This window comes from Lathamus discolor, chromosome 20, assembly GCF_037157495.1.
Source record: "Lathamus discolor isolate bLatDis1 chromosome 20, bLatDis1.hap1, whole genome shotgun sequence".
Taxonomy (NCBI): Eukaryota; Metazoa; Chordata; class Aves; order Psittaciformes; family Psittacidae; genus Lathamus; species Lathamus discolor.
The window spans coordinates 1456864-1573809 of record NC_088903.1 but is presented as its reverse complement, the minus strand read 5'-3'; the positions used below and the strand labels follow the sequence as shown (position 1 = coordinate 1573809).

At 50.8% G+C, this 116946-nt stretch overlaps 4 protein-coding genes across 12 annotated transcripts; all 4 read left to right on the top strand.

The window, feature by feature from the left end:
• The first annotated feature begins 9090 nt into the window (after nucleotides 1-9090).
• LOC136024032 (tRNA N(3)-methylcytidine methyltransferase METTL2) lies at nucleotides 9091-28965 on the top strand. 4 transcript variants are annotated; one of them, XR_010616733.1, is made up of 13 exons: nucleotides 9091-9626; nucleotides 11104-11195; nucleotides 14803-15164; nucleotides 16476-16525; nucleotides 16982-17042; nucleotides 18006-18145; nucleotides 18851-18957; nucleotides 19137-19202; nucleotides 20523-20736; nucleotides 22549-22651; nucleotides 23711-23894; nucleotides 24016-24374; nucleotides 24994-28965. XR_010616733.1 is itself a non-coding variant. In XM_065699088.1 (9 exons), the coding sequence occupies exons 1-9, from the start codon at nucleotides 9547-9549 to the stop codon at nucleotides 20672-20674; spliced, it is 1110 nt and encodes a 369-aa protein (XP_065555160.1). In that variant the 5' UTR covers nucleotides 9092-9546; the 3' UTR covers nucleotides 20675-21753. The 4 variants fall into 4 exon arrangements, 1 of the variants encoding a protein (XP_065555160.1); XR_010616734.1 differs by lacking the exons at nucleotides 23711-23894; nucleotides 24016-24374; XR_010616735.1 differs by lacking the exons at nucleotides 22549-22651; nucleotides 23711-23894; nucleotides 24016-24374.
• Nucleotides 28966-30785: 1820 nt separating this feature from the next.
• Nucleotides 30786-73928, top strand: TLK2 (tousled like kinase 2). Of its 6 annotated transcripts, none has more exons than XM_065698835.1 (23): nucleotides 30786-31416; nucleotides 33452-33537; nucleotides 35352-35417; nucleotides 42536-42607; nucleotides 44988-45057; nucleotides 46083-46126; nucleotides 47153-47248; nucleotides 49895-50062; nucleotides 50625-50720; nucleotides 53552-53644; nucleotides 54969-55079; nucleotides 56416-56552; nucleotides 57946-58098; nucleotides 60879-60945; nucleotides 62565-62662; nucleotides 63029-63110; nucleotides 64710-64801; nucleotides 65923-66012; nucleotides 66432-66601; nucleotides 68025-68163; nucleotides 69235-69346; nucleotides 70296-70403; nucleotides 71265-73928. In XM_065698835.1, exons 2-23 carry the CDS (start codon nucleotides 33457-33459, stop codon nucleotides 71436-71438), a joined length of 2319 nt encoding a protein of 772 aa, XP_065554907.1. In that variant the 5' UTR covers nucleotides 30786-31416; nucleotides 33452-33456; the 3' UTR covers nucleotides 71439-73928. The 6 variants fall into 6 exon arrangements, with proteins under 6 accessions (XP_065554907.1, XP_065554906.1, XP_065554908.1 ...); XM_065698834.1 differs by having other exon boundaries at nucleotides 33449-33537; XM_065698837.1 differs by lacking the exon at nucleotides 30786-31416 and adding an exon at nucleotides 31642-31776 and having other exon boundaries at nucleotides 33449-33537.
• Nucleotides 73929-80479: 6551 nt separating this feature from the next.
• On the top strand, nucleotides 80480-108502 carry MRC2 (mannose receptor C-type 2). Its single transcript, XM_065699061.1, has 30 exons — nucleotides 80480-80617; nucleotides 90647-91045; nucleotides 91434-91607; nucleotides 91832-91996; nucleotides 92143-92256; nucleotides 92901-93044; nucleotides 93505-93693; nucleotides 94529-94683; nucleotides 94895-95002; nucleotides 96861-96976; nucleotides 97103-97251; nucleotides 97373-97590; nucleotides 97786-97928; nucleotides 98439-98541; nucleotides 98650-98788; nucleotides 99428-99463; nucleotides 99776-99936; nucleotides 100116-100183; nucleotides 100378-100478; nucleotides 100580-100725; nucleotides 101054-101168; nucleotides 101257-101420; nucleotides 101992-102100; nucleotides 102526-102764; nucleotides 102853-103021; nucleotides 103333-103482; nucleotides 103596-103715; nucleotides 104326-104505; nucleotides 104857-104883; nucleotides 106024-108502. The coding sequence occupies exons 1-30, from the start codon at nucleotides 80527-80529 to the stop codon at nucleotides 106242-106244; spliced, it is 4413 nt and encodes a 1470-aa protein (XP_065555133.1). The 5' UTR covers nucleotides 80480-80526; the 3' UTR covers nucleotides 106245-108502.
• A 2819-nt stretch (nucleotides 108503-111321) lies between these two features.
• LOC136024281 (kinesin-like protein KIF18B) lies at nucleotides 111322-114024 on the top strand. The gene is made up of 5 exons (XM_065699498.1): nucleotides 111322-111424; nucleotides 111583-111879; nucleotides 112330-112858; nucleotides 112959-113036; nucleotides 113651-114024. The coding sequence occupies exons 1-5, from the start codon at nucleotides 111322-111324 to the stop codon at nucleotides 113985-113987; spliced, it is 1344 nt and encodes a 447-aa protein (XP_065555570.1). The 3' UTR covers nucleotides 113988-114024.
• Nucleotides 114025-116946: the final 2922 nt, after the last annotated feature.

The window sequence follows — 116946 nt, the reverse complement described above, 5'->3', positions numbered from 1 at the left end:
GACATGCAGGAAGAATGTGTCAGGGGAACATAAGGCAACGCAGGTGAGGGTGGTCAGCACTGGGCCCCACACACATCCACATGAGCCCTTTTGGAAGCATGCCCACACCCTGAAACTATGTGCCCATCACCCACACAAACAGCCCTCATCCCCAGGGGTGCAGCTGTGTCATGCCAGGGGCTGTATGGCTGTATATTATCCCAGGAAACACAGACAAGGATTTGGTCTGGAGATGGATCTGACCTTTGCTGAGCATCCTGATGTGGCCCAGCTTAGGGTGGACTCCTGCACAGGAGCTGGGGACCCTCCACAGGCCCACCAGACAGAAGCTGATGGGTCCCTCTCATCCCCCTCCCTGGGCTCAGCCTATGCTCAGGAAGTGTTTGATGGTGCGGGTGTACCTGCCCCCAGACCCCCTCTTCCTTCGACCTGTTACCAACTGAATGGCCGCTATGGAACAAGAAGAAGAACAAGAAGAAACAGAAGACCACAAGTGAAAGCCAGGACCAGCCGCAGCAGCAAGTCGCAGTGGTCAGCAATAGCAAGGGGAGCACTTCCCATGCATCACAGCCCAGAGCCCCCAGCATCCCTAGGACGGCTGTCACAACCCAAGACAGGTAACGAAGGGACCATTGCAGGTTGAGCCAGTCCGACCCTTTAGGCTCTCTCAGGGTGACCTGGGTCCCCAAGGCAGAGGGACATCCCACACTTGCCCCTTGTCTGCTCCCCTAGTAGGAAGAAAATGTCCAGCGTGAGCGTGAGGCAGTACAGTGAGGTGGGAGGAAAGCAGGATGAGCCCATGCTGGAGCCAGAAGGTAACCCTGCTCCTCCCCATCCGTTTCAACTGTGTTTGCTCCTCTGAAATCCTTTGTCCCACCTCGATGATGGTGGAGAAACCAGAGTGATGCCACATGTGCGTTTCAGGCAGAAGATCCCCATTTCCCATTGAGCTGTGGGATGAGGCAAGACCCCTGTTTAGCTCAAGTTCACTGCCCCTTGATGCCAGTGAGCAGGGCTGCTTGCAGGACCATGAAGACCAGCTCCTGGAGTGGCTTTATCCCAGAAACCAGGGCTGTGTCACTGTTGGGCAGCATAAAGAAGTGTGAGCAACCAGAGGTATCTCTTGGGGTGGGTGCTGAAGGCAGTGGCTGCTCTCAGCTACATTTGCAAGCAGCAATAGCTCCAACCCTGCTGAACCTGCACGTTTTGGGCTGCGTTGAGGCTGTTGGTGTTAGGGACCACTAGATGGTGATGTCTGTACGGGCTTGGGCACCTTTCTGTGCTGTTTTCTGATCAGCTCCCACGGGGGATGGAGATCCCCAGGGGAAATTTCCTCCATGGAGGTTTCCAACTGGTAGGGAGAGCCCCCAACTCACCTGACAGACACAGCTCCTACAGCAGCGCTTCAGGCCAGGGTTCCTTTTGATGCTACTTTTACTTCCGAAAGCACTGAATTGCTTCCTCTTCTTGGAGCCCATTAATACATCCTATAAACTGATCTCTGGTAATAAATCCAGGAGTGAGCAAAGCGCTTCCTGCTGCAGCAAGGAGATGATTTAAGGTGTCTTCTATCCCCTTCACAAGCCAGAACTGTGTTTTCTAGGTCTCTAGGAAACTTTCTGAAATGAAACGTATCTCCCCACTGGGTCTAGGGAAGTGGGACAGCGTTGGAGAGGTGAAGCCTCAGCTACTGCCAGAGGAAATCCACTTACCAGACCAGGATCAGCTACCCCCAAAGGAAATCCACTTACCAGGCCAGGATCAAGAGGAGGCACTGGGGGATGTGGCTGTGGATGGTGAGTGTATTAGCACCTCGGGACTGTTCAGGATCTGGAGCATCTGCTGGGCAGGAGGAGTAAGACTTGAGGACCAAGAAAAGAAAGAGCTGGAATTAAAAACCAAAATGCTGACATTTCCCAGGACATAAAACCACAGGATAATTGAGGTTGGAAGGGACTTCAAGAGGTCTCAAGTCCAAAGCTGGGTCAGCTGTGAGATGAAACTGGGTTGCTCTGGGATTCATCCTTTATTGGACTTCCAGGGCTGTAAAGGAGTCAGGGTTAGCCTGGGATAATAATGTCATGCTCTGGGGAAAGCCTGGCACTCCAGCCTGCATCTGGCCAAAAAGGCCCTGATTTGGGAAGCAGTTTTGGGGTGAGATTCTCTAAAATCACCAAATCCTGTGTGGATATGAGATGTCTCAGTCTTACAAACTGCCATCTCGGTGAGACATTTAAAGCTGCAGCCCTGCAGACTCTTGTATTTTGGGCTCCCCTTCCTCAAACCCACTTTCCCTACTGACTAAGCCTCATCTTCCCAGATATCCCAGGGGACACAGCTGACATCTATGCTGCAGATTCCAAGGCGGGTATCACAGATGTCCCCTCAGCCAGCAAGGAGCTGCTGGAAGTCCTAGAACACATCACAGGTGGGGATCACTATTTCCCTGCCTTGGTCCCTGCTCCTACATGGTCCCTACAGCCAGCATCCCAGTGCCAGGAGCACAGGGAGGCTGCTGGGCTACACCATGCACTCAGAGCTTAAATCCTCTCCCTTTCTCCCCTCTCTGGAGTCTTGTGTTGAGTTTTGGCTTTGCTTTATTTGGCACATAGCGGGACTTGTGTCTTGGCAAGATAGAAATGCCACCCCTCAGCATATCAAAGAGGGGGCTGTGCTTAGAGCCTGCACATGTGGTGCAGCACGGAGGGAGGTGATGGGTGATGAATGGCCATGGAAAGGGAATTTAATCCTTCTTGGCCTCAGCATCCCACCCTGCCTGAGGGGAGGGAGTTTCACTGCATTATTGTGGCTACAGTCCTTTAGATCCTGCTAGGGAAAGGGTAGGTGAAAGGCAAAGGAGTCTCTATAATTATTAATAACCATTTTTGCCAAGTGTCTCTGTGCCAGCATGCAGAGCAGCTTTCCAACCCTTTCTTGTTACAGAGGGGACAGACATCGAGAAGAATCTGAGCTCTGACCTGGCCACAGGGGTGAACTACTTCATCTCAGAGCCAGAGGACTTGCTGTGTCTTGCTGCTGTGGATGATGCCTCTCTGGCTGCCCTTTCGCTGTCATTGTCAGAGCCTGACATCTTCATGGAGAACCAGGCCTTGCTGCTGGAAAGATGCCCTACTCCACCCAAATATTCCCCAGACCCTACCTTAGAGTACAAAGATGACATGGAGGACATAGAGTCCATCATGGAATCTATCACCAGCAAGGTCCTGGCCAGCACTGAAAAGCTAGAAAACTCAGAACACATGGGAGGTAAGGGCAGGTCTTTTTCCTTGGAAGAAACTTAGAAATCTCTGGAAGTAGATGAGCTAAAAGCCTTGTGCATGCCTGTGCTGGTGCTTCTCAGATGACAAGGACATGATGTTAACACAGAAGCTACACAAGGCAACTGATTCCCTTAAAAGGAATCTTGAGTGCTGTTTTTCTTCCTTTCCTTAGAAGGAAAACAACTCTCAGAGGGGCTTTTTGATTTTCCTAGAGGACAAAGTTGCTGCCATCAGTGAGGGCTCCATCCTGTCCATCCCAGAGATCCATCCAGACCCAAAGGAGCTGAAAAAGGCAAAAGTGAATGGTGAGTGCATCGTAAAAATACTGGTGGCAAGGAGCCCCTGGAGGCCTCCAAACCAGCCTCCCATGTGGAGCAAGTTCTTGCCTCATGTCCACCAGCCAGAGCAGGTGCTGGATTAGCAGATGGACAGTACCTGTGACAGAGAGCTTGGTGTGATGTTAATCCCCTCCTGTGACTAGTCAGCCTTTGGCTACCATGAGCAGAGGATAGGGAATGCTGGGAGGGCACAGGGTTTCCATTGCTGGACAGCCTGCTCCCCATGAGCATGAAGAGACAGTGAGTTAATGCTGCAGTAGCACGAAACAGGGAGAGGTGTCATCACAGAGGGTCCTTCCAGCTCTCCTGGTGATGGCTACAGCTGAGTCCTGCCAGATGGGAAGCCTGTGAGACTCTCCACTTATTTGTCTTTCCACATCTAGAAAGAGTTGCTTCTTCTCCTGTCTGGACTTCCAAAACCAGTGCGATGACAGAGCCTGTGCCAAAGAAGAGGGTGGTAAAACCTCTCCAAAAGAAGCCAGTGCGGTGAGCGTGAAGGTGGAAACTGGGTGTTTGGAAATGCTTGTCTGTTGAAATGCTGGGTGTTTGGAAATGCTCCTCTGTTCTGTGGTCATGTTGCAGGGGCCCTGCTTTCACCCACATCTCTACAGTGCTGTGTGTGTTGGCATTATCAGTCTAGAGAAGAAATGCTGAGGCATGGTGCTGGATTGGGCCAGGCTTCTAAGCACCAGCCCTAACAAGGGCTGTGGGTCACAAAGCTTGGCTCATGCACTGTTGCAGTGTGGTCAAGGGAGGTTTCCAGGGCCATTGCCTCCTGGCTGATGTTCCTGCTTCCCCACACACACCATGGTGGCCACAGCTGCCCTCTGTCAAAGCTGGCCTGAACTGGGGAAGACAGTAGAGATCCCGTTATCATTTCCATGCAGCCTTGAGGTGCCACAGTGCTTCACTCCCATCACTGTGAGCATGGAGCTGGGTGGTGAGCTCTTCTCTGGAAGTGCTTCCAGCATTGTCTGGCCCTTTGGGCTGGGAGAAGGACTGGCACCTGCATTGCTTGCTCCAGCTCCATCAGCAGGAGCTGTTGTCTCTTGCATGCTTCTCAGTTGTCAATCTGTCCATCTCTCTTTATGCCTCTGTGTGTGTGGCAGGGACCTCTCATGTACCCCTCAGGAGAGAACTGAGTGTAAAGCAGCAAAGAACATGACAAAGAAACAACAGAAAGGTAATGTCCCTTTGTTACGGGCTTCCCCCCTGGAAGGCCTGTTGCCAACACGGCCAGGAGTGGTTTGACCTTCAGCTTGGCCCTGCAGCATTGCATGATCCTCCTGAGACAATAACCAGAGTACAAAAAGGAAGGGACAATCCCCTGTGCTAAGGATTTGGGGTCCCAGTGACTGAAGGAACCATCAATACCACTTTTGACAGAGCTAGAAACAAACCGACCACCTCAGCCAGTGCCTCAGGTTAAATACAGGCTCATCTTTCCTCTGACCAAGTTTTCCAACTCCCCCCCAGTAGCTGTTTAGAGGCTGATGCTTTGCCACTGGCCATAAGAAACAACCCACCTCAATCCCAGTACCAAATCCCCAGTGGTTACAGTTCATGGTTTCCAAACAAATATAATACAGGCAGTGCCTCCCTCTGGCTCATTTAATTCACTGTCCTCCGTCCTCTCAGCATCCTCTGATGCTTTCAACTTATTCCCCAGAGACTCAGGTGACAATATTAAACCTCACACTCTGGAGGTAACCACTAAGCAGCTGGTGATTACTTTAGAATCATAGACTGGTTTGTGTTGGAAGGGATTTTGAAGCTCATCCAGTTCCAACCCCTGCCATGGGCAGGGACACCTTCCACTGGAGCAGCTTGCTCCAAGCCCCGTCCAACCTGGCCTTGATTTCCATGAAGAGACAAACAAAACTCCCTTAAAAAAGCCCTTTAGCTTAACCAGTCAAGAGGTGTACAATGAACTGGTGTGTGCAGATGCTGAGGAGGAGTGCACCAGACCACACATTACTCTCTTGTGGGTTGTTCCAAGTCAACTTCTGAGTGTGCAAACCAATTCTCCTCCATGTGCCCTCCCATTACCCAGGGCAATACTGTACCCAGATGTTTGCTGTACTTGGGCTGCTGCATTTCAGTACTTACCAGGGATTAGCATTCATGGCTACACGTTGCACTTTTGGACCTCTTTATGCATGCTGCAGCAGAAGAATCCAGAACCCAGTTACAAGTGGAAAGCTTAAACAGCTTTTTCCCTACTCTTAGATTCTAGTAGCAAATCTTTCTGTGGCACCAGCTCTGAGCTGCTCCCCCCAGCATTGTGTTACAGCAAAGCCCTGCCCTGCTAACAGAGATGCCACTTGCCTGCAGGAGACAGACCACTGGATTTCTCTGACTTCCTGGACAGTGCTACTGACAAGATGTGTTTCACCCAGACAGCATGTAAGAGACACCCTGCTCCACCAAAAGTCTCCCTTATCCAGAGATATCTGAATTTACCTGATTCTCAAGACAACTGGTATTTACTAAGCAGCTGGGACCCAAAGAAACAAAGACTGCTCTATTCAGACAAGACAGCAATAGTTCAACGGACCATGACAGGCCAGCTCAGGGTTAGCTCTGCCCCCATGGCTTGCCAGTCTCAGGGACAGGGGCAGGAATCCAGCATTTGGTCCAGATGTTCCTGCTGCAAGCGCAGAGGCCAAACTCTTAAAAGATGGGACACAGAAGGAGCAGACCTCACCTTCTTTAGCTAATCATAAGCTTGAGGGAATTGTCCTACCTGCTAGATACCTAACCAGTACTCAGCAGATAAAGGGGATGGATCCCCATGGCATAACTTGTCCAGACTTCCCTGGGAGCCGCTGTGGTCTTGGCTCCTTTTGAGCTCTGTGAAGGTTAAGACAAGGCTCAGTCACGTCTCTGACCACTCTCTTCCTCTCCAGCATCTTGGAAAAATCACTCAAGCAGCTTCAGTTCTGCCAGTGACAGAGGAATGCTCTTCTTAGAAGTCTTCTTGAAGCTGGTGGAGTTGGCAGCTCTGCCCCAGAAAACTCTGTTTGACATTATCAGGTGAGCTTCCTTAGCTCTATGAGATAGATGAGGGAGATCCCTCTTTGCCGGGAGATTTGCGCCTTATAAAACAAAAGAGAGAGACTGGATCTCCAGAAACATTTTGTATCTACTTGGACATGCACCTGCATAGCTCAGACACCTGCTCTACAAAGACACTGTTGTAAATGCCACCATAAACTGTGTCTATCACACAGTTTAATATCCTTTGCAGTTTAAAATATCCTCACATGAACCAGGTCTTCCCAGATATGCAGGTGCACAGCAGCCAGTGCTGAGTGAGGCCTTGGGCTGTGTTTCATGGGACAACGACGCCCTCTTTTGTCTTCTAGTCACTACCAGAGGAAGCTCAGGGACCAGAAAAACTGGATGGCTGATGACGCCTTCAAGTGTGGCAGAAAGATTTGGAAAGAGGTGGTTTACCCTACTACATCTTCCTTTGCAAGCACTGCCTGTGACTCAGCTGGGAACAAAAAGAAGGCAGCAGCTCACCCAAAGAGCCACAAAGGTATGGCTTGACACTATCACTCCCACTGTCCAAAAGGGAAGTCACTGGACCTGTGAGGGTGACAACTCAAGTGAGGCATTTGCCACAGCTTCTCTGTTGCCTCCTGGCACGTGGCCTTCTCCCAAAGTGCTTCTGGTATTGGGTTCAGCAAGGCTCAGGGTCAGCCCTGCATTAGCAAACCCTTCCCAAGGTAATTTCCAAGAGGATCACAGAAAATGAAGCTGGAGCAGAGCTTGGGAGTTCATTCAGCTCAAAACCCTCCCAGGGCGAGAAGCCAACTCGAACAGTTGTAGTGAGTCCTGCCAGAGACTCATCAGGGGGAAGGCATCACCTTCTAGAGCGTCTGTAAACAGCCTATGACAAAGCATGTAGCAGTGGGTGAGTTCTGGGTCACCCCAACACCTAGAGGCACCTCTGTGCCATGGACTGCTGCAGACTAAGCACTCAACACTGTAGCGAAGGGACTGGTGCCTGTGTCAATCTATGCCTGCTAACACTGGGCATGCTGATGGTAGCTGCTTTGACTTGTGGTTCAGAGGAGTGAGGAACTCAGGACTCACTGAGTCCTTTCCAGGTGAGAAGAGGAAAGCAAGAGGCAGCCAGCTGCGGGCTGCACAGTCGCTGACTGATTCTTATTTCCCTTTGCCCCCACTCAGGCAGCCCTTACGCTCAGGTCCCCATCTTCCCACGTCCTAAACAAGATGCAGCAATACTGAGGAAGCCAAGAAAGAGCTTGCAGAAGGCAGCGAAGAAGAACGCACAATCGGCATTGCTTGACACCCGCTGCTTCTGTGAGAGAAAACGGATGCAGAAGGTGAGACACAAATGCTTCAGGTGTGTTACAGCACAGCAGGAGGTGCAGGACAGGGCTGAAAAGCCAGGCTTGCTTTCATTCAGGCAGCTGCTCTCAGGCCTCCTGCTCCCTGCAGGAAGTGGAGATGCTCCCTCAATGTCAACACTGAGTGCCTAAATACATCACATTACCTGAGAGCAGACAGCCCAGCCAGGACACAAGTCCTGGTGTTAAACACTGAGGGCAGATGTTACACACTGTAGTATGCAGAGTGCAATCAGAGCAGCACTAAGAGTGACTTGTCACTCAAGTAACCTATACATTAACTGGCTGGTGAATGCTTTAACTAGATATGGGTATTATTGAGCAATTGTGTCCTAAGTGGAAAGAAAAATTAAACCAGAAATATAATGAAAGCTTACTTGTTTATTACTGTTAATAGTCAGCATGAATTGGTTATAAGCCAGCTTGTGCCCAGGCAGCCAAGAGGCCACCAGCATCCTGGCCTGTATCAGCACCAGGGCAGCAGCAGGGCCAGGGCAGTGATTGTGCCCCTGCACTGGGCACTGGTGAGGCCGCACCTCGAATCCTGTGTTCAGTTCTAGGCCCCTCACTACAGGAGAGGCATTGAGGGGCTGGAGTGGAGCCAGAGAAGGGAATGGAGCTGATGCAGGGCCTGGAGCCCAAGTGTGATGGGGAATGGCTGAGGGACCTGGGGGGTTCAGATGGAGAAGAGAAGGCTCAGGGGGACCTGATGGCTCCCTACAAGTGCCTGACAGGAGGATGGAGCCAGGAGGGGCTGGGCTCTGCTCCCAAGGAACAAGGGATGGGACAAGAGGAACCGGCCTCAAGCTGCACTGGCCCTGCAAGTGTTCACACACCGTGGAGACGAGGCCTCAGTGCCATGGGTCAGTGGTGGCCTTGGCAGTGCTGGGGTAAGGGCTGGACTGGGTGAGCTTAAAGGGCTTTTCCAACGTGGTTGATCCCGTGATTCTATTACCTGCCAGCAGCACCCCGTAACACATCACTGAGGTGCTCTTCCGCACATATACACGTGGTGCGTGGCCCCACATGGGCAGAGCTGATTTCCCCTCCACGATCTCTGCCTGATTCCCACTTCCCTCCCTCCCCTCAGAAGGCGCAGGCAGCCAAGCGGCCCCGGCAGAGCCCAGCGCTCTCCCAGCACAGCAGCCTGCTGAGGCACAAGATCAGGGAGGACCACACCGACCGCCGGCTCTTCCACCACACCGCATGCACCCGCTCGTCCCTGTGGAGCGGCGGACACGACCCGGAGGCAGGCACTGGCTTCTGTGGGCTCTGTTACCTCCGCGCCCGGCGGCGGGCGAAGCAGAGAGCAGCCATGGAAGCCAAGCTACGATCGTGGCTGGATGACAGCACCACAGGCCTGTGAATACCGGACAACAGCGGCTTGAGGTCCGGTGTGTGAAACGCGAAATAAAAGCGAGTTAAAGCGGCCCCACCGCCTCACCCGGCGCCGCCGCCATCGCTGAGGTACCGGCCTCCCCGCCCCCGCCCGCCCCAGTCCTCTCTCGGGTCGGCGCTTCCCGTTCCGGTGACGCTCGTCCCGTCATGGCGGCGCCCAGGGAGCGGCAGCGCTTCGGGAGGCGCTTCCTCACCGACCCCGCCCGCCTCTTCCAGCACAACGCCTGGTGAGGGCGGCCGGGGGACCCGGGGCGGCGGGGGAGGGCTCCTTCTCGCTTGTGGCCTGCGGTGAGGCGCCGTGGAGCGGGGGTCCTGGCAGCCGCGGGCACCGGAGCAAGCGCGGGGGGGCTGTGGGTGCGGGCAGGCGGGGAGCGGAGGCTGGGCCGGGCAGCAGGTGCGGGAGGGCCCGGTTCTGAGCGGGGGTGCTCATCCCCCTGGGGTCCCGAGCCCTCCTCTCTCGCTTCCAAAGCGGTTGGGATGGTTCCGGCGGCCTTGAGGCTTCAGGAGAATGGGTTGGTTTGCGGCAGTTGCTTCATTGCTGAAGTTAATAACAGTTAAACTATCTGCTTTCGGGAATCTCTAAACCCTTCTCCATCTGTTAGTGACTAAGGTGTAAATCGTACAGTGATCATGGCGCCCATCTGCTCCTGGAACAGTGTGAGATGGTGCTAGGTGTTAGCTTGGAATGGGAGGCTTCCTTTGGAGAAAGCTGGTTTCAGATACGTTAAACACCCGAATTTCCTGGGAACTGAAGGTGGTTTGCATTTTGGACGGACATACCTCCACTTTTGGTCTCTGGCTGCCGTTCCTTGTTAACAGTTGGGTATGTCTAACGTGTAATAAAGGGATATGTGCGTGTGTCAGCTTGTCATTCATTTTGGACTCCATTCGACCAAACACAGGTTGCAAAAGCGTATCCTCAATGCTTACTTCCTGCAGAAACTCCTAGTAATCTAGTTTTTCCACACACTTGACACTTAAGTCTTTGTTTTGTGAGTTAATATCAAAACACTAATTCCTCCTGAGGCCAGAATAGTGCCTCTTGGTCTTTGTATTCTGCTTTTCATTCACCTGTTTTAATGAAGAAAGGTCAAGTGAATCACTTTAATGACTCCACAACTGTGCATGCACATTCAAGTTATTAATGCTTTTTAATTCTTTAAAGCTTCCTGCATATTTTTTCATAATTGGATTTAAGAGAACACTTTGCCTTCCAAATCACCATGCTGCCTTTTTTGGTCTAACTTCAGAAAAGGTACTTTTCTAAGGCAGATGGTCTGCATTGGTGACCCACATGAGTGAAAACACACAAGCACCTGCCTGTCCATCACCTGCATAGGAACAAGTGCATTTCACCCTGTGACGACAGCAGTTCCTCGCTAAGGAGGCCTATTTGTGCTGAGTGCCCTCCTGGGTTTACAATAAGGGTTTATTTCCCCTCAACTTGGCGGAGCATCAAATAGGGAAAAGGATTAGGGGACAGACTGGGTGTCTCTTGGGATCCCTACCAGTTACATTGTTTGTAATGTTATGAGTGCAGTGCATTCAGAACTGTGCTGATGGCTGTAGTACTGCTGCTGAGCTGGAGTTAGAGCCTGTGGAAGAGCTCTGAGCTGTTTGGAAGGTTGTCTGGACCTTTCTCTTTTCTCTCTGTCTTTGCCCTGTGATTCTCAGCTGAGTAGTTCATCTTATGTTTCACAACAGGGATAATGTGGAATGGTCAGAAGAGCAGGAAGCCAGTGCCAGGAGTAAAGTTCAAGAGAACAGCTCACAGCTATTGCCACAAGATAAACAAGGTACTTTTGTGCAGTCTTCTAATGCTGAGTCTTGACTTGTGCATACAAGGGTGGAACTGTGGCCAGATCTGCATACGCATCATCATTTATTCCTCCCTTCCCCCCTCTCCCAAATCATTCAAAATACATTACCTAGTTGTTGATAATGAAAAATGGAGGAGGAGGAATCTTTCTGTTCTTAATTACCTTTCTGTGATTCCTCTACCTTCTCCAGCAACTCATCCTACTGGAAGAGAAATGGTCTTAGTTTGGAGGAGTCATCTTAGATTGAGTGTCTTTGTTCATGCTGTGTGTGTTTAAATACTTGTTAGTGTTCCTTGTCAACAAGCTTCTTTTGCTGTAGTGCTGTTGCCTCTGCTTACTTTTGCTCTCTAAAGCTTAACTTCTAACAGTCAGTCTTCTGTTACTTGCATGCTGTGGAGCTGATAAAAGCCCAGTTTTTCTCTTAAGAAGGTCTAATAAAGTAGTGTCCATCTCTGTCTACCAAGTGAGTAACAGCATGATAATGGTTAAACGAGAAGAGAAGAATAATTATCACGATGGAAGTGTTTATCATCAGAGAGGCAAAAGAAGAGATTGCAGAGGTTTAATTCCCTCAACCTTGGCTTAAAGGGTATTTATATATCCAAAATGCAATGCTTACCTGAATCTGAGTCAAGCTAAAGGTGCACAGTTCTATAGTCAAGTGATAACAGCTGAAGCTGTTCCGATTAATGGTGAAGCTGTTCTGGTTAATAATGCATCTTTCCTCCACACCTCTTAGATATCATCCAGTCCCTTAAATGAGGGTGAAGTGGCTTCCTGTTCGTTGGTATGATAAGAGACTTGTTTGATGATGATCATGTTATATCCTGCTGAGCTCTAGGATGGATCTGTTGCTTTTGTTCAAATTAAATTGAGTGTGTCATCCGTAAGGTGATGCTGAACACTACTGGAGCTATTGAGACACTTCCCATATAGCTTCCAGTTGTGTTCACAATAGCAAATTTAATTATACCAAAGAGCAACCCTTCTAATTTCTTGGATTCCCAGAAGTATCCAGCAGTTTCTATTGTGATGCCCATTGTGTTGAGTTAATTTTAAAATCTGGTTAACATTAAAGGATGTTGTCTGTCATGCTTTGAGAACCTATATGCAGCTATGAAATGGTGGAGCAATTTGCTGTTAGAGCAGTTTGTCAGGTCTTCATGATGTATTTCCCAGACTGAACAATGGAGGCCAGTCAAATTTTGATGGTTGCTATTCAGTGGGAAGCGTGTGGAGACAATGGGATGGCTGAAATGTAGGGAAGCCAGCTCAGGCAACTGTGCCTGAAGGGTCTAGTACTTTGAGAATCACTAGTGTCCAAGCAGGAGAACAAAGGCAAGCTATTGGTCATTATGGCTGTATTATTCTGTGGACTTCTTGGGGCTGTCAGAATTTGTTCTGAAGAAGGAGAGAAGTTCTGTGGGGTATGTTGAAGATGTGTCTTCTGGCTGGGAACAAAGAAAGAAGTGGAAGAGTTTCCTGGTTTCTTTTTGAGGCTCCATAATTACCCCCCCCCCCCCATACTATTCAGGGGGTCCCTGGTTCTCTTCATGTCTTTTGTGAACAGTTACTTTTGTTTGCCCTTCTTCTGCAATGTGAAAGGGTGAGTATGGGCTTGGCTTTGGGGGTGTCCTTACAAAGATGAGTAGCAAAGTCAGGAGTCCTTATCAGAAAGGTTTCTGGAGGAATCTGGCTCACACGCCGATGTCCCCACGAGCTAATACCATGAAAAGGATTTTAAAGCAAGTGTTATGTGAACTTTTCTGGCGTAAGTTGTGCAGGAAAGTCAGACTGAAAAGGGAATATGGTCATTTATTTTGCTTTAAATCTGTTTCTTGCATGATCTTGCATTCATATCATTACTGATCCTTTATTCCAGTGCTTTGAAAACACTAGGCTATGAGGTAAAGGAGCTTTAAATAAAGCTTCCACACATGCGGGTTGCAGTATAACAGCTCTTCAATAGTATAACATCCACCAGAATTCCACAGTAATTTGACCCAGGAAGAGCACAATGCCTTGTTCTGTGTTAGACTGTGGCAAAAATGTGGCTAATCCAAAATGGCTGGGCTAGAATTTTGCCCCAGCACCTAGGTAAGCATCCCATTACAGTCAGGCTGTCATGGGATTGTTGGGGACCATCCTTGCATATCCCTACTAATACATGGAAGAAATGACAGTTCAGGAAGGAGTGTGCCAGGGGATGAATCAGTAATGCTCCTTCCTCTGCCATTAGCAGTCACTGAGTTCTCCTATGCGGATAGTAAACTGACTTGACCCTGCTTACTTGGAGCTATGGTGAGATCATAACACAAGCTTACTGCTTTAGTCCAGTATCAGACATTAAAATGTCTTTCAGCTTGGGGTTTAAGTGCAAGGCTTCTTAAAAGGAGAAAATTGTGGTAGTTGAGATAGAGATTGTTTTTATGTGTAGCTCTTTGTGCTTCAGGGATAGATCCTACTAAAAATATACATATGACTGACTTCTGAGTTTTCTTAAAGCCATTTTTATCTGTATTTGGCTGAGGCTATGTATTTTTCCAGGCATTCTTGGTTCATCTTAGTGTCTCCTTTCATGTATCTTCTAAACATTTTCTGCTTTTCAAAAAGACAAAACTGCAGTTCAGATACTAATGCTGCTTTTTCTCTTAACCCTACTCTTCGTGGATGTTGGAGAGATGTTATCCGTTCTCACATACAGTTGTTATCTCTAATTGGGGGAGAATCATTTATATTCAGTAATGCACTTGTTGCTGTGCAAATATGTCTGAGGAGTTGCATGCAATTGAAACGCACTTGGGATGTAAAGCACAGGGTGTTGGACTTAGCTCTTCTGAGGGATAGATAACTCATCACATAGGTGAGAATTCAGGAATCCGGTTGGATTTGTAACTTCCCATGGCAAAAATAGTTTCCCTAGAACTGTGCTTCATCTGAAATCTGTCAAGGTGTGTGGAAATAATTCACTGGATGACTTGAATTTCATTAGATCATGGCTTTGTAATTGTTCTTCCAGCTTTCTGTAATACTCATCTTGCTCCAGGAGTGTGTCCACTTGCTGTGAAATGATAATGCTTGCTGCTAAAGTTAATTCTTACCATCTGCAGTCTGTCCTCCTTAGCTATTCACTATTACTTTAATGGCAGTGGTCACTTTTGTTGACCCTCCTCTTTTGTTTTCATTTCATAAATGTGTGATGCTCTAACGTGCACAGAACTGTGGAAAGCAAAGTACTGCAGACTGGGCTCTAGGAGTATCCTGGTTACGGTTAGAGATGGAAGTAAAACCTGGATTTCTTCATTCCAGTGTCCTTCAAAGATGCCTTTTCTGTAGCCAGCTTCCAGCTTTCCTCTTCTGCCTCTTTTCCCTATTTTAGTCCTAACAAAGTGACAGTGAGGATGCAGGCTGAGTGTTGATGTGAGCTGGCAGGATTTAAATAAAGGTGATTTTCAATCCATGACCTTACCCATTAAAGCAGATTGCTGAATAGATGGCTGCAGTGATCATTCACTGTCTGAACTGATTAAACTCTGAGACCTTCTGATTTGACTGCTGGTGATGTTTTTGTTTGTGTTCACAGAGGAATATGAGGTGAATGCTAAGAGGTACTGGGATGACTTTTATAAAATCCATGAAAATGGCTTCTTCAAGGACAGGCACTGGCTGTTCACTGAATTCCCTGAGCTGGCACCTCACAGGAACCCATGTCAAAATGGGGATTCTCTGCATGAATTTAGTAACAAAGAAGAATCCAGCAGCGAAGAGCTGGGAAGCTGTGCAAATGGACATTGTTCCTTGGAAACCAGGGCAGAGAATGAGTTAAACCTGATAAAAAGCACACCTAAGATCTGCACAGAGGAGTTGGCTATGCAGAAGTATAGTGAGCTGAATGAAGGTGATGGGGATTACCCAGGATCGTCTGCATCTTACCGTATATTAGAGGTAATAGCTATAAAACAGAGTTACACATGGAATAGTCCCTTGTGTCAGTTTCAGTGTGAAAGGGACTGTCACATGTATCATTGGCAAACAGCAAGTGAATGGGATGATTGCCCTAAGTCAGTAAACTGCAAGAAATAGAAGGCAGCTTAGAACTGAATTAAACCATTAAATCTGTTGGGATTCTTTTGGTTCAGGCTGTGAAGTGGCAGAGCACAAGGGCCATAAGAAGTTTGAGATTTTAAAAGACAAACTGACTATCAGATGTTGAAACAATCATTTAAAAGCCACCATTTGAAGAAGCTGATTCTTGTCTGTATAAAGCTTTTCCCTTGTCATTTACGTTTTACATGTTTGTGCTGGCTCTTGTCACATCTTGGGGGGTGTGAAACAATACAGTGAATCCAAGAATGTAAAGATGCTGTTTGCTTTGTTCGTTATGGCCCTTGTAGTAATGGGGAATCTCACATACAGGCTTTGTCCCAGAAAAGTCTGTACTAGCAACCTTTTGCTCTGTCACCTCTAGTTTGCTCACTGGGGATACCACTGGTTTTGTCGAATGCTTCACCTTCTGTATAAGTTACACCCATCCATGGAGAGTCAATATGAATTGTCCTTCAGGTTTGTTTAATCTGTGGCTTTAAGACTCCCTCAGACTTTGGCATTCATGGTCATTGTGGCTTTCCTGTCTCATCTGAATACTTAAGTAACATTTGTCACTGCAAGCCATCCGTGGTGTTTTCAGCTCAGTCTATATCCATTTTACTGATTCCTTAAGCATACAGAAGGGAATTCCTCAAACCCTTCAAATGGGAACAAGCAGAAGGAATAAGGTGGCAGAATCAGTGTAGGCCTAGTCATAACTTGAGGCAGAGCCATCTAGTGAAGGAAACTCTGAAACAGCCAGTTGTAATTATAGGAAAGCAAAGTTCTCTCTGCACTGCTCTGATTTTCTGTGGAAGTGAATGCAAGAAGTCCATGGCTTTTGCCAGTGCTTCAGTGACTCATACTGGCTGTTATGGTTGGGATTCCAGCAATAACAGTTTTCAAAGGAGTAACAATATATAGCTTGTTAGTGAGATTCCCTATGAGAACCGGCTTAGTGGTTTCCCACAAATGCTTATACATAAACTTGCTCCTCAGAGCTGAACGTACTCAGATCTTGCAGGGAGATTTGCAAACGGTCACTGCTGTGCTCAGCTGTTACTCATGAGTTGCTCCTTGGTCCATGGCTGTAAGGGGATGATTTGGAAATAGCTGCATGGGAGATGCTGAAGAAGTGATTTTCATTCTGTGTACATCTGCTTTGTGCAGGTTGGCTGTGGTGCTGGAAACACAGTCTTCCCGATTCTACAAACGAACAAGTAAGTAGTTCTCAATAGGTTTTTACCTGCATGATGCACCAGCCTCCTAAAAAACAACTGGCAAAGTGCTGCATGTGTTGTTAGTTTAGACAGTCTCAGATGCAAGTAGTACTTTTGCCGTCTGCAACTTCAGATGACTTTGGTTTGACCTTGGAAATACTTGGTCTTAGAATGCAACCCACAAAACATAATGCAAGTTTATATGTCTCATTCTGTAAGTGTTTTCACACAGGCCTTAGTGCCTGTTCTGGAAGGAAAAGTAAGCTGTGAGCTCCATATGAGAATAGCTGGGGTGTAAAGGAGTGACTTGATTTTGCACAAGACATTATTAACAGAGATAGGCTAAAGCCTGGGATTTCTGGCTCCCAATTCTGTACTCTTGTGTATTTGAGACATTTCTTAATCCTGGTGCAGCACCTTTATATAAATGATGATCATTTATTTTCTTTCTTTCAGTGATCCGGGCCTATTTGTGTATTGCTGTGATTTTTCTACTACAGCTGTGGATCTTGTCCAGGTAAAGTCAGTGGTGTCTTATGCAGGTAGGAAGTACATGGTGCCAATTGCACATGAACACAGATAGATCACAGCTATGTTGGCAGCTTGCTTTTCTTTAGCCAGCCCTGATGCTGACCCTTGCACTGGTAATAAGGCAAATGAGCCATCAAAGATTGCAGAAATGAGGGAAGTTGAAGCTCTCAAAATGTCACGTTGGCAGCAGACAGCTCAGCCAGATTTTCTTTCCCCAATGGTTGGCAGCTTTTTTAGCTGAGTAACTGCTCAACCTTGAAAACAGTCAGGCTATTTTTTAACAGGAACTGAAGCTGGTTTTGGTTTGTGTGTGTGCTGCTGGCGCTGCAGTCCTGGGAACGTGGTTTGGGTGCTTCTGCACAGACAGCTGAGGAGGGACACTGTTATCTGGGGAGCAGGAGGATGGAATTTAGTCAAAGGACAAAGATTTCAGGTCAGAACAGAACTGAGAATATATGAAGTATCGAGTGTAATCAGTCATTTTGTGAGAGGAGATGAGATGAGAAGCACAGCAGCAGAGGCAGCGTGCCATTTCATCCTCTTAAGGTGACACAAGCACTGTTTATAGAAGCTACTGCAATCTGTAGCAGCAGCTTTAGAAAAATACACAACTTCAGGCAGCCAGGTTTGATGCTGGTGTACAGGGAGTAGTTTGCTTGTATTTGAAGTGAATATTGATTTCAGACACGTAGAGAGGGGCCCTTACACTCTTGCTTTTGTCTAGATTACTAGTTTAATAGTGGAAATCTCTCACTTTTTACCACTATTAATGGAAAATCTGACCTTATAATAATCCCTCAGTCCAGTACTGGGGTTTTGGCAGTGCTGATTGCCTGACTTGTTACAAGTCCAAAGCTCTTTGTAAATCTCCCTTGATACTCCCACATCCAGATAACATTGAGATCAAGGTCTGCTGTTAATGTTCTTATTTCTCTCTTCTTAAATACAGAACAATGCAGAATATGATTCTTCTCGCTGCTTTGCGTTCGTCCATGACCTGTGCAATGACCAAAGTCCTTTCCCAATGCCAGACAAGAGTCTTGACGTTGTTATTCTTATCTTTGTCCTCTCAGCCATTCTCCCAGAGAAGTAAGTTGGAATAATTCATTCTGGCTGCGAAAGATAATGCATATAGAAGTTGAGCTTTTTCACAGTAGCTCCCCTCATAGGAAGGAAAAGTTCTGTTCCAGTTTTCCATTAAGCCCCTGAAAATGGCATTTGCAGGTACTTTCAGATGTAACAACTCTTGGTGCAGGATAGGTGTGATTTGAAAGTGGGAAATGGCTATAAGTACACTTGCTCCCCACTTCTGAACCCCAACCACACTGAGCACTCAGCACCGATTTGTGGAATATATGCTGCTAGATTTTAAGGCTCAAAGGCTGCATTGATTTCTCAGATGGGAGGTGGTGAGAAGGGAGGGGACAGGTTCAGGAGTGCTGTGATTTTGATGTGACTGTTACAGCCTTCATTTTATTTCGCAGCATTTTTCATGTTCACTCCTTGTTTTCCAGAAACCAGTGGAATCCTTTTGTAATCAGTAAGAGAGAGCACTTAATCCTTGCTGTGGCAGGCTAAGTTATCATTGGAGAGAAAAACCAAGCAGAATCAGGGAGTGTCAGAAATAAGGCAGCCAAATAAAATCAACTCACCTAAGTCTGAGAGAGCTCAGAGAAGTGCTGGCTTTTGGCTGCTCTTTGTATGAAGTCGAAACATGTAAAACTTGATACTTTGTGGAAAGTACAAGCATCATTTTGCAGACTGTTCGCTAATTCTGCTTTGTTCTTTCCTCAGGATGCAAGGCATTGTTAACAGACTGAGTCGCCTTCTGAAACCAGGAGGGATGATTTTGTTGCGAGATTATGGCCGTTATGACCTGGCCCAGCTTCGGTTTAAGAAAGGTATTTTCTTCTCCCCTGAGTAGTCTTGCTGCATCACTGCTAGGTGCTGCTGCTCTGGAGTAGTGTCTACCCCATGTCGAAGACACACAGCGTGTGCTGAGAGAAGTGCCTCTTGTTGAATGGCAGTTGTTGGTATTTAAATGATAGCTGGTAACTGTTTAAATCCCTCTTCCCCTTAGGTCAGTGTCTGTCTGATAACTTCTATGTGAGAGGTGATGGCACCAGAGTCTACTTCTTCACACAAGGTAGGAGGCTATAAAACATCCCTCTGACTCTCCTCACCTCTTTCTGTCCCTGTGCCCTAAGGTTTTGCCACTAGGTCTTTACACCCTGTCTTTCGTGGAGCAGTGGAGAATGTTCAAGTGTCTCTCAGTTGCGTGGGGACCTGAGCTTGTCACTTGCTAATGTGAATATGGTGTGGTGAATTCCACAGTGGAAAATTCTTCTAGAGAAAGACTAATGTGTTTGCTGCACTGGGAGGGGTGGGATTGGAGGAGCTCTCCTTGAACCTTGTGAGATGGACATCGCTTGGAGGAACTTCTCTTAGCTTCAGTATCCTCCTATGAGGAAATAGGTAGGACGTAGTTGAGCACTGAGGCAGCCTCTCCAGTTCTGCTGCTACTTGGTGTTCAGCAGAGTTGTGTTCTCCCTGCTTATCACCAAGAGTGCCTCCAGTCACTTCCACTCTGCCCCTCTGCATGGTCATTGTTAGAGCAGTGACACAACTGCAACAAACTCTTCCCTTCCCCAGTGCACAAGTCTGGTGTTTAATGCGTGTTTGGCAGACGCTTCACAATGGCAAGCATCTGATAAAAGAGCACAAGCTGGGACCTGTTACCCTTTTCTACAGAAACTCCATACAAATCACGTGCTCCCAGCCTGCAGTTGAACAAGCTCTCTGCTGCTCAGCAGGACTTGCTCTGGCTTTGCCCACAGCCAGTGTGCTGGGGCACCATGATCCTTATTTGCTTGGTCAGGAATACCTGCCAGTGTAAGTGCTACCAGCCTCGAGGGCTCTTAGTGCTTTGATTGGGCCCCAGCAGGGTGTGGTTTCTGTAAGGATTTTATTCCTAAATTTAGCCTTAATGAATCCCATTCCCCTCCAGCCTATACAGCACACATCTCATTGCCACCGTTTAAAAGCGTAGGGCCGATCCCATTCTTTGCTCTTGCAGACTCGGAAATTCCTCTGGGGAGAGTAGGGAGGGGGGAAGGAATGGATCTGTCCCTACTCGCCAGAAGATGCTCCCTTAATCAGTTACTAGAGGCAATACCCATGTCTGAAAGTGCTGCTGTTTTCTCTTTGTCAAGTCTGTGTAATACTAGTTGTCCTCCAAATACTTCTTCCCTTCTTTGCTAGAGGGTAACTGAAAGGAAACTAGAGAAACCGTGATCTTAATCCCCCCCATAGTAGATGAGTTAAGTCCTGTCTGATCTTTACATTTCCCTGCCATAGTGAGACGGTGAGTTTCCTCTGGTTCATCTTTCAACGTAGTTTAGCTCTCACCATGAGCAGGCATCAGTTAGATGAAAGCTCAATCTCCTCCATCTCCTCTCTGTTCCAGATGAATTAGATGAGCTCTTCACAAGAGCTGGGCTGGAGAAAGTCCAGAACCTGGTTGACCGGCGGCTGCAAGTGAACCGAGGGAAACAGATGACCATGTATCGAGTATGGATCCAGTGCAAATACCTCAAGCCTGCTGCCCCTCAGCTGTGAGGACACGTGGCATGCTGCTTAGGTTGGAGCCTCTTCGTGGCCGCATGCAGTGTCTCCTCCTGGTGAGATGTGATTTTACAGAGTTCAGCACACACGAGACCTCAGTGCCTTTTCCAGTGCCTAGCATCACTTCCAGGGAGTGGAAGGACGGATGGTTTAAGAGGAGATCAAGCAGTGCTTTAGATGTCTTGCTGCTGGTCTGAGTTTTTAACTTCTTTATGGTTTTAACAACTTAAGGAATGGTTGTGCTGTCTTCCAGCAGCTGAGCAAGTTGAGTAATGAGTCACTTTTACTCTGGATTTCCACATGAAACAGAAGGAGAGCTTTGACCTTACCTCTGTGTTATGTACTCCTGTCTTGGGAACAAAAACCATACAAATGGTAAATCTCCTCTCTGCAACTGGTCATGAGGCCTAATAGGAATCCCTTAGCCAGCTTATCTCATGCAGCTCTCTTCTGCTTGTTCAGGTTCGTGCAAATCCACAAGTTAAAAATGCCTTGATTGAGGGCAGGAGCTGAGACCATGCTGGTTTCTCTGTGCCGTCCTCCTCCTGAATGCCTCATGGTGTGCACACAACCTGCGAAGAAAGCAGATTATGCTGCCTTGCCATCACTGCCCTCAAAGGTGTTCATAGAGGGAGCTAGCACGCTATAGCGCAGGTGCCACAAACATACATAAGGCAGGGTCAGGTTTCTGAAGGGGGCTAATGCCAATTTTGGGGCACCTCCAGAGTATCACAAGCAGCTCATGGGAACAAGGTTTCCCCAGAATTCCCTGCTTTTTCTGCTTGAACAGTGAGAAACAGTTCTTGCTGGTTGCAACCCCAGGTCACAGACTGTATTGCCCTGTCATGGTGGTGTGCTAAACCCAAGCAGACAGGACACCTGGCTTGGATAAGAAGTCTGAAGTGTGTCTCCCACTCTTGATTCATTTCTTAGAGGAAGCCAACGCTGTGGCTTTCTGAAGGTATTTCCCCACCTTTGACAGCAAATATCTTTTATCTCAGCTTGTTTTCTTTTGTTATTTTTAGGGTGTGGTACAACAAGCATTAGAATAAAGTTTGTGGTAATGCTTTTCAGTGCTGGTTTGATTAATATAAATTAGGCTTCCCCAGAAACTCACATGCTTCTGCATGCCTGATCTGAAGGATTTGGGCCACCGTTAGGTAACTACAGCTTTGCTCTCTTGTGTTATTCTCATCTCTCAGGAAAGGAAAGCCTTGGCTGATATCTGCTCCCTTGTTTTAGATCACGAAGCACCAAAGCCTGTTGTTTGTGCACCTCTGACTGAAGAGCAGTTTGTGCTATACAGAGTGTGTGTGGCTTGTTAGCTAGATGCTTGTATTTGTAGTTTACAGTTGCCTAAGAATAACTGTCAACTCTATAGAGACAGGTTATGAAATAACTGCTGTCTTGAAACAGAGGAGAAAGGGTAAAAAGATGAGGAAATGCCATTGCTATCTTTGGAGAGTCAGCAGGAGTCTGGAGAGTCAAACCAGAAGCACCCTGATGTGTTAAAGGGGTTGTAGCAATACTCTCTGCTGGGCATGTGGCAGCATGATAGGTTCACAACTTCCATGTTGCTGGGTCACCCTGCACATGTTAGTGTGTGTGCTGCTTCTGGGTCTGGACACTTCAGCCCTTGCTGTGGAAAGGTGACCCAGCATATCCATCCACACCACAGAGGCAGGCTGCAGAGCTGGGGTGGGAATAGGAATGTACCACTGCTGTTTTTAATATATCTAGTTCTTCAATAGTGTTGGAAGGGAATCAATCAAAAAGCTGGGAAGAGCATTCCTGTTCAGCTTTTTCACTGTACTTTCTAAAGAGACTTTCCAGTGTCTGAAATAGAGATAAGGATTCTTTCTTTATAGGCACATTCGGTTTCTGCCGGGCACAAGCCTGACCCAACCCAGAAGCTGTGCAGTCGCTGCTGTGTTTTCATGCTAAACCTACAAAGTCTGGTTCCTTGGCAAGGTTGGTACCTCAGGCAAGGTCTAGTCAAAACAGAGCTTAAGGCTTCTGGGAGCTGAGCAAGCTCATGTCTCTTCATCTTATCCAGGCAAAGACTCAGGCTTAGCAAAAGGAGTCCTGTGAGTGATGTGATGTGACTCATGTAACCAGCTCCGTTGCTTCCAGTGAGAGACCTCCCATGTGTTACTGGTGCCTTCTGCAGTTCCCTGGGGTCTTTTTCCTCTTGGTCCCTGGAGGGAGACCTCCTCCTGGGATAGCTTTATCTCCCTGGAAGGAAAATTATTGACTGGGGTAAACAAGCAGCATAATTAGTGGGAATTAAAGTAATTTGAAAAATGCCTTATTAATCATCCAAAGGCTTGTAAGCAGCGCAGGAAAATATGTTCTTAATTATAAACATGATTTATTTGAAGTTGATGGACTCCCCTTTAAATTTCAACTCCCAAATGGGAGTAAATGAAGGCTAGTAATTTATTTGTTTCTACTTTTAAGGCTCCATCCCAGTTGCCTGCCTGGTTTTGACTTGGGCTTCATGCAAAAACTTGCAACCCTGTGAGCCTGCAGCCATTGAAGTGGCTCTTTGCCTTTCTTAATGCTCTCCGTCCTGCTGGAGTATTTAAGCACTCACTTGACATGAACCATGCTGGGCAGACATGCTTTTGTTTCCAGTCCTGTTCATGGTGTTCAGAAAGCAATAAGTTAATGGCCTTGAATTGAGCCAGGCCTCCTACAGACAGATACTGCCTGAGCTGCCTTCATTAATCTCCGCCAGCTCCTGTTCTCTCTGAAGCTGCTGCTCTCCTGCCACTTCAGCCTTGCCTCCCACACAGCTCTACTCAGGTACCTTGGTCCTGACTTGTAGCAGCTTCTGCCATTCCCACCTTGGGCCTGCTGAGCAGGCTGGGTTGCACAACAGCTTCCTAGCATGTTCAAAGGGAATCTCCAAATTGGCTTTTACTATATTAAAAAGCCAGTTAAGTGCCTTTTTTTCTCTTCCTTTTTAGCAGTGTAACATTAGCTTTAATGCCATTCTGAACATATCTGCTCTGGTTTTCTTTCCAGCATTCCAGTCTTGTGGTCTGTGGCTTACAGGCAGTGCCAGTGTAGTTTGTTGAACCTCCCAAGCAGAAGAGATGATTTCATTGCTCTTCAGAGGCGCTGCCCCTCCAATTCTGGAGCCAGACATTGTTCCACTTTGGAAAGTCTGGTCCTGGCTCTTGCCAGAGGATGGTGGATTTCCTTGGAGGTTCGTAGATTGTTTTGGCTGGAAGGGAACTTTATCATCACCTATTCTGACCCTTTGCATAACCCTTTCATGTAGGGATTATGGCATTAAGCCTGTCCTTCAGAAAGGCTTTTCATTCCAGCCATGATGCTGAGGGCTCCAAGGAATGGCGAAGAACCCTTTGTCATCGATCTCCTCACAGCATCCTGGTTGGAAACTGGGAGGCAGGAAGGGAACAAGGAAGGTGAAGGGAACAAGGAAGGTAAAGAGGACAAGAAGCTGTGGAGTATTTCTGATACCATTACTTCAAACATAAAGAAGTTGTAAATTCCACTGAAAATTGGAGCTTTCTCGGGATCTTCCCACAGAGAAGTGAGAAACAGCAGCAATTCTTAGTGATTTGTATTATTACAACAGTAATCATCAAAATGCTTCTGACAGAAGAATGTGAGACCAGACATGTGTCTTCTCTCTCAGATACTTCAGCTCCACCTTCTCAGGGTATGGCACCACCATTTCTAATTCTGGACTTAGCTGTAGAGCTCCAGGATAAATGAGACCTGGTTATTTTCAACAAAGACAGAACCTCCATGCATGCATGCCAGTGGCTTTTGGCATCGCATCCTAACTAAAGCCAAAAGAGCTTCCTTTTGTTGCTGGCATTGGGATGAGCCCTGACTGGTCCCCAGCTGGATTCCCTGCAGGAACCACAGACCCAAACTGAATGTAACTTTGTCCTGAGCACAAATGAAAGATGCACAGGATCCAGTGCCTGGAAGTGAGGGCACGGATGGGGATGTGGCTGCAGGGATGAAGTTACTAAGGGGATTGTGGAGCATCCTTCTATCCCTGTAAAGGCAGATGGAGGGAAACTGAGTCATGCAGTCTTTTTTGTCCTGATCAGTCAGCTAGGCCTGATTTGTCAGTCCCAGCAGTGCCACCACTTTTGGTTTGGTGCCATAATGGGGAAGATTAATCCAGAAGAGAAGACACATGATCAGGATCAGTTTTACTATTGTAGCTATTCATCTACCTTGACAGGGGGTGTTCTTGGCACACGTCTTTTGGTACCGTGTACGTAGGATTCTGACTCCAACAGTGTTGTCATGTCTGTTTTCAGGGCAAGATGGAAATTACTACAAAAGCGAGGAGAAGGAAGGAATTTTTTGGAGGACTCTCCTGTGCTCTAGAGGCAGAGGAATTGTGAGCTCTGTGTTTCACCAGCAAAGCTCTGGAGTTCGTGCTTTGCTCTTGCTGAAGGCAGTAGGTTCCTGTGCTAAGTGCCTTGCTGAATGGGAACTTGTATTGCTGTGAAAGTGGGACACAGCACCGGAAATTACCTGTGTAGGCAACAGTAAGTGCTAATCTGAACTAAATAGGATAAGCCATCTTTGTTATGGAGAGCACAAGCCAGCCCTGGCAACTTGGCTGGAACACAGGCAGGGAGAAGAAGGAAGGGAATCTTAGCCATGTGTGCCTGTGCTTTCACCTCGTGCCCAAAGGCTGTCTGCTATGGCATGAGGTGTCATGCCAGTGAAAGCTTTTACTCTTGAAAACACAGTCTTTGATGCTCAGTTGAATGAGAGGGAACTGGCTGTGGTTGATGGCAAAGATCACTGGCAAGTCTGACGTGTCAGCACCTGTCTGGAGCTCCCAGCCTGTTGGTCCATAGCTGTTTCCAGGAAGGAGGAACATCCTGGTGAGGTTGGACCCTACTGCTCTAAACTGTGCTCCCTGCTATTGAATAACCCCAAGGAGTCTTCACTGCAAGCACCAACACAGCGTGTGAACAGCAACTTGATTTTGGGGTGGGGTGTGAGCAGGACTGCTGTCTCCAGGTTGGTTTAAGGGTTTGTAGTCCAAAGGATCCTTGTAGCTCTTGCATCTTCGTGTTATTTTTCAGCTCATGTGGCGTGGAAAGTTGCTGTTTGCATCACAGGCCCTCTCTAGAGGGGAACACTGGGTGATCTGCTCTTCAGCCATGAGTGCAGAGGTTCCCTGCCACCCTTCTCCATGGGCACTGCATGTGGCTCTCCTCATTTAGAGAGGAAAACTGGTTGATCTCCCTTCAGACTACACCATCATCCATGGGACCAAGCACAAGGCATGATACCCAGCCTGCAGTCTTTATACAGCCACATGTTTCTTTCCACACTCAATGTTAAGGGTGCATGTGAAGAGGTCGATGTTGATCAAGGTTGCATGGAAAACTAAACCTGGCTTTTCCTTAACTTCAAATGACTTCTTCCCTACTGAGAGAGGCCTTATGACGGTTGGGATGTATTTAACAGAAAGTCACACAGAGGCTGAATATACTTGCGGAAGAAATGTGCATGCTCCAGCTTTACAACAGGAAGTTGATTTAATTTTCCTCTTACACAAATCTCAGAGCAGTGTGTTTAATTGAGCCTTTCAAAAGCCCGGTAAGGTAACGTGCTATTATGCTTACTTCAGGCAGGAGGAAGAGAAGCAGGGGGCAAATCCTGATGAGAATAATGCCCTCTTGTATTCTAGGAAGCTAATAGTGAGGAGAGGGAAAGACTTGCTGGCACACAAAGGAGAATCACATCATTTCAGGTGCGTGCAGGAGAAAACCAGTGGATTTTGCCAGTACCACGTGCTTTGGGGAAGGTGGACACAATCACGGGGCTGTGAGTTTTGGTTCACCTGAGCCAGGCCATGGTGCTTGTGCAGATCCAGGTACCCCTACACGAGGGCTGCCTCCTCCAGCAGGCAGGACATGTGCTCCCTTGGATCAGGGAACTGCTCTGAGGTTGCACTTGGCTCGCTGCATGTGTGGAGGTTGAGGGACCTGGATGCGTTCCTACTGGGTTTGGGTATCAAAGCCTCCCTAATGGGATACCTGAAGGTGTAGACAGAGGGAGGGGCAGGAACAACCTCCCAGATAAACTCCATTGTGTGGGAGGGTGGAGGCTCGCTTGGATGGCCTCAGGAAGGAGTCAGGTGATGGCATGTTATCTTTGAGTAGCTGAGATACCAGCCTTCTCCCAGTCTAATGGAAATGAGGAAAAGACCCTTTTAATGCTCTTAGGGGAGGGAAAGGCTGTGCTGGGAGCCCTACCCTTACTAGACACTGGAGAATCCACACAAGGGTGAGCTGTTTTGAATGCCCCAAGTGTTGCCCACTTTGCTTGCAACTTCGGTGCCAGAGAACCCACTCTGCAGACAAAGGTTGGCATCTTCTGGCTGTGATGCTTAGAGGTGAGGTCACCCCACAGTGCTAAAGCCTTAAGAAACATGTTAAGAGCTGAAATATTGTGGGCTTTACTCTCTTAATGGCTGTAAAATGTTTGGATTTGAGAGGACTGATGCCAGGTTTTAGATTTTAAAGGCTATTTGATGCTTTTCTCAAGTCCCCAGCTCCTGGTGTCCTGCTATCACTGAGGAATCTCAGCTCTCTTTTTGTGTATGTGTTACGTTAGGTCAGTACATTTCTAGACCTCATGGCAGCACAGAAGTGCTGGGGAAATCTCAGAGTATTTCACAGCCTGGAAAGCAAATGCAGGTCACCAAAAACACATCAAAAAGAGCAGGACCTTGGCTCCTGGTGTTTTATCTTCACAAAATTCAAGATAGGGGGAGCTTGATACATGTTGTGTGAAAATATCTATCAAATCTGGTCCAATCTGGCATGGGTTAACAGTGGAGCTGGGGTGTGAAGGCAGGGGTTTGCCCTTCTGTTTCTAAGCTTGTGCTAGCCAAGGGGAGCTCGTGGGGGCAGCTCCAGTGGAGTGCAGTGACAAAGGGAATTGCTGTGGCAGCTCAGCATCAAAACATAGAATCACAGAACGGTTTGGGTTGAAGGGACCTTAAAGCTCATCGAGCTCCAACCCCTGCCATGGGCAGGGACCCCTTTCCACTGGAGCAGCTTGCTCCAAGCCCCTGTGTCCAACTTGGCCTTGAGCACTGCCAGGGATGGGGCAGCCACAGCTTCTCTGGGCACCCTGTGCCAGCGCCTCAGCACCCTCACATGGAAAAACAACTGCCCTATCTCCAACATGAACTTCCCCTGTTTCAGTTTGAACCCATCACCCCTTGTCCTATCACTGCAGTCCCTGATGAAGAGTCCCTCCCCAGTACCCTTGTAGCCCCCTTCAGACACTGGAAGGCTGCTCTGAGGTCTCCACGCAGCTTTCTCCAGACTGAACAGCCCCAGTGTTCTCAGCCTGGCTCCATACAGGAGCTGCTCCAGCCCCTGAGCATCCTCGTGGCCTCCTCTGGACTTGCTCCAACAGCTCCATGTCCTCCTTATGTTGAGGACACCAGAGCTGCACACAGTGCTGCAAGCGGGGTCTCAGGAGAGCATGATACAAATGTGACGTGCCAAGGATATTGCTGACACCCAAAGTGAGAGCTGCCATGGGGGGTGTAGTAGGAAGCATCAGCACAAGCTGATGGTGGACCTGGAGAGCAGGAGGAATCTGGCAGAGGTGATGGTGGATGAGGGCTGGCTTGCCCCCATGAATGAGGTACTGTTTGTTCAGCCATGTATGATCTGTGTTGCTCATAACCATCCAGTAGCCAGCTCTCAAACCAGCTCCTCTAAAAGGACCAGAGCGCAGGGGCTCTTAACAAAGTGAATGAAAAAGGGGGAAAACCACAATAGTTTTTGTGTGTCACTCAAGTGTGGGCTGGAAGAAGGAGTTTTCTTGCATGAGAATTGTGGAGGTCCAAATGTTCTCTTCTCTTGCTGGGCCACAAAGTTAAATGTACTGAAACTGTTCCCAAACTGAAATACTATGGGGAAAATCAAGTTGAGATCAACACAATGTCTTTGCTCAACCTTACTTTTGGTGCTTGATCAGCTTTTAGAAATAGCATCTTAAAAGTTGACACTCAAATTTTTAATGGAATCTGAAGTTTTCTTTTACAAAATGATTAAATCTTTACCTAGTTCAACCACTTTGAATAAGAAAACCCTTCCCTGTAAAACCAAAACCTCACAAAACTCCCTTATTCTTGCCAGCACATTGCAGTAAGTTGGCTTGTCTTGTTTAGAAAAGAAGCTGGGGGATTAGCTCCTGTAGGAGATAATGCCATGAAAATAAAGATCAAGTGTGCCATGTCTTAACCATTGATAAATCAGTTTTTACCTTGGGGACCATTGCTGTTCCAGGGAGCCCAGTCTCCTGCTTTGGGTTGGAAGGGACCTTAAAGCTCCTCCAGTTCCAACCCCTGCCATGGGCAGGGACCCCTTCCACTGGAGCAGCTTGCTCCAAGCCCCTGTGTCCAACCTGGCCTTGAGCACTGCCAGGGATGGGGCAGCCCCAGCTTCTCTGGGCACCCTGTGCCAGCGCCTCAGCACCCTCACAGGGAAGAGCTTCTGCCTAAGAGCTCATCTCAGTCTGCCCTTGGGCAGGTTCAAGCCATTCCCCTTGTGCTGCCCCTGTTACAGCTTTAGGGGCAGTGGGGCAGGGTCCAGGAGAGCTGAGGGGTTTGAGTCACCGGTCCCTTTTTCAGCTCCCAGATCTCCTCCCTCCAGCCCCATCAAACAGAAAGGCACAAATGCACTTTCTACCTCCCTGAACAATGTTCAGTGGAAATGGTACCAATCAGCGCTCCCCCAAATGGCTGTGATGAGTTCAGCTGGTCGAATATTGCTGTGAAAGACAAAATTCAGGAGTAACACCCCAAAACCACAGCACACATTAAAAAGACAGCTTAAAGCACAGGTAACCCAGCTTGTGAGAACAGGCAGGCACCTCCAGGTTAACATCACCAGGCTGGGAGCACATTGTTCAAATACAACTTCCCTCCCTGGCGCCCTCGGAGAGCGGTGTTCCCGGGATGCTCCGCCAGCTTTCCCTCTCTCCCCTCCTTTCCAGCCTGCTCCTAGATCGCTCCACGGCGGAGCGGAGGTGATGGATGGACGGACATCCCTCGGCTGGATCCGCATCCATCGCTAATCCGCGCCTGCCTCCCCTCGGACAGGCCTGGGCACTTCCTTTCCCAACAATGCTTGGGTTTATCCCCCTTCTCCCGGGTTTATTTGCTTTCCATAAAGCTGATTCAGCCTTAGAGCCGAGCGGGTTGTCCCGCCCGACGGCGGCGTTCCGCATCCTGCCCTCAGCGCTGGGGATGAACCGGGATGAGCCGGGATGGGAATGGTCCGGGGCGAGCCCCCATTTGTCATGTCTTAAAGAGGGGGGGCAGCGCTTTTCCTATCGGTGCCCGGCCTTTGGAATGCGAGGCAGGGCAGACAACGGGAGCTGCTGGCACCAGGGCTGTGCTTCGCGAGCGATACCCAAACACCATCAGCCCCACAGAGCGGGGCCGGGGCCCTGGGGTGCTTTGTGGGGTCCCCGAGGTCGGGGGTGCTGCTTGCCCTTGCACCCTCCCCTGTGGGATGAAGGGGGGTTTGGGAGTGGGGTGGCTGTGGGAGATGGGGACAGGAGAGGGGGTGAAAAGCTGGGGGGGGTACATGGTACATGGTACCCCCCCTCTATGGAGACACCCTGGGGGGGAGCAGATGAGCCACTGACCCCATGGCACACCCTCTCTGCCCCCCCTCCAGCCTCTGTAGCCCCCCCACGCTCCTGTTACCCCCAGGCCCATGTGACCCCCCTCAGGCTCTTTGCCCCCCCCACCCTGCCTGTCCCCCCCACTCCTATGTGACACTCCCCCCCCGACCTTTTAGCCCCCCAAGACCTGCCCTGACCCCCCCCCAGGCCTCACCCCCCCCAGACCCGCCTTGCCCCCTCCCGTACCTGCCCCCCCCATCCTCGTGCAGGCCCCGCCCCTCCTCAGGCCCCGCCCCCTGACCTGCCCCCGCCCCCCTCCCCGCGCTGACCTGCCCTCCCCGCCGTGCAAATCTCGCGAGACGCCGCGCGCTTTCACGAGTGCGTGTCTGTGTGTGTGTGCCCGTGTGTTCACCAACCGCCCCGGCCGGGCCGGGCCCTCAGCGCCGCGGGGAGGGGGGAGGGAGGGGGGGAGCACCGGCCCCGGCCCCGGGCCCTGCCCGCAGCCCCCGCACACCGCCCCGCGCCCTCCCGCCTGACCCCGGCACCGCCGCCGCCCGCCGAGCCCTCCCCCCGGGCCTTTGTCCTGCCGCGAGGCCTTGCGGCTGCCGCCGGCTTGCGCGCACCCCGGCCGGGCGAGGTTCCTTACGCGAGGCCGGGGATCCGCGGCCTATCCATCCCTTTCCCCCCCCGGATCTCCGTACCCGCCCCGTCTCCCTTCCCCGCCCCGGAGCCGGCGAGGGGCGAGCCCCCACCTTCCCCCCCCCTCCCGCTGCCGCAGCCCCCCCATCCCCTCCGCCCTTCTCCCCCGCGTGGAGCCCGGGTGCCCGCAGCGGCGGCGGCGTCTGGCTCACGAGAGGCCGCGGAGCCGCCCCTGGCCTCCCCCTCCCGCCCGTGCCGCCGCTGCTGCCGCCGCAGCAGGTTCCCTCCCTCCCTCCTCCTCCTCCTCCTCCTCCTCCTCCTCCTGCTCCTGCCCCCGGCGGCGGCGGGATCCGAGCGGTGCCCGGGGAGCGCTCGGCCCGGGCAGGAGGGGAGCGGAGCAGCAGTAGAGGCGGCAGCGCCAGGTGAGACAGCCCCGGGGCGGCGGGGGAAGCGCGGGGACCCCCCTCCGCCTCCCGCCCCAGTGCCGAGCCCGAGGCCGCCCTGGGGGCGGCGGGGCCGGGGCGGGGGGGGGGGTGGCGGTGGGTGGGTCGGGGAAGCCGGGCAGCGACCCCGGGCCGCGGGGGCCGCGGGGGGCGGAGGCTGAGGAACGCTCCCCGGCGGTGGCTGCGGCGGGGCCGGGCCGGGGTCACGGCGGAAGGGCCCGCGGCCTGTGCCCCGAGGCGGCGGGAGCGAGGCCTGGGCCGCGGGTGGCCGCCTCGCCGGGGCACGGCTCAGAGCAGGCCCCGAGGGCTCCGAGCGCGGCCCGGCCCGGCGGGCGGGGGGTAAGAGCGGGGTGGAGGCGATGGGGGGGCCCGGCCTGGGGGCCTTGGGGCGGCGGGGGAGGTGAAGGGGCTGGGCACGGCCTGTGGATCCCCGGCCTGGGAGTTGAGGCGGTGCTGCCGGCGGTGCCGGGGAGGAGGAGGAGGAGGAGGCAGGCCGAGGCGGTGCAGCAGCTGGCAGCGGGGCAAGGCTGCTCACTCACCGGCTGGTGTGCAAACGCCTGCCTCTTGTTCCCCGTAGTGGGGAAGGGAGCCTGGGACAGAGGAGCTGCGGAGGGCAGGGAGAGGGGGCTCGGGGCAGCCCCCGAACGGGGAGCTCGGCCCTTGGGAACTTGTGGCAGCCCCTTCCCCAGACCAGCATCGCAGCGATGGGATGGGATTCCCTCCGGGGTGGTTGCCCTCTGTAATGGGGGAAAGACCTAGGAGTACTTGAACATCTTCGCGTTCATGGCTTGTCTGTCATTTTCCTCGTGCACAGATTTCCTGTTTTGAAAACTAGGCTGCTGGCTTTGATGGGGTTTTAAAGCCCAGAGTACAATTAGGTTTCTCTAATAACCACATTTGGTATCCCATTAGTTTGGGAGGCTTGTTGCTGGTTTGGGGGAGCAGCTGTAAATGCCCCCTGGGCTGGATTCACTTTGCCCCCCTAGAACTTGGATCTGCAGGGTTTGGAGGAAACGGCAGGGACAAAATGGACAGTTAATAAAAGGAACAATTGTACACTGCCTATTCTAGAGGGCACTTGCTGCCCTTCAAGAACTTTCCTCATCGCCTCTGCTCTCCATGCAGAAAATCTTTATCTTCTCTTTTCTTTTTTCCTTCTTTTTTTTTTTTTTTTTTTTTTCCTTTACCTTAGTCCAGAAAATGAAACTGGAACAGACATTTCTGGAAATGAACTTGATTGGTGCAGTTGGGAAGATGTGATTCACAGTTATAATGAACATTGAAATTTGGCCCATTTTTTTATTCGCGGTTCAGGCTTGGAATTGTACATTTCTTCAGTTTTAACCTGTTTATACTGATTAAGGGTCTTTTTTTACAACCCTTCAAATAATGGCATTCCTTGTGTTGGATTGCCAAGAGGTACCCCAGGTACACGCAGTATATAGAAGCAGCTGGTTCACTAAAGGTATCTGATGCTTTACTCTAAAAGCTTTAAACAAGCCTTGTTTTCTTCTAATCCCTTTCTGCGCTTGGAAGAACTGGAGTTGTTGGTGAAATCTGCAGTTCAGGAAGCTCTAGGATTTCCAGGATTGGCCAAAAATAAATGATGGGGTAAAGAGCGCTGCTTTATTTTTTGCCCTCCTCGTCATGCAGCATGGATGAAGATCTCTGAAGGTTTTAGTCCTAAGACTCTGGTCCCATGTTTTCCTTTTAATAAAGCATCCAGTGGGGGAAATATGACATAATTGGTTTCTTGGATGTAGAGATCTTGAAATGGCTGGTACAACAGATAGGAGAGGAGGCTCTCCAGCAGGGTTACGGTTTAAATACAGTAATATGGTGACAAAGTCATGTTATTATTGCACAGTAACCTTGCTTTTCTCTGGCAAGAAAAATGCTTTCTACGTGGTTATGCTGCAGAACAGGCAGTCTTGAGCCTCCTCAGTGGCACGGAATATTAAATCTCTCTCCTTTCCTTGCATTGCATAATCTGAATGTTGTTCTCCCATAGCAGCAGAAATGATGGAAGAATTGCATAGCCTGGACCCACGAAGGCAGGAGCTACTGGAGGCCAGGTTCACTGGAGTCGGGGTTGCTAAGGTGAGTGTGAGTATCTCTGGTAACGGGCATGACTGCTTGTCCATCCTGCGCTGCACTGTGATGCTTTAATCTACACTGATAGTTTTGCTTTGCTAGCAGAATGTTTTATAGCAGTAGTTGTGTTTGACCACTAACTTGCTTGAAGTATGTTGAAGAGGAATGAAAACGGGATCTCTATGAGCAGACGTTTTACTATGCAGGAGATTCTGGGTTCTAATTCAGTTCTTAGGAGTTGCTCCATCTTAAGACAGCGTGTACACCCGCCCCAAAAAACCCTGTGACAACTTTGTCTGTGGAAGTGGGAACCTCATCTGTCTCCTCCTTTCTCAAAGGCGGCACTCCAGAGCTGAATTTGGCCACTTGTTAGATACAGTTTCAAGTTTGCTGTGTTGGATACACCATGTAACCAGACATAACCTCTCCAGGAATTTGTTCAGTTCTCTGTGGGTGCAGTGGGCTAAAGTTGTGTACTTAGTCGCATAGAACACACACACAACAAAGGACTTGAAGGTGAGCTCTTCTGTGTCTGTGACCTACAACCTGCTAGTAAAATCCCATCTTTGTCCTCACATACAACTTCCTAACTGTTCAGCAGCTGCCTTTCTTGGTTGAGGCACTTAACACCACCACAGTGTGGTTGCTTGATATATTATTGATTAATAATTAGCTGTTAGTTCTCCAGATGTTGTTGGTAGCATTAATTGATAGTCTCTGAGCAGTGAAATGGTGGCAGAACTCATCTTAAACTAGGTCAGTGATAAGGAGTTGACTTTTGAGGAAGATCCCGAGTTTTGGGCAATATCAAGGTAGATGGTGAAACAATACATCCCTGAGAGATAATGTTCAGAAACCTCTTAGAATTATTTGGAGAAGGAACTTTGTAGATGCAAAGCAAACCAGAACTTGAAAAAGGGTTTTGTTTGAGTTCATACTTCTCTTTCTGCACTTCAGGCAGGACTCAAACAAGGTTAAGGCTTTGAATGAAGTGTAAGTAAAATGCTCAGCTGTACAAGGTAGTGTAGGAAGGAAGGCTAACACTACAAGTTGTTAAGAGGTAACAATTTAAGTTACTGAGTTAAGGGGGGGTTGATCTTTTCCCCCACTCTTAAGCCTTTAATCTTAAGGCTTTTGCTAGTGTAAAAGTTTATGGTACGTAATGTATTTATGATCTTGAAAAACATGGTTTACACAACGTTACCACTTTTAATGTACTTTATCATCAGTTTCTTGCCTCTTCCCCCCCCATGTATGTCACTTTAACACCCTTAGCTGTACCAGTATAGATAAAGCCAAACAACTTTCTAGCTTAGTTAAGACTTAAGCATAGATGCTGTTGTTGCTTTAAAACAGTGCCAACATACTCAGCGCTCACAAAGAATGCTAGCAGCTATTCCTTTTAAAGGAATAACCTTTAAAAGATACAGGAAAGCAAGTCTTAATTATGTTTTCAATATGTTTGGAGCAGAAAGTACATGCCCTTTCTGTGTATGGATGGATATTAAAAACTGATTTTTGTTTCTAAGGCATAGCCAAGTAAAAAAGCCTCATTTCTTGGAGGCTTCACTTTGAGCAAAGCTGTTCTGTTACTGAGTTCTATTTTTACCTGTTGTTATGCAGTATAGTGTTTTACTTTGTACTAGTCAGTAAACTGTTAAAGTGCATTACACTTACTTCAGGCAATTTCTATTTATTTACTTGCATACTTGGTAATTTGCAATAGATCAGCCAACCATTGATATGAATTAGCATGACTCTACTATGTTGCAGCAAATCTTGGTTGCAATATTAATCTCAGATACTACATTCCCTCCCAGGTTGGTGCTTCAAATTCCCTCCCTACCCCCCCAAGTCTCCGTCCGTCATGCTCCGCACTGGCATTGGTAGGTCATTGTCTTAAAGGGAATATATTGGGAAAGCTGTGATACAATTTGTATGATTCAACTAAGATTTTTAGCTCTCTCCAATGAAATGTTTAAGGGAAAGCTACGTAGAGTAAGGCAGTGCCATCTAGTGGGACCGGGCCTGGCACATCCTCCTGGGATAGAAGGTATTCTGTTGCTGTTTATTGCATAAAAGGAAGAAATGTCATCTTAGATGCTCTCCTATTGGGTGAAGGCAGCAGGCAGTTGTAACTGAGCTTCCTGCCTTCCACTGACTGGGTGGATCAGTGTGTTTGGTTAGGTTTCTTTAATGCTTAAAAACACAGGCTGTATTTTGGATCTGCATAAAACTAACGTGCTAGTTTACAATCATAATACGACTGCAGCTTTAAAGCCCACTTTATAAACATAATTACAGGTGTTTCTGAGAAATGAATGAGACTGAGCTCATCTAGAATAAATTTTTAGGTTGGAAACTATTAAAAAGCTGGAGAGTGATGGGATTCTGGAAGAGCTTTTCCAATAACAGTAGTAGAGGACAGAAATCTAAACTACTTTAGAAACGGCTGTGCTTTGTCACCTCTTATAGTAGCTGAAGGCACAACCCAAAAACTGAGGTCATTTGCAATCCCCAGTGCTTCAAAATGCTATTGCAATTCTGTGATGAATTATCTTGCTTAGGAGCTGGAAAAGATACTTCTCTAGAAGCTTGGAGTTAATGCATGGAATCAAATTTATGAGCAAGGAATGTTTCTAGGCAACTGTTAGACTCATGTGGTTCATCCAGGTCACTAAATAGCTTCAAAAAGCCAGTGATGCTTTAGATGTCTATTCTTGCCATATGGTAAAGTGCCATTCTTCCTCAAATTTGCAAAGCAAGTCCTTGAATCAACATGTGACTCTCTGACACCTACCAGTATTTCTGCTTGTTTAGCTCCTGTTTCTGTTTACTTACTTGGGAAAATCTAAGTGCATTCACTTGAGGTTATTCTGACTAGCCATCTCAGACATCTTCCTTGGGTCAGTAGGTACGGAACACGTAGTTTGTTTCTCTAGATAACATTGTTTAATTTGGTCTGTTCTTATCTTCTGCCTCCCTTCCCCCTGTTTGGGTGCTGCCTTTACCAGTATCAGGTGGGTTAACTCCAAAGGGGTTTTGTCATTTCCCCAGGCTTTTTTGTGGATAAGAATTGGAATAGCTAATTGTGATGGGTGACTCTGTGTTTGCACGTGACTTGTCTCAGGCTTAACCGGGGTGGATCATCGCAAAAGCACACCTATCTTTTACAAGTGTGGTCTGTAAAAGATCTCCAAATTAAGTTGTGTTATTATAGCTAAACTGAAAAGGCTGAAGTATTTCTAGAGAGTAACCTCTGTCATGCTGTAGGAACCATGTTGATCTCCATTCAGATGACTGTGCTAGAACTGAAGAAGCATTGGTCTCGGTGGTAGCTAATCCTCCCTTTCCTCCTTTGAGGTATTGTAAAGGGGGAAATGAAAATAACTTGAAGAGCGTCACTTATGTTGCAGAGCATCTGCCTCTAAAAAGAGAGTTGCTCATAAAAAAGAACTGCGTTTATCTGTATTATTTTGGGGTTTACCATTTCTCTCACTCTAGCAGCCTGGCTCAGCTCAGTAACTGCCACTTGTGGGGTCTACTTAGCAACACTTTTAGCAGCAAATTTACCGAGTTGAGAAGTTGTGTTTGAGAATCATCATGTCTTCCTTGGAGGAAAGTGGTGCTGCAATGGCCATGGTCCTTAGTACGTGTCACATGCCATCAGAGCTAGTTAGTGAGAGTTCTGAAACTTAGATTTGAATTTATCAGCTACCCCAGAATGTGCCTGGACTTTATGCCAGATACTTGAAAATTGCTTGGATGCTTCCATGTGCGACGTTACTTATTTCAAATGTGCTGTCTAGCTGCTAGAACCCAGACATAGTTGTCAGATACCAGCTCTGTTTCTGCCCCTGAACTGAGGCTTGGGGTGAACTGTGTGGCCCTTCAGTTCAGTTTGCCATTGATAAAGTAAAATACTGTTTTTCAAGTTGAGAGAACTCTTGAGATGTGATGGAAGCCAAGTAAATCCTGTTGCAAATCTGCTTACCCATCTGATACAGTGGAGGTTACCTGTGAGCATCTGAGAGTAGATTAACTCCTCATGGCAAAAAGCCCTGCGTGACTTGGGGTGTTCATTATTGGCTATACCACTGAGCTTTTCTGAAAGCCCAGTTAAGCAGCAGGCTGTAATTCTCATACTCACATGACGGTTGAAATAAGAGTATGTCAATTAAACCTGTCTTACACAGTAGCACTGGACCAGAGTGACTGGGAAACCTTTTCACTTTGGTGTAAGCCTGTGTGGAGTAAGCACTAGCTTTTAGTGGAACTAGGGATTGCCTTTTCCCCTTTGAAATCTCTTGATTTGCTACAGAATTCAGAAGAACTCAGGTTACCTTGGCTTGAGGTAATGAAGCATGTCTTTACCATTTAGTTAGCAAGAGGATTTTGCAATGCATGTTGCTGTAAGTCCATGTTGGAGATTCTGGCTAGGCAGCTTGAATTCCTAGAGCTCCCTTTCAATCCAGGGAGTTGGAGAGCACAAAATGGAGACTGCCCAACAGAAGAGTTGCTGACAGGCCTGAAGGATCATTTTGGGAGCTTGGAGAGGCTGAGGGAATGCACAAGTCATGCAAGGCAGTAGATAGGCTTGAACAGGAGATGGGTAAGAGCAGGCTGAGTCAGGCTGGCTTTTCTATTGGAGATCCAATTTGAGCTATTATCAGGCTTGGTTGTTCCTATTGAGACTTCAGTCATTGTGCCTCATTTGTGGCCTTTCCAGGGCTCTTGCAAAGGGAGAAATGACTAACCAGCTCTTGTGAGTGGACAGATTTGAAATACTTGCCTTTGAGTAGGAGTCTTGAAAGCGCCTGCTGCTGCTGCATCCACTTCTCGACATGGAGGGTTTGTTGTGCATAGGTAGGTCACGGACTTAGAAGCAGCAGTTGATAGGTGAATCACAAGGGAAAAGAGCATGCCTGCTTATCTCAGAAAGAAATTCCTTGCGGAGGAGGAAGTGTGTGCTGTTCTTGTGCTTGTCATTTGGGTAAACACTATAGAAACTATTAGCTGCTTCCAGATGACCCACGTATTCTGCATTTTTGCTGAGCCCCATCACCGATTCTCTTGACAGGGTACAGTGGATGAGTGGGCTGGAAGTGATAGCAGAGAAGTGCAGTATTATCCCCAAGTAGACGGTGCTAGAAAAGCCAGATGCCAGTGCAGATGACTTCTGGAGCAAAATTCATAAGCTCTTTCCTGTGTAAACTATTGCATGTTTATTATTCCCAACTGCTACCTCCCTGGCACTATGCTGATGGTGTTCTGTATTCTTTGCCATTGCTTACTCATCATTTTTTTCCCCAAATTCAGGTTCATTCCTTTAATTCCTTTTGTGTCATGACCACTTTAAATGGGATGCTAAATTAAGGCCTGCACATTTATCCAATGTCAGTTGGTGAGTTAAATATAAACAGTCAGGAATGATAAAACATCAATTTGAAAGGTTTTTTTTTTATACACACGCTCACTGGCTGTTAGTTGAGGGGGAGATACTCAGATGGATGTTTTCTCATATCCATTGTCTAAACCTGTTGCTATAAGCAGTTGATAACATGTGGGAAACTGGGAATCTAGCTGGCTGATCAGGAAAACTTGCCTTGCCTTTCTCTTGCATAACTGTATGAGAAAAGAGGTGCGCCTGAGGACTAGACCATGCTCCTTAAAGATCCTGGGTATTGCATCTTTACTGCATGTTCTGCTGAACAGTTTGTATTTCTGTAGCCAGATTACCTCAAAGCAAGACCTTTTTTTGCCAACTTTGACATGAACAAGATGCTTCAGCTCCTTGCATGTAAGAGAGGTCTAATACTGTGAGAAAAGCATCAGTGGAAGGCCCTCGAGAAGGTAATCGAGGGAAAGGAAAGCTCATGCAGTGGAAATGAGTCAAAACACGTCTACAAAGAATTAATTCTGCGTTTATGCACAATATCAATACACTTGACTGTGACCTTGCTGGATACTTGTAGACAACTGAGAAGCTGTTCTTTCCTGGTTCTATAACAGAGCAGTTAGCTCCTTTTCACCCTTTCGACTACTGCATTGAGGTCGATTTTGTGATGTTAGTGTCTAGAGGAAGTTTGATGTAAAGGGAAAATAGGTTTCTTTGATCTTCCAGGATCTGTGATCAGAACTGAACTGCTCTTTTGGTGATGTGAAAAATGGGATTGATTCCAACTGCTGGAGCTGGAGGTTTCCCACGCAGAATAGTCAGTACAGGTAGTTGTGGTACTGGAAGTAAGGAAACAGAGTGGATTTTGTATCGGGCATTTTTCCAGCTGCTCGCATTCCAGAACTTTACATTCAGATGCAAAATTAGTGGATTTTTTTGTACTAGAGAGGATAAACTAGGGTTTCCTAACTATAAATGGCTTAATCAGTTTGTTTCTCCAGGTGACCCTACAATAGAGCTCCATTGCTGAGATATTGGCCCTTCACAAGCCACTGACGTATCCTGCCAACCACAGTGTTCCTGAAAAGCTCCAATGTGGCATTTTGGGAGCAGCTGTTCCTGTCATTTGCTATCCATGTGTAACATGGAGGCAGTTGGGTTTAAGCAAATGTGGGAACAACTTTCACTTTAATCTTCATCATGTCAGAACCTCAGCCTGTCCATCTGAGACCAGCAAATGCTTCTGCACCTAATAAAGCTTTCACGCCTGCACAGAAGGTTGATGTTTTGGACATGCTGCTCAGGTCTGAGTTCATGAGAGGAACTGAAAGAATTTAGAGGACAGCATTTGTGCAGTTTACAAACCAGCTTTTTACATGGGTGAAAAGATTAACTTTCTGTTGCCATTTGCCATAAGATATTTGTTACTCTCTTTTTTTATCAATGAGGCCTTCATGTGGTTGTAGCTAAGCTTAGTGTTGGCGCTGCTGTTAAGTCATGTTGGCCAACGAATAAATCCCTGAATAACCCAGAACTCATAGAATCCTAGACTGGTTTGTGTTGGAAGAGACCTTCAAGCTCCTCCAGCTCCAACCTCTGCCATGGGCAGGGACCCCTTCCACTAGAGCAGCTTGCTCCAAGCCCCTGTGTCCAACCTGGCCTTGAGCACTGCCAGGGATGGGGCAGCCACGGCTTCTCTGGGCACCCTGTGCCAGCGCCTCAGCACCCTCACAGGGAAGAGCTTCTGCCTAAGAGCTCATCTCAGTCTCCCCTTGGGCAGGTTAAAGCCATTCCCCTTGTGCTGCCCCTGTTACAGCTGGAGGCTTTAAGGGCAGTGAGGCAGGGTCCAGGGAGAGCTGAGGGCTTTGAGGTGCTGGTCCCTTTTACAGCTCCCAGATCTCCCTCCACCCAGCATCAAACAGGCTGATGTATCTTGTATCTTTAGGCACTGGAGCTGCCCTGAGGTTTCTTATAGCCTTCTGTTCTCCAGTTGTGCAAGCCTAGAGTTGTACCAATCATGTTGGGTAGTAGGGAGCTTGCTTCTTTGTTGAAGAGATAAGGTAAAATATCTTTCTGGTCTCGAGCTCAGCACACAAAGAGTTGAAGGGGTAATGAGATGGCTTAGAGTATAAATCTGCAATGTTTGTGAGAGTTTGTTGCTTTTAAAATGGAATTCTAAATGTGGAGCTTCTTGAGTTATTCAAGTGGTGTTTGTTGGCTTGTTTGAGTTTTGTTTGAGTTTGGTTTGGGGTTTTTTCTGTTGAAGCAACTAAGCATGTCCTTTTTGGAGAAACAAATGTGGTAGTTAACACTCACAGTGTCCTGCAGGAGGTAAACAGGACTGTTACTTCCTGTGGATGCCTGCTTGGAAATTTGGATTAGTAATAGCTAGCTTGTGTCACAAGTGTAATTTGGTGGTGGTGTTTGTGGGATTGGAGAACTGCTCCCCTCACAAGTAATCCCTGGGATTTCTCTGTGGTGTTAAGGCCTCTCCCCACCCCTGCCGTAAGTTTTCTACTTAAATATATGATGATAAAGTGGCTTTGCCTTCAGGAAAGGTTGACTGGTGGGAAGTGGTAACCACAAAAGTAAGAATGCTAAAAATAGACTGAGTTTTGGGGGGAAGTTGCTCACAAGTCCTTAATGAAGAAGTAGCTTTAGTGTGTCACTATTCCAGGAGTAATTGTGTATCTTGTTTTTCTATCTTTGTCAAATTCATCTGGATTTCTTAAGTTAGATCTGTAGGAGGCCACTTTTGTGTCAGAGCACTAGGCTAAGACACGGTGACTTTGCATGATTCACTTTTCTTTCCTTTTAAGACCAGTTTTGATGCAGTTCTTAAATAATCTTCAGACTGCTTGGATATGTAGAGATGCAGATGTGTATCCAGTAGAGCTTGTGAAGATGCAGGCATATGCTTGTAGGTACCTGGATACTACATTGGTAAATCTCTTCCAACCTCTTGAATTTGCACTTTAGCTTCGTCGGAGCAACTGTGCTCTGGCAGGTCAGCCACAGGTCCATAACATAGCCTAGTGGGAAGGATTGTCTATGGGTTCACTTGTTCACTTTCCTAGTATTAAAGAAAGCATCAAAATTATGCATTGAAAGAAAAATCAGTGGCACTTCCAGCATCTGATAACAGCAATAGCTGCTTTGCCAGATGGAAGATGCCTCTGAATTCTTAGCCCAGGGTCAAGCAGATGCTTGCCTGAAGAGCTGAGCTTGAAACTACCGCTCATCAGCAAATCACAAGCTTTGTTTCTCCAACCAGTTGTCTTAGACTTCCATGAATACTGCCTTAGCTCTTTTGTGGATGTCATTAAACTGAGCAGTTGGGGTAGAAATTGATACAGAAATTATCATTGCAAAGGCCAGATCAGTATATAGAGAAGAATCTGTCCAACTGGCAGTCCAACCTCTGTCTTGCTCCAGACAACGGCTGAAGTTTTTAGTGCCCCATCCTGTGTCTAGGTATTTACCAGAGTTACTGCTGTATCCATATGATTTAGAGCAGTGTAGTTAGCACAGAGATGCAGTGTTTGATAGGACATATCTGCCTTGTGTGGAAGTTGTTTCTAACAGTCTTTGCTTGTTTTTCACTAGGGTCCATTAAATAGTGAATCTTCCAACCAGAGCTTGTGCAGCGTGGGTTCTCTGAGTGATAAAGAATTGGAGGTAAGCAGGCACAAATCCTCATGGTAATTGGGCTTAAGGTGGAGATGATTGAACTCAAAACCTAGAAGGAATTGTGTGATAGTGAGTGACAATATTCCTCCTTTGGGGTGTGGAAGGGACTAGTGGAAGTATTTAGTCTGGATCTTACCCCTCCAGTCTTTGGGCCACACTATAAAATGGTTCTTGAAGCTCACCACAGATTTTACCTAACCCCAATAACACAGCATTTGTAAAGCTCAGCTTATGAAATCGTTTTCAGCTGTGTTGTGATTTGCTTGCTGGCTTTGGATACGCTTTGGGCCAAATCAAAACCCAGAGAGCATTAATGGAAAAGTTTGCCTTACCTATCAAATATGTGAATTTGCTGAAGTCTGGACAAAGAGGAGATCATTTTTATGAATCGCTCTCTGCAAGTGTGGGGAGGTGAAAATTTATGCTTTGTCTCTGTTTAATCTCACTGCCTGAGGATTAACTGCTTTGAAACACTTGCTAAAGCAGCAAGCTCAGTTGTAGAGTTACACTTTTACTTCGCAATTCCGCATTAATAAAGCAAAATCTCAACTTCAAATGCATTTAAAGAACTTTCTGCATGGTTATCAGGTAAGTTTGGGATCATATTTCCCTCTATTACATGGCAGTACTGGTATGAGGTGTCTGATGAAGCTAAGTCTTTTGAGAATGCAATATGTTAAAAGCCTTGCAAGTAGGTATAGTTAATAGTGGAAAACTGAGTATTTGTTCTTCTTTTACTTGGGGTTTTTTAATGCACGTCTGTGGAGTGATTTGAACTGACTGAGCTGACATAATCAAATCTCCCATTCCTTGTTTTTTCGGGCTGTAAGAGATAATATTGTGTGTAATTTTTTGTTATGTAAGTACTTGAATGGAAAACACAACTTAAAATGAATCTCATTAATATGCTCACAGCTCCATGGAGGCTGTAATGGAGCCTGTGGTGTTAAGAGTCACGCCAACGCTGTTCAGGAGTTGCTCTTCACTACGCAGTGAGGAGGCTATGTCACCTCCTTTTACACATACAGGAGCTGGTACAGCAAGTCTCTAGATAGCTATGGAGTTTTTAGTCCCCTCATTCTTGCAGACATGACAGCCACCTTTGAACAGCCCCTTCATCCTCTTACCAAAGCAGCAACATGTCACTGACTGCCCAGCTGCTAACATGGAGCTGTAGATGTCCAGCAGCCAGGTTGAGATTCTGGCTGTGTCAGCTTTATCCTTGCTATCCTACTAAAGGAGGTGGATTGATCTCTGTGCTTCCTGTGTGGAAGTCTTTTGGCAGAGATCTTTAAGCAGGGTACTTTAGACTTTGGTTTCCAAAGAGCATGAAAGTTAGGTTTACCACAAACTTTCTGGCCATAGTTTTCCCTCCCCCAGAGCTGCGCTTTGCACATTGTGGTTTTCTTCCTGCCCCCAGGCTATAGTTTAGTGGTAGCTGCAGTGATTGTAAAGCATACAGCTCAGAAATGTTTAGGGACCCTTTGGGATAAGAGATGTTTTTATAATGACGTTGGTGATGGAAATGACGAGATAATCTGTCTTTCCAAAAACCTCAGTAGGCTGCTTCTAGTGCAGCGCTTCCTAATGGTTTCAGCAGGTTTGGCCATGTAAGTGACTCTGGTGATGGGGAAAGCACCATGACAGGGTCTCCTCCATTCTCACATGTGCTATATATTGTGCATAAATAAATCACTGTACACTGATAAGTTGCTCCTCTGGTCTCTGGTTGCTCACAAAAATGGCATATGCAGCTGACCCTTGACTTTAATGGGAGCAGATGAGGAATAAACCAAAGGCCAGGTGAATCCCAGCTTTCTCCTGTTTTGGGGAGATCTGCCTTGTTTTGTGTATGGTTGCTGTTGTGCACCGTTGACAGGATAGTTCTTGTAACCATCTGCAAAGGGCCTTGGGAAGAAGCATTGGCTGTAATCAATTGCACCTGTAGACTGTGAGTAGCCACTGGACTGCAAATTTGGATGTCTGTACTCAAACCTCCTTGTTGTACTCAAACTCCTCTTGTACCAGTACTATGATCACTCTGAAAAGGTTTACACAGGCTTTTTGTAAGTGTTTGAACTTGTTCTGAAGTAACTGGGCAGTAGAGGCTGGTTTGCTGCAGCTGAAGTAGAGAGAAGCCTGATTACCCTCACTGCTAACCATGTTCTGTCCCTTCTGCAGCACATGTATCAGAAGGTAGCAGCTATTTGAGAGCGGTTGTTTCTTTAAGTACCAGCAGTAGAAATAAAGGCACCAGAGAAATGAAATGGCCACGGGGGAGATGGAGCAGATGATTGTGTTTTGGCATTTTTTTCTGTAAGTCTTGGAATAACTTCAGAAATGTTAATTTTGAAGTATTGTTTAACAGACTCCTGAGAAAAAACAGAATGACCAGCGGAATAGGAAAAGGAAAGCAGAAGCCTATGAGACCAGTCAAGGTAATTCACTCTCCTGACCCTGCCGTAGGAGTCCGCAATGGTTGGTAATCTGTGCACAGTCAGTGTCCAAGGAGACGAATGGCTCTTCTCAAGGGTGTGTCAGGCAGCTTGTTATAAACTACGCTATGATGGTGTAGTTTTCTTCTGGGAGCCTTGTTATCCTCATTGGTAGGAAAATACGCAGCTTATTTGCACAAACTCTTGCACTTTCATGGACAGACTGCCTAAAGGCTTGATATGGCTTCTCTGAAGTGTTGGTTTGGTCCCAAGTCTCTACATATACAACAGCCAGACTTAAATACAGGCTTTGTTCCGTGCTTTCTGAGATGTATGCCTGCCTTGGTAGAGTAAGTCCTCGCTACAACAAATAGAGAACAAACTGTGCTCAAGTTATAAAGCAGGCAGTGCTGCCTTGGAGTACTAGGAAAAACCCAGTGTGTCCAAGTTCAGGTTTTTTAGCAAATGGGCAGATTTCTATTTCTTTTACTCTTCAGCAAGAAAGTAACAAGGATTGTGTTGACAAAACTGCTTTGATAATATTATAATAAGGGAAAAGTGCTACATTTTAATGAGCTGGTATTAAACCACCACTAATGAACTCTCTGGCTCTTACAGGAATGCTTGTGAGAGATCTAATATGCAGTAATGTGCCTGATGGCAAAGGGGTGGAAGTGTCCTTTGCCCTGTCCTTATCTAGAATGAAAGTCTGGAGAACCTACACAACTTTTCAATGCCCCTTTAGTGTTTCCTAAGTGCTTTAGCAAAGTGCAAATGCTGTTTGATTGGATTTGACATGGTTGGAATTGGGAGTTAATTGAATTGTCAACTGTAGACCCTCCCAACAACAGCACAAGAGCTGTAACCCTGGGGCAGTCTTTTGTTGTGCAGAAGCTTTTGTTGTGGATGATGTTGCCCCTTTCTACAGGGAAAGGAGTGTCAAAACATAGGAGTAGTTTTAACATGGCATCATAACTTCTGTTCTTACTATTACAACTCTTATTTTCATCCTTTGTTTTTCCTTTTAGGAAAAGGCACCCCTAGGGGACATAAAATTAGTGATTATTTTGAGGTAAGCATCTTTACACTGTCAGACATCCAGTGACTTCTATTACTGATCTGTCATTGGAGTTATTGATTGATGATGTTGACCTGATGTGCTCAAGTGTGGTTAGATCGAGGACATGAGATTTCTGGGAGCTGATTTTTCAAACAGTTGATAAAGCAATTTTTTAACAGAGGAGCCACATAAATACAGGTTTGAGATTGATTTCCACTGAACCTGGATCTGGGATGAGGATATCTCCGAGTATCCAAACCTATTCTGATAAGTGTCCAGTGCTGCAAAAACACCTGCCTGCAAAGTCCTGATTCAAGTAGAAGTTGTTGACAGGGTTCTGTCTCCAGAAAAGCTTGCCATGGGATGCTGGTACCACCTGAGAGATGGAGACCCTCCCAAACCAGTGATCAACATCCTGAAAATCACTGTCCTTTTTTGATTGTGTAGTTTCTGAAGCTTTTCTGGGTCTGCACAACCCAAAACTCTCAAGTTTGTTCTTTATTTTACTGACTAATCAGAAATCAAGTGCTTATTGGTGTTTACTGCTTTCCTGGTTATAGTTTGTTGTAAGTTTGGTGCACAGTGTGGTGCAGGAACATAAGGATTTCTGTACTAACTAGACCAGCTGCCTACCTGCTTACTTGTCCTGCCTTTAGTGGTGACTGGCACTGCTGCTTCAGTGGAGATGTACAGTTCTTACCACTCCTGTGGTGCGCAGTCAGAAACAGGGAATGGGCTTCATAATTCTATACAGTAAATAATAGATCTATAGCCAAGTGTGCAGGTTTATATCTTTTTGTGTTAAAAATGTACTCGCTGCAAATATGAATGTTTGTCTGAAGTACTTTTGCTATTAGTTTTGAAAACAGTGCATGAAATGTGAAGGTTTTCCTCTTAGCTTCTATGCAGTTTGTTTTAATGAGTCCCTAGAGCTCATAAGGCTTCATTTTTAAGATTGATTCATCTGTCTCTGTTAAATTTGCTTCAGTGTAGTATCTCTGTGTAATTACTGATGATCAAACCTGTTCCTTTGGCCAGTTTGCTGGGGGAAGTGGCCCTGGAACCAGCCCTGGCAGAAGCGTGCCTCCTGTCGCCAGGTCATCACCGCAGCATTCCTTATCCAACCCCTTGCCGGTAAGTGTCTCCTTGGGGACAGAGCTGGTGCCATGGCACTGATTGGGTTGGTGGCTGTGCTTCAGACAGGTAATAAAGGTTCTGAATAGAAAAGAAGTGTCTCTGAAACTGGATTCTGGCAGCAAAGCCAGGTGTCTGAGACGCTGTAACAGTGGCTAGTCCAGTTGTAACTGATATGAATAACTGAGCTTAAAGCATGCAAGATGAATGTTTTGAACATGCAGATAGATCGCTGTCATTACTGAAAGGTGGAACACACATATTAGTTATCTTGTTTTCCATTGTAGCTCATGAGCTTCTTCATAGAGTAGAAAGGATATTGTGTGTTTGTATGGCACTAGTACAGTGCTACTCTGATCTAGATTGAATGCTTTGGGTATACGGAAAACCGTGCCTACCATAATTTCGTTGGGAAGGGCTTTTACTTCTGTTTATGCACAGGCGACTCATAAGGAGCATTAGCAAAAGCTTGTAAAGAAATGTGTGTACATGCGCATCTGTTGCTATTTTTTTGTTACATAATCCCCTTTTGCTGTCACAGCATTTCTGCAAGGTCTGAATGTGAAGAGAGAACCAGGAGTTTTAAGGCATTTTAGCACAGAGCAGCTAAAGACATTGATTTCAGCTAGCAAAGCAATATTCAGAAGCTCTGGTGTCTGAGCTCTAGTTTTGACCATTGCCTGGGCGCCTCTTTAGTTCTCAGGATTTGAGTGTCCCAAACCCACAGAGCAGTGTGGGAAGGGTTGGTATTCCAAAACCCAAATGCAGAGTCTTTCCTGATGACACTGTTCTGCAGAGACCTTTGCACAGCTCATGAATTTGTGCTGAACTAAACCCCAACACTGGATGCTCTGCTCAGAATTCAGTGTGTTCCTAGATTTTGGAAGCTTTGTAATGCTGCTTTAAGGGAGAGCATCATGTGTGCTTCTAGATACTTATTATGTGTTTGAAAATTGAAATAGACTTCATTAATTGAATGGCCTTTCCTCCTGTCTTGTATTAATTCACTAATACATCTCTCGAAAGAGAAGTTAATGAAAGAAACACCATCTCTGGATGTTGCAGATGTGTAGGGTATTAGGGACAGTGCATTATTCCAGCAGATGAGATACCCTCCAGGTGTTCATCATGGGACAGGTAGATTCTTCCTCTGGTGTCCTACACTGTGTGTGTATTGAGTAGGTAAAAGGTTGAGCAGAGTATTTCTCATGTGGTGAATACTGATGTTGCAGTTAGTTTCAGCTAGGCCAGGTCATGTCTCTCCTTATACAGATGCTCATTGTGTTTCTTATCTTCTGTTCTTTACTCTTGCAGCTGACCCTGTAATATTTGCTTATTCATAAGGAACTATTATGTGCATTTTCAAGATCCTTGTCTTACAAACTAAATAGAAATGGTTAAGTCCCCCAAAAGAGGGGGATGAGAGAAAGTTGGAGAAGATCGAGTATCTTACCCATTACAGGTGGCAGGATGGTTTAGGAAGAGAGCAGAGTGTTAAAATGTCTTTCACAAACCTCCTCCAAACCTGTGAGTTAATCTGTACAGGACTGGAAATTGTCCACAATCAGAACTTGCAGAGGAATTGAAATGGCTTCAGGATGTTACTTCTTGCCCTCAAATCTCTTGACTGCTTTGAATTGCCTTGCTTCTCCTTTGATCAGGAGAATGATCTGCAGGTCTTCAGACTCTTGCAAGGTCGCTCTCGTATACAAACATTCTTTTTAGGGCAGAAAGCACGCTCTTGACATTTGAAATGTTAGGCAGAAAATATGCTTCAGGTTACACTTTAGGTTGTTAAGGTAAAACTGAAGCCTGACCTGACTGTTTGCTTTCGATGTGGCATATGCCTGGCCCAGAGTTATAGCTTGGGAAGACTTTAATAGTACCCAGTTTTAGCAGTGATGGGCTGGCTTTTAAAGCAAGGGCAATGAGGTCTGAGCGCTGTAATCAGTGTAGCTCAGATGATTCTTGTTCTTACTGAACCTGGTTCCTGTATCAGTTGAAAAATGAGTCTGCTGCAGGAGAAAGGATTTTAAGAGATGTAATGCATCCTTAAAAGTTTTTTAGTGTTTTGCTTGTCTTATAGGAGATTGGTCCCAGCTATAATGACAGAAATGAGCTTGCTGTGACGCCTGGGTCCTGAAAATGGTTACGTTGCTGACATTTAGCAGTTCTGACTCAGATTACTTCACTGGAATGAACCTGTGGTGACATTGGCTGCTCTAAAACGAGTCCTTAAAAAGCATCCGCTAGTATAATTTTGAATGCATTGACCAAAATCCCAATGCACTAAGGTTGTTGGATCTACAACCTAGTTTGCTCCATTGGCTCTGAAACCTGTGTATCTGCAAAGAAAGAAGGGGTGTTAACTGACAAGGAATTCTGTCCTGTGTGTTCATTTGTTCCTTTTGTTTTTTTCTTGTTATTCTTCGTCATCTTTTTGATGTCTGCCATTGGAACAATCACTCCAAGGAGTCGTGTTTTGAGTTATCAGATCCTCACCATGCTGCCTGCCCATTCCTGAGCTGCTGCTTCGCTGACAACAGTTTTGGCAGAGTCAGAGAATTGGTTTTGGTTTGTTTCTTTTTTAAAGAGGAAAGGGGGGCAGAAAAAGAGTTCATTGTATTTTTCTTGCCTGTGTTACAGCGGCGAGTGGAGCAGCCGCTCTATGGGGTAGACGGCAGCACAGCAAAGGAACCACAGGAGGAACACTCTGCTCTGCCAACGCTGATGTCGGTGATGCTGGCGAAGCAGCGGCTAGAGAATGAGCAGCTGGCACAGAGGGGAGGTGGCCTCTGTTTTACTTTTGTCTCGGTGAGCAGCTCTGAAAAGACTGGAATCCTGAGGGATGTTTCTAGTTAAGGGATGGGGAACTTGCAGCTTTTTCTGCTCAAAGGCAGTAGTTCAAGTGCAGCCTGGTATGTTGATGGCCACCATCATCTGGTAAGTTCTTCTTCCTTGAGAAGAGTTCTAGGTCCCAGGCTTTGCTTGGTTAATAAATGAGTTTTAACTTAACTCAGGCTCTTACATAGATCAAAATAATAGCATCTGAGAGGCTAATCTGGTAGATGCAACAAAGTGAAAGATTGAAGTATAGTCTTGCTGTGAGAAGTGTTTGTTTTGGCTTTGCTTAATCTCAGCTGACATGAAATACATTAGGCTTTTAAAAGCTTTGTCTTTTAGCAGGTTGGGCCAGGCTTCCTGAGAAACTGACTCTTGTTTTACTGAACTAAATTTCTTGAGCATTCTTAAATCTTAGCATGAAAGTATGGTACCCAGGCCAGGCTGTACCTCCCGTGTAAAGAGAAGTGTATCTGCATGGGCGCTAGTGGTCATGCTGAGGAGCATATAACAATACACTAACTTTCTTTTACAGGCCCAGCAAGGCAGCCCATCTTCTACCGGATCAGGGAACACTGAGCATTCCTGCACTTCCCAAAAACAGATTTCCATCCAGCACAAACAGTCACAGGTATAGCTCACTAGACAATACATCTCTTGGATATGAGATCGGAGCTTGACGCAGCTTGTATTCCACACCAAAGGGTACTACCTGTAGTAAATAAAATGTTTCCAGTGAAAACAGTAGTCCCAACTGGGTCTGTAACTATTGATTGAAGTAAATCACTCTGAACTTTGTTCCTGATTCCGTAGAGGATGTTTTCAGTTGGTGCTACTGGAATTGGCCCAGTCTGTTACTGAGGTTTCTCTGTGTCAATATGGTGGGCAATTCTTCAGCCATGTTTGAATGTGCTCAGGAGAGGAACACCTTAGCCCTGGCTGTTTCAGTTCTGGTGTATCCTGAATGTTCTTCCTCTCTCTGCAAGTGAAGATGTAACGGAAACCTGAGTGATAGTTGTGAATGCGCGTGTTCAAGCATTGGGTGCATCCATGCTGCTTATAGTACAAAATCCACAGTCTAGCTGGAAGTTCTTTGACCTCTGCAAAGTACACCCATGGAATAGTTTGTCTTGTCAAGCTGGAGCGTGATGTGTTCCTGTCTGTGCTTCTCAGCAACTTCATTGACCTAGAGTCAAGATGAGCAGTGGCTCTTTTGACTGTACTGCTGTCTTTCTGGTGCCTTTTTGATTCTTCTTGTGACTTGATGTCAAAATTTGCTTTTCGCTGTGTCATCTTCTGTTGCTTCTAAGGATGTTCAGCTTTATCTGCAATGCACCTTGCTTATTTCTTCTCCAAGTCTGCTTTTAATCTTCTGTTGATTTTCATCTCTGATTTCTCTGTGACTGACCGTTCCCCTGAGTGAGTTTAAACCATCAGTTCTGTGTCAATCATTTGCTCACACCAGCCTGTGTCAGAGATGATTTTATTGCTGGGGGAAGTTCATTCTCCATTTCCCCAGCAGGTGGTAGAAGCTCTTTGTGCATGAAGGACAGCAATTCTGCTTCTGGGGATACCTCCTAGCTTAAGTCTCTGAGCTCTGCTGTGTCATCAGGGTCACATTTGTCATCTGTATTGTTGTCTGTGAAGATTCCTCTTTCTTGCTGCTGCATGGAGAATTCTTGTGTGAGAATGACGCCATAACTCGAGAAACTGCCAAAGGTGCCTTTCAATCTTTGCTGTCCCAGTACTCACGCTTAGAATAGTGGTCCCACCTGAAATGAGCAAGATGGTTTTATTCTCTCACGTGCTAAAGAAGCTCACAAGGTCCATCTTTGAAAAGGGTGAGGTATTATCTGAGCATGCTTTCTGCCAATGCTCAGCTTCATCATATTCTCCAGAGGTTTAGATGTAGCATACATGTAAGGTAGAGAATACACGAAGATGCTTGGCTGCATGACGAGGATATGTATATGTTGTTTTTCCTTTTCAAACCTGTCTGGAATTGGTAGGGTTAAGAAAAGTAATCTTCAGTGATTCCCAGTTGGACCCATTTCTGGCAATGAGAGGAACAAGTCAGCATGAGCATGGTTTCAGTCAGTACTGTGGCCCTCCAGCACTGTGAGGCAGGGGGAGCTGTGATGAAGTCACGCCTTAGAGTGAACATCCTGAAACATGGCTTCATCTGACACAGCACAAGCACATCTGGGCATTTGGCAAATTACATAAATCACTAAAGAAGCTCTCTGCTGCTTGGTTGAGGATGTGTAGAATAGGTTCTCAACAGCCAGCCTTCTCATTGTCTTTTGTCACACATGCTTTCTGCAGGCTGTCAGGAAGCAAAAACCAAGTTAAGGCTCAAGTGAGGTAACCTGCCCAGGCCTTCTCTTTGTCTTCTGGGATTTAGGCTCATCTTGCTTGATGTGCAATGCTGGCAGGTTTTAATCTTGCCCATATCGAGCATATGTAGAGAAGCAGTGGTCAGCCAAGTTTGCCTCTTTCTTCATGGAGTTAGCTTCCAGGCAAGCCTAACATCTGGGGAACAGTTCTGTAGCAGCTCCATAGGTAAGCCTCTGCTGTAAGCCTCTGCTAACCCTTCTTAGGACCAGGGTAGCTGCTTGCTAGTCATAAATGTGACATCTGTGCAGTCATGGAGAGATCCTGTGTGTTGGCTGGTTTAGCTGCTGTGTTCATGTGCATGCTGACTTCTTACGCTTTGCTTCCCCACCCATTAATGCAAGTGCTGAGTTTGAAATACTCCTCCTGCTAGAGAATACAGTACACGTCTTTTGTCTTCTGTTCCTGGGTATAACTCTCACTTCATTGGTGAAGGTATTTGAGATGTGCTGCAGCCCATAAAGCTTTCCAAATAGGTTTCACTCAAGAATTATGATGCTCCTGTCCCTTGTGGGCACTAATACATCAGTTTGTCAGAAACAAAGGCTTAATATTCCTCCTGTCAATCTGTTACAGTATTTCAATATGAAGACCTGTGTTTTGTGTCAAGATCTCCTTAGAGGCCCCAGGTCTTGTCTTCTGTCTAGCAAGTGGTTGTCTGTGCCCTGAAAGATCTCATATATTTAATATTCCAGCTGAGGGTTGGGATTTGGTGGTTGGTGGGGTTTTTGAAGCCTTTTTGCTGTACAAGCACTGCAGGAAAGGACAGTGACTGTCAGAGACCACCAAGGAGTGGGCAGAACTCAATTATAAAGACAAAATCTGCAGGACATGGTGTATTGTGGCCCTTTACCTGTTACCAGTTTGTGTTCTGGTATTACCATGCAATAAGAAAAATGGAGAATGGAGAAAGTTCTTCACTGACTGCTAGGATGCAGGGTATCAGTTCCTTCTTCGTAGACCTAACTGTTGAGATCAGATGGGGTTACAATGCAATGTTACATGCTGACTGTCTGATATACTTGTGTTTTCCTTAAATGTGGTCTGTGGTGATTTTTTTCCCTACAGTCTGACCTCACAATGGAAAAAATATCTGCACTAGAAAACAGTAAGAACTCTGACTTGGAGAAGAAGGAGGGGAGGATAGATGACTTATTAAGAGTAAGTATTTCAAGTGGGACAGCTCTTCAAAAAGCTGCTATTTAAAGATACCTAGAATGCATGTGCCAGCTAGGCTGCAGAGCAGGACTTTGTATATGATTTGCAGAACCAGCTCTCACAAGGTAAAACAAAGAGAGTCAGCTCCACAATCAGCAAGAGAATTGTGTGGCTTGTGGTGACGCTGGACCTGTTTGAATCCACAGGGACAGTGACTGTGCAGTGAAGTTGCAGCTCAAGTGTTAGTGCCTCAGCAGTGTTACACCCTTGTGTTTCGTACACTAACCTAACATGTTTCTCTGCAGAATTATTCCCCTCTTCTAAGTACTTAGGAGCTGACTCTCCTTTTTGTTGAGCAGCATGTTCAGTAGCCTCTCAATAGACTGAGAAGTTGTATTCTGAAATGCCCATTCTGAGAGTCAGTGACACGTATACAGATAAGGAGAACATCTTTTGGTCAAACAGAAAGAATAAAGCTCCTCTTAACCCATTAGTATTCTTCAATAAAAGATAAAAACCTTTAAATCAAGGATATTGTCTTAATGAAGGAGTTCTAATTGATATAGTTTTCAGCTGGAGAGGCATCTCTTGTGTAGTGTTGCAAAGGATTAGAAAACATGTTAAAGGGAGAAGAGGGGGAAGGAAGGGGCTCTTGTGTTAGTGTGTATCTGGTCTCGGCACCTGAAAGAGCTGAGACAACCTTATACAGACACCCTTTGCTGTTTAATCAGCAACCAGATTGACTATTGGTAGGAAGGGGGATGGTTAAATTTATCTTCTTAGTGAAAACAGTTGCACATAAAATCCCGCTGTACACTGTGGTGGTGTTAAAAACAGCAGCTGTTGCTAGGAGCAATCTGTATAGTGGGGTTGAGGGATAGTAACTCCAACATGAATTTAATTGAAAGTGCAAAGGGAGTTACCCCATCCTTTTCCTCTGCCAGTATTGTGGCAAAAGAACGAGGATAGAGCAGGGGTGACTCAGCTGTTTTGAGACTTGGAAGCTGTGGCAAGGTCTTAAATGTTTAAAAACCATAAAAAATTTAACACCTTTTGCTTGTGTTTAGTCTCTCTGTACTTTAGTTCCTTCTGTGTAAGCCAGGATGATGGCACTTCCCTGTTCTAGAGGGCTCTTAAGATTTGGATGGGTTAAAGACTGAAGAGCTTGGCTTGGATGTTTTGCTAAGGAACCTAGTCGTTTTTTACCCTGCTGGTTTGCTTGCTTTAATCCCTAGAGCTAACTGGAGAAACCTCTTCCTTAGCAATGCTTAGTTTGGCTCTTTGAGTGGTTTAAAGTTAAAAGCTTTTCTTCTCTGTTCACTTTTAGGCTAACTGTGATTTGAGACGACAGATAGATGAACAGCAGAAGATGCTGGAGAAGTATAAGGAGCGGTTGAATAGATGTGTAACGATGAGCAAGAAGCTGCTTATAGAAAAGGTGAGCAGGGGACTTGCCACATCTCTGCAGTCACAGTTCGCACCCTTGAAAACTTCTCTCTTTTTAGCAGTGAAAACCTGCTCCTGTTGTTTTGGTGTCTTGAATTACTTCTTTGTTAATAGAGAAGTCATTAAGACTGAAATGGTTCACAATGCTTTGTTTTGGTTACTTTTCACAGTCTTGGGGAGTGATCTCCCTTGCTGAAGTGAAAGAGTCTGAGCTGTAAATGCAGCAGCATTACTGGATTTGGAAACTCATACACCTCGAAAGCAGCATTGTCCAGCTCTGGCAGTGCAAGAGCAGTATCCCATTGTGCAGTGAAATTGCCAGATATGCTCTGTGACGTGGGCAAGTGATTTAGACCTTTCCTTCTTCCAAACAGCAGAGTTGGAGATCATTGCTTTGTGTAACATGCGAAACAACACATTAAAGACACAGGGGAAAGTGCCAGGCTGCTCTTTACCAGTGTCCAGCCTGCTCTGGTGTTGAGAGATTTCCAGATTTCCTGATGGTTAAACAATGTGGGGTTTGATTGCTCTTTCACCTGCAGGCCAATTACATCTATTGTTTGTGGGCACTGGATGGGCAAAACTACCAGGGTGCTGGCCAGTACATACAGTCTGTTTGAGCTGATTTTGTCACAGAGCTGATTGTTCTTGGCTGACTCCCCTTTCCGGGAGGATTTGTAACTGTGGGCTAGGTGTTAGGTACATCTGGCTTTCACATAGGTGGTCTAGAGCTCCAGTGAGGAGCTTTGCTGCTTCATCTTTAATCCTAACTGAGTGAAACTTTGCTGCTCTCATCTCAGGGCTTGGAAATTTCCTTTTACTTAACCAGAAACACTCTGAGACAGACACCATCACCAGATTTTGGTGACCTAACTGAGATGGTGTCACATTTGGGTGTGGTGCCAGTCTGGGATTGAGCTGGCTGATCACTGTATCTTCCTCTTAAGGTGCGTCAAGGTGCATTTTTGCCTCCCATCTCCCATTTGAGTGAGTAAGGTGCTGATCAGACCACACTTGGAGTCTGGCTAAACTACTGGTACAAAGGGGTAGTTTTAATCCTATTGCTAGACTGATTTCAAGTTATCATATAATGGGCGAGCTGCCCGAATAGTTATGGGGAAATAAAAATGAGGCTGAAATGTCAGAAAGGAGGCAAACAAATGCTTGTCAAACCAGTGTGAAGCAAGCAGTGATTTTCAGCTGGGTTTCAGGTAAGCAGTACTGGAACAATAGAAAGCGGGAATAATTGGCAGTGATTAAAGCACACCACAGCTCTTAGTTGCTGATTTATGGCTTCTGTTTTTACATGTGTTTTGTTCTGTTTTCAGTCAAAACAGGAGAAGATGGCCTGCAGAGATAAGAGCATGCAGGATCGATTGAGGCTAGGTCACTTCACCACAGTGCGGCACGGGGCGTCTTTCACCGAGCAGTGGACAGATGGCTATGCCTTCCAGAACCTCATCAAGTGAGGACAGGCAGACTTGTCTTTAACTTCAGAGGCACAGACAGAAAAGCTAAGCAGTTGTGTGTGATGTCTTGCATGTCAAAATGTGAGAATGGTGTAACTGATGCATGAAAGGATGAGATAGGAACACAGCTATTGACAATGGGGAGTGTTTTGGCATTGAAGTGAGAAATGTGTTTCCACTTAAACCTCCAGAGACTTGGCCTGGAATCAGATGGTTTGAGCTGGCCTTTGGGTTGGAAAGGAGTAGGCTGCCCCGTTGGGTATTCTCGGTGCACTTACCTGGCTGTGCAGTGCTTAGGGCACAGGAGTGAGCTAAATACTCACATATATTGTGAGTCAATCGATTTGATTTGCATACTTGCATATATTAGTCAATGAAGGCTAATTAGCTTTTCTCTTTTTATAAGTAGAAAGTAGAGAAGCTTTAAAGAGAAAATCCAAGCTACTAAACTTCTTTTGCCTCCTGGTAACAGTGATCAAAGGGGCTGCAGAAACCTGGAAATGAAGATCAGAGACCCTTTTATGCAGGATGTTAATGGAAATATCCACTCAATTCCCACCTGGCCTAGACCTTTAAGTAGGACTTGGCAAATTAATTGCATTAGAGAGAGCTATGTGTGATCCTTTAAAATCATATCACTTCTCCAGAGTCTGATAGGGAGGTGCAGCTCTTGTTAGGTGCAGATTAAGGACTTCATAATTCTTCCTTAGGTTGCGCTGTAAGACATGGAAGAAATACTTCTGGCATATTTACCTGCAGTCTCAGTCTCTTTAAAAAGTGCATTAAGTATGTAAATCCTCAAGTCATTTAGACTTGAAATGTCAAGAGTGCTTTTATCCCTGTAAAATGTTTTAAGATAGTCCTTTTATCTTGGAGGAGAGACTGTTTTCTCAGTGAAATTGGGAATGCTGTTTATGTTTTAGAGAGCTAAGGATAGTTTAAGTGCACCCCTGAAGCAGAAGGGTACTTTCTCAGACAGTGCCAGACTTAAGGAATACTTTAACAGGAAAGTCTGAGATTTAGAACATAGCCTTCTAGGAAAAAGTGTGTGGAAAGTTAGTGCCTAACCATGGATCCCTGGCTTTTCCGTGAGGTTAGCAACTCTTGGGTTTGGATATCCTCTGCATGAATAAAACCTTTCACTTACTGAAAGGTTTCTGTGGGCCAGAAAAAGAATCCCCTTTTATGTAAAAATACCTTTAAAAATATGAGTCATGATGCTTGGCACATCCCCCTTCCCAGTACAAAAATATTTTGTTACTAATCTTACAAGTACAACTGATTGGAAAGTCATTGCTCCAATCTGTTCAGAACAGATGCTGAAGAACAACCAAGTACAGACCATTAGTTCTCTGCTTCATGGGTTTTTTCCTACTCTCTTCTTTCCAGACAACAGGAAAGGATAAATTCCCAGCGGGAAGAAATAGAAAGACAACGAAAAATGTTAGCAAAACGGAAGCCACCTGCAATGGGACAGACCCCTCCAGCCAGCAACGAGCAGAAGCAGCGCAAGAACAAGACCAATGGAGCAGAAAATGAAACGTAGGTTCCGTTGCCTTCTCTGTGCCTTGCAGAGTTGCATGGTTTGAGCAGAGCACAAACTCTCTCCTGGGAAATGGAATCTTGCCCTTGCCTCTAGGCTTCACTCCATGCACAAATGAATATTGTGGAATTAGCCTGGCATTCAGCAACATCTGGCTGCAGTTCTAAATAGTTTTCATTGGAGTAAAACAAGGAGCATTGCTGAGGCCAGACTTTTGAATGCAGTGCTTTTTCAGTGTTCCTGTTGCATCAAGTTGGGAAAGTGTTGCAACTCCAGAATGGGTTTCAGTGTCACTGAATGATACGTGGTGCTTTTTTAAGGACAAAAAATGAGGACCCATTTAGAAGCCTTTTTTTTTGGTGTCGTTTCTGGGGAGGCTTTTCAAAAAAGTAATTGGGTGTACTGAAGAAAATGATGCTCTCTCTAAAGACAGTGTGTTAAGCATTGTCCTGTATCTCCAAAGCTGTTATTTCCATTTCCCTGACTCAGGTATCTGCAAAGGTAATTGAAGTGCTGCTTCTTACAAAGATTTCTCCCCCCAACACCCTTTTTGAAGTGACTGATGCTCCAAGAGTCACAATGTTCTTGTGAGACAAAGCTTTACTCTCCAAGAAATTAATAACATTATGTTTTGGAAGCTTTTGTGGAGTGGGAATCCATTGAATCAGAGATTTCCCACTACTTTCTACCTGTTTCTTTTGCAATCTTCATTTTATTGCTGTTGGCTGATAGCATAACTCAGAGTGACACTTTTCTTGCACTGTGACATATCCTGGCCATGACGTGACCTCAGAGTTCCTGGACCCCTTTGAATTCTTGGTCTCGGTTGAAGCAAAAAGCTCTCACTGCCTCCTGCAGTCACAGCAGAGATGATGCATAACTGGGTGAATCCTGATATTCAGGGTGCTCTCAGCCCCCAGATCAGGTGCTGATTCCTGGAGATCAGGTGTGTTGTACTGGAGGGCGCTGTGTGCTTCCCGCAAGTGAGTGGCTTGAATAGAGACACTGAGCCCTCATTCTGGCTAAGAGAGCTTAAAAAGAACTATATCAAGTTCTAAAGCCATCCTTTGCCATTGCAGTTTGAGTTTAGAGAAATGAATTGGATGCCAGTGCCTGGATATTTTGAAGTGGTGCTGTTCTTTGGGGTAATCTTTCACTTATAAAGGGCAGGATGAGGCTTTCGCCATTTCTGTTGCAGCAGCTGTAGTGTGGCATGTTCTGAAGACATGGCAGCACAGATCCTGATGTCTAGAAATCATGACAATGTGATACCGAGTGAGCTTCTGCCTGTGTTGTGAGCCTGCCTTGACACAATCTAGCTTTTCCGGGGTCTGATAGAAGCCTTTTTGTGCTCCTTCACTGATATAATTCAGGGGTTTATCATTGTGGTTTTGAAGAGCTTCTAGTGGTGCCAGCATATGGATATGGTTCATGTGGAATGGTTTCGCTTATGGAAACATGGGGTTTGCAGTTCAGCTGAAGCAACTGGACTGACTGACTACTTGCTTAAGCACAGTTGGTGTGTAAATGCATTTGTTGGACTGCTGTGTATCAGCAAAATGTTCTAGCTTTTGGAAGGAGTCTTTTAGGCAAGTTAAATCTAAGTGTTTCTGAAAGTTGAATGAGAAGCAGCCAGCCAAATTCCTTCCTCTGATTTTTGGTTCTTCTTTGCTTCACGGTTGTTGCTGTGGCTGAAAAAGGAGAGGAAGTTCCCATGATGCAAATTCAAACACGTGCTCTCCTGAAACTGGTTTCTAGCCTCTGAATGGGAAAAAGATTTGCATTCAGGAGCAATAATCTGGGGTTGGGGCTTTTTGAGGTCTGTTAGGGCAGGTTGGGCACCCTTTGAATCCTCAGCTGCACTAGAACTGGTGTGTTTGTCTTAGAGCCTCCTTAACTCCTGCAGTGCTTGCTGCTAACAGGCAGCTATTTTGGGCACTGTTAGCCTGGTGGTACTCATTACATCTCTTACTCAACCAGTAGACTGTTGGTGTTCAGCCCTTTATTTCATTGTGCACAAGAATATGTGGGAAGCTTGTTGCTGATTGATTCAACTGTTTTTTTATTCCTTTATACAGCAACACTAACCAAAGACCTAAACTTTTGGGATGGTTTTTTAGGTTAGCTGGAGCTGATTAAAGTTCAGGCTGTCGGGGTGGATGCGGAGAGGGGGTTGTGCATGAATTAGGATGCTTTCATATGAAGTGAGACAACATGTAAACATTTATGGTCCTGGCTGTCTTTTGTAGCTGTAATTTGTAATAAGCAGTTCCTTATGGTTGAGATTCTTTCAAAAGGAACTTGGCTTGTGAGTTTGGGATGAAATGCATCAGTTAACAACTGCTTAAGCACTTACTGCAAATATGTGGGCCCTTGGTGTTATCAACAGCAGAGAGAAGTTGGGGCATTTCAAGATGAGCATGTAACTTAATGCTGCGTCCTCTTGATTGCACAGTGAGCCAAGGTCCCACAGCCCCATACAGACCTAAGACTCTTGAAACTAGCTGTGGTGTTGATGCTGTGGAGACCACATAGACTAGCCTTTGTACTATGCAGAGCATAACTATTGCAGGAGGAATCCTTCTGGGATAAGTTTTGACCTCAGTTTAGTTTCACAAAGAAGAGTTGTATGCTGTCATGTACATATTCTTGTTTACAAAAGAAACAGACACAGTTGATACGGGCTTCACAGCTTTATGGTCATGTGTGTGTTCTGCAGATTGTTAACTTTATCCCGTATATTGAAACCTAATGCATTGGATCTGTCTCTTTTATGCAGGTTAACATTAGCAGAATACCATGAACAGGAAGAAATCTTCAAACTCCGTTTAGGTCACCTTAAAAAGGTAAGAACTATCTGCAGGAAAGGCTTTTAGGTGGGTTTTGATGCAGTGTCCTATGAACAATAGCATTTCTCTGATAATTGAGAGGGTTTTCTTGCTTGAAAGGGATGGCCACAATTTTGTAATGATTTTTTTTCCGAGGCAATGGTATTCAGGGAAGCTGTTCTGTGCTTTAATAAATACATTCCTGTGTTCTTACATACTGTTTCATGCAGGGAGTTCCACTGTTTTGATGCATCTTATCCTGTCACTGTGGTCTGCCTCGTGCTGGGCTCTGTGTGTGTCTAATAGGGGGGAGAAGGAGTGAATGGATCAAGGCAAGAAAATGATGAGAACACAACAAAAACTGCAACCATCACTGACTTTCCCATTTCTTTGCAATATTGAGTAGCCAACATCATCAGTAACAGCCCAATAAAACCTCTTGGGCTTTGGGAAACTAGGACTGTTTAGGTGTTTGTAGTGCATGTTTGTTTTCTAATACTTTGGCTTCAGTAGGAACTGTACTTGCAGGTGAGTTTCTCTTTAAATAAGCTGTTGGTTACCTTGAAAGTGATTGCAATAACCTATAAATAAGTTTTCTGGGACACTTCAACAGATGAGGTACTGAAACAAAATAGATGCCTTCTGTGATTTCCTGTTTAACCATGATCTCTGCTGAGGCCCTAGAGTTTTCTTTCCCGTATGAAACAAAGAGGAAGAATGCAAATGCATTGCTGGAGTCCCCTTTCTTTTCTCAGGTGGTGCCTGAACTCTCCACTTAGTCTTTTCCTTTAACCTTGACACCCAAGTTGAATGCAAGGCCTCATTAATGCTGCTGTGCTCCTTGTTATTTTCAGTGGCAAGGGAAAGTTAATGCACCCATGGAATCTGCTGGCACTCTGCCCATTGTGTTTTACTGACCTGTGAACAAAGATAAGTGATATGGGCAGCAGCATGCTAAAGGCATGCTTGTTCTACAGCTTCCACATTGCTGGAGTGGATTAATTGCAGGTCCATCTATGCTGGCATGTCGTGTTCCACCCTGGATCAGAGGAATCCATTTGGAAATGAACCTTAATGGAAAATGAAGTAATGTTCTGGGATCGTGGCATTGTCTGGGGCTGTGCTTACCCTTCTCCACTTTTGGAAACTGGCTCATTCTTTATGCCTAAAAATAGATCAAGTTGAGAAGAGAAGGAACAGTCACAAGACAAATGGGTAACTGTGTCCCTTGAGGTATATATACCAAATAATACAGCTCAAGGCAAGTGTTTTAATTGAGGTTTGCAGCCCTGTCCACAGTGATGTGAATTTTAGTGTCGTGTCTGAGGGCACTGGAACTTCCAGCTTTACAAGCAGGGTACCAAAACCTCCATGTGGCACTAGGTTGCACTCTGACCTGTCCTACCCATCGCTGCTAATAGGACCCAATGTCCTTTCACATTCTCCATCCTCTCTGGATGCTGCCCCTTTCCCATGTGGCATCACAGCATCCTAGTTCCTTACTTCTGAGGGCCATCTTCTATCTCCAGTAACTTCTTCCCAAGTGGAATTACGTCTGTGTTTCCATAAATGAGGCAGAAATGCTAACTGCATTGTCTTAACACAGCATTGTTTTCCTTTTGTTTTTCCTTGTGCAGGAAGAAGCAGAGATCCAGGCAGAGTTGGAACGGCTAGAGAGGGTTAGAAATCTACATATCAGGGAATTGAAAAGGATACATAATGAAGATAATTCACAGTAAGCACATGGGATCTGGGGACAAGAATGTAGAACAATTTCTGTCTTTGTCCCCTTCAAATGGGAAACGATCTGCTTGAAATTGATGCTGCAACTTAGTATGGTACTTGACTGGGGGGTGACATGGTGATCAACTTGAAGTTCATATAAAACAAAGGCTTCCAAGTGCATCAAGGTACCATTACATAGTTGTTCATCAGTAGAAAGTGATCACATCGCATCAGATCTGTCAGTTGTAAACACAGTTCTTGTATTTCTCTGTCTTAATGTAAAAATGTTGTTTGTAAGCTGGGTAGTAGCTGTAGCCTGTTGTGAGTAGATCCCATTAGTTCTGTCAGTGCTCTTAAACTGTGTCTTTCTCGCCAGATTTAAAGACCATCCAACGCTAAATGATAGATACTTGTTGCTACATCTTCTGGGTAGAGGCGGCTTCAGTGAAGTATATAAGGTAAATGTGAAGTAGCAATGTGTGCTGTAATCTGAATCTGCAGGGAAACAGTGCAGTAAGCAGCATTTTGTGCCTGTTTTCTCACTGGTGTGTGGTTGTAGAGGGAAGAAGGGAGGATGAAGCACATGTTGCATCTGGCTTGCATTGGACAGCAGACTTGAGATTTTTAGGTTCTGCCCTTGTCCTCGGAGGTCAGATTTCAGGCTTCAAGAAAACACTGCACCAAGTCTGCGAGTTTGGCAGGTCAGAACAGTAAACCACTTGAAGAGACAAGTGCTACACGCAATATACCCGGAGTGGCCATGTTCTGTTGAGTATGGCATAGCAAGCCTGAACCTCACTGTAAATGAGAGAAAATAGCTCCAGTAGTAAGAGCAAAGGCTGCATTTCCTGGGGGTAGAAGCCTTGCTTTCCTTGTGTCTTCATTTACACTCTGAAGTAGCAGACTGGGGAGGTGTGTTTAGTCTTGGGACTTCCTTGGAAGTGTGTCAGCACTCTTGCACAGCCAAGACCTGTGATGCTTTGGTGCTTGCTATTTGACTATTATGTTTAGAGCCCTTCCAGTTCAGAATATTCCTCAGCAGTTTTTAATCCATGTGGAATTGGCTAGAATTAAAAGAATTACGCCAATGCAAAGATTGGAAACTTGAGGGAGATTTATTGATGCAGTACAACAATAGGTCTCTAAACTAGGGAGGGTGGGACTACTTAGGTAGTGAAAAAGAGACTGTGAGATGTGCTCTGAATTGCTGCCTTTGCTGACTAAACACAAAGCCTTGGCTCCACAGCTGAAAGCAAGAGGGTATGAATGCTTCAAAACTGACTGTGCTCAAGAGTTGTAACTGTGGTATTGAAACAAAGGGATGCTTAGCCCTTCTTCTCCAGGGTCTTGGCCAATCTATTAAGCATAAGGAATTAAGTATACAGTTTGTAAGATGGACACAGATTATCCTTGTCTGCTTACAACAGGATTTTGCCCCATGCTATAATTACTAGCTGTTGCTGCTCTCAGACAAGGTAAAAGCTTCCTGCATTTCTCCAAGAGCACAGTTCCAGAGATCCATTCTTTAGAGACTGTTTAAATAGAAGAAACTGAAGGGGAAAATAACAGCACAAGATTTATGCAGTGGTGCCACTGAATTCTCCAGCTTCTAATTAAGATGAAACATGCTGCAAGATGAAGAGCTGAGCTACCAACGTGAAACAAAGTATTGGTCTAGCGTTGTTCTAACTGAGTGTAGAAAATGAGTTAGGGGGGATAATGGCAGAGCCGTTTCCTGTGTGATGAACTGTCTATATTTTGGTAATTTGGCTTTTCTGATCCCATTGTAGCTCTGGTGGTAAAATGTCAGTATAAATGCAGCATTAATTCGATCCCATGGGGAAGGTCAGATCAAAGCAAGGCATATTCAATTGTTTTCAGAGTTGCTTGATTTCATTAGTGAAACTAATTACATCAAAATGTGGGTTTGCTCCTCACTTGCTATGTCGTAATGCTGATTTCCTGGGTGGGGATATTGGTTTGTCAGAGCTTGTCTGCTTTTGCAGTATTAACTTGAAGTTGTGATTCCTACTGATTTGCAGCTCTTCTCTCTGCAGGCATTTGATTTAACAGAACAGAGATACGTAGCTGTGAAAATACACCAGTTAAATAAAAACTGGAGAGATGAGAAGAAAGAAAATTATCACAAGTAAGTAAGGCTGTAAAGTGTTTCTGGGCTCCTCCTGCATTGGGTTACCCAGTGTCTCGTAACAGGCTGCCATTTTTTAGCTGTGTTCTGCCACACTTCAAAGTCCACTCTCTGTCTCAGTAGCTACTTGGAAAAGTTACAGTCAGATTAGGAATCACGGAATGGTTTAAGTTGGAAAGGACCTTAAAGCTCACTTAGCTCCAACCCCTGCCACGGGCAGGGACACCTTCCACTGGAGCAGCTTGCTCCAAGCCCCTTTGTCCAACCTGGCCTTGAGCACTGCCAGGGATGGGGCAGCCACAGCTTCTTGGGGCACCCTGTGCCAGCGCCTCAGCACCCTCACGAGGAGGAACTTGTGCCTAATACCTAATCTAATGTTGCAAGTGCGCACACACAGAGACGGTGTTTTACAAACACCAGGTTTCAAAGTACCAGTAGTGCTCTATGAAGAAAGTGTTAAAGTGGCTTCTCCTCTTTGAAATGTCTTCCTCTTATGGGAAGCAGTTGTTCATGCCCATCTTCCAGGTACACACCTGCAGCTGTGCTCCCCAAAAGCCTTCCCCTTCCCTAGAATACTCAACCTTTCACAGATGCTTAGGACTACACATATGTCGTGGCCTAGAAGGGAAGTACAGGAAGCGTTCTGGTATTGGTTACACTTGCTCCCTAAGGCCATGGGTTTGCTAAGCTCTGCAGACTGGCAGCCAAGCCTTCTCTACGGAGCTTCAAAGATAAAGCTGTGATCTTAATTCCCCAACAAGTCACTGGGAGAAAATTAAGCTGAATGTTGGGCAGTTGAGCATCATGGAATTCTTCTAGAACTTGCTGAGTTTTGTGTTCTATCTTGGATCACTATCTTGGATCCCTTCACAATTAATTATGAGGTTATTCTATTTTGGCAAGCAATACCATTAATCAAGATTAGTTATTTTGTAGCATGGCCAGCATTTGAGATGCACTCTGATTCTGTGGTTCTTAACACAGTTCCTTGTTTGCTATCTGATTAATAGGCATGGGTTGGACTGAAGTTGGACTGCTGTGTGGTATGTCTGGGTTCGCTATCTGCAGAACTTAGAATTAAGTCACTTGTATGACTAATGCTCAGACTTTCCTTTTCTCAGACATGCATGTAGAGAGTACAGAATTCACAAAGAACTGGATCACCCTCGAATAGTTAAGCTATATGACTACTTTTCGCTGGATACTGACTCGTAAGTTATGTTGCTGTGTCCTTTGTCTTGGTTTGACGGAGTCACTGCTAAGTATTTGGTCTCTTAAAACTTCCAAGGAGAGTCCAGAGAATGTCCATGCCAGTGTTACAGACTGTACTGCAGATATCTGAGGCAGTTAGAACACACGTGGGTTTTCTAGTACTGCATTGTGTCAGATGTGATGCTTTACTAGTAGATCCTGCGTTTGGTTGGCTTGGCCAAATGCCCCAGCTTCTGGATCTAGCACTTAATGGGGAATCTCTGACCTTTGTACTGTTGAACATTGAGGGCTGTGCCCCTGGTAGCTGATCTTTAGAAAGGGATTAATAGATTGAAGGATTCTTAATTTAATATATGACTAAATAAATGAATTTGGTTTCTCTTGAGTGCCTGAATTATAACTCCTGTTTTGCCTTCAGGTTTTGTACGGTGTTAGAATACTGTGAGGGGAATGATCTGGACTTCTACCTGAAACAGCACAAGTTAATGTCGGAGAAAGAGGCACGATCTATTATCATGCAGATTGTGAATGCTTTAAAATACTTAAATGAAATCAAACCTCCCATCATACACTATGACCTTAAACCAGGTATGTTGTGCTGCTGGCTGACCGTGTTTACAGATGTAACTAATGGGTTGTAAGTAACCTGGTGAGGTTTACTTTGGTCAGACGGCAGAAAGCAGACAGGACTGTCTGGGAAAACTAACTTGAAACTGGAGAAAAACCCTGAAATGCATAGATCATGCTGTGAAAAGGGTATTGTCTCCCAGAATTGCAACATAAAACAGGGACGTAACATTCCAGGAAAAGTAGCCTCCTTGCTCAGAACAAGCCCTTGAAACCACCAAGTGTCTGTGTTTGGTCTCTTAATGTCCCACTTGTATTCTGCTGTTGAGAGCTTCTGTTATTGCTTCATAAAGGTTCCCATAATTACTACTGTGTCTCATGCTCCCCTTCTTCTGGCTTATTCTTTCTGTAATCATCTGCCTGAAAACTCAGTGGCAGAAGCTAACTTGGCAGTGTTCATTTTTGCATCGTGTGGCAGCTCACAAACCTCAGGTCTGCCTTTGCATTCACTAACATCTACCATGTAGAAGGTCCTCTCCTGATTGCAGATTTCCCTTTGCCATTGGACAAAATGAGGAGGGGAAAAGTGGAAGTGTGCCCGTGTAGGGTGATGGATATTGCCTACATAGCATTTTCTCCTAGTCCAGTAAAATTCAGCCATCTCTTTGGACAGTTATCCCTGGCTTGTCTCCCTGTGCTGGTGGCACTTCATCAGCATTGTGTAACTGGTGTCTGATGTGGTTTATTGCATCAGCATGAGGAATCTGTACGGGAGGTGGTGCTGTTGCACTGGTTCTAGTGACCCTGTTACTTCCCCCTCTCCCCAAATGCCTGTTCTCGTGTTGTCTGAGCATGCTGCGGAGCTCTGCCTACAGTTTGTCTAAAGCTCTGACTCATCCACTGCCATCACACACAATTCCACTGCTTTATTGTAGGCTTTGAGAGAAACAGTGATGATCAGACTTCTTGATCCTTGATGGATTTGTAAAAGACTCTTGCCTAAGCAGTAACTGTCCTTTTTGAGCTTAGAAAGCCATTGGGGAATGCTGCCAGGAAGGAGAGAGTTTCTGGCTTGCCGAGAGACCAGGGCAAGTCAGGACTTCTGGGCAGGATGAGTCATTACTGTGTATGTGTACTTCTCTCCTTAATCCTCCTTTTTGACCTGCCCTTCCAAGGGGACCTTTGGGAGGGGTCAAAACAGACATGGAGCTCATTTGGCTAATAGGGTTCAGAATCTGGAGGCTCCAAGTAATGTCAGGCCACAGGGTGGTTCAGGGATGGGCAGATCAGTTCCAGCACTTGGTGGGAGCTGAGTTGTATGTGGAGCTTGGGGTACTGAGTGCTAAAACATCTTGTGCAGAGTGCCAGAGTTCAGTGCAATTTTATTCTTGCTTTATTTTCCTGCTAGATGTGTATCCTAAAGGTTTTTTTCTTCCCTGTTTAGGTAACATTCTTCTAGTCAATGGTACCGCATGTGGAGAGATAAAAATCACAGATTTTGGACTTTCCAAAATCATGGATGATGACAGCTACAACTCTGTTGATGGTATGGAACTGACATCGCAGGGGGCTGGTACTTACTGGTAAGCATTGCCTGGGGCACTTGCAAGTTACAGATCAAGAATGGTTTATAAACAGCTTTGGATTTTTGTCAGCTCTCTGTGTGCTGCTGTTGTCTGTGACAGATTGAGACACTGGAGGTTTGAGACCCTGGAAACTGCTCTTGTTGTCACACAGCTCCTTTTGAGGCTAGCAGCTTTTTACGTTACAGTGGGTTAGTGTTTGTACATTTGAACACCATTTCTTATCCAAAGGGCCTGGTGAAATACTGCGTATGTTGCTGAAATAGCACACTCTGGAGTGGAGCTCGGCTGCTATTTCACAGTCCATAATGGCATTGTCCAACAGTTCAAGCAAGGAGGAGGAGAATATTGGAAATACTGGCCTATTGGAAATATAGGTACATCAGGAGATGGAAGGAGTATTCCACTGCAGTGAGGCGCTGAAAATCCATAGTTAGCTCTTAGAAAAGATGTAAAAATCTCACAGTGCTGTCCATAGCCAGAGCTTCTCTTTCAAGCGTCACATAAAAGATGTTTTTAGCAGTACTTTATCAGTACAAGTGTTGTCACTACACTGAGAGCAAGACCTATAGTGAGTGCCACTGAATCTGATTCTTAGCCGTTACCCAAGCTGCAGACTGTCACTATGGGCAACAGTTGTACAGCAGCATTAGTTAAGATATTCTGTATCATACAGCTTTGTTCTGTTCCTGAAGATGAAGCTAACTAGTATGAGCAAGGCTGAGTGTCTCTAAGTCGGATGTGGCATCTGGGGTTGTATTTCTATAAAGATGTATTTTGGCTGGAATTGCTGGCTAAGTCCTTTTAACAACAAATACCAGTTCTGAAGGTAAAAAAAAATGGGACTATTTCATTTGCTGACTAGCTCTTACCACAAGTGTCCAAAGAGTCCTTGGGAATCGCTGTTCCCAGAAGGGATATGCCCTGGTGATCTTGGCCCAGAGGTAAACAGGAATGAAACTGAGTCCCTCAAGTCCTGACCTCAGAAGCTTGTTCCTTCCTTTCTAAAGACGTTGATTGAAGGTGTTTGGAGATACTGCTTACAACCTGTTGTCCCTTCCTTCTAATTAGGTATTTGCCACCAGAATGTTTTGTGGTTGGGAAAGAACCTCCAAAGATTTCAAATAAAGTTGATGTCTGGTCAGTGGGAGTCATCTTCTATCAGTGTCTCTATGGCAGAAAGGTAAGAAAGCATTTAACTCTCCTCTTACTGGTAATTCCCAAACCTTTTGGGAGGCAGCCCTGGTTTCTGCTTCCTTCTCCTCCTCAGACTTAGCAGGTGCTTTTGTCTTGTCTCCTTCCAAGGTAATAAAGGGGAAAGAATTTACTAGGTTGTGTTTTGCTCTACATAGCACTTCCTTCAGAAGCACTGTTCTGCAGAGCATCTCTTTCCACTGGGCATGTTCCCACTGAGGCCATTAAGTGCAGAACAAGGGTATCATTCAGGGCCAGACACCTGAAGTTCTTTGTCTGGCATTGATTTGTGATGTTTTCAGTGCACTAAGTCTTTGTGGAGCCTGACACTGCTTGATGGCTGCACGTGTTATAGGAAGAAAAGAACAGTAGGTTCAAAGACCCACTCGAGAACATCTTTAGGATGGGTTTTGGAAGGGAAGAGTGTGGATCAGGTCCTGAGAAAAGGTAATTTGGTTTATGGCAACAACAGAAATAGGTTGGAGAAGGGTTCCATTAACCCTTGTTTTCACAAGTCCTTGGTAACCAAGGGTTGTGAAAGCCTGGCCCACGAATGTGTTGTGCTGCTACATGTTGTCAGTCACACAGATGGTGGAACGAGCCCAGCGAAGATTGAAGTGGGTGAGTCTCCTGTCAGCTTAGATAGATGAAGGTCCTCTTGCATGTGAGAAGGAAGCTGACCTGTGAGGTCTGGAAGCAGGTGGAGATCTGTCTGAGCCAGAGATACCCCAGACGTATTCCAGCTTGTCCCTGTTGTTCAGTTGAAGCACAGGAGCAATGTGTCCTGCTCGCCTGGGTTGAACCTGCGGCACCTTCACAGCATTCATGGGCTTCTTGCTCAGGAAAGTGCTGATGTCAAGATGATGAGCAGTAGTGTCAGGGGTTTTTAAGGCCTGTCACCAGCCTTTTAACAACTGTCTTCCGTGTCTTCTTGGTAGCCCTTCGGTCACAACCAGTCACAACAAGACATTCTGCAGGAGAACACAATTCTGAAAGCTACCGAGGTGCAGTTCCCTCCAAAGCCAGTAGTCACACCAGAAGCAAAGGTAAAGCTGTGTATGTCAGTGATCAGCACTGGCAGCTCCATCCTCTTTGTCTCCCTAAACCAGCAGCAGCTCTGTTTAATGCTTGCCTTGAGTAGAGTGGTCAGTGGCTTTGCATTGTTGTAGATGTCAGGCTGGGGATCATAGAATCATAGAATGTTTTGGGTTAGAAAGGACCTCAAGATCATCTAGTTCCAGTCCCCTGCCACAGGCAGGGATGCCTCGCACAAGACCAGGTTGCTCCAAGCCCCTGTGTCCAGCCTGGCCTTGAATGCTACCAGGGATGGGGCAGCCACGGCTTCTCTGGGCACCCTGTGCCAGCGCCTCAGCACCCTCACAGGGAAGAACTTGTGCCTTGGATCTAACCTGAACTTCCCTTGTTTAAATTTGAACCCATCACCCCTTGTCCTGTCGCTACAGTCCCTGATGAAGAGCCCTTCTCCAGCATCCTTGTAGCCCACTTCAGAACAGGAAGGCTGCTCTGAGGTCTCCACACAGGTTCTCCTCGCAGCCCCATTTTTCACACCCGTCTTTGTATGGGAAGTGCTCCAAGTTCCCCTGTCATCCTCATGGCCTCCTCTGGACTTGTTCTGCCACCTCCATGTCCTCCTTATATTGGAGTCACCAGAACTGTACACAGTTCTGAACAGTTGAACAGTGCAGTGCATGCCTTTGCCCATGCTTCCTGCTAAAAGATGAGCTTCTGGTGCAGGAGGTAGGCTGTCTCTGTGGTCACTGGCAAAGGGATTTCAGGGTGCTGGCATTATCAGACTGGTCCTGCTCCCAGAAGTGTGACCTGACAGAGAAAGCTTCCTGTTTGTGTCCCATCTACTAATTCTTCCTTTGCCTTTGGGGTGTCTGCAGGCATTTATTAGACGCTGTTTGGCCTACCGAAAGGAGGACCGGATAGATGTCCAGCAGCTGGCCTGTGACCCGTACTTGCTGCCTCACATCCGCAAATCTGTATCCACAAGCAGCCCAGCTGGAGCTGCAATTGCATCAACCTCTGGATCATCCAATAACAGCTCTTCAAACTGAGACAGAGGAATAGGCCAAAAACAAACTGCTTGAGAAACAGGCAAAAAAGACTTTGAGAAACAGCTTTGGAATAGAGGAATCTGCAAGGGTCTCAAGATACCTGTACCAGGTGCTTTTTTTCTCTTGCTTTTTTCCATCCATAGAGCATGACAACATCAACTCTCATCAAGAAAACCTTCGGCATCTAGGCCAAGCCATGTGGATAGGAGATGGCTTGAGGTTTATCCAGTAAATGACCACAAAAGGGTGGCTGCTCTGAGCAAGGAGGGGAAACTCAAGAACATACAAACGACAAAGACGTGGTTCCATGTACTGTGAACTTCTGAACATGCAGCCTTGGGGAATCCAGGACGCCGTGTGTGCTTCATATGAAGAATGTGGACTTTGGAAAAAGACTGGGCTAGTCCAGTGTTGATATTTAAACATTGTTCTTTTTCTTTTAATAAAGTTTAGGTAACATCTCCTGAAAAGCTCGAAGCACCAAGGTTCAGCTGGGGATGGTATATGACTCTTTGCCCTTTGGAGGGGAAAAAAGTTGATCCTGCCTGTTCATGGCACTAGAGTTAGTGTTTTACCCCTAATTAATTTCAATTTTTAAAAAAAAAACCGAAAAAAATAACAATTTTTTTTGGAAGAAAACAGTTTTCTGGTCTCAAAGTGAAACCCGTATTAGCAGGCTTATGGCAGTGCCCATGCTGCAGATGGTGCAGCTTTCTGCTCCCTTGAGATGAGGGCAGCAAAGCCCACAGGAGACGAGGCCTTGTGTTGCTCTCCTGGGATCAGAGTGGATCATGGCTCATCTGCCACAAGGTTTTCAGCTGCTGCTTCACAGCTCTCACAACGGTTGCTCCTTTTTAACTTACTCAAGTGCTGTTCTTTTTGCAAACACCCCTGACATGCCTGGGACGTGCTCGCTGCTCTCGTGAGCATGAGTCTTGTTGACTGGTGAAAAGGCAGGCAGTGGACAGGAAGGAATGGGAGCACAGCTCAGTGATCACAGGTATGATCCATGCTCACACAGTACTGTGCATAATCGTGTTATACAAATCCCAAGCTGAAGCTTTATCTCGGCTCAGTGAGGTGACTTGGCAGCAACACTTCCTCTCTTCCTTAAGACTTCCCTTTTAAAACTTGCTGACTTTCCTAACTCGCTTCCTAACTCAGATGAGAGGGAATGAGAGAAAGCTCTTGAAGGGAGCAGACACCTTAATATTGCTCGTCTCCCTTCTGTAACCTGCCTAGAGGGGTCTTGCCCCTTCAGCTGGAGCCTGCCTGCTGTGAACACAAGCTTCTTGTCCCCACTCTGCCCCTTTCACCACCCCCATCGAAGGAAGACTGAAAACACACACGAAAAGCACAGCACTTGAACATGTGGCAGCCAGGTTGGAGCGCTCTGAACATGTGGCATGAGCTCAGAGCCAGAACCATTTAAAGATGCAGTGCTGGAGAGCGGGGTTTCATGGTGGAGGGAGCGGAGCGGTGCACTACTGCAGTTCAGGGTGGTGGTTAAAACCCAAATCACCCTGTGCACATTTAATCCAATACCCAGACCACCATGGGGTGGACTGTGCTCTACAGCAGCTCCAGGGTTGTCCCCACAGCTCCAGCAACATGTGAGCTGTTTGGGACCCTTGGTGTTCAAGTGGTGTTATTGTGGCAAGCGATGTTCTCCATCATGCCCTTCCAGAGAGCTGCTGCTTGCCTGCCTTATTGTAAGCCATCGTCTGCAAATATTATGCTTAAACCTTGATCAGGAACTTTTAGTTAACTGAAAAGCAGAAGAGTCTGTTGAAATTAAGCAATGGACCTGGGAAGTGGAGAGAACTCTGCTGCTTTGATTTTTGTTACTCTTTTTTTGTAGTGACTCTTGGGCTTTCAATTGGATGTTCTTCACTTGCAGCTGCATTAAGGTGGTCTCTAAACTGTCGTGTTTTCAACAAAGAAATACTGCATCTTTAAATCCTCAGCTGTAATTTCTTAGCCCTTTCCATCCCTGCTGCTCTGTTGCAGAAGTTAACTGTTTAGCAAGCAGCGCTTTGACATGTCTGTGGCAGGCAAAATCAGGGTTGATGCTTCACCCCATTTGCTGGAACTGATGATTTGGTGTCTGTCCACATCAGGGAGGATTCTACAAGGGTTTTTCTGTCCCAGCCCTGTTGCTTCTGGGACATGCAGCGTGTGCTGTCCCTGTGGGAGTGATGAGGTTTGTGTCAGAAGCATTTCTTCCTGCTGCGCAACACCCATCCAGGGGCCTGGGGACAGCGTTGGCCTCTCCTGGGGCTGGCAGTGGTGAAGAACCCTGGTAGAATTGTGCCTGTGACACCTGCCTTGTTAATATGGGTTTCACTTCCAATAACAGACCCCATTGCCACACTGTTCATTTACTTCAAGGAAAGTGTATGAAGAATTTGTAACTTAAACCAGGCCAGACTGTTTTGGCTCTACCCAACAGATGAGACATGGATATTAAAATAAGTTTTAAGAAACACATTTGCTTGGCTCTTACTCTTTTGCTCTTCATAGCGTTGGCAGGAGCTCTCTTGCAGTGGCTGCGTGGAGGTGACATGGGGCAGGATGAGGAAGGCTGCACATACAGCTTGGAGCAGTGAGATCTCTGCAGTGGAGTGGGGAATCACAGAATCACTGATGTTGATCTTGCTCTGGAACATTGAGGCAGATGTCAGAGGTGGGTTTGTCCTTCATTTCCCATAGAGTAGTAGCTGCCCTTAGAAGCTGTATGTGTTCAGGGCACAAAACCAGGCTGTGGGGCAGCCACAGCTCCTCTGGGCACCCTGTGCCAGCGCCTCAGCACCCTCACAGGGAAGAGCTTCTGCCTAAGAGCTCATCTCAGTCTCCCCTCAGGCAGGTTCAAGCCATTCCCCTTGGCCTGTCCCTACAGGCCCTTGTCCCAAGCCCCTCTCCAGGTTTCCTGCAGCCCCTTTAGGCACTGGAGCTGCTCTCAGGTCTCCCCTTCAGGAGCCTTCTCTTCTCCAGGCTGCCCCAGCCCAGCTCTCTCAGCCTGGCTCCAGAGCAGAGCTGCTCCAGCCCTTGCAGCATCTCCATGGCCTCCTCTGCACTCGCTCCAACAGCTCCACATCCCTCTTGTGCTGCTGCCCCAGAGCTGGATCAGGGCTGCAGGGGGGGGGTCTCCCCAGAGCGCAGCAGAGGGGCAGGATGCCCTCCCTGAGCTGCTGCTCATGCTCATGCACTGCTCAGCCTAGCACATGGTGGGGGATTTTGGGCTCAAGCGCACACTGAAGCTGGGTCATGGGGAGCTTCTCACTGACCAACACCCCCAAGCCCTTCTCAGGCTGCTCCGTCCAGTCTCCCCCAGCTTGTGCTTGTGCCTGGGATTGCCCCCACCCAGGCTGAGGTCCTTGCACTTGGCCTCGTTGAACTTGATGGAGTTCTCATGGGCGCATGTCTCCAGCCTGCCTTACACAAATACACAAGGGAAAATGCAAAAAGACCTTGGCAGATGTGGAGCCTGCTCATCTCTGGGCTAATAACTGAGAGCACCAGTCCCTGCCCGGCTCCTCCACAGGCACATCACGCCCTCTGTGCGGGGCATCCTGCTGTGAAGCAGGGCGATCCCTGCCCCTGGAGCCTGGTTCTTCCAGAGGGGGATCAGGGATCAGCAGACCTGACGTCAGCCTCCCTGCGCTTCAAGTCAGCCTTGGGCGAGTGAAACCGAACACTGAGAGCAGCTCAGCTCTCTCCCTGCTCCTGCAAGTGATTATCTCACATCCCCCTGTGCCAGTGCTGATGATGGGACACAGATTGGAGCAGGAGCAGACGGCAGCAGCGGGTACACAAGGATCCTGCGGTGATGGCCACGCTTTAGGACCAGATTCCACATTTGAGGCATGCCCGGGAGCAGGGATGTGAGCGGGATCACACACTCAGCTTGACGCTAGCAGGGGGGAGACTGGCTGAGGGGCTGCAGAGGGGAGGGATGCTTCGCCTACTGCGTTAGCAGCTGGGAGTCACGCTATGAAATGAGCTTCCTGCTGCCAAATGGGGCAGTCCCAATTCGCTTTGTGACCTGGCAAAGCCTCCCCATGAGGTTTTGGTGCCGCTGCCAGCATCTCCCTGGGGTGTGCTGCTGGAGGGTGCCATTTTCTGGGTGCTACACAAGTAAGCCTGGACTTAAATCCTCTGGCACCGAGAGGAAGAGGAGGCTCACAGCATGTGGAAGTGAGACCCAGCACAGCCTTGCTTCCATCCATCCCGGAGATGCCTTTTCCGCCTAAATGCTGATGACTCCATGCACCAGGACCCTGAATTGCCACCGCCTCACGTGGCTGTGCCCCATGGGCTCTGCTTCACCCTGGCCCCAGCAGTGCCCTTGGGGGCAACCGGGTGCCATCGCCCTGGGAGGGGGTGAGAGGCCAAGCAAACACAGCTTCCCCTCGCCACGTTCGCACCCAGGAACTGGTGTCTTGGCCACAAGGATCCCATTGTCTGTGCCGGGTGGGGAAGCAGGAGGCAGGACCCGGGGCTGAGACACTCATTTCATGCATTAGCTGCGTGAGGGCTCAAAGGATGGGAAAAGCCACCAGGACGTGCTGTTGGTGAGGAGCTGCACGCTCCTCTGTGCCCCTCTCCACTCCCAGCCCTGCTATGGGTTACTGCAGCCCTTCTTCCTACACCCTTCAGCTGCAGCTCAGTGTTTCCACTGCTCTGTGGCTCCTTGTTTCCAAATACTGTTGGCTGCTGGGGCAGTGCTTTGAGCTGGTCCAGTACAGCCTGAAAGCAGGTAAACCACCGTCTGCCCCACCAGTGCTGGATGAGCATCACCAGGCAGCCCTGGCCCTGCTCTGCCATCTCCTGCAGGAATGGGGCAGAGCGGTGCAGCGGTCCAGCTGCAGCTCCAAAGGCATGGGATGGAGCTAAGGATGCGGGGATGCTGTAAGGAGCAGCAGGGTGGGGATGGGGAGACCAGAGGCCCTATCTCCCATCCCCACTCGAGCAGCTACAGGGAACGCAGGCAGCAGGGTTAGGAAGGGCTTGGCTCTGGTTTGCATTCATGGGAAGAAGAAACCCAGAGCTCTGCTCAGCCCTGTCCTCTCTTGACCGAAGCCGCTGCTGTGCGGGAGCCACGAGCTGCCGTGTCGGCAGCGTCCTCCTCGCTCTTGGCCTGGCTCAGCTCTGCAGTGGGATGAGGGCTCAAAACCTGCTTTGTTCAGCACTGGCTCATCCCGGCTCCGGCTGATCCTGAAAATCCACCCGCTCACACCCAACCCCAGGAGAGCGGCTGGGATCGGTGCCACAGCCCCTCCACACTGAACGGAATGGCAGGGATGGAGGTGGAAGGGGATGCGCCTGTGGCTGTGAGGTGAGGCAGCAGCAGAGGTGGAAGCGATGAAGCTGGGACCCACTGAGTGGCCACTGGACCATGCTGCTCCTGTAGGACAGGGTGGAATCTCCACTTCCCACTCCCATCCCCACTTCCGGAATGAGGAAGATGCCATTTGGAATGTGCTGTCCTCTTGCTCTTCAGCTGCTTTCCTTGAGTCATGGGGAGAAAGTGTTGTCCTCAAAGGCAGGTTTCTTGCAAAGGGCCGGAATTCCTTTGCCCAGGAGCAATGGGGAGGAAGCAGAGGCAGCGGCTGGGCTCGGGGGGCAGCTGCTCCTTGGGCAGCCCCCAGCAGCGGAAGGGCAGGATCTGAGCCCTCGGATTCCTCGTGGCAGCTCTGAGCGAGCACATCTGGTTTCAATAGCTGAGCCGCGGCTTGAACTCGCCTGACTCTTGAAGGGCTGCAGGAAAAGAGCAGCCAAAGAGCTCCAAAAGCCGTAGCGTGGGGCGCCCACAAAGGGATCCCCTTTGCCGTGTGGGGAGACAGCAGAGTTGAGGAGGGTCTGGGGCTGACCCAAGGTTCCAGCAGCTGGCAACGCTCCGTCTGCTCCTTGCAAGAGCCGAGGGGATGGCTTGGAAGGGCAGGGAAACGGCCCTTCTTTATGGCCAGGATGATTCTATCCACAGCTGGGTGTCAGCGAAGCTGGGGCTGATCTTAAACACTGTGCTTAGGGGAGGAGCACGGGGAGCAAACTGCGTTACAGGCCCCCCCAGTACCCCCAGCAGCGAGACCCCTCTCCCAGCACTAAAACCATCGGTGCTGCGAAAACCAAACCCCTGGGAGCATCAGCATCCCCGCGTCCCTGCGAGGAGGGCGATGCTCGGGGGGGAAGCTGTGTCCTGGCTGCCCCCCGCCTGCCTCTGATGAGGGGAGAGCGACGTGGCCTTCGGCTGCTGCCGGCGCGGGGGCGAGGAGCCAGCAGACGCCAGGACGGCCTCTTCCCTGAGCAGTGACCTCAGCGCCGCGCCTGCCAAGGGGGGTGTTGATCTTGGCCCGGGGGCCAGGATGAGGCCGGGGCGGTGCGCATGGAGGGGTGAGCTCGCAGCGGGGCCTGGCAGGTGCTGCTGGTCCCCAAAGCCCAGGGCACTGCTGCGCTCCTGGAGCCTGTGGGGAGCAAAGGATGGGGGGGAACACACATGGAAGAGCACGATCGAGCAGGACGTGCAGCCCCCCTGGTCATGCATTGCACCCCCATGTCCTCCCCGGGCTCTAAAGCCGGGCATCAGAGGTTGCTGGTGGGTTGGTGCGGATCCTTCCTTCAAAGCATCGAGTCTGGGGGTATGGACACTGCTTTTGTGCCCCACAAGTCGCCAGATCCTGTCCTCTAATGCCTCTGGCACAAGCTCCGTACCAGCCCCAGCCTTGGTAACGCACAAGGTGCCATAGACTCACAGATAGGTTTGGGTTGGAAAGGACCTTAAAATCATCTGGTGCCAATCCCCCTGCCACCGGCAGGACACCCACGGAGCACCTCAGGGTTTCCTTTCCCGTCCCACAAGGCCTGGTCCCACAGCTCATTAATGGCACTGATTTTCCAGCCTGCGGGAAGCTGAGCATCCCAACTGCCGGTGCTCCTGCCCGGGGCAGACCTGCAGCCAAAGGTGGGTGAATGGCTCGGATCCATGCCTGGGAATGTTTTCCAAACCCAGGAGCATTTCTTTCCCCAACTAAGGGGACGGACACAGATCCCGCTCTGGCTGCAGGAACCAGGCACAGACGCCGCATGTCCCAAGTGCTGGATAACCCTGGGATGAGCTCGTAGCTCCCATCCATTGTCCCGGACAAGGCGCAATCCCGGCGCCGCTGTTGCCTGTCCCCTGCACGCGGCCACATCCCCTCAATCTGGCAGCAACTCCTTAGTGCCGGAGAGGTCAGACAGCTTGGAATGGTCCCAGGGGAAGGGAAAAATGCATTTCCTCCCGATCCACTCCAACGAGTAACAACTCAGCTGGTACTAAACTGGATTAGGAGGTGAGGAGCTGTTGGCCCGTGTTGGAGGAATTAATGATTAGGAAGTGCTAATTAGCTTCTAATCACATCCAAGACATGGGATGGAGCAGGCCAGGAGGCAGCGATGCTCTGAGGGATCTGAAGCCTTCCAGCTCTGTCCCCTTTGGCTGGGATTCAGCTCCTGAGATAGAGATGGATGAAGGGTCCCCCTCTTGGGATTTGACGGCTCCATCACCTCCAGCTGCTGGGGACTCAGTGGGTGGCATCCCCCAGGAGCAGGCTCCAAGGTTTAGGGATGGGACTGAAGACCCGGATGATTCCCTCCCCTCCTCCAGGTTCATTCCCAGCAGGCAGCCCCTGGTGTGTGTCCGGCCATGGAGGGCGACTGCGGCTGTTCCCAAGCGCTGCCTCAATTAAAAGTAATCCTTGGCTTAAAGAGCCCAACAGCCCAGATGCTGATGTGCTTAATTGGGCCCTCCCGGAGGGTTCGCATCCCTAAAGCCCATCCTGGCACCGCTCTCCGGGCCCTTCCTGCCTGGCTTCATTTAGTTCTGCCGGAACAGCCAAACAGCACGTGGTTGGCTCAGCGTGTCTGGGGACAGATCCTGCCCCCTGCTCCAGGGAGCGCTGCCATCCCTTTGGCCTCATCGGATCATGGCATTGTATGTAGGGCACAACCTGTGTGCCTGCCCGAATCCCTGAAAGCTTGAGGAGGAAGTGAGGCTCCTGCATCCTCAGGGATGCTCCTATGGGATGGGCACCATGAGCATCACCCTTGTGGGTGCAACCAAATCTTTCCACTGGAACATGAGTGTTCCCCCCATGCCTTCCAAGCTTTCTTCATAGCATCCCAGCCTGGTTTGGGTTGGAAGGGACCTTGAAGCTCCTCCAGTGCATCATTCATGCTGTGTGATGCTGTGACCCCCGTGCTCCTCACGGGAGTACTGAGAAGCTGGAGCCCTCCATGGCTGGAAGGATGGGATTACTCTTGGGGTAGGGAAGGTGCAATGAGCTGTGTCCGACCTCAGCATTCACCATCCACAGGCAAGGCAGGAGCTGCCCAGCTCCGTGCTGCAGGATGGATGGAGCAGGATTCAGCTGGGCTGGTTCAGCAATACAGTGCTTGGGATGAAAGAATCATGGAATCAACCACGTTGGAAAAGACCTTCAAGATGATCAAACCCAACCATTCCCAGCACTGCCAAGGCCACCACTGCCCCATGGCACCGAGGCCTCGTCTCCACGGTGTGTGAACCCTTGCAGGGCCGGTGCCTGCAGCCCTGCCCTGGGCAGCCTGTTCCAATGCCTGAGCACCCTCTGGGGCAGGAATTGTTCCTCAGCTCCATCTAAACCTGCCCTGGGGCAGCTTGAGGCCGGTTCCTCTTGTCCCATCCCTTGTTCCTTGGGAGCAGAGCCCAGCCCCTCCTGGCTCCATCCTCCCTGCAGGCAGAGCGCGAGCACCCGGAGCTGCGCCCGAAAACGCCCGCAGGGGCCGGGGGCCGGGCCGGGGTGCGGGGAGCCGTGGCCCGGGGGTGCGGGTCCCGCTGAGGCAGCGCCTGGCGCCGGCGCGCGCCCCGCGTTTGCTGCTTTTTTTTTTTTTTTCTTTCTTCTTTTTTTCCCTAATTTTACTTTTTTTGAAACTTTTTTCCCCTCCCTCTTGGCTCTGTCCCTCCCCCTCCCCCCTCCTCCTCCTCCTCCTTCTCCTCCTCCCCCTCCCCGCCCGCCCCCCGGCCCGGACGGCGCGGAGCGGCGCGGAGCGGAGCGCGGTGCGGCCGGGGATGGGGCGCGGCTCCGCGGGACCGCGGCCCCTCCGCGCCCCCCTCTGCTGCCTCCTCGGCCTCCAGCTGCTGCTCGGCGCTGCGCACCCAGGTACGACCGCGCCCCCCCCCCCATATACCCTTATTATTGGGGTACCCCCCAACAGCCCGTTTTGGGGGGGTGCCAACGCAGTCGCCGTTGCTCCGGTTTTGTTTCCTCCCGGGATGCTCCGTTGCCGTTCATCGCCGTTTGTTTTACTCCGTCCTCCCGCGGTCGCCGTTCGTTCCGACGCGTTTTGTTTTCTTCAGTTTCGCCGCGTCGCGTTCCGCACCCCACCCCCCCCCCCCCCCCCCGCTTTGAACTCTCCCGTTTGACTCCCGCGCCGCGCGGCCACGCAGCGTCTGGCCAAAACGGCGGAAACGCTTCCGCGGGGATGGGGATGGGGATGGGGGTGAAACGGGAGCCGCCGGCCCGCAGCGCCCCGCAGCGCCCCGCTCCCCCGCTCCTTTTGTCTCCCCGGGGAGCGCAGCTCGCGGAGGGGGAGGTCGGGAAGGGGCCGAAGGGTCCTGTTGGAGGCTTCCTCCACCTCCCCTCCTGCCCCCCCCTTCCCATTCCCATCGCAGGGAGCGGGCTCTTCGCAGCCTCTCTTGTTTTCTGCCTTAGTTTCTCGCCATCCGTTGGTCGTATTCTGGTTTAAAACCTTGTGAAAACACCATGTGCCAAACGCCTGGGGCTCCTCAGCCCTGGGTTTGCCGTTGAAGACACTTTTTACCCCGGGATAGTTTGTCCCAGCAGTGAGGAGCTGCTCCTGTTGCTGCCTTGGATTCATTTGGCCTTATTGAGAAACTTTATTTATTGAAAGAAGAGCACAATTGGCTGCTTTTGCCTGAAAATAAGCCCTCGGCCTGGTTTGTTCAAGTATGCTCGAGTATGTTCCATCCAAAGCGGATTTGGGAATGGCAGCATGGGAGGGCACTGCCCTGCTCCCTGCTTTGCCCCTGTTGTCCATCTCTTCCCAGCCCAGCAGCTCACTGGGGCTGAGCAGAGCCAGGCAGGACCTGGTGTTGCTGCTGTGATCCCGGTGGCACCAATCCCTCGGCAGACGAGGGATCCGTGAGCTCTGGGGGCTCACGACTCGGAGAAACTGGAGGTGGAGAAAGGAGGCGATGGGGAAGGAGTCCCCTGTACCCCCGGGCATTCAGAAGAGCGGTTGCCAGGGTCTGGACACAGCCGAACCCCCAGCATCCTGCAGCTGAGTTCCCGTTAAACCTCCCCATAATTTACTTGAGGGCCATGAATTCCTCCTCCTTTTGTGGTTTTCAAGGGGATTGCTTGATTCCAGCAGGGCTCAGCTACCTGTGAGGACCCATTCTGGCTGCTTAACCCTGAGAAATGCCGGTGGGATCCGCGTCTGGTGAGCACCAGGACAGAGGCAGCTCTGTCCCTGCACCGGGGTAGGGCGAGGAACAAGGCAGCTTTCAGCTGGCTCCAGCCCTCGGTGCTGGGCTGCTCACACCAACACCGTGTTGGCATCCTCAATGCACCCACTTCTCCACTGCTTTCCCCACCATCACCCTCGCTTGGAGCCAGGGGATGAAGGGGTTGCTGCCGATGGAGGTGCCACATCCGAGGTCCCCCAGCACCAGGCTGGGTTTGCAGCTCAGAAAGGATCCTTGCTGGGATGGGTTAGTTCCAAGAATCCCTGTTGTTTGCAAAGATGCTCTTGGTGGGGGGTGGCTGGCCCAGCAGACAGCATTGCTTTCCCTGCGGAGCTGTCGCTGCGTGAGGGGTTCCTACCAAATCCCTGCCTTCGGGACAGCCAGGAAACTGGATCAGGAGGTTTGTGGCTCCTCGTTGGAACGTCACCACCGCCTGCCCGTCTCTGCAGCATCACTCGGGTACCCACGCTCTTGTCTTGGGAAAACTGAGGCTGCAGCTCCTGTCCCGCTGTGGCTGCAGACAGGATGAGGTCCTGCTGTTGATGCGGGACCATGATGTTACTGGTGCTTTGGATCAGCTTCGTCTGTGTCTATGGGACCATGGGTGGGAGCTGCTGTGTCAGTTTTGCACCGAGGGGAGAGGGGAGAAGGGACCCCAAGGAGAATTTACAGCTTATAAAGCAAACAGAGCAGCTTCTGCACGAAGCTCCCCCTGTTTGCAGTGGAAGTAACCTGTTGTCTGGCACATGCAGCTCCAAGAAGTGATAACTCGATCTTCTTTGGACTATTTAGGAGGGAAGGGGGATGCGGTGTTGGTTTTGGTGCCGGTTCTGGGTGCCTGGCAGGGGACAGTGGGACCTCGCTGCCTCAGCAGGATGGGACTGAGATTGCGCAAGTCACAGCAATGAGAAGCAGAGAGGTTGACCCTTCGGTGCAGACCTCCCCCAGAGCCACTGGATGAGGTTTCCCACCCCGAGGCAGGCGGCACCTTGCGCATGGGGTCCTGGTGATGGTTAAAGCCACGTTGCAGGTTTCTCTCTTTGCCTTTATTTCTGGCTGGGTTTCGCACCTTTCCCCAGGGCAGAGGCGCGCTCCTGCCTTCTGCTTCCCTAAGTGTTCTCCAGGGAAGCTTTGTGCCCCCAGATCAAAGCAAAAGGCGGCTGAGGGGCTGTAGTTGCTGTCTGTTAAAGGCAACTGATAGACCCTGTCGTGGTTAGCTGAACCCAGGACAACCCAGAGCAGGAGACTGGCTCTGGTGCCTAGAGAAGGGCAGCAAAAGGCTTTTGCCCACGTTGGTGCATCACGGGTGCATCGTGCCCTGCCCCACTGCACCCAGCGCTCAGGTGGGAGCAGGAGCAGCCCCTCCAGCCCATCCTGTTTCCTCTATGGGTGTTTTAAGCCGGTTGGAGATGTCCTTCACGTGCAGGCGAGGAGCCGGGGTTTGGTTGCTGTGAACTGTGCCGAGCCCGCAGAGCATCAACATTTTTCTCATTCTTCGGATTGCTCTGAGCCCAAAAGGGACCCACACAGATGCGCTTTTCCTTAAAGGATCCATCTTTAATGAATTAAGGATTAGAAAATGATGAGCAGATTGACTTGTGAATTCCTAAGGGTAGTCTTTAGCCCAGGAGCAAAGGTTTGGCTGTTTGCAAGGGGCAGGGGGTATTTTCCAAGCTCAGTCCTCTGCTGCGCCTCGTGCTGTCGCAACAGGGATGTAAATGGGGTTTTCCATGTAAAGCAGTGGGTTTGCAGGATGATGCTGGAGCTGGGAGTGGGGAGCTCGAGCCCTTTAGATGAGACATTAGGCAGAAGCTCTTCCCTGTGAGGGTGCTGAGGCGCTGGCACAGGGTGCCCAGAGAAGCTGTGGCTGCCCCATCCCTGGCAGTGCTCAAGGCCAGGTTGGACACAGGGGCTTGGAGCAAGCTGCTCCAGTGGAAGGGGTCCCTGCCCGTGCGATTGGATCTGGATGAGCTTTAAGCTCTCTTCAACCCAAACCATTCCATGATCATGATATGAAAATGTCTGATTTAGAGCATGATTGATGGGGGGGGGGGGGGAGTTTCAACAGTATTGAGAAGAATGGCAGTTTTCAGCCATTTGTGCCGGAGCCACATCCACGTGGACACGTGTCCCACGTATCCCATCGCACCCCTGGATGTGGCCATGGATTTGCTGCCTGGGGTCCTGGTGGGGTGCATATGTCGGGGTGGTCAGATGAGCCAGAGCCATCGCCAGGACAAGGCTGAGGATGCCAGGCTGGATGAGAACATGTGTATGGGACAGGATATTCGTGCTGATCCTAGCCATTGTGTCCTGTTAGCCTGTTAGACGGATGGCGCTGCCTTCCTCTCCCTGCATTCCCAGGGAGTCAGCAAACCTGGGATTTTTCTCTCTGGATGTGTGCCCGGAGCCTGAAGTGGCTCTGCGTAGCAGAGGGTGGATGCCGGGGTCCTTGTCCCCTGCAATGGCCGTGGCTGCCTTGCTTGACTTGCCCTTAGGCCGGCATTCCCTGTGGAATGTGTTTGTTTGCATCCCAGGCAGGGTGCGGGAGAATGGGCTTTTAGTGCCTGCAGAGAGGCTGCAGGGCAGGGTGCGGGACCCCATCCGAAGGCTTTCCGAGCCGCAGGGTGAGCAGGGTGCGAGGTGGCCTGCGCGGTCGCTGCCAAGTAAGGAGCTTGTCTCGTGCAGCTCCCACCGTGTAAACAGCGGCTTCTTGGCGAGCCAAGAGGAGCTGCTCCGCTCCAAGCGAGGTCCTGCGGCTTCAAAGCCTGCACCAGGCCATCGGGAGCTTCGCTTTCTTCCCTGGGGAAAGGGAGGGATCTGCTCCTGCTCCCTGAGGTTGCTTTTGAAGCAAATCCCGGCACCGACCCCTTTTTAGTGACAGGCTGAGAACACCGGGGCTGTGAAGAGAAACTGCACGGAGACCTCAGAGCAGCTTCCAGTGTGTGAAGGGAGCTACGAGGATGCTGGAGAGGGGCTCTTCATGGAGACTGCAGTGACAGGACAAGGGGTGATGGGTTCAGACTGAAACAGGGAAGGTCAGGTTGGATCTAAGGACGTTCTTTACTGGGAGAGTGCTGAGGTGCTGGCACAGGGTGCCCAGGGAAGCTTAAGATCCAGATCTCAGGGTCCTTCCCAACCCCGACCAGTCTGGGATTGTGATTCTGGAGCTGGGCTTGGAGCACCCAGAGCTGCTTCTGGCCCCAGCTGAGCCCTGGGGATGTGCTGGGCTGGGAGGAGTCTGGAGGTCATTGGCCAGCATCACTGTTTGGATGCAGATCTCTAGTTGAGGAGTATCAGGGGTGGGGAGGTTGGTGTTTGCCATCAGCTCGAGCAGACAGGAGCAGTGCCTGTGACCTCTCTTGAGCCAGGCACTCATGGCGTGCCCTGGGGCCGCTGGTGTCTGCATTTCCTTCCCTTTTAGGTTTGTCTTTAAAATCTGAAGTTCCTCTTTAAGGCAATAAGAGTCTATTGATGCCCCAAAGCAGCTGTGGAGGGAGGCAGAGCAGTGATGCCCTCCCCGAGGGCTGAGGCTGCTCTCATACCCCGTGGTCCATGGCAGCAGGGATGCTCAGCTCTGCTGTCGGGAGCTCTCGCTGGAGCATCTTAGCACCACTTCCCCTTCCTAGCCCTTGGAGCAGTGCACAGGCTCTTTCCTGGGTCTCTCCCTATCCCAGCACTTCCCTCTCCTCCTGCAGGGCTGTGTATCCCATGAGCAGCGCCTGGTTCTTCTGTTGTATTCTTTTATTCCAAGGGGGTTTGCTGCTGATCTTCCCCCCGAGCTTGGTGCATTCCCACTTTGTGACTGAGCTGCCAGTTCCCACAGCTTTCCTTCCATCACCGCAGGGTGGATCCTGGAGCCTCCGCTCACCCTTAGGCAGCATAACAGCCTGGAAAGCTGCTGGGTTGGAGCAGGGAGCTCCTGCGCCCTGTTTTCTAATGGGTGGGAGCATGTGAAAGCCAGAGGTTCGGGCTCAAAGGTTTCTTTATGCGCCATGGGAGTGAAGGGTGGGTTTCTTGCTGCAGGATGTGGTGGGTAAAGCTTTTCCACAGGCTCCCAAACCCGAAGGAAGGGGGTTGTCAGCAGGTTGGATTTCCTCACGTGGGGGCCTGGGTCTTGGAGCCCTCATGGCTTCCCTTTCCATCCCTGCAAGTGCTCACACCCCGTGTGGACGAGGCTCTCAGTGCCATGGGTTAGTGGTGGCCTTGGCAGTGATGAGGAATGGCTGGAATTCCAACCTGGTTGATTCCAGGAGCCCCATTTGCTGCTGTGCCTGCGGCACCATGCTGGCTTTTGAGGATTTGCAGCCTTTGCCTGGTGATTTAGGGCAAACCACATCCATGGCCATGTCTGCAGCACGGAGAGCATCATCCGCGTTGCTCTATGTGTCTTTATGGCAATGGCCGTGCTTTTGCTCTTCTCCATGCCAAGATCTTGGGGTTGGCATCAACCTCTCCTGGCGTGGCTGCTCAGCCTCCTGCACAAAGCAGGACTGGGGCTGGGTGGTTTGCGCAGTCCCTTCACCAGTGGAACTGGATGGGGTTCTGCCATCAAATGGGTGCCACGATGATCCTCCAGAGGCACCAAAGGCATGGCAGGGCTGCGGGCACAGAGCCGAGTGGCACTGCCATACTGGGACCAGTGTGACTGTATCCATCTGGGATAACCAGGGCTGGGCTCCCGCAGTAGCTTCAGGTCCCTCTTGGAATTTACTGCCTGCATTTGCAGCTGGTGATGGGAGGGTGACAAATGCAGCAGAGCAGGGATGCTCTGGGTGTCCTGTGTGGATGGTCAGGCCGGGATGCGCTTGGGACAGGGACACCCGTGCTGCAGTGCTTTCCATGTCTGCCACCACTGATGGTCACTGTCCCCTGGAGCTTCCCCATCCCCACTGCCTGTCTCATTGGTGCTGCCCACACTCCCCACAGTTGCAGGTTGCGAAGCTTTCCATGCTTGCTGTGGGGTGGGAAAGGGTTGAGCTCAGTTCCTTCAGTTCTGACTTCCTGCAGGCTAAAACCCTGCTTTTTTTAATGGAAAAAGACTGTGGAGGCAGGCACAGGGTGTAAAAACTCCCTCGAGGCTGCCCCAGAGAACAGCTTCTCCATCGCTGCAGAGCTCAGCCGCTGGCTCCAAGGCTGATTTCTCCCACTGTGCTGGAGCATGAGCATCCCGGGATTTCCCATGAGGAAGAGGAAAGCATCAGTCCCAGCTCCCCGCTGTCCCCACCATCACGCTGCCTCATAGCACCAGCTGGTTTCCATGCCCATCCCAGTAAGCCAGAGGCAGCATCCTGGTGTCTGTGGTGCCTGTGTGACAGCATCCTTGCTGAAAGCGTGGGGTTTCACTTTGCTTGCACAGTTCCTCTGCGCAGGAGGAGGAGCAGGACACGATGGAGCAGAGCTGCTCGGCGAGGACTCTGCTCCAAAGATGTGGGATGCAGGAGGGAGAGGCATGGGGTGTGTGAGGGCTGCGTTTGCTCTGCAGGGTACCAGGCTGGGAGAAGGGAGTCATCAATACAAACTTGTCCCATCCCATCCAACTCTGCATCCATCAGCAGCTGGGTGGGAGAAGGAAGAGCTCACTTGGGTGCTGAGGTTGGTGGTGGTGCTGGAGCTCTGCGGCCCAGTGTCCATGGCTGCGTCTTGGAGTGGCTGGGAGATGTTTGGGACCATGCAGAAAACACTGGAAGCCGTTTGCTCCGTAAGCATTGAAGCCCATCAGGGTTCAGGGGGTCAGAGAGGCTGGAAGCTCCTTTTGGTGCATCAGGGGCCTGTCCAATGTCATGGACACCAACAGGGCTCAAGTCAGCCCCAAATTCCCTATAAATAAGTGTTGGGCATGGTCTAGTGAGAGGTGTCCCTGCCCATGGCAGGCATTGGAACTGGATGATCTTCAGGTCCTTTCCAACCCAAACCATTCTATGGGTCTATGAAAGAAAAGCGTATTTGGGGTGAAGCACAGCCTGGGCCTTTGCCAGTGAGTGTCGAGCTCATGCTGGTGGTCCCCATGCTCCAGCCTCACTGACATCAGCGCGCAGCACATTTGCAATGGGAGCAGATGGGGGCACAGGGAGGGGTGAAGGCTGAGCTGGTGCTGAAGCTTTCCCATTCCTCCTGGCTCAGCAGCGATGGAGCAGGGGACACGTTGGGTGGCATCTCCCTGCTTGGAGCTAAGGGCCCATGGCTGAGCTGCCTGCAGCGTGCGGAGGCAGCCCCAAACCCTCAGCCTGTAATTTCCTCCCTCCAGCTCTTCTCTTTTTAGAGTTAAATGATACCTTGTGCTTTTCCAGCCCTGGGGCTGCCCCTCCAGTCTGGACAGCTTCCTCTGAGCCCCATACTTCACCCTCGCACAGTGCCACGCAGCCCCGGTGCGGTGCTGAGCACCCTGAGGCCAGCTCCTGGGGTGGCTCCAGGGCTTCCCAATGTGCTGTTCATGTTTTCCTCAAATCCAGGTTAGCAGATAAATGGAGAAGGGTGGCCCGTTGCTGAACCCCAATTGCGAACTGATGCTCGTGGTGGAAGAGCCTGTCCTATTCCCAGTACCGATGGGCTGGTGTTTGGCTCCTCTGGGAGCACTGTGACCTCGGGAGGCCTCATCCTGACCAAGTGCTGGTACTCGGGCCCATTGGGATGCAGCACTGATGCAGAAGTGCTTAAAGTGTCCTCCGTGTCCCTGGTGATGGGTTGCAGTGATGGTGATGGGTTGCACCACTCACCGCTGTATGGGGGTGCCATGGGAGATGCTGGCATGGTGAGACGGGCGTTTTGGGGAGGATGATGATGCCTCCTGATGTCCAGGTTGGGATCAAGCTGGCCCCAGTTTAAGGGACCAGCCTGAAGGCAGCCCAAATTGGCCCCGTTGGAGTTTTTGCTTATTTTGCCATGATTTGAAGGATGTTTTCTGAGAAATGAAGCATTTCTTCTCGCAGACCTTGCCTTTTCCTGCTGCACGTGCACAGCCTCTGCTCCCTGGGGACCACCGCACCAGCGGGCTTCACTTCTCCTTGTTTGAGCTCATCACTGATGTCACCTCGGCTGGGGAATGGGCATTTTACATCAGCGCTTTCCTGGAGCTCTGGACTGAAGTGGGGGTGTCTTGGGGGTGTCTTTCTTCCTCCATTTCTTATTTCCCCTCAGAGACAGCGCGGGGAACTTTGCTGAGCAGGGGTGTTTGTTGCTCGAGTGCAGCAGGGCCGCCTGCAATAACATAGCTGGGGCAGGGTGAGGTTGTGGGGGAATAGGAAATGAAAACCTTTCTAGCCCAAAAATGTTCATACAGTGGCAAGAACCCAAAGCAAACCCAAGCTAAATATAGCGGGGCCCGAGAGCTCGCCTGGACTTCTGATGAATGCTTGTGCTGGAGCAACAAATGGGCTGCTTTTGAAGCAGAGAACACCCCACAGGAGTTGCGCCGTGGATGTGCTGCTTTGTGCTGGGCTGGCGAGGCAAGAAGTGCCTGTTTGGGGTCCCCAGGGGTGCCTTTTTAGCTTCGAAATATGGGTTTGGAAGAAGAAACGATCTCTGACCAGTGACGCGTCAGCTGGGGCCGTGTGTCCCAGTGTAACGTCCCGGGGGTGCTGGTCCATCCAGGCTTTGGGATGGATTCACGTGCTGGGGCCATGCCGGGACTCAGATGGCCGTGGGGATGCAGGGTTGGAGCGCGGGCCGTGCGTGGAGCCGGGGTTGGGATGAGGCTGTCCCCTTCCGCAGCTGCACAAGTGCTTTATCTGCTGGCAGTGATTCCCTCGCTCTGCTCCCGCCTCCCAGCGCCTGGGCTGGGATTTCCGAGGGTCCTGACGCGACGTTCCGCGTTTGCTGGGGCTGTGCCCGTGGGAGCTGTGGCTGCGTGCAGGCGTTTTCCATCACGCCCTGTTCACACGATGGGAGATTCACCCCGGGGTTCTTTCTGCTGTAACAGGTCCCCAGATACACATAAAAATGACGGATGCGCTCGCTGTTCCCTGCTCTTTTCCTCCATCCGGAGCAGATGGCCGGTGCCGAAGCCATTGGCGTGGGCTCCTGCAGCCGGGTGCTGCTGCTGCTGGGGGCTCAGTTTTGAGCAGCCCTGAGGATGCTGTTGGCTCTGATGCTCAAACGCTGGTGCTTTGTGGGGATGCCACACTTGGTGCGAACACCCATCTTTGGAGCCCAGCACCCTGAGGACAGGCACTGGGGCAAACTGCCCACGGCAGGGGGATGGAACTGGATGAGCTTTAAGGTCCCTTCCAAACCAACCCATTCCATGGTTTTATGAATCCCTGGGGTTATTTTTGCAGGGAAGTGGTGGTCCCCAGTGTGCTGGGTGCTGTACCCAGGGATGCACCCTGAAACTTGCTGTGTGTGGAAGGGGAGCCAGGATGCTCCAAGCCCCTGTGTCCAGCCTGGCCTTGAGCACTGCCAGGGATGGGGCAGCCACAGCTTCTCTGGGCACCCTGTGCCAGCGCCTCAGCACCCTCACAGGGAAGAGCTTCTGCCTTATCTCCAACCTGAACATCCCCTGTCTCAGTTTGAACCCATCACCCCTTGCCCTATTGCTCCAGTCCCTAATGCAGAGTCCCTCTCTGGCATCCTTGTAGCCCCCTTCAGACACTGGAAGCTGCTCTGAGGTCTCCACCCAGCTTCTCTTCTCCAGACTGAACAGCCCCAATGTTCTCAATTGTTACTCATTGCTTTAACCCTTTTCACCTTTTTCCCCCCCCAGACTCCAAAGTCTTCCTCATCTTCAACACGGGTGCTCAGGGCTGCCTGGAGACCAAGGACTCGCTGGTGCGGCTCTCCAAGGGCTGCAACACCAGCGCCCCGGCCCAGCAGTGGAAATGGGTGTCCCGAAACCGCCTCTTCAACGTGGGGGCCATGCAGTGCCTGGGGGTGTCGTGGCACGGGGCCAACGCCACGGTGGGGCTGCACCCCTTGGCCACCTACGAGTGCGACCGCGAGTCCGTCAACATGCGCTGGAGCTGCCGCGGCCTCGGGGAGCAGCTCTCGCAGCATCTCAGTGCCCGCCCGGGCAATTCCTCCCTGGATAGAGGGGACCAGGCACGTGGCTCGCAGTGGAGGACATACGGCACCGAGGAGGACCTGTGCTCCGTGCCCTACTCTGGTAATGCCTCATTGGGCGCTAATGTTATCCCATAACCCAAACAGGGTGCCCAGAGAAGCTGGGGCTGCCCCATCCCTGTTAAAGACTGGGTTGGATGGGGATTGGAGCAACCTGGTCTAGTGTGAGGCATCCCTGCCTGTGGCAGGGGGTTGGAACTGGATGATCTTAGGGTCCTTCCCAACCCAACCCATTCTATGATTCTATGAACCAAAACCAACCCCAAAATGTGAGCAGCTGGGTCCTGCCTGGGGAGCTTGGTCTGAGTTAGTTGGATTGGGGTGATGGGAGATGGGCACCTCACTAGCCCCCGCACCAGTAGCCCTCATCCCAAAGTCCCTCCAGTCTCCCGTAGACACAGCCTCAAGCAAGGGCTCCTCTTTTCCACCAGAGATTTACACCATCCAGGGCAACTCGCACGGGAAGCCCTGCACCATCCCCTTCAAGTACGACAACCAGTGGTTTCACGAGTGCACCAGCACGGGGCGAGAAGATGGGCATCTCTGGTGTGCCACCACCCAGGACTACGGCAAGGATGAGCGGTGGGGCTTCTGCCCCGTAAAGAGTAAGTGCTGGGGATGCATCCCATGGGGAAAAGCAGAATCCCGGTGCTCATCCCTCCTGCGAGCTTTCCTTCCTCTCCCTTTCCCTCCTGCCTCATCCCTCCTCCTGCAAGCAGCCTGCAGTGCTGGAGCAACCTGGGTGCTGGGGGTTTATTAGTGGGTTAATGAGGGGTTTTGGAGCAGTGGATGGGATTCTGATGGATGCTCACCCTCCTTGGCCCCACAGGCAATGACTGTGAGACGTTTTGGGACAAGGACCACCTCACCAACAGCTGCTACCAGTTCAACTTTCAGTCCACGCTGTCCTGGAGGGAGGCCTGGAATAGCTGCGAGCAGCAAGGGGCCAACCTGCTGAGCATCACTGAGATCCACGAGCAGACCTACATCAATGGTGAGGCAGTGGCAGCCTGGGCACGCACTCGTCCTCACCTGGGTACCAGGTTGCTCTGCCTGCCCCAGAGTTGGCTTGGGGATGGTGACAGCTTGAGCTGGGGCTGGGGACACTTATCCTGCCCTTTCTGGCTGTGTTGGCCCCAGGCCTGCTGACCGGGTACAGCTCCACGCTCTGGATTGGGCTCAATGACCTGGACATCAATGGAGGCTGGCAATGGTCGGACAACTCGCCCCTCAAGTACCTCAACTGGGAGAGTGGTGAGATAAAGGGGTTATGGTGGTAATGGGGGAGCTGGGGAGCAGCCTTGTGAGCACTGGGGATGGTCCCATAGAACAGAGAGCGCCATGGGGCTGTGGAGCAGCCTGGGACATCCATGGACCTAAAGGGAGACACAAGGAGCTGGAGTGGGAATTGTCCCTCTGCAAGTGCCTGGTGGCCTTATGGGTAACCTGGGCTGAGCTTCCTTGTCTGGGGGGGTCATAGAATCCTGTCACAGAATGGTTTGGGATAGGAGGGAGCTTAAAGCTCATCCAGTTCAACCTCTGGGCACCCTGTGCCAGCGCCCACCACCCTCTAAAGCTCTCCTCTGTCAGGTTAAAGCCGTTCCCTCTTGTCCTGTCACTACATGTCCTTGTCAGAAGTCCCTCTCCAGCTTTCCTGTAAGCCCCTGGAGAAGACTCCAGAGACCTTACTGCAGCCTTTCAATACCTTAAGGGGTCCTACAGGAAAGCAGGAAAGGGTCATTGCATCCAAACTTAGTACTGGTGTGTGGCTGAGGAGTGGTCCCCAGCCGCAGGTGCCCATCTCTAACCCTGGGGTGCTCACGGGGCAGAAGGACCCCCTTTGTTCGTGCTCTGCCCCAGCTCCTCAGCACCGTGTCCCCCCTTATTCCCCACCCCAGACCAGCCCGACAACCCCAGTGAGGAGAACTGCGGCGTCATCCGCACCGAGTCCTCAGGGGGGTGGCAGAACCGCGACTGCGGCATCGCTCTCCCCTATGTCTGCAAGAAGAAGCCCAACGCCACCGTGGACCCGTTCCTGACGGGTGAGCAGCACCGGGAGTGATGGGAACGAGTGGTCCCATGTTCCAGCTGGATGTGCTCCCATCCCGGCACAGTCAGGGGATGCTGCCCATGGAGATGGCCATTGGTGTCCCCAGCTTGCTGGTGCCGTGGATGTGTGGAGCAGTGATTGAGCTCCCATGGGATGCCTAGATGAGTATTGCTTGGTAGGGGAATTGAGAGCAGTGGGAGGTCCCCCATGGTCCCCATGGGGTGGGTTGCTCTGCTTCTCTGCAAACAAAAGGGACTTTCTTTGTCCCCAGAGCTCTAAAGCCACCGTTGCCTGCACCTTGCCATTGCGTGTCACGTTTTAGCTGTAGCTTTCCCACTGTTGCTTTGCCTTGGTCGTTCTGAGCACCCCAAGGGACTCCCTCCTTATGGTCCCCTCCCTGCCAAGGCTGGAGAGCAGGACAGGAGCCCTCAAGCTGCCCTGTGTCCTGCCAGACTCGTGGTCGGAGGTGAAGGTGGACTGTGAGCCCAGCTGGCAGCCCTTCCAGTCCAACTGCTACCGGCTGGTGGGAGAGAAGAAGAGCTGGCAGGAGGCGAAGAAGACCTGCCTGCGGAGCGGGGGGGACCTGGTCAGCATCCACACTCTCTCCGAGCTGGAGTTTGTCACCAAGCAGGTCAAGCAAGGTAAGGGGGAGCTGCTGTGTCAGCAGCATCCCTGCTGCCTGGTGATGGGGTCCAAGGGAAGGTCACTTCTGTGTGATGCTGCGAAGCTGAATTAGTCAGTGGCTATGAAGGGAGTGGAAAGCCCAGGCTGGGAGTGATGTGTTCCTTGGATCCTCCATCCAGCAAATGGAAAAGCTGTTCCCGGGAGCCTGCAATGCTTAGGAGGAAAACACCCAGCTGCAGCTGGGGGTGGCACCAGGCCCAGTTGGTTGAACGTAGAAAAAGATGGGAAAAACCTGCTTGTGCCACCCCTCCTTAGGGTCACCCCCAGGCTGGGTGTTGCTGCTCCCATACGAGTGCAGCCCATCCAGCCAGCCTGCATCCTGACCCTTATCCAAAGGGAAATGCCTGGTAGCCAAACCTGCCATGGGGACATTGGCGGACCCAGACTCCAGTGGGCACTGGGGAGGGGCTGAGGAATGAATGGAGTTAGTGCTGGGGGAGGCAGGAGCCATAGGAGGGTGGGTGAAGGAGGGGGACATCCCCAGGCTGGGAGCAGACTGGGATGGGAGGGAATGGTTGAAAACCATTGGACCTGAACCTCTGGGTCCAGACTTTGACCGTTCTGCCCTGAAACTGCTGGCAAATGTCCCTGTGTTTGCCCGCTCCTTGCAGGCAGGAGCTGCCTTCCCTTGTCCTGCTGGCACCACTGGGCTGAGAGGCTGAGCCCTGCGGTGGGGTTTGGTGCTTTGCAGAGACCCGGTCCCATCACTGGGGCTCGTGTGCTGGGGGGGCGTTCTGCGAGGTTTCAGCCAAGCAGAGGGAATCCCAGCCCCAAAGCCTCCTGTCTCGGCAGATGTGGAGGAGCTCTGGATTGGCCTGAATGACCTCAAGCTGCAGATGAACTTCGAGTGGTCGGATGGGACCCCCGTGCGGTTCACGTACTGGCATCCCTTCGAGCCCAACAACTTCCGCGACAGCCTGGAGGACTGTGTGACCATCTGGGGACCGGTGAGAGCCTGCGCGGGGGTTTATCCTGCAGCGTCCTCGTGGCCAGGGGAGGGATACCTTGGGCAGTGTCTCCAGAAGGGGTAGGACCTGGCTGGCATGGGAGGGATCCAGCACAGCATCCTTGGGGATTTGGTGTAGAGCCAACGTGGGGGTGGATGCTCTGGGAAATACCCCGGATGAGCTCACTCCTGCTTTTCTCCGTGCTGTGCAGGAGGGGAGGTGGAATGACAGTCCATGCAACCAGACCCTGCCATCCATCTGCAAAAAGCCCGGGAGGGTGAGCCAGGAGAAGGAGGAGGATGACCACGGGTGCCGGAAGGTGAGGGGGACCTGGGGCAGGATGCGGCTCTGCTGATGCTCAGCGATACGGGGGGGCCGCTCCCCAAACCCATTTCAGGCAGCCCTGATGAGCAGCACCAGGAGCTGCTGCTGTGCTTGGGGGCTCAGCCGCTCACTCCCAAGGTTGCACGAGGCCGCAGGAGGAAACTGGGACAAAATTCCCGTCTCCATCATCCAAGATCCTCCCCCTGGGGCTGGCCTGGTTGCCAGCAGGGACGTTAATGTATTCCTTTCTCCTTTCGCCTCTCTCTGTGCCAAAACCCGTGGGACGGAGGCAGCTGCCGGCCCCGTGCTCGGCACGATGGCAGGCTGCCTTTTCCAGGCGGGATGCGGGCATTCCAGGGACGCCGCCACCGACGTGCTGGGTTCTCACCCGACCGTGCTCTGCCTCAGTTTCCCCAGCCATTGAGCTGAGGCCACCCCATTCCCACGCTCGCTGGGAAGTCGCTTTTGTGCCTGTCCCAAGGCTCCGAGCAGCCAGGCTGGCATCGCCAGCGCTTGAACGGCTCCCAGCATCTCAGAGCAAGCCAGTGTGCGCTGGCATCCACAGCAGTGACCGCCCCAATGGGCCCCTGCACCCTGGCACAGCAGAGCCAAACCTTGGCTCTGTGAGAGCTGCCAGCCAGAGCCAGAGGAATCCCAGTGCTGGGGACAATGTGCTTGGTGGCAATGTGCTGCCATCACCCATCCGCTCATCCTGAGGGCTAATAGCGTGTCCCCATGTGGATAGAACCCTCCTGCCTCGCTAGCCGCAGCGTTACCCTGGGTGTCCAACAGAGATGTACCCGGTGGGGAGCAAACTGGCCGTGATACGTGAACCAAGGAGAGGCATTTCCCATCCTTCTCATCCTCATATTTGCACCCAGACACAGGGGCAGAGGGAGAGGAGGCAGCATCTTGCTTGGACGATCAGCCCCGGTCCTCTCCGCCCCCATGCTGGGTTTTCTTGGTGGCTTTGCTGCTTTTTCTCCCCCTTTTCAAGCCCTCTTTACTTTTGGAAGAGCCTTAAAGGAAGCTGGGGGGGGATGGAGGTTTGGGCAGTGGGAAAGGCAGAGGCGCAGAGGGATGTGGGGGCGTGCCAGGAGCTGGGGTTGATGGTCCTGGCCCCTTTTCCTTGCCTTTAGGGAAAGGCTGCAGGAGCAGGGATTTGGGAGGAAAAAAGGTGGGATTTGGGGTAATTTCCCTCTTGGTCTCCCAAAGGTGCTTTCCTCCCCACCACGCTGCTGCTACTGCAGATGGCACGAGTCTTGGGATAAAGCCCTGGTGATGGTTCCTACCGTACAGGAGGGTCCCTGAGCCTCCCCCCCTAAGCCTCTTCACCCTTCCCACCCTTGCTCTTCCTCTCACGGGTGATCCCTTATGTCCCCCACACCGCTGCTGCCAGCCCCAGGGCCGCCCTGCTCCCTGCTCTGGCAGAAGACAGGAGCTATTGTGTCTGCAGCCCCGGAGAGGCTCCAACATCAACAAGGCGGGGGATTAAAGCAGCTTGCGGTGGGACTCGCTCTGGATTCGGCCCCATGGCGTATAGAGGAGGATTGTGCTCCCCTCCCTGCACCCCAGCCGGGCTGGACATTGGCAGGGACAGACATTCCCCGGCTTTGAAGCTGCCTGGGTGTTTGTTTTCCTTGCAGCCACGTCCTCCGGGAGCAGGGGTTTGTTAGAGCTCAAAGCTGAGCGGGGTCAAGCTGGGGTGGCCGAGGGCAAGAGACCTCCCAGGAGAAGGCAGAAGCGGTGGCAGGGGGACGTGGGACTTTGCTCTCAATGCCTGGGTTCGCTCCCATCCTTCTGGGATGGGCTGGGGTGAGCAGTGGTGGATGCTCCCTGTCACCCATCCCCAGGGCTGGAAGTGGCACAGCCCCTCCTGCTTCTGGCTGGGTGAGGACCGTGTCCCCTACAGCGATGCCCGCAGGACGTGCTCTGACTACGGCTCCACGCTGGTCACCATCACCAACAGGTCGGTGCCGCACCAGTGGTGGTGGGTTTGCCCCCATGGTGGGGTATGACCCTACAACTGGGCTTTGCGTGCTGGACTGCTCAGCACCTCCGCTCACAGCATCACCCGTCCTTGCTGCCCCTCCAGGTTCGAGCAGGCGTACGTCAGCAGCCTCATCTATGGCTGGGATGGGGAGTACTTCTGGACAGCACTGCAGGACATCAATGAGACGGGTGCTTTCCGCTGGCTGAGCGGCGACGAGGTCATGTACACCCACTGGAACCGCGACCAGCCCGGTAAGGAGGTGGCCATGGGTGGGATGGGGACATCCCCTCCATGCAGGGTGGATGCTGGCTGTGCCGCTTGGCACGGTCCGACCCTAAGGCAGGCATCCCCCCGCTCCCGTGAGCGCTCCAGGTTACAACAAGGGTGGCTGCGTGGCCCTGGCCACCGGCAGCTCCATGGGGCTGTGGGAGGTGAAGAACTGCAGCACCTTCAAGGCCAAGTACATCTGCCGGCAGAACCTGGGCACCCCGGTGAACCCTGAGCTGCCCGGGCCGTACCCCACACCCAGCCTCACCGCTGCCTGTCCTTCGGGATGGAGCTCCGACTCCAAGCTCCGGCACTGCTACAAGGTGAGTCCAGGTTGGATATAAGGAAGAAGTTCTTTACGGTGAGGCGCTGGCACAGGATACCCAGAGAAGTGGCAAATGCCCCATATCTGGCAGTGCTCAAGGCCAGGTTGGGGCCTTGGCCAACATGGTCTAGCATGAGGCATCCCTGCCCATGGCAGGGGTTGGAGCTGGTTGGTCTTAGGGTCCTTTCCGTAGGTGTTCAACTATGAGAAGCTGCAGGAGAAGAAGACGTGGATCGCAGCACAGGAGTTCTGCCGGGAGCTGGGGGCCCAGCTGCTCAGCCTGGGCAGCTACGAGGAGGAGCACTTCGTTGCCAACACCCTCAACAAGATCTTTGGGTGAGGTTTTAGCCTGTGTCCTGCTGCCCGAGTGCGCTTGGCACGAGCCCACCCCGCCGTGGATGGAGCAGGGATGCGGCTGTCTGAGCATGAGCTTGAAGGTGCCTCGGTTTGGCTACACCAAAGGGAGAAGTGCAGGAAATTTGGTGTCATTTGGGGATGGAGCTTGGGTTTGAAACTCCTTCAGCCCTGAGCTGCTGTGCCCAAGGTACTGCCTTTGGGTGTTGCGGGGACAGCGGGCTTTGAAAGCAAGGTTATAAAGGGTTATAAAGGGGTATCTGTGTATATATATATATATCTGTATATATATATATATGTATGTATATCTGTATATATATATATCTGTATATATATATATATCTGTGTATATATACCTATCTGTATATATATATCTGTATATATATATAAGGTTATAAAGGGATATCTGTATGTAAATGTACATGTATTTGTATATCAATACACAACGCTTCTGTTTGGGGGGGTTCTCATCCTTCCCCTGGCTCCCTGCAGGGAGTCCGAGCCGGAGCTCCATGAGCAGCACTGGTTCTGGATCGGCCTGAACCGGCGGGACCCTGCGGGGGACAGGAGCTGGCGGTGGAGCGATGGGCTGGGGGTGAGTCTATGGGGGTGCCAGCAGGATGGTTGGCATTTGGGGTGCAGGGGGGGGCAAATGGGGCCCTGGTGGAAATGCCCAACCCCGCCCATCTCTCTCGACCCCCAGTTTTTCTACCACAACTTTGACCGCAGTAACTACGATGATGATGGCATCCGGAGCTGCGCGGTGCTGGACCTGGCCTCCCTGCAGTGGATGCCGATGCAGTGCGAAGCTCAGCTGGACTGGATCTGCAAACTGCCCAAAGGTACTGGCCAGGAGGCCCCCAGACCCTTCAGCTCTGGGTAACCTGATGGAGGATGGGCTGCGGGGTGATGGAGAGGGTGTGGGAGGACTGTCTGTCACCTCCCTACTGAAGGCTGCACTGTTATGGGAGAAGGCTCCTTAAGGGGAGACCTTAGAGCAGTTCCAGTGCCTAAAGGGGCTGCAGGAAACCTGGAGAGGGGCTTGGGACAAGGGCCTGTAGGGACAGGCCAAGGGGAATGGCTTGAACCTGCCCGAGGGGAGACTGAGATGAGCTCTTAGGCAGAAGCTCTTCCCTGTGAGGGTGCTGAGGCGCTGGCACAGGGTGCCCAGAGAAGCTGTGGCTGCCCCATCCCTGGCAGTGCTCAAGGCCAGGTTGGACACAGGGGCTTGGAGCAAGCTGCTCCAGTGGAAGGGGTCCCTGCCCATGGCAGGGGTTGGAGCTGGATGAGCTTAAGGTTCCTTCCCTCCCAAACCATTCTGGGATTCCATGGTACGATTCTGTGATGAGTCCTAATCCAGAGGCTGGGAGAGGCACTCTCCATCCCAGGGGGATTCAGGAGGGCATTCACACTTGAAGCTTGCAGGTGGTTTGCACCCCAGACCTGCACCCGCTGACAGCCTCCCCTTGCCCTTTCTCCAGGTGTCGATGTGAAGGAGCCAGAGATCACAACCCAAGGTGCGTTGGTCACAGGCTTGTGTCCATCCAGCGTGGACCATCCTCCCTGGGCATCTGCCACCCATCACACGGTCCTTGTGGGACATCCCTGCAGTGTCTCCACTGAAGGATGGATCCTGTGTGGGTTCATAGGAGGGAGGAGAGCCCTAGCATCTTGCTGCTGCCCCTTGCTGCACAACCAGGCAGGATCAGGCTCCTCATCTGCAGCAGCAGGGCAAAAGCAAAGCAGGGGACTGAGGGACAGGGCGGTGGGTGCTGGTGGCTGTGGCAGGGGGGACAAGGCCATGGCATGACACTGGTCCCTGCCTGCAGGCAGCAAAGAGTGGGTGAAGTACCAGGAGGCCGAGTACAAGTTCTTTGAGCATCACTCGACGTGGGTGCAGGCGCAGCGCATCTGCAGCTGGTTCCAAGCAGAGCTGGCATCAGTGCACAGTGAGGCTGAGCTGCGCTTCCTGGGCCAGAACCTCAAGAAGGTACCAGGGGATGGGGATGTCGCTGTCGGGCTCCACTCGCTCCCCTGCTTACTTTGCTGGAGGGACCTGGGGGCAGCCAGACTCTGTTGGGGTCACGATGAGGATCGTGGAAGTGGCTGCAGTTGTCCCCAAGGACTCCCCAGTCCCTGCAAGGCACTGATGTGTCCTCTTGGGTGCAGTTCTCCAGGGGCCAGGAGCAGCACTGGTGGATCGGGCTGCACACCTATGAGAGCGATGGGAGGTTCAAGTAAGTCAGAGACAGAGGCGCTGGATCCCTGCACGTCCCCATCCCGCTGTCTTAGAGCCCTGTGGCTCAGTGCCTGCATCCCAGGGGTCTCATCCTGGAGGTTCCTCCCCCATGAGAGGGCAGTGAGGGTGTGCAACTGGTCCCATTCACCAAGTCACTGCTTGGCTTTGTCCTCCCACTGGTGTCTTCCCCAGGTGGTCCGATGGATCCCTGCTCAACTTTGTCTCCTGGGCACCGGGCAAGCCCCGGCCCATCAACAAGGACAAGAAGTGCGTGTACATGACAGCGAGCAGAGGTGAGGGGCAGGATCCGGCTCTGAAGGGGCTGGGGCTGAGCAGGGATACCCCTACCCCAGTGCAATGCGGGGGATCATGCCTGGCTTGTCCCTCCCCATAGAGGACTGGGGGGACCAGAAATGCATGACAGCGCTGCCCTACATCTGCAAGCGGAGCAACGGGACAACAGCAAAGCCTTCCATCCCACCACTGCCTGCTCCTTCAAGTGGGGGCTGCCCCCATGGCTGGGTTCCCTTCCTCAGCAAGGTGGGGCAGCATGGAGAGGGGACGGCCGCTCCGAGGTGGAGATGGGGTGGCTGAGATGTGGCCGGGTGGAGAGGGGATGCATGTGTTCTGGGGATGATGCTGGCGGGTGTGTAGGGATGCAGGGAGAGCTGCGCTGTGGCTGCGGGAGGGGATGGGGAGGGTGCACATGGATGCTGGGAGAGGCGTGGGATGGCAGGAGGGGTTGGGAGGCTGGCAAGCTGGGTGCAAAGGGGAGAAGGACTTGGGGCAGAGTGGGGCTGGTGGTTGAGTGGGGAGGGTACAGGGCTGACTGCACCCCCCGGACCATCCTGTGCCCCCACCCGTGCAGTGTTTCAGCTTCAATGGCCATGACAAAGCGGAGATAGTGAAGTGGCCAGAGGCAAAGCAGGCATGTGAGAGCCAGGGCGCTGTCCTGGCCACCATCACCAGCCCCTTGGAGCAGGGTAGGTCCCCCCACTCTTGCCTCCCCCTGGCACCGCTGGCTGGGGACCTGCTGGGGATGGTCCTCAGTGTCTCACCAGTTGCTTGCAGCTTTCATCACATCCATGCTGCCCAACATCTCCTTCGACCTCTGGATCGGCCTCCACGATGCCCAGAGGGAGTTCCAGTGGGTGGTGGGTGAGCCGCTGCAGCACGTGAGCTGGGCACCCGGCGAGCCCTCGGGATGCAGCGCCTCCAGCCCCCGTGACAAGCCAGTGAGTGACCCTCCCCGAGCATCCCTATGTCCCACCATGAGGATCACTGGTTTGGGTTCGAAGAGACCCAAAGCTCATCCAGTTCCACCCCCTTGCCACGGGCAGGGACCCCTTCCACTGGAGGAATGGGGCTGGATGTGAGGAAGATCTTTACAATGAGGGTGGTAAAACACTGGCACAGGTTGTGCACAGATGGGGCGGATGCCCCATCCCTGGAGATATTCAAGGCCAGGCTGGATGTGGTTCTGGACAACCTGGTCTGCTTGAAGATGTTGCAGAATCATAGACGGGTTTGGGTTGGAAAGGACCTCAAAGCTCCTCCAGCTCCAACCCCTGCCACAGGCAGGGACCCCTTCCACTGGAGCAGCTTGCTCCAACCCCTGTGTCCAACCTGGCCTTGAGCACTGCCAGGGATGGGGCAGCCACAGCTTCTCTGGGCACCCTGTGCCAGGAGGGAAGGTTTTAGGGTGCTGGGATGGCTTTCCAAGGGATCTGGCCCTGCAGGGTAGGGTATCCATGGGGTGGAGGGCCATGCTAAGGGCAGTGCTGACCTCATGGCTTGTCCATGCAGACCAACTGTGTGGTGGTGTGGCACGGCTCCCCCCCCCACTTCACGGGACGCTGGGATGACCGGAGCTGCACGGAGGAGAAGCACGGCTACATCTGCCAGCAGAGCATAGGTACGAGGGGGACAGCCCCAGCTACTGCTCACTGGGGGCCTGCCGCCACCACCCTGGTGCCCCATGCTGTGGTGGGGCACTGGGTTCAACATGGGGGGAGTTTGGGGTGCTGAAGTTGCTCCCCCCAAAACTCAGTGTGGGATGTCCCTGGTCCTAGCTGTTTGTGGGGTAACCCCAAACTGGTGCACCCCAGCCTGGCTTGGTGCGTCCATAGGGCTGATGACAAGGTGGGGATGGCATTGGGGTATCACTGCTCATTGCCCATGGGGACGTGGCATCCCTGCTCTCCCTGGTTGCACCGGGATATCCCTTGGTCCCGTGCCCTGTGCACAGCGCTGCCATGGACACTCAGGGGGATGGACGGGGTGGGGATGAGGAGCTGAGTGTCCTCCATGCCCTCTGACCGTGTCTCTTTGCTCCCCCAGACCCGTCCCTGAGCCCCCCGCGGACGCCGTACCCCCCCTCGCCCACCGGCACCCTCTTTTACCACAACAGCACTTACCGCATCCTGCAGAAGCCCCTCAGGTGGCACGAGGCGCTGCTGCTCTGCGAGACCCTCAACGCCACCCTGGCCACCATCCCCGACCCCTACAGCCAGGCGTTCCTCGCCCAGGCCGTCAGCAGCCTGCGTGCTCCGCTCTGGATCGGCTTGGCCAACGATGAGGTGAGGGAAGGGGGCAAATGCATGGAATGGGGGTCCCCAGCCCAGGTCACAGCTGCCCCCAAAGCTTCTCCTCCCCCTGTTTCTGCAGGGAGGCCGGAGCTACTCTTGGCTGACGGAGGAGAACCTCTTCTATGCCAACTGGCAGGATGGGGAGCCCAAGCAGGTCTCCGGCTGCTCCTACATGGATGTGGATGGGACCTGGCGCACGGCCGGCTGCGACACCAAGCTCCAGGGGGGCATCTGCCAACTCCAAGCAGGTGCTGGCTGTGGGGGCTTTGTGTGGGGCATACTGGGGGGGATGCAGGGTTGGAGATGGCATCCCACCAGGGACCTTCTGCACTCTGTGTGTGTCTTTGTGGGGCTTGTGCTATCCCCAGTGTGCTGTAGGATGCTGACGCCATCCCTGGCAGCGCTCAAGGCCAGGTTGGTGCAAGCTGCTCCAGTGGAAGGTGTCACTGCCCATGGCAGGGGGTTGGAACTGGATGAGCTTTAAGGTCCCTTCCAACCCAAACCATTCTGCGATGCCCTGCACCCTTCTGCTGCCCCCAATGCACTGTGTGCCCCCCAGGTGTCCCCCGCACACACAAGTGGAGCTACAGTGGCAGCTGTCCCAAATCACTGGAGGACTCATCCTGGATCCCCTTCCGGGACCACTGCTACACCTTCCACATGGAGATCACTCTGGGGCAGAAGGACGCCATGAAGAGGTGCCAGAAAGGTATTGAGAGGGGGCTGTTGTGGTGGAGGGGGTGATGCATCCTTGGGAATGGAAGAGGGTGAATTTCCATCCTCCGAGGTCTGGGCGCTTCCCTGACCCTCTTTCCTCTGCAGTTGGCGGCACAGTGTTGTCCATCCAGGATGAGATGGAGAACGTCTTCGTGTGGGAGCATCTCCAGGCGTATGAGGGTCCATCCAAGGGTGCCTGGCTGGGCATGACTTTCAACCCCAAAGGTACAAAGGAAGAAGTGAGGTTTTACATATTCCAGACACCAACGTGAATTCCCATCAGGTCTTCAGGGAGCAGAAGTCCTTGGTGGTGGCACCAGTGGCACATGTGCCATGTGTGTCCTCCTCTGGCTTGGTGGCACAGCAGTGGTGCCTTTAAGGGCCAGAGCCTCCTCAAGGCACTTGGAGCCTGCACCTTCAGGAAGATGCCCTTCAGCCCCTGGTCTTCTCCATTGCCCCATCACTCCCTAAGCCCTCCCCATCACACCTTTCCACGGCCCCATCACATCTCCCCAGCGCCCCATCACACCTTTCCATGGCCCCATCACACCTTTCCATGGCCCCATCACACCTCCCCAGCGCTCCATCATTCTAAACTTCCCCTGTTTCAGTTTTAACCCGTTACCCCTTGTCCTGTCACTACAGTCCCTGACGAAGAGTCCCTCCCCAGCATCCCTATAGGCCCCCTTCAGATACTGGAAGCTGCTCTGAGGTCTCCATGCAGCTCCTCTTCTCCAGGCTCACCTCCCCATCACCCCATCCCACCTTCCCAGTGCTCTCTGAGCCGGGGCACAGATGGGGTGTCCCCTTCAGCTGTAATTCTCCCGTTTCCCAGGTGGCACCTTGGTCTGGCACGACAACACCGCCGTCAACTACTCCAACTGGGGCCAGCACGACACGGGGCCCAGCATGCTCAGCCAGAACAGTTGCTACTGGATCCAGAGCAGCAATGGCGTGTGGCGCCTGGGCTCCTGCACCAATGTCACCATGGGGGTCATCTGCAAGATCCCCAGAGGTAGGGACCCCCACTGCTGTGCTGGGGATGATGTGGGGTGAGCTGGGGGTCAGGGCAGGATGCTGCAGGGCAGAGCTCTGCTTTGGGCAGTTCCAGGATCGGGGGTTGATTGTAGGGGTAGGGGCTGGGGTCTGCAGGTCCCCACTGGGCTCAGTGGTGGGCTCTGTGTGTCTAAATGGCTGGGGCAGGATGAATGCAGTGGTGGAGCAGCACCAGGGGGTGCTGGTGCATCACCTCGTGTCTGTGTGGTATGGCACTGAGCAGTGGAGGATGTGGGGCTGCTGGGGCTGGCACTGGGAAGAGGGGAGGGTGCCATGGCCATGCACTCATCTCTCTGTGTTGCCGTTGCAGTGGAGGAGAGCAGCTTTTCCAGGGCAGGTGAGTGGCACCTTTAGCCTGAGCACAGGACCAGGACCTGGTGCCTGGCTTGTATCAGTAACCAAAGAAATGATGTTTGCGGGTGGGAAATGCCATTTCCAGGTGGTTTTGGTCCTCAGTCAGGGCTCTCCAGCAGCAGGAGCCATCCCTCCATGGAGGAGTGTGTCCAGCCAGTCCTTTGGAGGCTCCCCTGCCCTTGCCCACAGTGCCAGGCCAGGCTGGGGGATGTGGCTGCCCCATCCCTGGCAGTGTTCAAGGCCAGGTTGGACACAGGGGTTGGAGCAAGCTGCTCCAGTGGAAGGGGTCCCTGCCTGTGGCAGGGGTTGGAGCTGGAGGAGCTTTGAGGTCCTTTCCAACCCAAACCAGTCTATGATTCTGCAACATCTTCAAGCAGACCAGGTTGTCCAGAACCACATCCAGCCTGGCCTTGAATATCTCCAGGGATGGGGCATCCGCCCCATCTGTGCACAACCTGTGCCAGTGTTTTACCACCCTCATTGTAAAGATCTTCCTCACATCCAGCCTGAATCTCCCTCTTTCAGGTTTTAAACCTAAAAGGTTTAAAAGGGTTAAGGTGGGTTTTTTTTAACCTTTTAACCTAAAGGTTTTTTAACCTTTAAAGTTTTTTTAGGGTTAAAACCATCACTCCTTGTCCTATCACTAAATTCCCTGATGAAGAGTTCATCTCCAGCATCCCTGTAGCCCCCTTCAGACACTGGAAGATGCTCTGAGGTCTCCACGCAGCTTCTCTTCTCCAGGCTCACCTCCCCATCACCCCAAAAAACCTTTAGGGTTTTTTAGGGTTAAACCCATCACTCCTTGTCCTATTGCAACAAGCCCTGCGAAGTCTCTCCCCATCTTTCTTATGGGTCCCTTTCAAGTAACTGAAAGGCTGCAACAAGGTCTCCCCAGGCTCAACAACCCCAACTCTCTCACAGAGCATTTCCTCATAGGGAGGGGTGCTCCATCCCTCTGATCACTCGTGTGTCCCTCCTCTGGACCAGCAGGTCCGTGTCTTGCCTGTGCTGAGGGCTCCAGACAGCGCACTGCAGGGGGGGTGTCCCCATAGCAGAGGGGCAGAACCGCTGTGGGACAGCAGGAGGCGTCCGGCTCCTTCACCGGCCTCTTCTCGCCCCGCAGCGCTGCCGGAGAGCACCGCGGCCGTGGCGGTGGTGGTGCTGTCGGCGCTGGCGCTGGGCGCCGTGCTGGGGGTCGCTGGGTACCTCTACAAGCGGCGGCGGAGCGCGGAGCGCGGCGCCTTCGAGAGCGCCCGTTACAGCCGCACCACGTCCAACCCCAGCGAGGCGGCCGAGAAGAACATCCTGGTGTCCGACATGGAGATGAACGAGCAGCAGGACTAACGGGCACGCTGGGGACGGGGACCTGGGGAGGGGGGGGGGACACAGAGCATCAAACACCATCCCCACGGCGCGGGTTGGGGTTGGGGTCCGGCCTGGAGCTGGGGTCCCTCCTGCCCCGCGGGTCGCTGCTGCCATCTCCAGGCTGGTCCCCAGCTGCCCGCAGGAGGCAGTTTCAGGGCTAAAAAGCTTTCCGATGGCATGGACAGGCTCCGAGGTGCCTTCCCCTCGGGAGAAGGCAAGTGTGGGTGTTCAGGGCCTTGCGATGGGCTCGTTCGCCCCGGAGCTGGTGTCCGAGAAGGCATCCTCCTGGGCAAGAGGTCCCTAAAGCCGATCTACCTCCCCTCTGCACACAGTGTGAGGGCCCTGCCAGCCCCTGTCCCTGCCACCGTGCTGCTCCTCTCCCCCTGCTCAGCCTCGTCCCCCACCTCCAGCAGAAAGCAGAGACACGGAGATGCCGATTCGAGCGTGGACCCTGCCAGCATCACTGATGGGATCCTCTCTCTTCCCTGGCGCATGCTGGGGGCTGCAGCCAGAGCCTGCCCTCCTTTCTGGTTCCTTTGGGAGGGGTGGGAGAGCGGGGTGTCCCAAATAACTGCACGGGAGCAAACTGCTGGCCAGGCTCCTCTCCATTGGGAGCATCCCAGGCTCCGCGGGAGGAGCTGGGTGCTGCGGCAGGGCCCCCGTCTGTCCCTTGCCAGGCAGGGATGCACGGTGCTGGGGTCACTGGTTGCCTTATTCGGGCCGGAAGGATGAATATCAGGGCTGTAGGGTGGGGAGAAGTTTGGAAGCTTTGGTGGTTGTTCTGGAAGTTGGGTGTTCCTCTGTTTTTTAAGGAAACGACAGCTTTTGTTGCTATGCTGTATTGAGTGCGTGCTGAATATATACGTTCTTTCTCACAGCTGGCTGGGGTGTTTGTGGCTGCCTGGTTTACATGTAGGGTGTAGAGGAGGAGGAAGGTGATGCAGGGCTTTGAGCTGTGCAGGCAGGAGCGGGTACCCTGGGGCTGAGCCATCCTCCATCAGCTGCCTGCAGCAGCAGCATCCCTGGTGCTAGGGTCGGAGAGAGGATGCGGACAGTGAGAGATGTTTGGTTCCCTGCTGGGAATGGGACCCAAGGAGCCCCTTCAGGCTCCGAAGTGGGGTGGCACAGCCCTTAAAAGAGATGTTGCATTTAGCCCTCTGCCTCCGAGGCTCGAGCTGGGGTTTTTGTTGTGATGACAACAGGAACTGCCCCGGTGGTGTTGCTCTCCTTTTCAACATCTGTGTGGGTTTTCAAATCTGTTGATTTCACTTAAGCTGGACATTAAGTGTTTAAGTGTTGGGGGTGGGATGGGGGAACAAGGGGTCATTGGGGTTTTGTTTACTTTTTGGCAATGTCCAAAAGCAGCCACAATGTTTCAGGGTGAGCAGGAATCTGGAGCTGCCCCAGCTCCATTTCTCTGTCTTGGCTTTCTCTGCATTTATTTCCTGAGGTCCTTTCTGGTTTGGAGCTGTTGGTTTTGTCCACGGGCCCATGGCTTCCTGATGTGGGTGCCAGATCCTGAGCAGCCGAGTGTGAATCCCTCCTCATCCCCAGTGCGTCTGGATGTACCCAGCAGCCAGTCCCTGCAGGAGGGATGCCAAGGTGGAAGCAGTGCTGCTGGTGGGGATGGAGAGCCGGGATGAACTCCTGGATGAGCAGAGCTGTTGGGAAGTCCTGCAGAATAAAGGTTGAGGACTGGATTGGTGGGAAGGAAAGGGCAAGGAGTGGTGCTGAGCTTAAGGGGTGTAGCTCGGCAGCACTGGGGCTCGTCTGGAGAAGGACGTGAGACCTTGGGAAGGTGGGAATGGCTGGGATGGGATGAGTTACTGAGAGGTGTGGAGTGCTGGGGTTAGGCACAAGACCCCATAGAGGCATCACACCTGGCTTTCACACAGCCCTGCTTGGGAACACCATGTTCAAGAGTTGCTTTTTTTCCTCCTTGGTGAGTTTATTCTCTTTCCTCCTTCTCCTTTGCTTCCAAGAGAAGGGATCTGTACAGTCCAGGGGAGATGTATGGGAAGAGGTTCGTCAGCTGTCGGCAGTGATCAGGATTCTGGGAAAAACACATATATGGTTAAGTGGTATTTCCTATCACCATTAGAATAATGTGAAGAATTGCTTAAAAGGACCCTGTCAATTATATATATATAATATATATATATAGTTTTGCATTTTTTTTAACTCTCTGTGGTTTGTAAGATCCTTTTAGAAGCTTGGAAATAAAATTTCCTTCCCCACCTGTTTTCCTCCTTTTTTTTTTTTTCTTTCCCATTTTCACTTGGGAAAACCAAAACCTTTCCCTGTGTCCCTCACAAGGAGCAAATACAAAGCTGGAATTCCACCTACCTGTCTCTAACAGAGGAGGTTCAAAGGCTGCCCAGGTGAGGGGGGTGTTGTGTTGATCCCTGACAAGGGCTTGTAGGGACAGTCAAGGGGGAATGGTTGGAACTGGATGACCTTTAAGGTCCCTTCCACCCCAAACCAGTCTATGATCCCATAGCTTGTATGAGAGCGGTGAACAGGCACATCCACCATAGCACCAGCATTCCAGGCACTGCAGGGCTGAGCTGCACCACAGCCATGGCACAAGAGCTCTTCTGAGGCAAAGAGTTGACAGCATCACCCAAGAAGTGAGAGGAGCTCATGGGGGCAGCCAGGGATGCTCCATTGAACCACAAACAGGAGTGGAAATGATGCTGAGCGACTCCACACTGAGGCAGGGGAAGGGATGCTCCAGGCACCCTCCTTCAGGAGCTGGAATGCTCTCAGGCTCAGCTCTCAGCTGACCTGCCTTCAGGAATGGGGTTTCTCTTTAAAAGAAGCCTGGTAAAACTTGAACTGATGGTTTTAAATAGTGAAGCACAGAATATGGGGGGTGTGTGTGTATATATATATATATATATATTTAACCTACAAGAAAAGCAGCCTTTGGAGAAAATAGTAGTTTATAGTAACCAAGGGCCATTTCTCACTAAGATGAAGCCTCCACATTTTACCTGCTTTTCTAAACTTGAATTGAGCACAACCCTTTTTAAGGGAGTCATTAGAAGAGTCCGTGAGGTCTGGTCCAGGTTGGGTTCATCTGGAGAAGGATGTGAAATAACCTTATTTTAATCCCCTGTAATTTCCCTACTGACTATTTAGGGATCAGACAGGGAAGGCTGCACCTTGGAGGGAGGCAATAAGGACACTCAAGTCACTGTCAGGGATGCTCGTTGCCAGTCCCTGGACTAGTGGTGAGGGTTCCAAAGAGGAATGTTGGGTTTATTCCCAGAGCACGTTATAGCATGTCTAAGACGTGCAGCACAACGCACCCAGCTCCAGGGTGGGCTTCATCTCATAAACCCAAGTCAATCTGGGGTGCTGGCACAACCTTAGGTCCCCACTGCTGGCAACTCTGATGCACTCCTTGGGCACTAATAGATCTAAACTGGGTGAGATAACAGTGACCCAAAGGGCCCTGTTCAGGATAGAATAAGAACCCTGTGGCAGATGATGAGTTTCAGCGCTTACATTGTACCCAACGGTGGTGAGCAGAATCCTGCCCTAAGAGGTTAATTCCCTCGATTTTCCCTGCACTGATGGGTGAGAGCAGACCTCACCCACTTAGGACTTGCTCATCATCTACACTGAGTACTTTTAGCCTTGCACTGAGATGGTCCCAGGATCCACAGTGCATGGGAAGTGCTCAATTACATTTGGGAGCCCTAAGACAGCGCAGAAGCCATTGTGCCATGCTCAGCTCTGCTGAAGGCACACCGGTGTTGTCCACAAGCTGTAGTAAGCAGTGTGCAGGGAAAGGGCAAGGAGCCTGCCCTTTACCACTCAGCTCTGACTGTCCAACGGTCAGGACAAAGAATAGACCCGGTGGCTGTGGTGTATCCATGGCCAGGGCTCCTCAAAGCCACAGCCAACGCATGGATGTGAGCAGGGGATGCTGCCCTTTACAAGCAAATGGCAGTTGGCAGCTGCTTTCATTTCACCCCGTGCTAGAAACTGCTGCTCTGACAAGAACCAGTTTGTGCACAACGAGTAAGCACAAGATCTTTTGTTTCCTCATTCCCAGAATCCAGGCGTAAGCTTGACTCAGAAGTTATTCATCTTTGCTAGATGAAAAGGAGGAATGCGCCATTCTGTGGATGCAGTCCGCTTAGTAAGGAGCTTTGTTCAGGAATAATCACAAATGTGCTAGGTGCTCTTCCCTTGGGAGGTTATTGGTCATATTGGCATGTGTAGGTCAGGAGTACCTGCTAATCCAGTTAGTAGTTTGTAAGGATCAACTTGGAGACCAGTGAGCACAGCCGTCCTTCCAGATGAGCTTTCCAGTGATGGGCAATAACCAGCACAGTGTTAGCACGCAGCATAGGGGATATTAAGTGCCTTAAGACCTGCAAAATGACACCCTCTCATCACACGCAGTGAAAAGAATTGTAATTTATTAAGTCATAGGTTACAAAGTTCTGTGAAACCGAGGAGTTAGGAAGTGTGGTCATCAGACAAGAATTTGGAGGGCTTGTGTACAAATCTGAGCGTAGCTTGAAAGAATTCATACAGCAAACTGGAGGCAATGCCTGCCAGCAGCCCCAGAGCATCCCTTCGGGCAGATCTGCTGCTGGGAATGAAGCAGCCAAGGCTTGGAGGAAGCAGCCCTCTGCAGGGGCTGTCCGGCCACTGCACAGAGAAGTGAGTGTCCTCCTGCCCTCCCTGTGTCCTCTTGGTTGCCTGGGGAAGGTGGACTGTCCACCCTGCTGTTGCACGTAACCAGCCTGGGCATGGTCTAGATGAAGGCGGGCCCACATCTTTGCTTTCAGATGACTGCCTGCCCTGTACAAGAAGGGATTTGGCTCCTGGGATCTAATCCCATGGAATAATCTCTGCTGGAAATGCCAGCTGCGAAGGTTTCCAGGCACAGCAACTGCTGGAGCCTTAAGTGTGTGTTGTTGGTTCTGAAACTGCCTCTGAAGTCTTTGCTGCAGCCTTGGCTCCCCCGGGTCCTGCCCTGGCAGGGCTCCCCCAGCACCATCTGCTCATGGCTCTGCCCGAGCATCTTGGCAGAATGAACCTCTTTAGAAAGGTCTCCTGGGGGAAGCCGCCCTTGGTGTGGGCCTGGATCTGTCTCCAGCCGAGCTATCGAGTGCCTGAAGGGCAGCAAAAAGTCTGTAGGTGCCTGCTGGTCCCTTGTAAGCAGGCGCTGAGCGCACAGCTCGCTCTTCTCCAGCAAGAGATTGACATTTGGGCACCTCGCAGCTTCCATTGGCTTCTCTTCCCCCAGAGCTCTGCTAATGGGCCCTGCCCCACCTGAGCTGGTGTCTCGGAGGTGATGCTGGTGGTGCTGAGCCTCTGTTCCTGGTGACACTGGCTCAAGTCTCCTGCTCACTGGTTCCTGTCTCTGTCCCCAGGCCTGTGGCCTCTGGCCTGAGTGGCATCCGGAAGCTCTGTTCCGTCCTGAAGGCTGCCAACCTCCTCACCCCTGACTTGGTCCTCGTGCTTGAGGAACTGGCCCAGCTGGTCCCTCAGGACACTGGTGGGAGCCCTGAGCAAGCCGGGCCTCTGAGCAGGTCTGCAGAGCTCAGCGAGGCCCCCCCAGCCAAGAGGACGAAGTGGAGCTGTGATGGTGAGGATTTGGATCTGGGACAGTCGGTGCTGGCCCCTCTCCTTTGTCTCCGTGGTTCGTTTGCCCAAGTCACCCTGGCTGTGTCCTCGGCCTACGTGTGCCCAGGCCTGAGCTCTTCCTCCTCATCCTCCTTGCGAACACATGGACCCAGCAGCCGAGCTGTGGGCTGCGCAGACCCCATGTTCCTGGGAGAGCTCAGGCATTGCCACAGGCAGTTGCTCTGGGAGCAGGCTGGTGCCTTTGGGCTGCCAGGGGCAGGATTCCTTGTGCTGGCTCTTTTCCTCTGGGTTTAATGTGGTTTGGTGGAAACCCCCGCTGGGAAGTGACTGCCGTGGGGCTTGTTGGGCAGAGTCCAGTGAGCGGTGCTGGAGGAGAGGGGGATGCCCTGAGCTCCGGGCATTCCTGGGAGCTGCAGGCAGAGGGGTGACTGCTTCTTTCCTGCTGCTTTAGATGAGGCATCTGTCACCGTGTGCGGTGCCCCGGTGCTGAGTCCCACCCCGCAGTGCCTGCAGCAGCCTGCTCCGTTCTCCGGCCGTGTGCTCATGGCTTCCAGCCCGATTGAGAGCAGGAAGTCTGGGCTGGGCAGTGCCTCCCCATCAGGACCTCGCCGCAGCGTCAAGAGGCAATTGAAACGGCAGCAGGGATGTGGGAAGGCAGCGGAGATTCCCAGTCCGGAGAGCCCTGGCACTTCCTGGCTTGAAGCAGGAGCTCCAGCATCCCCTGGCTCCCCGGTGCCACTGGGTTACACCCCCAAATCCTGCCCAGCACCAGTCCCCCAAAGCCGTGTGCCCCCGGCAGTGTCAGCTGCCCAGAACCTGTGCTCCCCGCCTGCCCATGAGCTCAATGTGACCTTTGAGGTCTGCCTGGACAGCAGATCCCCCAGCGCCATCGGGCCCCTTCCCGTCCGCCACTCAGAGTGCTTGGACAGGGAGAAGAGGCAGTGCCAGCAAGCAAAGCAGGAGGGCCCCTTCATGCCTAGGTAAGTGCTGCCCTGGATGGGCTCAGTGTGCGTTTGGGGATCTGCGGCCCTGCAGCCTGGGGGAATCCCCTGGCGCTGACCCTCTTTTGCTTGGCTACAGAGCCCCCATCCCAGCGCTGGCCATGAAGAGCTCCTCCATCCCCAAAGCACCTGCGCTGAAGCGGAGGCGAGTGGAGAGGTGAGACAGGCACCAGCCCCCTGTGCCCCTCAGTGCTCCGTGCAGGCAGCTCCTGCCTCTGCTCCCCGCTGGGGCTCGAGCCCCCATCCTTGCCTGTGTCTGTGCCACCTCCCCTGTGCCAGCTGGGGATGAGGGGGGCCTCTGCCCTGAGCCCTGCGGGTTTGAAATGGTCCCTTTCTCTTTGCCAGCGGCTCCCTGCCCTGCCCGGGGGGGCTGCAGAGCTGCACTGCCCAACTGCAGCGCAGCAGCAAGAGCTGTGTGCAGCCCTCCCGCATCCCAGGTGAGCCCTGTGCTCCTCCGCACCCAGGCGGGCACCCAGAGAAGCATTTTCCCTGCAGCGTGATGGGCGCTGGGAGTGCTCCCTGCCTCGGCGAGCTGCTGCTGTGCCAGCCCCGTTCTAGTCTGGGGGAGCAAACACCTGGGAATGGGATGTTTGGTGCTGCTGGAAGAGGCCGTTTGGGGTTTGCTGTTCCTGGCTGCAGCCACAGCCTTGGGAAGGGTCCTTGGAGAGGGGTGGGAAGGAGGAGGCTTGGATCCTCCTCAGGAGGGGCTCTGGGTTTGCTGCTGTTGCCCAGGAGCTGCCTCATCTGTTTCTCTGCTCTTGTCTTCCTCAGAGCCTCGCTGGGGGAACAGCACCCGGAAGGGCAGCAGGAGGAGACCCAAGGAACTGTCCCCAACCCCTTGCGCCCGCCCCCAGCCAATGAAGCTCTTGCGCTGACGGCTCCCGGATCCCTCCCCGTGTCCCTAACCCAGTTACCAGATTTCTTCCTTCCTCTGCGTCCTCCTTGCAGCCCCACAGCGCTCCCCTTAAGTGTTTCTTCTCCTCACAGTCACCCCCAAGTCCCTGCCCTGTCCCCATTCCCTGTCCCCCATTCCCTGTCCCCATTCCCTGTCCCCCTTTCCCTGTCCCCCATTCCCAGCCCAGCCCTGGATGTGTTTTGCAGCAGATGATTTATTGTCGTTCATAAATAGTTTGGTTCAAAGCAGAGGGCTGAGCAGAGACATCGGCTGCTTCTTCTTGCCCCCCTCCTGGGGGGAGCTGGGTTTGGGCCTGGCAAAGGCCCTTGCTCCTGGGGCTGAGCTCCATCGTGGCTTCCCCGCTCATGCAGGGGTTCCTGCGGGTGCCTTCTGCCCCTTTGCTGTGCTGGGGGCGTCCAGCCTGGGCCGTGTCCTGGAGTGCAGGCCCAGCCCCTGCTGCTTTGGGTGCTTCGGTGCTGTTCCCCCCTTGCTAAAACCCTGCTGCTGCCGCCCTGCTCTCTGTGTCCCCCTTGCTCCGGCTGCTTGCAAAGCCCCAGGCCTGGGGCAGAGAGCTCTGAGCATCCCTACCCTGGGACCGCACTTGTCCCTTGCACCCCCTGACCCACTTTGCTGCCTTGCCATGGCACATGTGGGCTCTGGCACACGTGAGCGCTGGCACACATCTGGCTGCCTGCACCAGCTCCTCGTAGCCACCCTCCAAGATGGGCAAGTGTGGTGGGAGCAGGACGGAGGGGCCGTGGCTCCGGGTGTGCTGCAGTCCCGTGGGGACCGGGGACACCGGCTCCTCCTGCCCTTTCCTGCCTGGCAGCGGCGCCTTCGACTTTGCCTGCTCCCAGCCGGGAAGCCTCCCCTTAAACCTTCCAGCCTGCTCCTGCTTCCTTTGCCTCATTAAGAGGGGGCTGTGCTGGGAGACGTGCCTGAGGATTGGCGGATGGCAAATGTCACACCAGTCTATAAGAAGGGCAAGAAGGAGGACCCGGGCAGTTATAGACCGGTCAGCCTTACCTCCATCCCTGGAAAGGGGATGGAACAACTTATTCTTGACTCCATCTCTAGCCATATCAAGGATGAGGGGGTCATTAAGAACAGCCAACATGGTTTTATGAGGGGAAGCCACGTCTGACCAACCTTATAGCCTTCTATGAGGAAGTGACTAGGTGGAGGGATGAAGGCAGAGCGGTAGATGTGGTTTTTCTTGATTTCAGTAAGGCATTTGATACTGTCTCTCACAGCATCCTCATAGATAAGCAAAGGAAGTGTGGGCTTGACGATCAAGTAGTGAGGTGGATCGAGAACTGGTTGAAAGGAAGAAGGCAGAGAGTTGTGGTCAATGGCGCAGAATCTAGCTGGAGGTCTGTGACTAGTGGAGTCCCTCGGGGGTCGGGGCTGGGACCGGTGCTGTTTAATATTTTCATCCAGGACCTGGATGAGGGAACTGTGTGCACCCTCAGCAAGTTCGCTGAGGACACAAAACTGGGAGGAGTGGCTGACACACCCGAAGGCTGTGCTGCCATTCAGCGAGGCCTGGACAGGCTGGAGAGTTGGGCGGGGAGAAACTTGATGAAATTCAACAAGGGCAAGCGTAGAGTCTTGCATCTGGGGAAGAACAACCCCATGGACCAGCACAGGTTGGGGGTTGACCTGCTGGAAAGCAGTGAAGGGGAAAGGGACCTGGGGGTCCTGGTGGACAGGAGGATGACCATGAGCCAGCAATGTGCTCTTGTGGCCAAGAAGGCAAATGGCATCTTAGGGGGCATTAGAAAGGGTGTGGATAGTAGGTCAAGAGAGGTTCTCCTCCCCCTCCACTCAGCCTTGGTGAGGCCGCATCTGGAATATTGCGTCCAGTTCTGGGCCCCTCTGTTCAAGAAGGACAGGGAATTGCTTGAAAGAGCCCAGCGCAGAGCCACGGAGATGATGAAGGGGGTGGAACACCTCCCTTATGAGGAGAGGCTGAGGGAGCTGGGTCTCTTTAGCTTGGAGAAGAGGAGACTGAGGGGTGACTTCATCAGAGTTTACAAATATGTAAAGGGTAGGTGTCAGGATGATGGAGCTAGGCTTTTCTCAGTGATATCCAGTGCTAGGACAAGGGGCAATGGGTGTAAACTGGAGCATAGGAAGTTCCACGTTAACATCAGGAAGAACTTCTTTACTGTAAGAGTGACAGAGCACTGGAACAGGCTGCCCAGGGGGGTTGTGGAGTCTCCTACATTGGAGATATTCAAGGCCCGCCTGGACAAGTTCCTGTGTGATGTACTGTAGGTCACCCTGCTCTTGCAGGGGGGTTGCACTAGATGATCTTTTGAGGTCCCTTCCAACCCTTGGGATTCTGGGATTCTGTGAACTTCTTGGGTTAAATGGGGATGCGGCAGCAAGAGGTTGGCCCTCAGCGCTGCCCCAGTGCCACCACTGTGCCCCACTGCAAGCAGTGCCTCTGGGTGCCCACAGGTCGCACCCATGACTGTTGCCACAACCGTCCCTGTCCGGATGCTGTCGGTGTCCCGGTGCTGGTGGCTGTGGTCCAGCAGGGCCTGGCTGCTGTCCCTGTGCTGCAGCACTCAGGGAGCCTTTCCCAGCCATCAGATGCCACCTCGCTGCCAGCCTGTGCGAGCTGTCCCCATCCCTGTCCTCAGCATCCCTACAGTGACCCCCTGTCCCCAGCTTCATCCTGGCTGCCTCTTGTGGTGGCATCCGTGTGGACCCCCATGTCCCTTACAGCCCTGTGCCTCCAGACCCCACTTTGTCCATGCTCATGCTGGGGCTGTCCGGGGCCTGGCCATGGGTGCCCGCGTGTGCAGAGCAGGGTGGCTGTGCCTGTGCCTGGTGCACCCATGGAAGGGTGGATGAGCGTGTGCAGCTCTAGGGCTGCGGCCATGGGCAGGGACCGCAGCGCGGGTGTGCATCTGCCCAGGGCACACACGTGCGAGGGCAGGCACATGTGTGCTGCACATGGCTGTGGAGGGATGGAAGCGCACGTGTGAGCTTCCCTGGGCGCATGGGTACACATGGATGTGCACGTGTGCGTGTGAGATGTGCACACGCATGGATGTGCACGTGTGTGTGTGAGATGTGCACACGCATGGATGTGCACGTGTGTGTGTGAGATGTGCACACGCATGGATGTGCACGCCTGCCTGCGGATACGTGCGTGGGA

What these genes read in the sequence shown, in the direction of transcription:
- LOC136024281 (XM_065699498.1), top strand. Translation starts at nt 111,322, where the DNA reads ATGAACCTCTTTAGAAAGGTCTCCTGGGGGAAGCCGCCCTTGGTGTGG. An exon ending in GAGGGCCCCTTCATGCCTAG is followed by an intron (nt 112,859 to 112,958) that starts GTAAGTGCTGCC and finishes GCTTGGCTACAG; the next exon opens with AGCCCCCATCCCAGCGCTGG. An exon ending in AAGCGGAGGCGAGTGGAGAG is followed by an intron (nt 113,037 to 113,650) that starts GTGAGACAGGCA and finishes TGTCTTCCTCAG; the next exon opens with AGCCTCGCTGGGGGAACAGC.
- MRC2 (XM_065699061.1), top strand. Translation starts at nt 80,527, where the DNA reads ATGGGGCGCGGCTCCGCGGGACCGCGGCCCCTCCGCGCCCCCCTCTGC. An exon ending in GTGCTCCGTGCCCTACTCTG is followed by an intron (nt 91,046 to 91,433) that starts GTAATGCCTCAT and finishes CTTTTCCACCAG; the next exon opens with AGATTTACACCATCCAGGGC. An exon ending in AGCTCCGGCACTGCTACAAG is followed by an intron (nt 97,591 to 97,785) that starts GTGAGTCCAGGT and finishes TCCTTTCCGTAG; the next exon opens with GTGTTCAACTATGAGAAGCT.
- LOC136024032 (XM_065699088.1), top strand. Translation starts at nt 9,547, where the DNA reads ATGGCGGCGCCCAGGGAGCGGCAGCGCTTCGGGAGGCGCTTCCTCACC. An exon ending in CCGATTCTACAAACGAACAA is followed by an intron (nt 16,526 to 16,981) that starts GTAAGTAGTTCT and finishes TCTTTCTTTCAG; the next exon opens with TGATCCGGGCCTATTTGTGT. An exon ending in AGTCTACTTCTTCACACAAG is followed by an intron (nt 19,203 to 20,522) that starts GTAGGAGGCTAT and finishes TCTCTGTTCCAG; the next exon opens with ATGAATTAGATGAGCTCTTC.
- TLK2 (XM_065698835.1), top strand. Translation starts at nt 33,457, where the DNA reads ATGATGGAAGAATTGCATAGCCTGGACCCACGAAGGCAGGAGCTACTG. An exon ending in GGATAGATGACTTATTAAGA is followed by an intron (nt 53,645 to 54,968) that starts GTAAGTATTTCA and finishes GTTCACTTTTAG; the next exon opens with GCTAACTGTGATTTGAGACG. An exon ending in GTTTAGGTCACCTTAAAAAG is followed by an intron (nt 60,946 to 62,564) that starts GTAAGAACTATC and finishes TTCCTTGTGCAG; the next exon opens with GAAGAAGCAGAGATCCAGGC.